Below are 144,179 nucleotides of genomic sequence, written 5' to 3'. Positions count from 1 at the left end.
TTCACAGCTCAAATACTAATAACTAATGAACGCAATCATTTCATCTTTAACTCGCAGGAAGAAAACAACCAGCGGAGACCGTTTAAACAGTAGCCCAAATCTGAACTTGACAAAAAGCAGAGGACTTGGCAACGCCACCCAGCGCACAGAATCTCTCGTCAATTGTTTCTGGATAAATATGCAAAGTTGAGTTGGAGAAAGTTGTTCTTAAGTTTTCAGATATAGGTGATGAAAACACAATTTTCCAAAAGGCACAACGCTATTTTATTGCTTTAGGTAGCCTAATGCTATAAAAGTATACATAAACGCTGCAGAACGTACATTGCGTGTACAGCGTGTGACCCCATTAACGTTACTTTAATATTGTGTGATGCTATTTTATGTTTCTGTGATGAGAATCGTGTGATATAAGAGGTTAATATAAGACGTGAACTTGGGGCACAAATGTTCTGCACATGTGCACAATGTATTTTTGCATCCGATTCACGCGTTTACATGCGTACTTTTCTCCTGTGGATCGGATCACAGATTAGACTACACGAGTGTGGTTCTCGAACTTTTTCCGCGTGCGGCCCCCCTTGTGAACGGTGCATTCCTTCGTGGCCCCCCAAAGAAAATTTATGACAAAAAAACTGTTCTAAACTGTTCTAAAATTTAATATTTTATTTTAATTAAACAAAACATATTAAGTTATACAAAGTAGTTCTGTTGGTTATTAGCCTTATTTTTTTTTAGGTTTAATTACACAGAATTCATGATAAATTAATGTATTTTATAAAATGTCATAAAATTGGGGCCCCCCTGGCACCATCTCGTGGCCCCCCTGGGGGCCCCGGACCACAGTTTGAGAACTACTGGACTACACTACCATCTTCAATATGATCCAAATTTGCATCCGATCCTCCTCAATCATATTGATTAAGGTGTTTACATGAAGACTTTTCAATACGATTGAGCCATCAATACCATTACAAACAGATTATTTTGTTGCATGTAAACGTACCTAATATGAGTTATATTAAATCATTGTCTTGCTCTTTTCAGCCTTGTAATGGCATTGGATAGTGCCCCATTTTTTTTAGCTAAAAAAAATGCATTCTGAGGTGAAGCTTTGGGTCTTGTACGGAAATATATTTAAATTTGATTAATTTCATGAAGGTGTGAACGAACATAGCCGGAAGCCAGTGATTATAGTTTCAAAGTTTGAAATATAAATAATTGTTAGTGGACATATAAATATAAAAAATAGATTCATTGTTGATGGATAGATGGATGCACTTTAAAAATGGGACACTATCTTATGTCATTATAAAGCTGAAAGAGTCAGGATATTATTTAAAGGTGCCAAAGAATTCTAGAAATAATTTGTTAAATTGTTCTCTGATATCTACATAAAAGGTATGTGGCTTTATTAAGCGCAAAAATGATCCAGAGACGGTTTTCTCATCACAGAAACATAAAATAGCATCACACAATATTAAAGTAACGTTAATGGGGTCACGCGCTGTACACGCAATGTACGTTCTGCAGCGTTTATGTATACTTTTATAGCATTAGGCTACATAAAGCAATAAAATAGCGTTGTGCCTTTTGGAAAATTGTGTTTTCATCACCTATATCTGAAAACTTAAGAACAACTTTCCCCAACTTAACTTTGTATATTTATCCAGAAACAATTGACAAGAGATTCTGTGCGCTGGGTCCTCTGCTTTTTGTCAAGTTCAGATTTGGGCTACTGTTTAAACGGTCTCTGCTGGTTGTTTTTTTCCTGCGGGTTAAAGATGAAATGATTGCATTCATTAGTTATTAGTATTTGAGCATGAATCGCGAAAACTTAACGGAAGACCTGGTGCGATTTTCACAGCCTACGACGTAAGTAGGCATTTTTGACGATACTGAATAATACGCAACTCAGTCTGCTGTAATGACTTTTCTGACCCCGACATGCGTAGTGGGAACCGCCTGTGACGTGAACCGTGAAGGGGTCTATTATTACCTTATAATAATGTACAGCTCTGCTCTGATTGGCTGTTTCTCATAGCAGCTCCTTCAGTAGCTCTGTGTGTGTGTGTGTAAGCAGATCTTATGTTTGAGTCTGTATCAGACGAAGATACAGAATTCAAGAAATAATCAATTGTTTGGAGATTGTTAATGGACGTTTCTGAGTGGCAAGTTTGTGTTTTTTCAGTATGGACCTGCAAAACGTAACTGTAACATCAATAGCACAACTAGTAGCATTAACTAGTATATAACAACATTGTACTTAATTTAACGTGTCATTTAATGTTGGGGTGTACATCTCGACTGTAACGTCACAGTTGGTGTTATGTTGAGATTGGTCTGTTTTCCAGCAGTCTTTTGCATGCATGAGGTTTCCATAAGAAGCAGGAAACAATCATGTTTGAGGCTCACGATGTGTCATTACCATGTACACAACTCTTATTATTCATCTATGCCTACTGTAGGTAGATAAAATTTTACATTCTACAGCACCTTTAATATAACTCTATGATTTTCTTTTTTCAGTCAAAGAAAGTCATACACCTATAGCATGGCTAGTTTTAGGTGAATTATTCCTATAAAGGCTCCTGGAAGGTTACAACACATTGTCAGTATGACCAAATAAAAATCTTTTGACATTTCCCATGAAGCCCCAATATTGTAGCTCACCTGTCAATCTTCTGCTGAGATCCTTTACTCTCCAGTACCAGTTTTTCATTAGTTATCTCCAGCTCACGTGCCGTCATGTCCAACTGCTCGTAGACTTTAGCGTGCTGCTCGTTCATCTCACGTAACATTTCCATCTGCTTGGTCAAGTACTAACATGAAAGAGAGATGTACAGACATAGATTAAGTGAGTTCACTTTTCATCAGTTCAGTGATTTATGCACATGTCAACAATTACTTTGGGGCATATAAAAATAATAGTATGTTTTCTTGTGTTCCATTTAGTAAGAACTGTGTAAACAACATGTCCGGATCTGTTATTGTATTATTTGCATTAAACATTTTAAATCTACTTACAGGCTGGGTGCGTGATCTCTGAAAACCAATGTTGACATTTGAAATCACCTAAACAAACACGCCCCTACACCTAGAATCTGGACCTTCTTTTAATAGACCCGCGCCACACATATGCAAGCCAGGCAAGGATGCCGGTTAGTAGACACGCCCCTTAAGGGCTCGTCAAAGTCGTGTGTAGGTCCTACGGCGTAGGTTCCACGTCAGTTTTCGTTCATACTTTTGCGTCATCCTCCGCATCGACGTGCATACACATGGCAGACCGCTGGCAGGCAGTATCCACGCGTGTAACCACAGTAGCAGCGTGCCCGTCAGAGAAGAAGAAGTTTAGCAAGTTAACCCAAAAACGAAGAAGAAACAGCAACTTGTTGTGTATGATTTGAGAAGACCAGCAATGATGGAAGTAAATAAACAGCGACTAATGTTGCAGTTTGAGTTAAATCACTCCTCAACTTGGCTCATCTTTGTTTTCACCGTCACAAACGGAAATATCTATGACGCAGTTTTTTTACCTGACGGGAGGGGTTCTGGTGGACCAATCACAGCGCTTGCGGGCCGCGTAGAACAATTTTGCTGTTAAAATTTTTGCGAGGTGCATGCTAGGCAACACAGAGCTACGCACAGGCTACGGTTAGCCTACGCACGACTATAAATCGGGCTTTACTGCTAATTGGCTACAAGTGTGTTTTGGTACTCTGCCCGACTCCCTTTTTCAAAGTGTTTTTCAAAACTCATGCACCCCGCCTTTAAGATCAAGTTTAAGATTAAAACAAGTCATGACCACTGAATAATTTCAGAGCAAATACATCAAAACATATTATACATATCAAATATCATCAAAGCCAAAAAGCAAAGATTATCATGGATATGGGATAGATATCATTTCAGTGATGCAAACAATGTCAATTGTCATTTATTATGTAAATGTTACATCTATGATATTATGAGGCGATTCACATTTCACGTCTTTTACACATTATTTTAACGCTTGACGCGATCGTCATAGTCAACACATGGTCTTCTGTTCGCCGGTCGTCTTGCATAAACATGCACTAGGATATTTGCATAAGGCGATCAAATTGGCTGAGCCCTGCGTTGGCGCTTTAAAAGTTGAGAAATGTTCGACTTCTGCTGCGAGCAACGCCAGTAACGCGACGCAGACGGATCCACAATGCATGACTTCAACTTTTCAGAATGCCGCATTGGAAAGGAGGAGGAAAGCAGCGTAATGTAAACCGTTTCTAACTTTTTTTAGAAAAAAGCTAAAAGTGTAGTGTGTAATACATTTCAATAAAATAAAAAATGGGGAGCAGTTATTACCTACAGGCTGATGACACATTCTTGTGGAAGGGTGCAAAACTTGTGAAATGTGCTTTGTGTGAATTATCAGACTGAATTTTCATCCAGTAATCCAAAAAGTATAAACCTCTTATGGTACATTTTTTCTGTGCTTAATATCAAATCTTTGCAGTCATAATGTTGTATGTAAATGTAGCACAGTACATATAGAGAACGAGGGAATGTGAACTATATCCAGATATATCCTGAACAGATCAGCTCATTGTTCAGACTTGTAATCCAGTCTTTGTTTCATCAGATCTGGCACAGAGACGGACAACTCCCACACTGAGCTTTAAACATGCTTGACATCAGCCTTTACAATCACACCACACTAATGGGAAATCAAAAAATTTGCCTAAACGTAAAGGTCAGAGACCTTTAGAGAAGGACTGTGTGTCATTCTTAAAATTAATATGAATAAATTGCATTTGAATTGTGCAGATGCGTTTACTGTGTTACCTCAATCTCCTGCACCTGCTCTTCATTGTTGATGTACATCTGCTGCAGCGAGTCCTCCAGCTCTTTATTGCGCTCCAGAAGAGTTTTGCCCAGTTCAGCTGCTAAGTGCAGATCTAAGAGAGTATACAGAGACACCAACAATAAAACAACAGGAAGAAAGTCTGGAGGAAGGAAATACATTTTAGGGTTCTGATCTAGAACAATGTAGCTAGTTAGGGGACATTAAGTAAGCAGTCTACCTAGACAATATTTTAAGGTGTCACTGATGACAAGGCCTGTATGAAACCAGAGCCAATAAAAAGATGATATAGCAATTCTGTAATAAATGTACAGTTCTCTCCGCCTGGATGATGATACTGTTAACACATGATATACACAGTATTGTATTTGTAATGATGTAACAAAGATCAAATATTAACCGTAGTGCATACCTCTTTAAAGAGCACCTATTTCATTACTAAACGTTTTTTGTGTATTTGATATAATACAATGTGTTCGCGTGGTTTATGGTTTAAAAAACACATTATTTTCAACATACTGTACATTTTTGTAGCTCCAGATTTCACTCTTTTCCCGAAACACACAGATTTGAAAAGCACTGTGTCCCTGATTGGCCAGCTAATCTGTACGTTGTGATTGGCCTGAATACCTCTGACTAGGGATGCATATCAATTAATCGCGATTAATCTATAGCAGAATAAAAGTTTTTGTTTACATCATATATGTGTGTGTACTGTGTATAATAACTTTGTAAAGTTAAATGCACACACATGCATGTATATATTTAAGCAATGTTTACATGTGTATATACATTTGTATATTTATGTATAATTTATATTATATATAAATATAAATACTTAATATATAAATATATTTTTTTCTTAAAATTATACATGCATGTGTGCATATTTATATATACATAATTATTATACACAGTACACACACATATATGATGTAAACAAAAACTTTTATTCTGCTATAGATTAATCGTGATTAATTGATATGCATCCCTACCTCTGACGTCAGCAGGAAATGTGACGCTCCTTACCATGTTTGAAAGATTCGCTCACAATGCAATGCTAGCAGGAGTTAACTTACAGGATGTGAGTCCGAAGCGGGAGGAATTATGATAATGTCGGTCTTGTCTACATCCCCAATCCCAGGAAGTAAACTGGGTAACACTTTATTATAATGTTCATTAGTTAACATTAGTCAATGTACTAACCAACATGAACAAACCATGAGCAATACATCTATTACAGCATTTATTCGTCTTTGTTAATGTTAGTTAATAGAAATAAAGCTGTTCATTGTTTGTTCATGTTAGTTCACGGTGCATTAACTAACGTTACCCAAATTTTAATAAAGTATTAGTAATTGTTGAAATTAACATTAATAAAGATTAATAAATGCTGCATAAGTGCAGTTCATCATTAGTTCATGTTAACCAATGTAGTTAACTAATGTTAACCAATGAATATTATAATAAAGTGCTACCGTAAACTGTTGCCTACAATCCGTGTGTTTGTTGTAGTCCAAGAAAATAGATTTATGTTGGAGACGATAACTCGCGTCATTGTTTACTTTGGGGTTTGTATCTTTAGCATATCATTAACATGTACTAACACACACTCACACACCAAAGGAAATTTAAAGGAACAGTATGTAAGAAATTTATATGAATTAATCATAAAATGGCCCTGATATGTCACTAGACATTAAGAAATCATTTTCATTTCAAATACTTATATCACTGACAACAGTGATCTGGCCAGGATATTGTCATTTAAAAAGTGGAGTTGCAGCCCTCAACTGATGTTTATGTTGTCATTTTGTGTATTGGCCACCAGTTGTGTGATTGCAGTACCAGTTTTAGCCACAAGTTTTGTGATTGCAATACCAGTTTTGGCCACAATCCTACATACTGTTCCTTTAAAAACGTGAATCGGACAATAGGTGCAAGAGACTGAAAATTACCTCAACTTTGTCCTTAACCTATGTATTATGTACCGGGTCAATTTGACCTGTTTTGGTTTTTAAGCTGTAGGAAAAACAAGTTAACCTGTGATGTAAATTTTGTGACACATTTATGGCCAAATTAAATATATGTCTTGGGTGTTGCTATATTTGTGTTTTATTATGGGGAAAAATGATTCTTACTATTTCAGTACTGAAAAAAAACTTAGACACAGATGGTAAAAGTGAGTATCATTTCTATTTACAATATATGAAATTCCATATAAAGCAATATTTTACTTTTATTAAAAAAATCCCCCATGTCATCAAAGATGTTTATGTCTTTCTTTATTTAGTCGAAAAGAAATGAAGTTTTTTGAGGAGAACATTTGGGATTTTTCCATCTAGTGGACTTTAGTGAACCCCAACAGTTTACAGTTTCAATGCCGCTTCAAAGGGCTCGAAACAATTCCAAACGAGACATAAGGGTCTTATCTGGCAAAACGATCATCTTTTCAGCAAAAATAAAAAATATGCACTTTTAAACCACCACTTCTCGTCTTGCACTTAGCCGTGTGATGCGCCAGCACGACTTTACGTATTTGCGTAATCACGTCAAAAGGTCACGTGTTACATAAGTGAAACACACACTTGGGACAATAAACTAACACAAAGACATTAATTAGTATCAATCAACATACAACAACATCAGAACGGTCCTTTTTCTCAACACTTGTAAACATTGGAGTGGTAGGTTTGCATACGTCATGCGTGACCTTTCGAATTGATGATTGTTTTGCAAGACCCTTATGCCTCGGTTAAGATCGGTTAGACAACTGTATCGACACACTCTGTGATAAATACTAAAATTGTTCTGTTCATAGCCAATTCCTTCTTGGTTTTTTTTTATAATGTGATATTTAGGAACTTGCATTGGATGCTATTTGTGTCAATTTGATCCGCTTCATTAAAATCGTCACAAAAATCAAACACAATACAATTATGTAGTAACTTGAGGCAGTGCTGCTATATTGTAAACACACCAACATCACCATTGACCCGTGACTATATTCCCTCATATGACTCAGTCATTTTTAGTGATTTTCTACATAAAATCATCCTACATAAAGGACAGGGTCACATATGTCATTGCTTATATAAATAGTTTAAATATCAATGGACTGATGGCTTGTACAGTTCACTTTATATTTCTAACAGATATCTGACAGTGAATTGAAATGTGTCTCTCTGTGCTGTAGCTGAAATGTTTTGCTCGGGTGTGAAAATCTGTGAGAGAAATGAGGTCAGAGAAAATCCTGCCGTTTAATCCTGCATGTTTCTGATAAACATGAACTGCATTACATCAGCTCAGAAAGAAAGACAGTATATACAGTATACAGTCAACTCATATGATTTGGGACATTGTCTTATAGCAAGGCGCAACGCAAGAATCAAAAATGTCACGGCTGGGAAATATATCAGCAATATATGATTTTACTGATGCATGCAAGTTTTCGTAACATGATTATTTAAAATCAACACTGCTAAAAATGCAGGACATTTTCCTTAATATGTCATGTGCTGTACAACGCAAAGAGGGAAGGATGGTCACCCTAACATAAAACTAGACAACACCGTGAATAAAGTGAAATGGTTTTCATCCTCTTTTTGTTTGGGGACTTGCGAATACACAGACAGAGCATTAAAACTGATGATTTAAACTTACTGTAAGTAATAGAAACATTATTATTTATTTTAATACTAAACCCTACAAACACAGAAGGGCACAAACACTGCTTCCTCATGTAACACGCTAACAGTGACATCACCACACACTGGAAAGAAGTGACATCATAGGTGGTGATGATGATGATGATGAGGATGATGATGGTGATGTATTGGGCTCAGAGTCATTGACCTCCACTAATCTAATATAGGTACAGATTTATCATGAGACAGATGGTGTAATGGCCTACTACACACAAACACATTTATAAATCACACAAGAGCATTGTGTACATGTGTGTGTGTGTATCCCCATGGGTACATTTCATAGAGAGAAACACACACAACACAGACACATATTTTAAATGAATATTAAATGTTTAGTGCTGATTTATTGCAAGTGTCCGTTTCACGCACTTATATAGACATTTCGGCTAATACAGACACTTTCTCATACAGTTAATATACTGCTAATATACACATTTTATGAAAAACTGGATACACTGGCTCACGTGATGAAGTGCAAGGAAAATTGCTAAAAATATGCATGTGCTATTTATGACAAATATAGGTTTTGTGGTGCAGGGTCACATATTAGAATTTTTTTTGAAAAAGAATAAAATCTACTGTGCATCCCTATATCATCATTGTTGTAGAGCTGTACATTTTTGAACCTTGTAACAAAGACAGAATTTGATATTTTGTACAGTAAGAGATGTATTTTAGTAACAGCCTAGAAACAAAGTCAGCGCTGTTCTCTGGAGGACACGAAGCTCAATCAAGAAATTTTCCTTAATTAAATTTTTCCAGTGAGGATATGAATCCTCTTTGGCAGCTGACGTGCATGTGACCAGGCAAAAAACCGCACACACGTAAACACAGACTAGTGATGCTCGCCCGAGGCTTTGACCTCATCATCGTGTGCACTGAACATTTCTGCACGTGTGCTTTTCATATCAACAAAGAACAAACATGAACCTATAGACACCTAACGTGTTATTGCGGTTGGTACTGGCCGAGAACCCAAAATGTAAAACCTGATTATCTGCTTCATCTTGATTATCGAGAGATGGAGAGAGAAAGAGAGAGAGAGAAAATGGACTCATAAAGTAGACTCATAAACTAACACTTAAGCTACAGCCACACCAAAAGATTTTTTAAATTGATTTTGAAAATGTGAGAGATCACAAACATTATGAAAAACATCGATGATATAACATTTTTTCATATAGTGTGTGTGGAGTGCCGCTATGTGGTCATTAAGGCTGTGCAAAAATATCGATACAGCTAACTATTGTGATACACCCCCCCCCCAAATAGTGTATAGATATTTCAATCTCTACTATCGATATTTTTAAAATTCATCAAATCCCTCTGTGTGCTCGCTGTCTAGTTGTCTGTCATATACGGACATTTGGCCAATGTCTCAGAAGTTAGTGGGAGTGAGAAAATGGCAGAAAATTTAAAAACACCTGCCGCTTTCAAAGCCGACTTTTTTAAATTCAGCTCTATTTTTACATTTTTGATAAAAAATAAATAGTATTGCAATGTATCGCAGCATGCAGCGTATTGTATCATACCGTGATACATTGTATCAGGATCCATTTATCGGGATACGTATCGTATCATGAGGCCCTTGCCAATACCCAGCCCTAGTGGTCATGACAGCACACCATCAGATTAACTTCACAAACAACGCGAGTCTCCACTGAGAACACAGGAAATCTTGCGGAGATGTCGCGATGTCTCTCACTACGGAGCCCCTAAGGGGACACGAAGGAACAAATAAATAAAGTTTAGTTTCACGCGCGCACGTGAAGCTATCGCGCGCGCACGTGAAGCTATCGCGCGCGCACGTGAAGCTATCGCGCGCGCACGTGAAGCTATCGCGCGCGCACGTGAAGCTATCGCGCTCGCACGTGAAGCTATCGCGCGCGCACGTGAAGCTATCGCGCGCGCACGTGAAACTATCGTGTGCGATGCTTTCATGTGAGCACGCATTGGTTTCACATGAGCATGCAAAGTAAACTTAAAAAAATATGTACATGAAGGTTTCACGTGAGCACATGAAACTAAACTTTAGATTTTTTTTACTCCAATGTCAGCTTAGGGGGCTCGGTATCTCACAGCAAAACGTGACTTTAAGTAAACAGACATGGCGAACAAAGGGCCATGTATTAATGTCATTAACACTTTTTTACATCTCTGATGTCCATCTCACTTTGGACTGCTGCGCCAAGTAGTTTTTATGGTTTCATCTTTCATCAGCTTGCTTTCTGATTGGGTATTGCTTCGTATCGCTTGGTTGTCTACATTTACTGTGCGTGTTTGGATTTTGAATCTGAGCGGCTCCGACGTGCTTCTGAGCAGATTCAGACACTCTTAACACACTGCGCACCACAGGAAAATCTGATAAGATAATCGGTTCAACCACGAAGACCCAAATTCAGCACAATTATCTTTTGGTGTGTGCCCCGCTTTACTCTGTGAGGGAGGGTTAAGCAAGGTTGAAGGCACGTTAACATATTGTACAAGCAATAGAAATGTATGAACTTATTTCATTGCCATTACCGGATTAATATGTGTGACCCAGCCAAAGTCATTTCTTTGTGATTTACAGTTTTCTACATCAAATGATCCTACATAATATAAAGATCACTGTGTGAAAATATAACCTTGATATCTTTAATATTATCGACTGAGTAAGGTCATGTCAAAGATTAAAATCAGTAGCTGCATTTAAAGATTTATGCAAAACTTTAGCGATTTTGACAAAAAACTTTTGAGAAACGACAGTGTTTCCATTAACCGATATGCAACTGAAAGGTAGTTTTTCCTCTCACAATAAGTGATTTCAAATATCACGTCAACTGATGTTAGTAGGTTACTAATATCCCATCCACCGCACTAGGCGTTATTTTTAACCGAAGGAGACGTAAGAGTATTATCCAAACATTAATGCCAAGGAAAGTTCCTTATACTTGACCTACTCAAGCCACTTTTCTTACACTTCATCTCAGTGGAATAATTTTTAGATTTTTAGATTTTGTGATTAGCAAGTAAACATGCTGCACAGTGTTTTGTACGCGTGTATGTAAGAGCTTTCTCTGAATTTTCAGCGCAATTGATGAAATAGGATCGCGCACATGCTTTCAAAACGAAACTACAAGATCAGCCGCTTTAGTTGTATCAATGAAAGGCTAAAAATAGCGCTGTTCACTGTGTGTTCACGCCAGAAGTAAAAAAAAGACGTAAAACTTGTGTTTAGTACCTCAGATTAGATAAATGGGCGGAGAGAAGGCGGTCGCGTGTGGCTGTTCGAACACATTCAACCACATGTGCGTTTACACTACAAAAGCAATCTGATCGAAAGTGGTTTGAATGTGGTTGAAAGTGGTCGAAAGTGGACGCGTTCAAAACGTTTTGAACACCGTTTACACCTGGCATTAACTTCGTCCACTTGTGATCCGATCGACGAAAACGCATGTTAATGCCAAGTGTAAACAGCCTTTATGAGCATCTGCTGGTCGAAATAATTTATTTCCTAAACTGTAATTCTTTTATGTTTTTTTTCTAAACACCAAATGGCCGAATTCAACACATAATGTCTAGATATCTAAAAACAATTTAAATCAAATTTAGATCATAACTTATTATATTTTACAAACAAGCTAATGGTGTAGTTGAGGAATTGAGTGGTAAACCGGTACAAAAGTACTTCATACCTCCCAAAACACAGCATTATTGTATAGATGTGAAGTAAACAAAAAATTATATATTATTTGTATAATTAAAATTGTATATATTTTTGTAATCACTTTTTTAATTTCTGGGGTCATTTTTACCCCGCAGAACTATAACGTATACAGGAAAATCGGGGCTTATGAGGGTTAAGAACGGCAACATATAGGTTTTTCTTGGAGTTAATAGTACATTATTTTAAATCAAAAGAAATGTAGGAGTGATATCCAGACATTACTGACAAGAAAAGTTTACTTGGGAGCAGACACGTATTAAGGTGTTTCTGGGAGGTTTTAGTACATACCGCATTTTCAAATAATATTTAAATGACTTACTTGCATCAGGTGTCCTGAAAACGTTTCCATTGCAGTTTTACGAAGTGTACACTTTTTCCACCTTGCCTAAAAACCACCTCATGCAAGCATAAAAACGGTTGCAATATATGGGAGTTTTTGCGAAATTGACGTGTTTCCATTGGACGGATTTTAAATTCGCAAAGTCAATTAGCGAAATTTAAAGATTAATGAAAACGCAGCTAATGACTCAAAATTTTTATGATCCTAATTATAACTAGATTAAGATACTTTAACCTGGACTTTACAGACAGGGTCAACAATTATCCTAAAATAGACATTAATATGTAACTTAATATACTATAAAATCAGTCAATACTGAGTGAAGCTCATTCAGGGTCACAAATCCATCAACTTCAAAACTAAGTAAATTGTCACCCATGCCATCAAAAAACCACTAACTAAGCAAAGTTGACATTTTACTGGTTTCAGACCTGAGCGAGCACACAGACGACATTTCCTCTCATGATGGATTCTTTCTAAAACCGCATCACAATGGATATGATCTGAAAGAGATCAATAGAGAGTTTCTGTGTCTAACTTCCATTAAGCCATTAGCACAAAGTGCATGAATATAACTTAGCTAATTTCATTGTGAATGAATCCGCCTCTTAAAGTTCTTCCTGTAGCTGACTGATGCATTTCTCAAACATGTCTTACATGCACACAATGCAAAACACAATGCGTGAAGCAAAACAGTTGATATACTGTGAAGTCGAGGAAGAAACCAAATTATGACAGCAATGCTTTTCTAAATGGAGGTTATTTTAATCAAAGCTAAAAGGGATATATTAAAGCAATAATTCACCATAAGCAGTGCATTATATTGTTTTTACCACAGGAAAGCATTATTCTTATAATGCGTACACACCAAACACTAATTCAACGATTTGTGGAATACATACAAAGTCAATGCAGAGATGCAAACCCAGGCAGGGCAATGCGAATGACGCAAAACGGGCCGTGCGCTTATGCAAAAGCACGCTATTCGCCTAAAACGCGCAATTCGCCACAAACGCGCTATTCGCCACAAACGCGCCATTCGCCGCAAACGCGCTATTCGCCGCAAACGCGCTATTCGCCGCAAAAGCGCTATTCGGCGCAAGCCCGCTATTCGGCGCAAGCCCGCTATTCGCCGCAAACCTGCTATTCGCCGCAAACGCGCTATTCGCCTCAAACGCGCTATTCACCTCAAACGCGCTATTCACCTCAAACGCGTCTTGGTGCAAGTTGAAAATATTCACAGTTAACAAAGTTAACTCGAAGTTAACAAATCTAGAGTATTATGTAGAGTGAAAAACGCGATGCCTCACGTTTGGTGTTTATACAGCATTAGACACAACACAAGGGTGATTTACTGCATTCGTGTAATGGCATCAATAGGAATTTGATCAAAATTAATGTTCAACAAATAATTACACTAACAAAATAAAAATTTTAATAATACGTAATATACTTTAAATTTAACCTCGACAGTAAAATCACTGTAATGCACAGCACTTATTGTTTTAATAAAGATTAATAAATAAACAAATTTAGTCCCAAGCAAATTATTTTCTTTGCTTAGCTAGAGCTATTTATTTCAATAAAAAATCAACACAACATAACAAAAGTTATTGTAACGCCCCTGCCACCCTCCTCCTCCAAACAATCACAGTTTCGAGATCCGCTCTGAATGGATTCTTTAAATGGTAAGAATTTTTCTTTCCCACTGCACTTCCCTAAATCGAATCTGACATTTGACTATTAGGTCATCAGTTTTGTCTCTGAGAGTACAGCCAAACAAATTGTCCCGAATCATAAATATCAGTAACTGGCTGTACTTCAGCTCAGCATTTTATTGTTATTCAATCCAGAGGGCAAAGCGAGGGCAATGACATCATCCCAAACCATCAGAGTACATGTATACTGATCCATTCAATCCTCTTCTCATTCACAGACACCATAATGATCATTATCCCTCTGAATGAATGAAACTTGAGAAAAGTAGGAGATCGTCGAATGGGACACCTAAAGTTAACACATCGCTAAAGCGTACATTTTAAAATGTAAAGATTAAATGCAGTACTACTGCACTACTGCTTTTTATGCAATTTCTAGGGATGGGAAAAGATTAATCGCGATTAATTGCATACAAAATAAAAGTGATTTTTGCCATAATATATGAGTGTGTGCTGTGTGTAATTATTATGTACATAAATACACACACATTCATGTATGTATTTAAGAAACATTTACATGTGTATATTTATTTATTTATATATATTTTTATATATTCTATATTATCTATAAATTTAAAAAATTGATATAAATTAAAAAATCTGACTATATATGTATGTATGAATATGTAAACAAAACTATTGCTCCGTTATTTTACATTTATACTGTATCTATTCATAATTGACTGAAATTCTGCTTTATCCAAGACTGCTGGTAGATAATATAATAGACAATACCCTTTAAGAATGACCAAAATACCGCAAAATTACACCCTAGCTGCGTATTGGTCCATCACTATTATACAAATAATAACATACTGCTTAAAATAATACTCCACTTTCATAAAAAAACAGATAATTTACTTACCTCTATGCCATCCAAGATGTTTATGTCTTTCTTTGTTCAGTTGAGAAAAAAATAAAAAATTTTGAGGAAAACATTCCAGGATTTTTCCCAATTTAATAGACTTTATTGGACCTCAGTTTACAGTTTCAATAGAGCTTCAAAGGGCTCTAAATGATCCCAACCGAGTCTTATCTAGCAAAACTATCATCATTTTCGACAAGAACAATAAGAAATACGTACTTTTAAACCACTTTTCATCTAACACTAGCAATGTGATGCGCCAGTGCGACCTTACGTATTGCGTAATCACGTCGAAAGGTCGCGCGTTTCACATGCGAAACGCACACTTGCGGACCATTTTAAACAATAAACGGACACAAAGACATTAATTAGCATCAAAAAAACTCTTTGGTGCTGCTTTAAAAGTGCTTATTTTTTATTTTAATGATGATCGTTTTGCTAAATAAGACTCCACTGACTGCGTTCCGAATCCGTCACAGCTCGGGCCATCCGCAGCCCTCCGGAACAAATACGCAAAGCTTCTATTTTTGACGGATGCCGGACAGCTCCGCAGGGCGGGGCCATGACTATATCGCGTGATCAAACCTGAATTTGTGAGATCTCATGTTGTGATCTGGGCTGGTCAAGCAAAACGTCATAACTTAACATCATAATGGGCGGGGACAGAACTAGATAACGCGCGATCATCACGTGAATTTGCGAGACCTCATGGGTCCTCGTCACTTCAGCACGCAGCCGCTCTGCAACAAATACGGAACTGGTGGGTATTGGCGGACGGCAGAGTGCGGAGCCGTAACGCAGCGGAACCGATCTGGAGCCGCTACGCAGTTGGTGGAAATCCGGGGTCAGGCTACGCAGAGCTACGCACAGGCTACGGAACTTACGCACGACTATAAATTGGGCTTTACACCCTGTGTGAATGCACCATTAGAGCGCTTTGAAACTGCACTGAAAACTGCAAACTGTTGAGGTCCATTATAGTCTATTATTAAATAGTCAAAAAATCCTGTTTTTTTCCTCAAAAAAACAATTTTTTTCTCGACTGAACAAAGAAAAACAAATAACATGGGGGTGAATAAATTATCGGGTTTTTTATATGAAAGTGGAGTATACCTTTAAGTCCTACACAGTTTATGATGAGCAGATTAAACCTGAGAGAGCAGATGTTGTGCATCTGTACTGTCACAGATTCAGTTTGTCCACGTCCAGAGGAAGACGTCATCCATTAAATTAAATCACAGATGGACACAAGTCCCAGTGTGGACAAATCGCGCATCTGTAACCTTTATTTCAAACTGATCTCAGTATAAAACCTCATACTGTCTGATGAAGAAAATCTGAATGAAAAACCTTTACACAATGTACAATCTTTGTCCATGAATTGTCATTGGGCCATGTATCAAGCTGATCTTTCTCACCTTGCTCGAGGTCTCTCTGGTCGTACCATGGCTCGTCCTCCTCAGTAATAAACTCGTCCATCCTGCCGGCTCGGAGCATCAGTCAGTCGTTAACCGGGCCGTTATCAAATCTACCAAAGCCATCAAAAGAAATGATGAAGGACGCCGATGCGGCAAACACGCGACTTTTTGAAGTGTACTTTTGATCGCACATATTTCATAAGCGTCAAAACAGCGTTGGAAACACTTTACTCACCTAATATGACGGTTTTTTGTTAAATAAATGTCCTTTTACACGGCATTCGTCAGCCGCTCAATGCACCGAAATGTAACGATGACAGCGCGCGACCAGCTGCAAACACTCGCTCCGCCCGACTCAAATATTTCCGGCGTGCAGAGAAAAAATTCCAGTTATATAAATGATTTCACGCTTTAGTGCCGTTTAGTCCTGTCACATTCAATCCCTCCCACTGCCGTACTAAGCGCTGATATCTCTGCTGTCCGCTTTGTTGAATTCCCAACAACATCCCGTTGGTTTTTCGCCCAAGCGATGAAGTTTACGAACTCTACTATAGTGAAGATCCGTTGCTTAATATTCACAAGCGAAGTCTATTGCCATTGGACACTTACGTAGCTACGTCACGACAATATTAATATTCAATAGCCCAAGCCCCGCAATTTTCTTATGGACATGCCTAGTGACGTAATTAATGTTGATGAGCCAACTTGCACTTAGCTGAATCTTTGTTCAGATGACTGTAGATGTACTGTTAATGCATTTTGTGTTTTATTTGCTACTTGTTCTTCTTATATGACATTTCTGAATAAATATCAATATAAAAAACCTTAGCTGGCATGCTGTTATAACCACCCACTCCACAAAATATTAAGTTTTATTAAAATCAGGAAAACTTAAATTGTTATGGTTTATTCTTGCTTAAATAAATGCTTTAATTACATGAGTCCGAGCGGTCTGAAAACTGTTATGATGAGACAGTTAAACGTTTCACATACATAAAATAAGCCATCGCCATTGGAAGGTTGTCAAGCCACATCAGCACCACCGGTTCATTAATATTTATGAGCCAATCGCCGACGCAATCCTTCGGCGTACTAGGATTTGTAATGTCTTGATGCTCCGCCTCCCGCGCGCACAATAATACAGTTTGTCCGATGATGGGCTCTTGAGCAGTCACTGTGGGTTCAGTGATGCGTTAAACTCGTTTATTTCGAGCAGGTTTCCCACAGGGATAAAGACAATAACACGTTTAAGATGTAATTTTAGAAGTACCTAAAAATAGCACGAAACGGGTTTAATGACAGACATAAAAGCTCCATATGCCTGATTCTCACGAAATCCAGACTTAGAAGGTGTCCAGCATATAAGATTAAGGTTTGAACTTACTATAACCATTACTTTTAGAAGATTTAAAAAAATATTTCCTATAGAATTATTTACATTTTTAAAATTATCATTATCAAAAATGATCATTACCACAACATGATATTACATTAAATATGCATTTAAAAAATTCATGTTTCGGTAATGAGAACTAAAAAGTTGTCTAGGTACTATGACAAACAACATTTTAACTTTTATCTGGAGAGAAAAAAATAAGAACTGCTTAACCGGTAGCCATCTTGAGTGTCACAGTCATCTTAAAAAATGATTGAAAACTGTTGCGGAGGATGATAATTTTTTTCTTGGACACATTTATATTCCTTATTATTGTCTCTACATTTATCAATGATCAAGAAACAACACATGTTTCTTTACTGTAAATGTTTTCAGTATAACATGCACTGAAGCTTTTTATTTTTTAGATTTTTTAATTATAAATATTTCCAAGTCAAAGAACCCAAATCAAGTCATGGACACATTGCGGTAATGAAAATTTTCCCTTTAAATGTAAAAAAAAAAAACAATTGGTTTGTATGATATATTTTGAAATCATGTGCAAAACAGTACATGAAGAGATGTTTGTAACTGTATGTTTCTTATTTTGATACTCTTACTTTTTTTATCAAAATGTTTCATGACACCTCATAACTCTAATTTCACGAGAATCACCCATATAGTCATGAAAGTAAAAAGGATGTAAATGAGACGCAGATAAATAAGAAATAAAAATAGAAGAAATATGTTACAAATCACAGACAAGATAACATAGCAAATAATTCCTGGACAGTACTTTTTCACCCAACAAAGAAAAATGTATTATTTTATTGTTTTCCCATGCCGTACAACACTGTTGCTTAAACCCATACAGCTGTTACATATGTGGTTGATCTTTAACCGTTGAAGTCTTTAAGCAGATTGTTTTCATACCTTTCATAATAGCGATTAGCCTATAAAGCTACCCATACTGAAAAATACCAGTATAAGCTGGTAGCTGGTTTAAGGTGGCAGACCAGCTTGCTACACCAGCAAAACCAGCTAATACCAAGATGGGAAACCAGCTTAGACAAACCAGCTCACCAGCTTATGCTGGTTTAAGCCGGGTTTTTTTCAGTAGGGGAGGCATAAAAGCATCCCAAACAATTATGCTGTAGGTCTTCTAGTGCCATAAAATAGCTTTGTACTGAAATTCACACAATATTTTAAAGATTTGAAGCACAGTGTATACGTCATATTGGCACTTAGACAGTTTACATGCTTTTTTAAAGATTGACTGTAGTGGTCATTATGAACTATAAGACCTATCTATATTCTATACTCTATATAAAAGCAACACAAAGAAAAACTAAATAATAAAATAAATAAACACGGGCGAGTACATTACTTACTATTTTCTTAATTTATTCATTGTAAACTACTACTTATTTTCTATTTGTGCACATTTGCCCTTTTTAATGTAGTTTGCGTTACTACTATAGAGCGCATTAGCAGCAAAAAACGCTACAAAACAGTTATTGCGGTCTGTTCGGACCTTAAAAATAAAACAGGTTAAGTTCAGATTTGTGTGCAATATATGCATAAGCCCTCACGATGCACCTGAGATACACAGCAGCCTGTCGCTAAACATACAGCATCTCTCTGATCACACGTTTGGACTACGTTCAGAGGTTTTGATGATAGGAGACAGAGACACAGTGATTTCTATCTATCTTTGATTTTCAAGTGCTTCCAGTCCATCTCGCTCTCACAGCGCTCGATCCGGCTGAAGAAACTCTTGATGAACTTTATTGCTTCTAACTTCACTGTGGAGTGAAACAAGAAATGCATGAAATACCAAATCCACATACGAGTAATAATTTATGATGTTAGATTATCACCAGGCTAAGAATAGTCTCACTTGGACTCGATTTACAGTTTTCTTCTCAGTAAGGAGATGGGAGAGGAATCGGGCAAAAGATTTGAACAAGTCCTGGGAACAAAGAGGTAAAAATTTAACTTTTAGTGTAATTGTGTGCTTTTGCATTGGGTCCAATATGTACATCCTACACTAATGTAGAATGAATGCCCCTTACTTAGTCGATATATGTATAAATCTTGTAAAATGTGAATATTATCATGATCCCAAAAAATGCCCATATAATTGCCAGTGTGCCTTCTGTGTGTTTTACCCATAGACCGTAAAAAATATGGACGTAGTGTCCGTGACGTCACCCATTGGTTTGTGAAGATTGCTTTTGAAGCTTAAAGTAGGCGTCGCCTGCCGTCGCCATCTTGGCCGCGCATCCCCGCGAATTACTCGCGGAAAACCGAAATGGGTAAAGAGGCGCGACATGGATGAAGGTGAGGGGAAACCATGCCCACCTAGCGCGAGTCTAGTGACAGCAGTGGCTGTTCAACCGACACTCAAGCGGCCACGCCCTTAATTATGCAGAAGTTTAAGGCTTAATATAATCTAAGCGGATGAGTTACAAAAAAATTCACCCCCCTCACAGTTGTCATGAAGGGCAAAATTAGCTATATAGGCCAAAAACACTTTTTGTACCAGGCTGTAAACATATTATTTTCTACTGTAAAGTTGGCCATTTTTAACATGGGAGTCTATGGGAATTGACTCCCTTTTGAAGCCAGCCTCAAGCGGCCAGTCGATGAACACTTCCGTGTTGGCTTCATTAGAGAGATCGGAAGGTTGCCCCTCGGTTTTACCTAATCTGTGTGTGAAAAAACCTAACAAGATATGGCAAGTTTTTTCCTCACAATACAATACTTCACACCGTTGTGGGGGGGAGAAAAATCCCACTCCTCTCTGAGCAACCCATTAAAAGCCTGGGGAGGTAGTACACAACAGAGCTTACGGACAATCATATGGGGAGAACCGTGATGAAACAGCTCTCAGAAGGCCTTGCAAAGATCGTTCAAAGCCAACTCCCAGGGAAGTAGAAGATCTAGTTCTACCAATTTATGCTCTACAGGAGGGTGATGTGGTCACTGAAAATGAATTAGATCCCATCATCCACCGCAAGTAATATGCATGGAAAGCCAATGCATTCATCCAAAAGTGGTTGGGGCTCCCACGGTGCCACTCTGAAACGGGTCTCTTCAGAAGAAACGTCCTCCATCTGCTGCTCCAACCCAAAGGACCAGGCTTGTTCTGGAGTTGACAGAGTCTACTGACCAGGCTGTAAGGAACGCGAACCCCAAGTGAAACGCCAAAACTGAAGTCAACCAAGTCATTAGTCGTCTGCAACATTAAGAGATTGTTGGCAGAGTCCAGGCAGGAAGGTCAGGGCTTGGGTGGGGAGAAGCGCCATGGTTCTGGGCCAAGGCTAAACACAAGGAGAGGAAGGAGATGGTGGTGGCAAGAATGGAGGAAAAGCGCTACAAGATCAAGGCAGTGTAGCAGGTCCGACAGGGAAGCTTGACTACTTGAGAGGGAGTTGTCAACAGAAACATCACTTGGGCAGACCTGCGAAGATCCCACAGGCAAGGCTTAGCATTCCTCATCCTCGAAACTTAAAATATGCTTTCCTGTCCTCAGAATCTTCACCAGTGGTTCGGGAGTGAGGAAGGCTGCACACTCTGCAATACCCCTAACGCAAGCCTCCAACACATCCTGGCTGTAAGATCATACTCTCCCAGTGACGCTATAAATGGTGCCACGACCAGGTCCTGAGACAGCTAGCTGAGGTACTAGAGGGGTGTCGACAGGGCAGCAAAGGGGTACCACCAGCAGAAAACCACAACTACATCAGTTTTGTCACAGAAGATGATTGGAGAGTAAACATCAGGCCAAGAGAAACAACTAGGCCATTTTCTCCTGACCATGAGAGTGGACCTTGACAGGCAGCTCCGCTTCCCGGTTGAAATCACTGCTACATCTCTCCGCCCCGACATAGTGGTATGGTCCACCGAGGCAAAATCCGTGCACCTCGTTGAGCTCACAATACTAGCGGCGGAGGATGGAGGCCGCCTACGAATGCAAGAAGGCCAAGTACTCAGAGCTGGCTGGTGAGTCTCGGGCGACCTGCTGGAAAAGCAACACCTATCCAGTGGAGGTTATGTGCCGAGGCTACATGGGGCTGTTAACCACACGCCTTCTGAGGGATGAAGAAGTATCCGGAAGAGGTAGAGGCAGAAAAGGGAAGCTTTTGGCTCTGGCTGAGGAGGAAAGACAAGAGCTGGGGAAAGAACAACAAACACCGCCAACAGCCTTTAAAGGGTAACACCCATCAGCTGCTTGGGGTGACAGGGAGACGTCACTGCTCCGCCACCAGGAGTCACACCAATGTCAGATTTTTTTCATATTTGCTAAGTATTCATTTTGCTAACCTAACTATGCCTGATTATACGATTAGTTGCATTCCATTATTTGCATTCAGCTTTTTCTTTATTCTTCTATCAGAACAGGGTTTCAACCTATTTTTTAAGGCAGTGCTTCCCAATCCTGGTCCTCGAAGCCCCCCTCCCAGAAAGTTTTAGATTTCTCCTTATTTAACACACCTGATTTAACTCATCAGCTTGTTAGGGAGACATGTTAACCATTTTTGAAGGAGGCTGATAAGTTGAATTAGGTGTTTTAAAGAAGGAGACATCTAAAAACTTTCTGGCAGGGGGCCTCGAGGACCAGGATTGGGAAGCACCGTTTTAAGGCACTACTCAAAAAAAAAAATCACCTTATTGGCAAATTTTCCCTTTTTGTAGAAAGGATCCAGACATTTAACCACGACATCAGCAGCTTCCTTAAGTGTCACAGCGTGTTCTTGAATCTCAGCAGCGTCTCCATTCATCGTTTTCTCCTGCACCACAGGGTCAAAGGTCACTTTCCTTATTTCCTTAAGCATACGGCTGCGTTTAACAGGAGGCGACTGGGACCTGTCTTCATATATCTGATGCAAAAGAAATACTATTTACCATACACAAAACTACAATTTTGTATTTATAACCACTCTAGGATTGTTGCTTTAGGATAACAGTAATATGGATGTTACTTGTTTTGGCTGCATTTCCTGGGCCTCTGATTTGTTGTTCTCTCTGTACAAACAAAACACAAAACGTAATAAAAAATCAAAAGGCACTTCTTCCATAAGTAATAACATCAAACTGCATTAAGAAAGTATCTTCTTCCATCCTACCCCTCAATCCCTGGATAAGTGGAGACCTCAGGGTCCATCTCGTCTTGTTTGGGCATCGGTTCTAGAGGAGGACTTACTTTCATAGCAGGGTTCTCCAAAAGACCACCGCTCCCTGAAACATCTGTTGAATTGCTCTTCACTTTTATAAAGTCAGAAGATGAATGATCCTGAGATCCTGAGCTTTCCTCCCTGAGCTCTGATGGTGACACATTTCCTCCTTTTATCTGGATGGTGTCTACTTGCTTTTTCCCAAAATACTGTGATATACAGCGGGTGTCTTTGGCTGCGTCTGCTAGTTTCTGCTGTTTCTTAGTGAGTTTTTTATTTGGGCTGCTCAGGGAGGAAGTTGTGCTGTTTTTGGCTTTGACAGGAGATGAAGTGCTGCTTTTAATCTTTGGTTTTCCTCCCGTTTCCTCCTCCTCCTCACAGTTAGGGTCTGTAGACGTGTTTGTAGCAAGAGTTTCTTTCAGAAGATCTGCAGCCGTCTGAAACAAGCTGGACGAACCACGAAAACCTGCACCTACTCGCTTTCTCTTTAGCTACGAAACAAAAACAGAAAAAAATGTCTTTCTTTTAAAATCTTGTCATTTCCTTGTTCACCAAGCTTCATTTTTTAGGCTAATGAAACACCAAGGCCACATGGGTGGGAAAATAATAAAAAATACTATTATGATTCTCATAAGTGATGAGAGAATCATGTCATGTTATGTTATGAGATGAAATGGGGGTTGTTGTTAAACATGAATAATTTAATTAGCTTTTATTAGATTTTGTATTTATTCTTGAAGACAGATTGTAATTGGCTCACTGAGTATATCTGAGAGGCTGAAGTGAAGCCATGCAGATCAGGTTGAGGTTGAGATGAGGAAGAGGAGGGTCCGGCCTCTTCGTCAGTCTCTGTCCGTCTGTCTTCAGAAACGTCTGACGCCACAACTTTCTTCATCTCTGACACCTGCAGTGTTACATTTGAATGACGGTAATGGTCACACCAAAGCAGGTCAACATGTGATGATGATGATGATGGTTTGATCAACACTCACTCTCTTGAGAACCGCAGCTTTGTACAAGTTGGCTGATTTACAGGTTTTGAAGATCTCGTACTCTATTTGGACGGCCTGATCGAGTGTGTCAAAGCTACAGGAGAGAGAAAACAACATGAACGCAAGAGGAGAAGCTAAATACGTCACAACAGATCATGCCCATTTATTTATTTACTCAGTATGTCGTGTTTAACTGTTTCGCCGCCATTCAATTATGAGAAAACGTTCCCTGCTTTCCGCAATACCGCTATTATCTTCCGCAACTTATGCAACCCGGCAGTAACGCCTCACGTGAAAAAGTAAGAAATCAGTGTATGTTTTGAGGATCGCGCTGAATTTAGATCTCTATCAAAAGTCCTTCACAAAAATTGAATGATCTCTGCTTTTTGCTCAAAAACTTATGAACAAAATCTACCCATATTTGAAAGGTGATTACAAGAGAACCAATGAAACTTTTTTTTAAAGTCTGTTGTTTCATTTGATATATTGTTTGTTTATATATTTAAAAAAGAACATTTTCTGAAAGTCATTAAACTTTTGTGAAAATCATAAAAAAATGTGGCGCTGGTTGGCAATTTTTTTTTTAAATGCTGGCGGCCAAAAGAGTTAATATAACATCAGCAGGTTATAAACCACAACTGATCTGACATACAGATCACTGTAGGGCTGTCAAAAGATTAATCGCGATTAATCACATCCAAAATAAAAGTCTGTGTTTACATAACATATGTGTGTGTACTATGTATAATTATTATTTATATATAAAAACACACCCAATCATGTATATATTTAAGAAAAAAAAATTATATTTATATATAAAATATTTATATGTATATATAATATAAATTATAGAAATGTATATACAGTATTTAAATGCAAATATTTCTTAAATATATACATGAGTGTGTGTGTATTTGTATATACATAATATTTATACACAGTACACACACATATGCTATGTAAACACAAACTTTTATATTGGTTGCGATTAATCGCGATTAATCGATTGACAGCCCTAGATCACTGATGTAGTTTCATTTTGTAATAATTCCCAGCTTACTCTTTATTTATTTTTCCCTAAATTTTTATATATTTTAACACTCCCAAACACTTGATAAGTCAGAATATCCCAAGATCCTCCACTTAAACATTTTACAAAAACATTAGGTTTAAAGGGGACATTTCACAAGACTTTTTTAAGATAAATAAAATAAATCTTTGGTGTCCCCAGGGTACATATGTGAAGTTTCATCTCAAAATATCATATAGATAATTTATTATAGCATGGTAAAATTGCCACTTTGTAGTTGCAAGCAAATATGTGCCGTTTTGGGGTGTGTCCTTTTAAATGCAAATGAGCTGATGCAAACACTGATCGCCATAACGGTGGTTTGCTAAAATTGAAATTTAATTGTGCTGTCAATTATTTTATTTTATTTCTCTGCTGTAAATGGCAGTGCCATGGTTGTATAGTGCAGATTAAGGGTCAGTATTATTATAATAAGATCCCCTTCTTACATCACAAGGGTAGCCAAATTTTACATGCATGCAGAGAATGGTTTACCAAAACTAAGTTACTGGGTTGATCTTTTCACATTTTCTAGGTTGATAGAAGCACTGGGGACCCAATTTTAACACTTAAACATTAAAAATTCAGATTTTCATGATATTTAGACATTTATGGTTAGGACCGGGAGATATGTTAAACATTTATTATATATTTGCAGTATTACTAATGATATGTAATTATGCCACACTGATTTATGTATTTGATACATTTATGCATACCGTAATGCTTTCATCCATGTAGAAGCATGCACTTGAACAACAAGTACCTAATGCATAAAATGATGGTTCATTTGTTCCCAACCAAACATCTCAGGGCTAATCGCAAGCTTTACCTGTTTGTGTTCTCTAGTGCCCTCTTGTGGTTGATCAGACACTCCTGCAGAAGAGACAGGCAGTGCTCTCTGCTCTAAAACACACACATAACAATTAAACTATAGCTTTTTTTAACCAATCGCATACAGATTACACTGAATTTCTAAATATGTCTACCAAGGTTTGAAAAACTGTTCTGCAAATGTGCCTGCAGTGCACATCTGTGTCCATAGGGGGCAGCACTGTCCATCTTTTACAGAAATCTAAATATGGGCTGAATTAACTTTTGCTTCTGTTTTATTCGTTTACAACTGGTATGAAGCTGAAAGCTGTACAACAAAAGTTGTACAAAACAAAGTTTCCAGCGACGAGTCGGTCTGTTTTTACTGACAGCAATAACAGCCAATCAGAACGTTGCTTGATGTTAAATATACATTAAGATTTTAAATCAATATTTTACAATTGAAATGTAACTGCTGGACTAATCTAAATATGCTTTATATACAGTATGTTAAATGCACAATATGTCCTTTTTGCTGCTTAAGGGTTGCAAAACAACATGGTGGGCGTAGCTTTGACGACACTGTGAAGGAGGAAATGATGTTACCTTCACTGTGAGTCTGGGGATCTTCTGACTACTGGCGTCCTTCAACGGACAGTCCACATCTGACAAGACATGATTAATGACACGTTTAACACCAACATGCTGTTTGTCACAAAAAACAACACAATGCATGCATGCAACTCACCTGGTGGAACAAATGTCTCTTTTCCCACATCTGAACCCTGAACATAATAAAAGAAAAGAAATGTCAACCCATCAGACACATACATGATGGACATCGGAGAGACATGACATGTAATGACATCACCATTGCTTCAAAACATAAGATTTTTTTCTCATAATAAGGTATAATAAGGTATGATAGGGTGATGTGGTTGGTTGTACATTGGCCCCAAGGCATAAGAATCAACCCTAAAATCTCTATGATATGGAAATGGATTAGATAAAAAGCGTCTGTTCCCTCTCAAGAGAATACTTACACATCTCAAATGGTTTTTTTTTACTTTATTTGCCAACGTTTTTGTAAATTAACCTCAACATTTAAGTATTACAATCCTACTTTACTTTAAAAAGGATGCACTACTAACAGCAGCCGATACAAAAAAATTAAATTTGGCCTTTCCGATTCCTACAGACTGTGTTCCTTATCTTCTGACTTGTGAGTATGACATATATATATATACTAACAGTGTATCTCATTTACACGTATGTGTTCATTTCCTGAGAACCTTTACTGCACACTTTCTAAAAACAATGTTTGTTATTTTCAACTTATGGTTGTGTCAACAAGGGACAAATCCACCTATTGGGTTAAATAAACCCATATTTGACCCAACCATGGGGTTAACACATCCCAGCATAATGTTCATTTGTAGCCCAATGTTTGTGTCTGTCCATTTTTTTAAGCCCAGCATTTTTAAGAACAGGGTTTCATAAACTTTTTCAATCCAGAACCCACATTAGCATTGTAATCCATCTCAAGACCAACCAACTTTTTAAATGGAAACATAGAGTAAAAACCACTGATCTATATAAACAAGAAACGCCTACCGTAACAACGAGAAGTGAAGCCACAGCAGAGTTCGAGCGGCCATCTTGGTATTGACTTACCATCGAAATCATGATCTTAATTCACCCGCTTTACAGCGCATCAGTCACACAAGATACATTTTTAGGATATGTGTACGTAAATGTATTGTTAATTCTGATGTTATTTGCGATGTTTATGTTTTAATCGGCCAGGACTTTTATAAGGATTTATAGAAATGTTAAGGTGAGTGTGTCTGCTGCATTCTGTTAATGACACAGGTGTAAATAAAGTTTAATGACATTAACTCTTTCCCCGCCATTGACGAGATATCTCGTCAATCAAGAGAAAACGCTTCCCGCCAATGACGAGTATTTCCGTCTTTCCGCAATACCGCTATTTTCCATTAGGTGGCGCCCTTCCGCAACTTTTTAAAACCGGAAGTATTGCCTATGGCAAGCTGCTGCATGTCCGTGTCTGTTTTAAAGATCGCTCTGAATGTCCGTCACAAAAATGGAATTATCTCAGCTTTTTGTTCAAAATGTTGTGTTTTTGCAGAAACCTACCCATTTTCAAAAGCTGATTACAAAAGAACTACTGAAGATAGGATGAAATGGGGGTTTTTTTGAAAGCAGAGGGTCTGATCTTTCATTTGGTATATTGTATGTTTATATATTTGAAGAAGACCATTTTCTGGAAGGCATTAAACTTTTGTGAAAAACATAAAAAACACTGGCGCTGGCTGGCAACTTTTCTAAAAAAACGCTGGCGGTGAAAGAGTTAAGAACATAGACGTTCAGCATGATTTCTCTGAATAAGTTGTAAAGTAAAGAAAATATATTCTATGGCTTTTTATAAGCATAGCAGCATCGAAATGTGGGATGTTTTTATATTGCTAAATCAATTGTTTCAAAATACCATTAAAGGGACTGTAGGTAGGATTTTAAGTGTTTTATTAATCAAAATCAATGTCTTTATTCATAAATATGTCCTCATTGGTGTCACATGACCTTTGCCAGTAATCTAAATTGTGAAGCTTAGAATTTCTCCTCTTTACTTACATTGAACGGGTAAGTCCAAGGAGGCTTCTATGTTGTCCACCATACTGATAAACTATAATAGCAGAGGGGGACAAAAAGCACTAGCCTACCAACGCGTTTCCACAATGCATTTTTATTCAGAACACATGAACCAGCTGAAATGGACAAGGAGATCAGTGATTACATAACGGCTACTGTAGTTGCAATGCGCATTTGTAAGAGCGAGGTGCTAGAGAGCACTGTTCGTTTGAATGCAAAATACAATTTAACCACTAGATGGGGTAAATCCTACTTATTGTCCCTTTAAAATTGTTAACACATTTTACTGTACGAACAAAAACAATACTGCATAACATAACATAATTGCAAAACCAGCAAATTATTGCATACACAGAGTAGCATGATTATTTATTTAGACTTCAGAATGAGCACGTTTGTGATTATTAACCCTACAGGTAAAATCCAGCTAAAACCAGCATAAACTGAGAGCTGGTTTTAGTTGGTTTAAGGTGGCAGTTGCTGGTTTAAGCTGGTTCTCCCAGCCTGGCAAGCTGGTGGGTCAGCTGGTCTTCCAGCCTAAGCAGCTACTGTAAGTCCAGCTTAAAAAGTGACCAAAACACAGCTTGACCGGCTTGCTACACCAGCAAAACCAGCTAAAGCCAAGCTGGGAGACCAGCAAATACCAGCTCACCAGCTTATGCTGATTTAAGCTGGATTTTTCAGTAGGGAATACATATGCTGTGTTCTGTCCGCTGATCTGATACTGTAATGTAGATGAATGTATAGTAACTCACTGTTTAAAATGTACAACTTTCAATAAATAACTATGTAGATGTGTATGACGTTTGCGTTGTAATAATGTACTTTAGATGTAAAAACAGAGACTGGTAAAGTACCGTTATATCATTAAAATCTGATAACGTCCTATTCATTAATGTAATGTTTGGGCATACCAATATGGCGGTGCGGTGACTTCACAATTGTAATTCAGTCAGTTATATGGGTGATTCTCACGAAACCTTTGAAACACCACGGCACTAATGATTTTAGCTTTAAAATGTGTAATATAGTAACATTAAAAAGCATCAGAATTAACACAATACTGTGTTCTACCTTGCACAATGTGTGATTTCAACATAAGAATTTATCATTGTAAATTTTATCTCATTTTCTGCTGAAATTCTCATTACCGCAATGTGTCCGACTGTGTTTGAACATGCGTTATGTTGTAATTTAATCAAATTAACACAAAAATAGTAAGAAAAAAAATAAATGGATGTTTTGCTAGACTACTTTAGATGACAGAAAAAAATATTTAATGAATATTCATGTATAATAATAATAATTAGGAAAATGATGTGTCCATGCCTGATGTTCTCATCCTCCGCAACACTTTTTGAGAACAGTTTAAGCACACATACAGAATTTTAATAAAGTTTGATTTTGAGTGACCAAGCACATGGACCAGTTACTTCAAGATGGCTACCAGGTAAGATCATTTTTTTTACAGTTAATTTGAAATATTGTCTTGTCAGAATGCTTACACGACATTTTGATTATCATTACCGCAACAGATGCTTATTAAATGTTAATTTAATTAATAGAAGAATAATACTTTGATTTTAAATGCATGTGCAGAATCTCCAAATTATGTTCTTTCAGGTTTGTCATGTCATTTTGAAAATATGTCAGTGTTGATGTTTTCTGACTGTTGCGGTAATGAGATTTTTTAGGACTAATTTTTAAAATTATGTTACAAAAAGTGTTAAATGATAAGTAAAAGTTTTTAAATTAATGTTCCCATTTACTCCAGACTTTGTTTTTCAATGTCTGGTGGGGAAAAAAGTAAATTTAAGCAATTTTTACATTTTCATGCTTGACATGTTTAAAACCAAGTTTTCGTGAGAATCACCCATATACATCAGTGGTAAAAATACACATTTGATCCCTCTTGGTAGATAGTAGAATTAATTTTTTTCGTTGTATGAATGAAATTTAAGTATTACATATTCTTCCAAAACAATACTCCCGAAATACTTTATTACTGCGGTATAGTCCAAAAGGGTAAACAATTAACAAAATAAAAATTACTTATCCTGCGCCATAACACTTGATTTTATAAACATAACTGTTTAAAAGTGGAGGACAAAACCTTTGTTTTAAGGTGCACATAAGGAAACTGTATTAGGCAAGTAAACAGAGTCAAGTACTGCTTTCAGTCCAGCTCCAGTTTATCACCACACATACAGCTGAAAAACATCTGGAGAAAGAACCGAGCGAGCGAGCGAGCGAGCGAGAGAGAGAGAAAGAGAGAGAGAGAGAGAGAGAGAGAGAGAGAGAAATGTGCTGCCATAGACTCCCACTGTAAGGGCGAGTCAGGGGAGGATTGTAGTAATTTCTTGTAACTGTGACTGTTTAAAGATTGCATGATGATTTGTGCGTTTTGGTTACATTAAGCTTTGAAATGTTTAGTATTGAATGTATTGAAAACATTGCCTGTATGAAAATGAGGGCATCTATATAATAATTTATGGGAATAACACAACAACACTGTGGTGTGATGAAAAGATGAGTAGTTCTTCACCAGTACCACAAGTTGCAAAAGTCTGGTTTCATTTTGAGTAATGGGTGAAGTAAAAAATAAGCTGTTAAAGGAACAGTACTCAGATATAGTTTTCAATGATATTGGGTTAAAATGTGACGTGCACATGTGCGTTTACCTTTCTCATGCTCATCTGCTTCTTGAAAAGATCTCCAAACTGTTTTCTTCTCCTCTCAGAATCCTCTTCAGCATCTTCACCCTCTTCCTCATCATATCTAATACACACAAACACTCTCAGTACTCAAAGACTAACTTCGCAGACTCATATAGTTTTTTTAGTATGAGTTCAGCTGACCTCTCAAACCCATAACCCTTCCTGCCTCCCGCATAGAGTCCAGGATCAAATCCGAACGGACCACTGGGCTGGGTGCTCTGAGCCGGGCAGGATCTGGTGGTGAGGGTTGCTGCTCTTGCAAGCTGAGCGCGGACGAGTTTGGGGTCCCGACAGAAGTCGCACGCGCCAGCGCAGTTGGGTTTCTGATCACCGAAAAACTGGGAGATGGTGGCGTGTCTGCATCTGAAAATGATGAATAATGAAATATTTAAATGAATAGTTTAGCAAAATAAATTACAATCTGTCATTTGCTGAACATTGAATTGAATTTCAGTTTGTTACACAAAGCTATTCTACAATTTTAAAAGACTTATGGTGCGTTCACACCAGATGCGAATTTAGCAAATAAATCGCGCTATTCACGCATAGTTGGAGCCTTTTTTTAACCTAAACACATTTTGACTTAACTTGTGTAATTTGTGCGTGAACTCTTGTGTGAAGTTTGCAACATTCGTGCTTGAAGTTAGCGTAATTCGTGTGTGAAGTTCACACGTAGTTGGACCCTTTTTTTTTACTTGGACACATTTTAACTTAACTTGCTTAATTCATGTGTGAAATTTGTGAAATTCGCATCATTCATGGGTGAAGTTTGCGTCATTCGTGTGTAAAGTTTGCGTCATTTGTGCGTAAGTTTGCATGTAGTTGGACCCATTTTTTTAACCTGGACACATTTTGACTTAACTTGCGTAAAGTCATTTGTGCCTGAAGATTGCGTCATTCGTTGTGAAGTTCACGTAATTCGTGCGTGAAGTTCGCGTCATTCGTGCGTGAAGTTTGCGTCATTTGTCCTAAAGTTTGTGTCATTCGTGCGTGAAGTTTGCATCATTTGTGCAGGAAGTTAGCATCATTCATGTAGAAGTTTGCGTCATTCATGCGTAAGTTCGCAAGTAGTTGATCAATTTTTTTTTAACTTGGACACATTTTGACTTAACTTGTGTAATTTGTGCGTGAACTTTGCATCATTCTTGTGTGAAGTTTGCAACATTCGTGCTTGAAGTTAGCGTAATTCGTGTGTGAAGTTCAAACGTAGTTGGACCCTTTTTTTTTACTTGGACACATTTTAACTTAACTTGCTTAATTCATGTGTGAAATTTGTGAAATTCGCATCATTCATGGGTGAAGTTTGCGTCATTCGTGTGTAAAGTTTGCGTCATTTGTGCGTAAGTTTGCATGTAGTTGGACCCATTTTTTTAACCTGGACACATTTTGACTTAACTTGCGTAAAGTCATTTGTGCCTGAAGATTGCGTCATTCGTTGTGAAGTTCACGTAATTCGTGCGTGAAGTTTGCGTCATTCGTGCGTGAAGTTTGCGTCATTTGTCCTAAAGTTTGTGTCATTCGTGCGTGAAGTTTGCATCATTTGTGCAGGAAGTTAGCATCATTCATGTAGAAGTTTGCGTCATTCATGCGTAAGTTCGCAAGTAGTTGATCAATTTTTTTTTAACTTGGACACATTTTGACTTAACTTGCGTAGTGAAGTTTGCGTCATTCGTGCAGGAAGTTCATGCCATTTGTGCGTGAAGTTTGCGTCATTCGTGCGTGAAGTTCGCGTCATTCGTGCAGGAAGTTAACATCATTCATGCAGAAGTTCGCAAGTAGTTGATCCATTTTTTTTATTTTAAAATTAAAAAAATTTATTTTGACTTAACTTGCGTAGTGAAGTTCGCTTAATTCATGCGTGAAGTTCGCGGCATTCGTGTGTGAAGTTTGCGTCGTTCGTGCGCGAAGTTTGCGTTGTTCGTGCGTGAAGTTTGCGTCATTCATGCATGAAGTTTGCGTCATTCATGCGTGAAGTTTGCGTCATTCGTGCGGGAAGTTTGTGTCATTCGTGCGGGAAGTTTGCATCATTTGTGCGGGAAGTTAGCATCATTCATGTAGATGTTTGCGTCATTCATGCGTAAGTTCGCAAGTAGTTGATCAATTTTTTTTTAACTTGGACACATTTTGACTTAACTTGCGTAGTGAAGTTTGCGTCATTCGTGCGGGAAGTTCATGCCATTCGTGCGTGAAGTTTGCGTCATTCGTGCGTGAAGTTTGCGTAATTTGTGCAGGAAGTTAGCATCATTCATGCAGAAGTTTGCGTCATTCGTGCGTAAGTTCGCAAGTAGTTGATCAATTTTTTTTATTTTAAAATTTAAAATTTTATTTTGACTTAACTTGGGTAGTGAAGTTTGCTTCATTCGTGCGGGAAGTTTGCTTCGTTCGTGTGTGAAGTTTGCGTCATTCGTGCATTAAGTTTGTTCTGTTCGTGCGTGAAGTTTGTGTCATTCGTGCATGAAGTTTGCATCATAATGCAGAAGTTCGCGTCATTCGTGCATAAGTTCGCAAAGTAGATGATCCATTTTTTAACCTGGACACATTTTGACTTAACGTGCATAATTTCGCATGCGAAGTTCGCATCATTCGTGCATGAAGTTTGCGTCATTCGTGTGTGAAGTTTGCATCATTCGTGCGTAAAGTTTGCGTCATTCGTGCGTGAAGAACAAGATCCATTTTATTCCGTTTCTATAGAAGTATGAAGATGTGTCGTACAGCTCCGGGTGTCCAAATACAGCAACAATGATTTTGTCCTCCATTGTTGTTTTGTATTTCTGTCTACGAAATAATAATAATCACGCTACTACTAGAGCAAGCTCCTGATTGGTTAACGCGGTGCGAATATCCAGAAAAGTTTCCCATTATTTAACTCAACATCAAACACTTGCATTGTATTGACACTTAACATGTAAATCACTTTTGCTTAACGCTTCTTTCCCGTCTGATGTGAAAACACCATAAAAATTTGATTTTTGCATAAAAAGACTCACAATCGTCTTGTATGTGCGTTTCATGATAAAAACGGCAGGTTTGGGAAAAACAGCCGCAGAATATTTATTGGAAAGGTTCACTATAATGAAAAACAGAAGGGACTACAGGCATGTGCTTACGAAACAAGAGAAAAATCAAACCCAGATACTGTACGTATCTCACTTGACACATTTTTGGGTTTCAGGTTTCATCTGTGAGTCTGAAATAGCTGGTAAAGGCCAGAGACCGAGAAAGATTTACCCCCAAACAGAATATGTTTACATGATCTCATACACAAAGACTCTCTGTATGCCAACAGTGCTGTCCATAACCAGACCTTTACTACAACATCAACTGAAACCATATGGGACTTCCTGACAAACGACAGCAGAGAAACGCTGAGAAGACAAAACAGCTGGTTAAACTTTATGGTTACACTGGTGTGAAAGTTTCCTTAACTGTCTGACAGCTTTGAGCAAACGAATGAATAAATACAGTTAAAGGGAGTATGAATATATACATAAATGAATAAACACAAACCCCAGCAAGGTCATATTTTACCACACAGAGATATATAGATACACAACTAGCAGTATGAAATGTCAATACTCTGTAGACTCTTTATAGACGGTTTCATTGGACAGACGCACATGTTGTAGCGGTTACGCCTCTGGACAGAACTTAACTTCTGGTCTCGGTTTGTTTAACGGTCAGACTAGTGGCTAAACTTTTACAGTTACTATTACAAACCAGAAGACTACAAGACTGTATGACGAAGGAAAAAAACAGTTTCCACGGTGATTAGAGGGGAGGAGAAAAGACCGTGCCAAACCCAGACAAAGGGAGGGGTGCAGGGAGGTAAACACAGAACGAGAGGTCCCGACTGACAAGACTGTGAGGTTCTGGAGAAGCTCCAAAGCTCATTCCAAAAGACTCGTTACACAGGAAAACTGAAAACTTATCCAAATTACAACATGACTGTACAGCTGTACACTTTAACAACAACTGCATGAGAGGAGAAAACTCTGCACACACAACAGAAATTGGACGCAAGTTCATGTGAGGAGCGTTATTTTAGGAGACCCCATAAACTACTGAAACAGGTGAACTTAAATATCTCTGCATGTGTGTGTGTTTTAATGATTGTGTGTGACTTTCAGGATATTAAGTAAATAGTTAAACTGTACTTGTAGTTTGTGTTTGTAACATTGTCAGTGGGCTTAAAATGTATCCCCTACTGAAAATAAGCTGGCTAGTTGGTTTTTGCTGGACTTCCAGCTTGGGTTTAGCTGTGTTTTGGTCACTTTTTATCTGTACTTAACTTGACCAGCTTTGCCAGGCTGAGAGGACCAAATTAAACCACCTACTGTCACTTTAAACCAGCTAAAACCAGCTACCAGCTTATGCTGATCTTAGCTGAATTTTTCAATAGGGTCGAGCCACATTTAAAAAGTATGAATTTCAATGCATTAAATAAAATATGAGTTACTTTCAACCCAGCAGCATTGGGTCAAAACAGGATAAACCCAATTCGTTTGGTTGTAATTTAAGCTATGCTGGGTTGTTTTAACCCATTGTTGGGTCAAATATAAATTTATTTAAGGCTAATTTAACCCGACGTCTGGGTTTGTCCCTCTCTGAGCCTTTTAAAAAGCAATCCAGCATTTTTTTATACAAGTGACAGTGTGATAAGTAAAGCTTGTGGTTGATGAACATTTTATATCAGTAATGTATTTATAACTATTTTGCTGAAGATATATGTTTCGATGAAAGTTGTGGAAACGGCAAACTTTCGTGCATGAAGTTCGCGTCATTCATGCATAAAGTTTGCGTCATTCGTGCGTGAAGTTTGCGTCATTCGTGCGTGAAGTTTGCGTCATTCGTGCGTGAAATTTACATCATTCATGTGGGAAGTTTGCGTCATTTGTGCAGGAAATTCGCATCATTCATGCAGAAGTTTGTTCGTGCGTAAGTTCGCAAGTAGTTGATCCATTTTTTTAACTTGGGCACATTTTGACTTAACTTGCGTAGTGAAGTTCGCTTCATTCGTGCGGGAAGTTCACGCCATTCGTGGGTGAAGTTTGCACCATTCGTGCGTGAAGTTCGCGTCATTCGTGCGTGAAGTTCGCGTCATTCGTGCGTGAAGTTCGCGTCATTCGTGCGTGAAGTTGGAGTCATTCGTGCGTGAAGTTCGAGTCATTGGTGCGTGAAGTTAGTGTCATTCGTGCGTGAAGTTCACGTCATTCGTGCGTGAAGTTTGCGTCATTCGTACGTGAAGTTTGCGTCATTCGTGCGTGAAGTTTGCGTCATTCGTGCGTGAAGTTTGCGTGATTCGTGCATGAAGTTTGCGTCATTCGTGCGTGAAATTTACATCATTCATGCGGGAAGTTTGCGTCATTTGTGTAGGAAATTCGCATCATTCATGCGTAAGTTCGCAAGTAGTTGATCCATTTTTTTAACTTGGACACATTTTAACTTAACTTGCGTAGTGAAGTTCGCTTCATTCGTGCGGGAAGTTCACGCCATTCGTGGGTGAAGTTTGCACCATTCGTGCGTGAATGACATCATTCTTTTTATTATACGATTTTTTAACATCTGTCATTAGACTTGTTTTACAATCACAAAAAGTGTTCAGATGATTTGTAGTGTCTTTAGTGACTGATTCATCAGTTTAAAAAGTCAGTTTCAAATTATTACTCGGTTGTATCACGACTTATAAACTTAATGTTATAGTAGTAAATTAAATGTGATGAAGTGCACATGTGCATTCATCTACACTTGCACATGCACTAAACACTTCAGGATAGTAAAGCTATCATCCTTTATTTGCTTTACTGTTTAATCAGTTAAAACTGTCGTAAAAAGTTTAGTTTGAAAGGCTTGCTTGTGTGACTTTCAATAAAAAAATCCCCTAAACATTTGGGGGCAGGTTGCTATGTAAAAATAAATAGAATCATAGCATTCAATACGATTACATCACAACGCCAATGAATCTTTCATCACCAAAGTTAATTTTTTAGCTTTAAGTTACACCCAAAGTTGTCCCTTCTGTAGAAACACCACAGTAGATGTTTAAAGATAAGTAACTAACAAGTTTTTTTCAACTGGAACCACATATCTTGCACAGGAAACTCTCTACATGGCGTGGCATTCTGCTATTCAATTGAGTAATCATTGAAAGCCCTTAAACTGATGATACAAACGGGACATATTGTCTAGATTATTTTTGTTCTTATATTTGGACTTATGCATTTATTTAAGATATTAGGATCTTTGTATGATGCAAATCTGAAGGAAAACTGGCCTATGCCAGCATGCCTGATTCAAAGTGTCGGCCAAATGAAATGTTCGAATGGCTAATTTTACCCGAAGCTTGAAGCTTTAATGTGAATGCTACTGAATAGTCTGAAAAGTATACTTTATATCACAGCTGTGCTTATGTTTTATGTCTGGTTACAATCCGCAAATATTTTCTGCACTGCAAAAAATGATTTAAGAACAAAATTCTTAGCATTTTTGTCTTGTTTTCAGTAAAAATATCTACAATAATTCTTAAATTAAGAAGCTTTTTCTTGATGGGCAAAACGACCCAGGAGAATAAGTCTAGTTTTTAGATCAAAAATATCAAATGCAAGTGATTTTGTGCATAAAACAAGCAAAAACATCTGTCAATGGAGTAAACAAATTTTTCTTGATTTTTTCTTGAATTTAGTGTTTAAGAAAAATTTTCACTTTTTTTTTTGCTTACCCCATTGGCAGATTTTTTTGCTTGTTTCATGCACAAAATCACTTGGATTTGATATTTTTGAGCTAAAAACTAGACTTATTTTCTTGGGTTGTTTTTCTCATCAAGAAAAAGCATCTTAATTTAAGAATTTTTAGATATTTTTACTTGAAAACAAGACAAAAATACTAAGAATTTTTTTTTCTTGAATTTTTTTTTTTGCAGTGTACACTGCAAAACATGGCTCTAGTATTTTTCTCTAGTTTTCGGTACAAATATCTAACAATTCTTAAATTGAGATGCATTTTCTTGATGAGCAAAATTACCTAGTAGTGTTTGGACAAAAAATATACAATTTAAAGGAACAGTATGTAAGAAATGTATATCAATGAATCATAAAATGGCCCAGATATGTCACTAGACATTAAGAAATCATTTTCATTTCTAATACTTATATCACTGACAACAGTGGTCTGGTCAGGATATTGTCATTTAAAAAGTGGAGTTGCAGCCCTCAACTGATGTTTATATGTTGTCATTTTGTGTATTGGCCACCAGTTGTGTGATTGCAGTACCAGTTTTAGCCACAAGTTTTGTTATTGCAATACAAGTTTTGGCCACAATCCTACATACGGTTCCTTTAAGTGAATTTGTGCTTAAAACAATCAAAAAAATCTGCCAATGGGATAAGGAAAAAAATGTTGAAATGTTTACTTTTTTCGTTAAAATTTAATTCAAGAAAAAAAATTTACTCCACTGTTTTAAGCACAAATTCAACTTCAAACTGTATATTTCTTGTCCAAACCCTCGTCTTATTTTCTTAGGTCATTTTGCTCATCAATCTTGATTTAAGAATTGTTAGATATTTGTACTTAAAACAAGACAAAAATACTACGTAAGAAAGTCATTCTTTGCGATGTAATAATTTGAAATCTAAAAATCACAACTGTTAATGTGCTTACAGCATATCTTTCATTTCTAGACTGTGTTTGTGTTATTGGCCGTGATCTACAGTCAGAATGAGCGCTTCAGATGATATGATGAAAGTCCTTCAGCAAATCTGGAGCAAACTGCAGGGTTTTTCTCAAGACCACCCGCTCATGCAGGCGGCCTTTCTGATCATGCTGCTCTTCTTCTGTAAGCACAACCCTTCATCGTAACACCAAGCTATCATTACATGCATGCACTGTGGCCACGTCTTGTGTAATTTTGTAGGAGGATGTATTTGAACGGGAGGCGGAGGTGCACAGATTAAAGGGTGCACGGATCCACATTTAGCTTGCTATTTTTGGCGACAGTACGGCACTAGAACTGAAAAGGCTGACTTTAAAAGCATGGCAGTTTTTCTCACAAAACTTGATAGATTTATTCCTATGAGTTTATCGCAATGCATTACGGGATTTGTTTCCCCATAAACGTCAATAAACTCTAGCTAAACACACCTTAGAAGGCAACAAAATGGTGGTTTTGAAACACAACCTATGCATTTCCATTTGATGTAATGGTAACACTTTACAAAGAGGTTGTATATGTTAAGTAAGGAATAATTGATGACGGGCCATTTAATTATTTGAAAATAATGCACATCCAAGGTGTTAATGTGGCACGACGCGAAGTGGGTGTGCATTATTTTTTAATAATTTAAAGGACCGGGGTCAAATATTCCTCTTATGCCACATTTACCACAAACATTGCTCTGGTGCCTATTTTTAAGACATTTGACAAGTTAGATGTGCGGTTTACAGAAAAATAAACACCACCCATGGAACATTTCTCAGCCAATCAGAATAAAGCATTCAACAGCACTATGGTATTAATAACAATAAACAATACTTCTACTACACTTTTCGTGTCACTTAGCATGAATTTCTATTTTTTTTTTCCTTTTTTTCTATTTTTAGCATTGTTGCTGAGGTTGGGGTTAGGATGTAATTTTATGTATTGGTTTCTACATGTGTTTCTTCCAATTTTTAAACTTTTTTCCCAACCCCAAGCGACAATGGTAAAAAAAAATAGAATAGAAAGACATGCTACACGAAAAACGGTTTATTGAGTGACACGAAAAAGACGTTTGTGCTCAATGACATGATAAAAAGTAAAAAATTCATGTCCATGAACAAGAATAAATAAATCTAATATTTTGTGACTATACCACAACTTGCCTTGATATTTTGGGTTGGAACTACAGGTCTTCTCGGGTCCAAAGAAATATTCCCGACCTGAAATGACTTACCCGAACAAGACATGCATGAATTGTTTTTTTTTAAGGTAAGATCCGACATAAACCAAAGAAACTTAGACCCGAGTCCGACACGACTGGGATTTTTTTAACCCGATTGTAAACGTCACCGACATGTCTGCAGCCCAACACCTGCCAGTCAAACAAAAAAAAACCTGGTGGCCTCGCAACCAATTTGGCCCGCTGCTCAATATATTTTTATTTGTTATCTGACGAAGAGACAAAGGTAACTGCTAAAATGTGCATTCAAAAATGATTGACAGATCTGGAAATATCACCAGCCAAACGATGTCGCAAACAGATGAGGGGTTGGACAAGGACTCGATGCACACATGCAAGATAGTTCGGGTCTTTTTGGGTCAGTTCGCCAAATACACATACATTTTTTAATTATCCGAGACCGCTAATATTATACCCCACCCGTGTCCGAGGCATACGTGAAACTTTTAAACCCAAACCCACTCGAGTCTTGTGTGGGACCTCAGGTTTTCGTATCCAAGTGGACCAGTGAAGACCTCTACCATGAGATAGCATGAATAACTGTATTGACCTTAACTAACATTAACAAGAATTAATACATGCTGAAAATCTATATTGTTCATTGTTTGTTCATGTTAGTTAATGCACTCACTAATGTTTACTAATACAACCTTATTGCAAAGTGTTACCAATGTAATAAATTGCGTTCCTGTAACTCAATTGGATTAGCAGCGCAAAAGGTTCTGCATTGCCAAAAATAATTTTCAAGAAAAAAAATTCTTAGTATTTGTCTTGTTTTCAGTAAAAATATCTAAAAAATTTTAAATTAAGATGCTTTTTCGATAAGCAAAATGAAAATATATCTAGTTTTTTTACCTAAAATATCAAATTTATTTTGTGCATAAAACAAGCAAAAAAATCTGCCAATGGGGTAAGCAAAAAATCTTGAACATTTTTCTTAACCACTAGATTCAAGAAAAAAATCTAGAAAAATTTGCTTACCCCCATTGCTTGTTTTATGGACAAAATCACTTAAATTTGCTATTTTTGGTATAAAAACTAGACTTATTTTCTTGGGTCGTTTTGCTCATCAAGAAAAAGCATCTTAATTTGCAAAAAATGACTTTCTTATTTAGCATTTTTGTCTTGTTTTCAGTAAAAAAAAAACATCTAAACATTCTTAAATTAAGATGTATTTGATGAGCAACATGACCTAAGAAAATAAGTCTAGTTTTTAGACAAAAAACATACAATTTAAGCGAATTTGTGGTTAAACAAGCAAAAAACCTGCCAATGGAATATGGAATTTTTTTATTGAATTAAGTGTTTATAAAAAAGTAAACTTATTTCAAGAAAAAGTTTCTTCTTCTTTTTTTGCTTGTTTTAAGGACTAATTTACTTAAAGTTTATTTTATTTTTCTAAAAAAAAACTAGACTTATTTTCCTAGGTCATTTTGCTCATCAAGAAAATCTTAGGTTTTAGAATTTTTAGATATTTTTATTGAAAACAGGACAAAAATACTTCGTAAGAAAGTCATTTTTTGCAGTGCATGGTATAGACATGTGACTAACTCCATGATTTCTTATTCCCGCAGTAACGTTCATAACTCTGATGGTGATTGGATGTCTTTATGGTCGCTGTGGCTGTTGTCAAGGAACCAGAAACCGAGTGTCCGTCATCTGATCGGCCCGTTTTCAGTCAACGAAACATGAAGATCAAGACAAAGATGAGCAACAGAACACAGTGGGCCAAAATAAAGAACAAATTGATGAAATTCAATGTTTTTTTATTGTGTGATAGCACACATTACAGTGATAATAACCAGCCAATAAAGGAGGTTGTGTACAGGATGAATACACGAAACAACGGTGATGATGGAATTCAGAAGAGACTTTCAAATGTGGACACAAGCAACTACTGAGAAATCACTTTCGTATGGATATAGTACAAATGCTGGCTACACTTAAAACCTTTCCCACGGTGTTGAATAACACAGCATGCTGTAAGTAAATCACTATAAGAAGAGTGCTCATGTCTGCCCCCTGGTGTTTGCTTACAATACTGCAGTCATTTTAGAAGATTTACAGCAATGGGAATCAAGGAAAGAGTTCAGCCTTTTTTCATCTTATAGGGGCGGTTTCACGGATAGGGCTTATCCTAGTCCCAGACTAAAATGCGTGTTTGAGCTGCCTTCATTTAAAAACACCTTGACCTCTTAACAGTGCCATTGTTTTATCTCAAGATGCACAGCAGTTTGTTTGTAAAAAACTACTTTAATGTCCTATAACTAAAGCCTAGTCCTGGATTAATCTAAACCCTGTCCGGGAAACCGCCCCTACATCTCATTTTCTAAAAAATAGTTGAAATATAGCCTTGATACCAGTATCAAACAGTGAATATGTATGTAAGAGATGGAAGAGATGTGATATATCATGCAATTTTGTTTGTTTGATTGTTCTTAATGCAATGCCTCCTTTATTTGCATGGTGAAGTTTAGGTTAAAAATAAACTCTACGAAATGTATAAGAAACTTATACTGGACAGACTATGTATAATTATATTACAGTATTTAAAAGTAAATGTATTTGTTGCATATAAAGTGATGTAAGCAAGATTCAAGTGTAGCTCGTGTGTGAACTCACCCTTCTTGTTCACAAAATGCAACCATAGCATCAAAGTCCAGGATGGGAGCTTTATCCTGCTCTTTCTCGGATCCTCGTTTCTCCTGTAAATACATTTTTAAATATTAACTTCATTAAAGAATAAAATACATGGATTTTTACTGGAACTAAATATGCGTTTACAACAAGAGTAGAGCACCATTGTAATTCAAAATAAAATGTTTACTTTATACGCTTTGCCATTCATCTTAAATAAAATGTGCAAATCATGATCGTGATGTTCTGGTGTTTCATTTCTAACAGTACGTAAACTTATTTGTACCTATATTACTTACACATGCTAAGATTTGCATACCGTATATAAGGAAAGCATGTCGTTTCATATGCAGGGATTGCTAAATGTTTATTAGGGCTCAACATAACAATGTGCTACCTAATTGCAGAAATCACACAATTATAGTTATTAGTATTACAAAAAAGGTTATTATTTGGTTATGTTTCGAAACCCAAGCCCAAAACTGTAACAAACGACTTATTTTAGTTTAGTGGATTTGAGTAACACTTTACAAGGTGGTTGTATCAGTAAACATTAATAAATGCATTAACTAAGATGAACATACAATGAACAATACAGTATTTCAGCATTTATTCATTCTTGTTTATGGGGCGGTTTCCCGGAAAGGGATTAGACTAGTCCTAGACTAAAATAAATGTAAGAGCTGTCCAAACTGAAAACTATTTATTGACATATCTTAAAATACACCAGTGCCCTTTGTTTTGCTTCAAAATGCACACAAGTAATGTTTTCAGTAAGGCATGTTTGATAAAACTAGTTATATTTCCCAATTAAACTAAGGCCTAGTCCTGGCTTAAGCTAATCCCTGTCTGCGAAACCACCCCAATGTTAGTTAATTAACTAATGTTAACAGTTTAAACTATTTTAATAATATATTAGTAACTGCTAAAATTAACATGAACTAAGATTAATAAATGCTGTAGAAGTATTGTTTGTTGATAGTTTATGTTAGCTAATGAATTGCTAACGGTAGCCACCTAGCAATGAAATCCCGATCCCACCCTCCAGTCAAATCGCCATCCAAAGTCACGCTTCTTTCAAAACAGATGAACACGCACCGATCAGACGGTCACATATCATGTCTCATTCAGCAGTGAGAAAACTTTGCAGTACAAAGTCGAATAACACTTCCAAAATAACCAAACAACTGGTTTACATCAGAATTAGTTAAAGCACACTTTCGGTTGTGTAGACGTAGTAACTATATCGTTATGGTAATCCGTAAACGAACACAATTTCATAAGCAACACAATGTTTCATCAAAGTAGAATATCTGAATCCATCTCAATACAAACATATCGCGCCGATGACGTATGGTGTCTGTGTGAAGAGGCTGCGCGGTGGGCATTCAAATTACGCTTACGTATGAGGGACAAAAAAGGCAACGTCCGTTCGGACAGAGATCTATGATTGGTTGAAAATTTTTTTGGTCCTACGCCTTTCACAAATGACATACATTTCTACAAATACATTTAAACAACTTAACATAGTAATTGCTATCAGGATGTGAAGAGACTTTTAACCAGCATAACTAAAAATGTTTCTGGATCAAATGTGATACTCTGCCTTTAACTAACTGTTATTAAATACAACCTTATTTTAAAGTGTTACCCAGATTTGTTTTGTTGTATATATCACAACAATATCAATCTATTTAATCTATTTAGCACAACAAAAAAAAGTTAATCTAATGTTACAATTTGAAGAACCCTTATTTGGCACCAGTGTTGGGTAAGTTACTCAAAAAAAGTAATTAATTACTAGTTACTCATGTAATCATGTAATTAGATTACTATTTTTGGCTCGATATAGTCCTAATTACTGCTTATTAATACTTAGTAAAGTAATGTTTTTAGTAAGGCATGTTTGTTAAAACTAGTTTTAATTCCTAATTAAACTAAGGCCTAGTCCTGACTTAAGGACTCATTATAGTTGTGCGTAGGTCCTACAGCGTAGCCGGGACGGCGTAGGTTCTGCGGCGTTTTCGTTGTCGTCCACGGCGACGTGCAAACACTCGCGGGTAGGCAGTATCCACGCGTGTAACCACAGTAGCAGCGCGACCGTCAATGAAGAAGAAGGTTGGCAAGTTAACCCACAAACGAAGAAGAAACAGCAACTTGTTGCGTATGTTTTGAGACGACCAGCAATGATGAAAGTAAATAAACAGTGACTTTTGTTGCAGTTTGAGTTAAATCACTCCTCAACTTGGCTCATCTTTGTTTTCATCGTCGCAATCGGAATTACCTATGACGCAGTTTTTTTACCTGACGGGAGGGGTTCTGGTAGACCAATCACAGCGCTTGCGGTCCGCGTAGATCTGACATGCTGTTAAATATTTTGCGAGGTGCACGTCAGATTACGCAGATCTACGCACAAGCTATGGATTACGCACGACTATAAATCGGGCTTTAAGCTAATCCCTGTCCAGGAGACTATCCCTTTAAGTACTAATAAACAGACGATATCTCAGTAATATTAATGCTAATAAACAACTAGTTAATAGTGAGAATTGGAAACTACACTTGAGTGTTACCATTATTCTTATTAACTCACCAAAGTTTTAACAGTGAGAAAAAAATAAATAAAAACATGATGCATTTACCTTATACTTCATATTTGGATGTTAAATCCACTATTGTATTATATATAATTGATCTACAGTCCATACACACTATTTAGTTCAATTACATCAGAAGTAACTTTAATTAAATAACTGGAAAAATAAGAGTTATCTCATACTTTACTTTTTCAAGGTAAAGTAATGAAACTATGGTAATTAATTACTTAGTAACAAGTTATACCCAACACTGTGTGGCACTATACAGAAGCATGTCAATGATAACCTGTTTGCGTGCGATCTCTTTCCGGATGAGGAAGTTGAGCTGGTCTCTGTCTTTGGTTGAGTAGTATATTCTGCAGGAGGATGGCAGTCCATCACGACCCGCTCGTCCTGACTCCTGATAGTAACTCGCCAAAGACTTCGCCACATTCCAGTGAACTACAAACCTGAAATAAAACACAGACATTTACCATAAATCCACATGTAACCTTGTGTGTAAACATTAGAGCTATTCTGTGTGTAGTGTATTGCACACGTTAAAGGACAAGTTCGGTATTTTACACTTAAAGCCCTGTTTTCAGATTGTTTATGATAAAATAGAACGGTTTTGACTGAAATTTGGACATATGATGCTGGCCTGAGAATTTTTGGGTTTTTGTTGTATCACCTCCCACCTCTACAATGGCTGTATAGGTGCACTGGAACAATCCTTCCTAAAATGCATTAAACTTTCGTTTACAAAGACGTGAAACTCAGCGAGTGGTCAGGGGTGTTTACTGATATGCTCACACAAACATTGCTGCAAAAGATGCTTTCCAACAGCTGTTTTAGCATTCGTTGTAAACTTGTGGACCTATTTTTCCAAACACCTCACACCCATATATTCTTCCGTTGAGAGCTTGAATAATAGAGACTCCAGCCCAGTTGGTGGCGATAATCCACCTTTGCCAATTGCAAGAATACAAACAAAGTTCCCGGCGCGGAGTAATACCGTACCTCACAGCACATCTAATACAAGTCAATGGAGTTGGACAAAAACTACGATAAAACCTGTTAAAATGCGTCTTTTGCAGCGATTTTTGTGTGAGCATATCAGTGAACACCCCTGACCACTCGCTGAGTTTCACGTCTTTGTAAACGAAAGTTTAATGCATTTTAGGAAGGATTGTTCCAGTGCACCTATAAACCCATTGTAGAGGTGGGAGGTGATACAACAAAGACACGAAAATTCTCGGGCCAGCATCATATGTCCAAATTTCAGTCAAAACCGTTCTATTTCACCATAAACAATCTGAAAACAGGGTTTTAAGTGTAAAATACCGAACCTGTCCTTTAAATAAAGTGACCCTGGACCAGAAAACCAGTCATAAGTCACACAGGTATAAAAAATTACTTTCTTACTTAGTATTTTTGTCTTGTTAAGCAAAAAAATCTACCGATGGGGTAAGCAAAAAAATCTTGAACATTTTTCTTAAACACTAAATTCAAGAAAAATTAAGGAAAAATGTGCTCACTGGCAGATTTCTTGGCTGGTTTTATGCACAAAATCACCTAAATTTTATATTTTTGGTCTAAAAATAGACTTATTTTCTTGGGTCGTTTTGCTCATCAAGAAAAAGCATCTTAATTTAAGTATTTTTAGATATTTTTACTGAAAACAAAAATACTAAGACATTTTTTTCTTGAAAATCATTTGTAGTGTAGTGTTTGGACAAAAAAATAAGAAAACAAGCAAAAAATCTGCCGAGACAATTTTTCTTGAGTTAAGTGTTTAAGAAAAAAGGTCAAGATTTCTTTTCTTCTCCCATTGGCAGATTTTTATTTATTTTTTGCTTGTTTTAAGCATAAATTTACTTAAATTTACTCAAAAATCATTAGGATATTAAGTAAAGATTCATGAAGATATTAATTAAGTTTTCTACCGCAAACATATCAAAAATTTTATTTATCATCATTAATATTTGTTGCTATTAAAGGACTTCATTTGGACAACTTCAAAAGGCAATTTTCTCAATATTTTGATTTTTGTTCACCCTCAGATTTTCAAATAGTTGTATCTCGGCCAAATATTATCCTATCCTAACAAACCATAAATCAAATTGAAATCATTATTTATTTTATAATATAAAAATCTAAATAAAAAAAGACCCTTCTGTCTGGTTTTGTGGTCCAGGGTCACATTTTAGGTACGGCATCTTTTATGATTCTTTTGGAAAAAATGAATCTTGCAGGTTACCATTACACCAGTAGATGGCAACAAATGAGTATTTGTAAATTATGAATGAGTCGCTAACTACTCTGATTTAAAACCAACAAATTAGTAATTTCAGAAACGTTTTTGCAGCACCAAAATAAAGCTAAAACGCTGAAGTAATTTTGCCAGAAATGACTTTTAAACAGCTGTGCTGGCAACGTATCAGACCTCTATTAGCTAAACAAATTTTTACTTTACAGTTAACTGGTTTGCCCTGATTGTTACATTTCTGTGTGTTTAGTTTATTTAGTCTCATTCATTAATTCAGTAAAAAAGTTTATTCAAAAGACGGATGCCTCATTCATTCACTTCTTAATTCAACCTTCATCTCAGTTTCTTCATGAGCAACATGTCTGGAATTTAGTCATTTCATGACCAACACCCTATTTATTAAGTTTGATCACAAACTGACTTTTCATCATAGCTACTACAGGTAATAAACACGAGTCACGTGTGACTCACCTGACATTGGCCTTGTCTACTCCCATACCAAAGCTGATGGTGGCCACAATAACAGCCACTTTATCCGCCATCCAGTCAGACTGGCTCTCTGTGCGATCGGCCACCTTCAGCCCCGCATGCAGACCAAACACAACCCACAATGACCTTTCCCATGTAAACGTGAAAAATAAACACTTTACAGAGCTGCACAGACAGGATTACCCGCATGGTATGGCTTGGCAGCTATTCCTAATTTAGTCAATTTAAATGCCACTTCCTCGCAGCTCTCTCTGGTTCGACAGTAAACAATCCCACATCCCTGCAAATCAAACATGTATTCATTGTATGACAAAAACGCTTATTCTGCTGTGAGTCTGACAGGGAGTGCCCTACCTTTCCTGCTGGATTTCCACCCAGTGCTTCCTTAGCAAACCCAAGCAAGTGGACATAAGGATCAGGCAACAAATCCCGGAATATGACATCATATTTTAAGTTTTTACGGAAAACAGGCGTGGAAAAAACAAGCGGCGAACGAAGTCTGAGCGAGCGCTCGATGTCCTCCTGCACTCTCTTGGGTGCCGTGGCGGTTAACGCTACGCAAGGAACGCCCTGCAGACGAGAGCGGAGGTCACCCAGCTTCAGATAGTCCGGCCTGAAGTCATGTCCCCACTGAGAGACGCAGTGAGCTTCATCCACGGCGAGATACGCCAGAAGACCTCGTGAACACAGCGAGTTCAAGCAGGGCTGAAAGGACGGCGAGGCCACCATCTCTGGTGTGATGTAGAGCAGTTTGAGACGAGGACTGTCGCTCTCCAGGTCTGCTAGGATCTGACGACGCTCGGCTGATGGAAGTTTGGAGTTGATGGAACGTGCTGGAACATTCAGGGCTTTGAGGTGATCCACTTGATCCTGGAGAAGTAATGAAAAGTATGAGATAGTAATGGAGAGTGCAAAAAGTAACATTTTTATCTGTCATCAGAAGTGAATTAGTTAGCAAACCTGAATAGTGACTACATGACCATTTAAAAATCAATCTTAAAGGGGACATATCATGAAAATCTGACTTTTCCTATATTTAAGTGCCATAATTGGGTCCCCAGTGCTTCCATCAACCTAGATAATGTGAAAAAGATCAACCCAGTAACTATTTTTGGTAAACCATTCTCTGAAAGAATGTGAAAAAAATCGGTAATTAAAATTTGGCTCCCCTTGTGATGTCAGAAGGGGATAATACCTCCCCTTAATCTGTACTATCCAACCACAGCACTGAAATTTCGTGCAGAGATCAGCTCATTTGCATTTAAAAGGACACACCCCAAAAACGGCAAATTTTTGCTCAAACCTACAAAGTGGCAATTTTAACATCTTATAATAAATTAGCTGATATTTTTATCTAGAACGAACTCTGAGGACACCAAAGATTTATTTAAAAAATCTTGTGAAATGTCCCCTTTAAGTGTAAAATTATAATGAAACTCTGCCAGTGGTCTGAGATAATGCACATTTTAATGTGAATAAATATATATAAAAAATGAATTTGGTCAAATAAATTTTAACAAAATGAATGCATACCCCAAAAAGGCTATCTGTCTAGTTATGCAAAGCTCTAGTATATTTTATTTGATAAAAATTATAAGTGGGGGACCTTCAAATATTGTTGTGGACAATAGGAGGGCCTTAAAGTGGAAACGATAAAAAACCTGCTCTATGGGTGTGTATACAAATGTGTGGCATCAACAACTAACTCCATTGCATCATTGTGTCACTGCATTTCATTTTTTTTAAATGTATTTTAATGAGCAAATGTGAGAAACCAAGCAAACTCCACATTAACCAGCCTACAGTGTGGTCCAGATGTCCAAATACCTGAACCAAGGCAAGTAACTGCATGTGAATATATTTTATAAGCATAAAATCTAAATGACAACAGCAAAATGAAAAAACAATCAACCCAAAGATATAAATCATGCAATAATTTAATCATATATGTATTCACCTTATAGTATTTTTTAACATGAAATGTGAAATAACCTACTAAATATTATAAATTTAGTCCCTATGATTCATTATCTATAAGTCTATCTGTTAGCTTTGTGTGATAAATGTGTTGAGCCAGATTTGAAACCATTGATGTCATTTGATATTGGTTTTGAATAGAGTGTCATGTGATCAAGGTGCGGTACGTGCAACTGCAAATAAGATGCAAAAGCAATGGCAGAGAGATGAATTATCATTAAACAATTTATGTTAAATTTACGCATGTTGATTTTATCCAAAGAGACTTACAGTACATTTAAGGTATGCATAATATCTTTATGGAAATTCCCTGAAAATGAAACCAATAATTTTTGCTCCACTAATGCAATGATCTGCCAGTTGAGCAACAAAGGACCTATATATAATAATAACACAACAACTTTATTCTGTTTATCACATAAAGCTATTGTTTAATCCAAAACACTAGAGACTACTTGCATGATATTTTATGATACTTTTTAAATCTTTAATAAGCTTGAGCATACTATATACTCTATATACAGCGGGGAAAAATAAGTATTTGACACATCAGCATTATCAGTAAGGGGATTTCTAAGTGGGCTATTGACACAAAATTTTCACCAGATGTAGCCATCAAGCCAAATATTGAATTCATACAAAGAAATCAGAACATTTAAGTATACAAGTTGAGTCATAATAAATAAACTAAAGTCACGTGACTCTAGTGACAGAGGTGACGTGTTATCCTCAGACCTGCTTGCAAAGTTTTTATTCTCCAAACTTACAGCGTGCGTCTCCTTCAGACTGTAAACGAAGCCCGGGCGCACAAAAAAAAAACAACAGCTGGGGCGCAGCAGATAACACGTCAGCCGCGTCGTGCGTCATCCGCGTCACTGCAGTTACGTGACTTTCGCGTCTTCACAACAGACGCGGAAGAGAAGACAATGCTGAATAAAGTCGGAATTTTTTTTTTTTTTTGACCAAAATGTATTTTCAATGCTTCAACACATTCTAACTGACCCACTGATGTCACATGGACTACTTTGATGGTGTTTTTATTACCTTTTTGGACATACCGTACGTAGATTTTCAATGAAGGGTCAACAAGCTCCCGGACAATGTGTAAAACATCTTAAACTGTGTCTAAAAGGTCTTACGAGTTTGGAACGACATGAGGGTGAGTCATAAGTGACATTTTCATTTTTGGGTGAACTATCCCTTTAAATAAATGCATGTTTTCAAAGTCACAGAGTAATAATGAATAAATAATGAATGTGATTTTTTTAAATAAAAAAAATAACTGTGATTCGAGTAGGTCTAATATATTGTAAGAAGAAAAAAGCTGCATTTGGGTTACAAAATGGTATAATATTTTAACACCACGAGAGTTAGGTTATATTATTTTACTACAAAAATAACCATAATAATTATACCTTTTCTTTAAAAATATGAAAAAGTCATATCACTTTTAAGCATTGCGGGTGTCACTGACCTGAATGAGTGCAATCAGAGGAGAAATGACCAGGGTGATGCCTGTGGCCAGAAGTGCAGGGAGCTGATAGCACAGAGACTTTCCTGCTCCAGTTGGCATACACACAAACACATCTCTGTCACCTGTGACCGCAGACACACATATGACATAAGAACAATCCTCTCTACATGAGAAAACGACAACGTTAATGACTGCATAAATTAGCATTTAGTTCAACTAGCACTTAGCTAACTCCTGATCTCCTATCCCAAAATAATCCACTGCAGTTGTGTCCTCCTCACCCTTAAGCACCGCTTTCACGACATCCTCCTGCTGCTGAGATCGAAACTTGTCAAATCCGAAGTGGTTTTTTAAAGCTCGAAGAATGTCACTCATATTTAATAACTACATAAACAATCACAACATTCACTCAACTTTCCTTCAGCTCTCAGACTGAGTCGCACACACATGACGTCAGGCGCTGAACGATGTGACGCAAATATACAGCGCCCGTAAATCTCGCTACAATTTATATTTGATTTAATTATTTTAATTGCCCGTTATTACATTTACAAAGTCAAACTGAATTGTAAAAACCTTACAAACCTTGAACATTTTAAAATGGATTTAAAACTATACTTGGAAACAATATCAAAATGTAAACACTTAAAAGCAAGGGAAACTAATGTAAAATGCCTTTCGGTATCTTAAATCTATTTAAGTAATTTATTATGTTTTATAATGTCTCATGTACAATTTTTATACAATCTTAATTTCTTGAATGATAATTATTTTGACATGGAATTCCTGAAATTTTCTTACACACTGTATATTGCATTTATTCATAATGCCTAATATTATACTTTTTATTTTGCTTGTTTTTTATACATTTGTTCGTTTTAAATTAATTATTTTTTAATGTAATGTTAATGAAATTATTTTACACTTATAAATGCATTTGTTAAATAATTAAATAATGTATAATAAATCCTTTCATCAAGGTCAAACATTTAAGATAAAATAATAATTTTATAACGTGTCACTCACCCAACATGTTAAATTTATTTCCACTGATTTAAATATTTAAATCAGTATACTATGTGTAATCTCACAAAAATAACCAAGAGAAAAGCTTTTCTTTGAGTTTCGTATTTGAGTTACACCATGTTGAAATACCGTATGGGAAATAAGAATGAAGACAAGGGAGTTTTTAATTTATTATTTATTTATAAGGAAAGTGCATTTTCCTGACATTATGTAAGATTGTCATATGAAAGTGTCAAAACACAGTGCATTGTTATAAAATGCAGCAGTAATAGGCTACAATAGTTGAGACAGATCCCACACTACTTTAATTAAATTATTATTATTAAAAGGTTTTTTTTTTTAAAGTTTATGACAAATCTCTTTAGCAGTGGCTTTGTTTTAGGACCCATACAGTATTTTACGTTGAACATTAGGTGGCGACACAACACAGAAATTGTTTATCATACAAAAGTAAACAAAATGCTGTTAAATGCCCTCTTTGTAGTGGAAAAAAGGTAACCTTAATTTATTTTTATAAGAATATCAGTTGAGACCCACTGGTTTGGAAATTAAGCACTGGCCCCCGATTTTGAACTTGGTGGTCTTCACCCATGGGTCTGGGTCTAAATACTGGTGTTTCAAATCTGTTGATAATACAATTTTAAAGTTTGAAGACAAACTACACCTTCAACCCCTCATGCATGCTGTGACACAGGCAGTGTATGAAACACAAAATAAATCAAAATTGGCCATTCATCACCAAAATGTCTTGCATCCCAAAAATGCTTGTGATTACAGCATTTCAGATCTTATTTTTGTGTAATTCATTCATTCATTAAAAGAAGGCACACTGCCATCTTGCGCCAACTAGCTAGTTTATTTCTGCATCAAATTATTTTTACTGAACATGGATTGGATCTAATTAACATTCAACTGACCAACATAATAAGAGAGGCACAAATTAAGCTAAAACAAATATAATAAGACAGCATGACAACCTTCAAAGGTGGGTTTTGCTATTCAGCATTTATTTTATTAACAACATTAACTTATTTTTTTACATATAATGGATTTCTTGATACAGTTAATTAATAAACAATTGGTATCTGCCTTTCTCGTGCTATTGCCGATATGCCGATGGTTTCAAATTAATCAAAAATCGGCTGATAAATATCGGCGGCCAATACATCGGTGCATCACTAACAATAGTATTAAATAAAATAAAATAATGAAATCTGTAAACTGTCAGTGAAGTAAAATGATATTACTGTTAAAGGGGACATTTCACAAGACTTTTTTAAAATGTCAAATAAGTCTTTGGGATCCCCAAAGGATGTAGCCACTTTGTATGTGTGAGCAAGGGGTATATCCCCTTTTGACATCATAAGGGGAGCCAAATTTCAAGAACCTATTTTTTCACATGCTTGCAGAGAATGGTTTACCAAACTACGTTACTGGGTTGATCTTTTTCCGCATTTTCTAGGTTGATAAAAGCACTGCGGACCCAATTATAGCACTTAAACATGGAAAAAGTCAGATTTTCGTGATATGTCTCCTTTAATGTTTTTTCACAACAGAGGAGAAAGCGCAATAGAGCAGGTTATCGCATCATTTTTTATCAAAAACTTCATAAACACCAGTGTTTTGGATGCAAGGTGTTAGTTTGAATTGTGATCTTGTTGGCGCTCCACACAGACGTGACGTCACGCTGGGTTCAGTGTTGGTGGAGTGGTGTTCACTCTCTGAATCCACACGCACATGCAAATCTCTCCCAAAGGAAAGCGCAGTCTGGAGTTTATCGAAACGAGAAAAGTAACTCGTTGAACACTTGAAGGCGAGTAACAACAGTCAAGTGCTTACATTTATAACAATCTGTTATATAAGCGGACTAAAGGTGAACTTTAAGTTAGTTGTCGTTGAAGTGTCGGGACGAGCGACTGATCCCGGACCCGCTGTTATGCCAACAAACCTACAGCGAAAATATGAGTGTTTGAAACTCAAAGGTAAGAACGTTGATTGTAACTTTATAAGAAATACAATTTAAAGTCCGAATAGTTATGTAAAAGCATGTTGAAGTTTGCCAGTGTTAAAATAGTATGGTATCGCGATAGTGTTTATGTAGTCGCGATACTTAACCAAATGATCTATGGTTTTCTAAAACGAAATATTGTCACGGTTAACGTTACCATACCTACCGCCAAAATTGTTGATACTGTTAATGTTACCAGTGTAAATAAGTTATACATTATTACTGGTTCTCCTTTAAACCGCTCAGTAAACCATCACATTATTTCACTTTTGATGACACCAGGTGCTAACACAAGTTACCACAGTTTTACTGGAATAACTAGTTACTTTTTTTATCTATAACGTTATATAATTTTACTAATGCAATTTTACCGATTTTTAAAAAATCTACTACGCTTGAATTATTTGCAAGCTGCTGGTTGAATGTTTTTAAACTTTATTAGCAGCTTTCCATTAAACAGATCATAATAGTGTCACTAGAGAAGATCTGTGTATAAGCTGAGTGATTATAGCTTATTATACCACGGGCCTGTTGAATGCTTTATTCTGATTGGTTGAGAATTTTCCACAGGTATGCATTATTTTTCAATAAACTCACACCTAACCTGTCAAATGTCTTAAAGCAGTGGTTTTCAAACTTTTTCAGCGTGCGTTCCCCTTGTGTACGGTGCATTCCTTTGCGGCCCCCAAAGAAAATTTATGACAAAAAACAGTTCTAAAACTCATAAAATATTAAATTCTACAAAAAAAGTAGTGCTTTTGGTTAGTAGCCTCATTTTTTAGGTTTAATTACACAGAATTCATGATAAATTAATGTATTTTCTAAAATGTCGTAAAACTGGGGCCCCCAGTTTGAAAACCACTGTCTTAAAGAACCACTAGAGCAATGCCATTGGTGTGCATTATTTTCGAATAATTAAATGGCCCTTCGTCAATCATTCCTTACGTATGCATATTTTATCACTTATTTTGTTATTGTAAAGAAATGTTGTGTTTCATGTGAGGTGTACCTGTCCTGTAAGATCTAAGGGGTTCCCAAAGGGGCCATACACCCCAAAACAAACATGAAAGCACTGTGATAAAATTGTTAATAGTGTACATCTACATTTATGTAATGATATTTAATTGATTGTGTCTTCATTACACATTTCATATATCATATATCGTTCTTTGAAGTTTTTTGCTCCTTAACATTTTGAATCTGTAGCTCAGTTGCTAGATCACAGAGCTTCATGGGTCATAGGTTCAATCCCAGCAAAAAACTACATACTAATATATAGTGTATAGCTTGAATGCAGTTTAAGTTACTATAAATATAATGTTAAATGTCAAGTGCCACTTGTACTAACCAAAACCAAACAACAAACACTTGAAAAAATGCATTCATTTACTAATACTACTGTTAATGCTTTCTAGGGCTGGGTATCGATTCAGATGTTCCAGATCGTTCGAGCTATCAAATCGATTTCGATTCTTGATCCGATTTTCGATTTTCAACTCAATGAATATAAATGATATAGAATATTATATTTTATTATAATATATAGTGATGCACCGATGTATCGGCCATCGATAGTAATCGGCCGTTTTTTGATGAATTTGAAACCATCGGCATATCGGCAATAGCACAAGAAAGGCTGATACCGATTGTTTATTAATTAACTGCATAAAGAAATCTATTATATGTACAAAACGAGTTAATGTTGTTAATTCTGAATAGCAAAAACCACCTTTGAAGGTTGTCATGCTGTCTTATTATATTTGTTTTAGCTTAATTTGTACCTCTCTTATTATGTTGGTCAGTTGAATGTTAATTAGATCCAATCCATGTTCAGTAAAAATAATTTGATGCAGAAATAAACTAGCAAATAGACCAACTGTATAGTATTGTATACAAGTGTTTAATATCGGTATCGGTATCGACCAGAAGTTGTCTGTTTAAATCGGTATCGCCCCCCAAAAAAACCTATCGGTGCATCCCTAATAATATATTAGAATATAGACTGACTGATTGAATTAATGAATGACAGGCTCGCCTTTCGCTCCTTGGTAACATGCGCAAGCCAAAAAAAAGGTTGACATCTAGTAGAGAAGACGTAATTAGATTAACGTTAATCTTACGTTCAATGTTTGCGGAAATAAAATTGGAAAAAAATCGATTCGTGGCCTGTGAGAATCGATTTTGAATCAACCACAGGGGAAAAAAACGATTAATCGAATAATCTATTTTTTTGCCCAGCCCTAATGCTTTCTTAGTTTTTAATCTTTATTATATCAAGTTTGCATCATGTGTGATACTTCTGAATTGATTTATTGGGAAGTATTTATTTTTATTTTTTTGCCGAATGTCGGGTGATACTGAATTAAAAAATAACCTCCCAATGACGAAAACCGTGATTGGTGTGGTGGTGCGGTTTTTAGAGCCATTTCCTCCATATTTGCATATTTGTGAGACACAATCATTCTGAAGCCCTTTCCGTGATTTGGTTTTTGGAGAGGGCCTGACATCAAACTTCAAGGGCGCTGTACTGGTTACACTGTACTGGGAAACATTGTACATTTAGGTCCTGCAAGAGTTGATCTATGGATACCATTGTATCTTTTATCAATAGACTTAACCTTGGGTTACTCCAGGATGGCTGAACATTCATTGTAAGATAATTTGGATAAAAGCAAATGAGTAGCTTAATGGTGGACAGCGTCAGCGTGGTAGTGACATCAGAGTTTTACATCCTCTAAAGCCTCCTTAGGGCACGGATGACTGGAAATGTTTTGCCTAATAGAGATAACTTGTGAAATGGTCAGAGATGGACGTCTAAACATCTCCAAGATTTGTAATTTATTCATTGCTTGCTATAACTAACACACAGATAATTTCGAAAATGCAGCGATGAACTGTACAATGCATGGCAAAACCGTCCTTAGTATTAGCCAATAAAAGGTTTTACCTTTATATCACCTAAATATTGACATCATATATAATGTGTGTTATAATATGTTAGTTATGACCTTCAATGCCATAAAGAGGATCTGTAAACATGATAATAGAAACGTTATCCATCATAACAGCGCTCCACCCAAAAACTCGCACATTGTCAGTGGTTTGGCAACAAAGCGAAAGCAGCTATTGGTCCTGGAAAGAAGAGATGATTATAGCTATCAAGAGTGACAGCTTTGCTCGGTCCTTCTGTCATTTTGGGTGTGTAGAGAAAGTACGATTTTTCAGGCTTATATAATGGAGCAATGATTATATGACAGCTGCACGGTGCTCATTTAATGCTTAAGTTATGACTGAACCTCTGGGCAGTTTGACCGCTGAATGTGGATTTTCCGTGTGCTACAGTGAATATGATTATTGTTGCAATTTTCGTTTTCCTTTTCTTTCCCAAAACGGTGTCCTCTGAGGAATTTTACTGTTCAGCCTGTGATTTTTGCCTGCACAGCAAGTAGACGCCCAAGCGCGCCACCGTTTTTGGTCACTAAAATGTTTTTCATGACCTTGATTTGAAGGCATTTGTATAAATGTTTTTTAAATGGTTACGCTGAGACGAATATTGTGCAAAATAGAAATGGCCTGGCTACTACCCACAGCTGCTTGTAGAGCACAAACGAACACCGATCATCTCTTTGAAATCTAGTTAAAGGTGCCAAAGGATGCATTAAAATAATCTGTTAAATTGTTCTCTGATATCTACATAGAAGGTTTGTGGCTTTATTAAATTAAAAAATGATCCTGAGTCCATTTGAAACCCTAGGATTTGCCTTCAGAATGAAATGGTCTATTATTAGCTTATTTGGAAGGGTCATGAATAATAATGTTCATCTCTGCTCTGATTGGCCGTTTCACAGAGCAGCTCCTTGAGTAGCTCTGTGTGTGCGTAAACAGACCTTTTGTTTGAGCCTGTATCAGACGAAGATACAGAATTTGAGGAATAATCAATAGTTTGGAGATTTCTGAGTGGTAAGTTTGTGTTACGTAATGTGAAACGTAGTCAATAGTAGAACTTCAGCCTAAGGGGGCGTGCACACCAAAGCTTTTACGCCCGCATGTTTTCAAATGGAAGCTCGGCGTTTTTCAAATAAGCCAGCAGCCAGCGGTTTTCTTCCGCGCTGAAAGCTAGCGCCCGGCAGTTTTTCCACGCTCACCACTGAGAATGTTCAACTTTGGATGAAAAGCTCAGCTTGTCAATGTCAGTTCTCATGCGGCCGTCCAATCACAGTGGAGGAGGGGCGGGACAAGTATCAAAGCAACCAACCGTCTCACAGCTGACGTATCAGAGCTACCAAAGCGCTTAGCTGAAGAAAGCTGGCACTCTGCGTTGTCCAGGCGTTTTCAGCCACGTTTAAAAGTTTGTGCACAACCCTTAAATGCTAGCATATAGCATTAACTAGCAAGTAAGGCTAACTCAGCAGACACTTTTTTAGCATTGTAACAACATTGTACTTAATTTAAGGTGTAATTTAATGTTGGGCGTACATCGCGACTCTTAACGTCACAGTCGGTGTTATGTTGAGATTGGCCTGTTTTCCAGCGGTCTTTTGCATGCACAAGGTTTACATTATTTATGGGTGACCCTACGTGCCATTCTTTCCTGACGTGTCCTTGCCAGGATTTTGGGTGCGTTTTCCGGAAGTCGTATTTGTTGGCCGCTTACGTCATAGAGGATTATTATTATAATTACAGACAATCAACCGTTACATTTTAATGTCAGAATGAAACTACGATTGTATGTCTTATGTTTTTAACTGAATGGCGTATGCGGTCAACAAATACGACTTCCGGAAGACGCACCGAGATCCTGACCAGGCACGTCCGGGAAGAATAGCACGTATGGTCACCCTACATTATTCATCTATGCCTAGGTATGCAGTTTTGCATTCTACAGCACCTTTAAACAATTATTAAATGTTTAGTCTGCAATGGAATAAAATGTAGGAAATGCTTTGGCAATGAAATATAGCTCTGTCATGCAAAATCCACCTATTACCTTTCCTTACTGAGAAGTAATTGTTCAGGTCTTTCACCATAAAATGACGTCTTTATTTGACTTCAAATGCTTGCTGTGAAAGCATCATAAAGTGAGCTTCTACTCCCATTTCTTTCTCCCTCTTGCTGTTTACTCAAGCTCTGCATTTGGCTTTTGTAGTAACTACTGTTTTTCTTGCCGACTCCTTTTTCAGGTTCTGGTCTGCCGGTCCAAACGCTCCAGTCTTCCCAACCGTCTAAACCACAGCATCAACAAGGCCTCTGCATTCCCAGAAACTGAGCTCCACGCGACCCAAACCAATCCCTTTACCCAGAAAAAGCTCTGGAAACTGGAGAAGGAAAAGACGGAAGGGCAAAATAGATTTTCCAGTTCTTCTGAGCTTTCGCATCCACGGGCCTGAATGAGTTTGATGACGTGATTGTTTGGAAGGATTTGGATATCTGCTTGCTTGTGGTTTCCTCAGACGTCTGGCTGACACTTGCCCCCTACTGAAGTAATCTTTCCCAAAAGTGAATTCTGGGATAGGTTCATGCGGTGGCCGTGCCTCTGTATGGAGGTATAAGGGAGGGGAAGGACTCTTGTGGGACGCTGGTGGAGTTCTGGCTTGTGGGGGATCATGGGAAAAGAGCAGGATCTTCTGCAAGCAGTCAAGAATGGAGATCTAGCCACTACACAGAAGCTGCTGGCCAAAGTCAAAGCTAGCAAAAGCAGTAAGTAACAATGGATTACATCATATCCTACTGTATTACTATGGTTGTGTATGGCAGTGATGACAACATGTTTTCCTTGAAGCTTTTTGACAAGCAATCACTGAGGTGTTGACGGGTACGCTTTGAATAGTTTGAATAGTCCTTACAACGCTTTTGGTGTAATGTACTTGTGACTGGGGTGATTGATATAAAGGGTGTATACACGTTTTGAAAGCAGATATATAACAAACATTAGTGATGGTGATCAATGTACCTTTCGTATCTCACACGATAACTTTTCTGGGGTAAAAGGGTCAAAGTTCAGAACCTGCTTGTCAGTAAAGGATGATAGATAGTGACTTTGTTTTGGTTAGTGGTTGGAGACCCCATCCGTGCCTCTTGTTCCCAGTCTCACCCATTACTCTTCCCTGGAAGTTTATCTTTTTTCCTAATACGAGTTGCACAAGATCAGTGAGACTGAGCTTTAAAACACCTTGCGAACATGGTACTGATAACATCAACAGACTCAGTGTAGTGCTTTTATCTTTTTATGTCAGTGCATTAAAAGCAAGCTGTACCCTATTACCCTCACACTCATCTCCAGCATGTAAAGCTTGTGTTGTCTGTGATGTGGTCCAGTGCAATTCTCCAAAGGGAAGGAGAGACGCTCCCCCCATTGGATCTCCCAAACTGACAGACTTTAGGAGATGGATGGGCTATTTTCTCTGTTGCCGTCTGCACTGGTCATATATAAAGACAATAAAGCAATATGCAGTAAAAAAGTTACTTTACTACAGCATAAGGTTAGTTATTAATTTATATGAAATGTAGTTTTATTAGCCTAAAGCCCTGAAACATGCTTGACTGTATGTGAACACACGTGCTTGTAGGTACAAAAAGCAGGAATTTGTGTTGCCTTCTGTTCTGTGGGAAGTTTTTTTTTTCTTTCTTTCATCTGTGAACTGTAGAGTTTTGTTTTGATGTATCACATCACCTTTTCATTTTCACGTAGTAAGACGATCGCTGCAAACTCTCACGTTTAGATAAAAGACGCAACTATACACCTGGAACGACCTTAAAGACCCCAAATATACCCGTTTACCTTTCATTGTGAGTATTGTTTGTGAAGCTGCTAGTTATTATCCACTTGAACACAGGGAGTTTGTTCTTTGAAGTTTGTATGCTGTCATTGGGAAGGTTTCTGTAGTTGCTTCGGGATGGCTTCGAGCCTCCAACTCGAAGATCGAAAAGCTTGTTGACTGTCACTTCAAAAGCAAGTTGGATCTCATGCTGTGTTTTATTCGTGCAGAGCCGAATCCAAATGCTATGTACACACCAAAAGCGAATCGTGTTCCTCGCTCTAGATTACCAATTGCAGCCGCATTTATGGAGCCCTATGATGACAAAAGTAAACAGAAAAGGTTCATGAGCAGTGTTGGGGGTAACACATTACAAGTAACGTGCATTACGTTATACTATTACTGTATTTTCCGGACTATAACTCGCGTTTTTTTTTTTCATTTTTGGGCTGGTGCTGCATTCTCAGGAGCGCCTTGTAAGTCCGTATGAATTAATTTTGACATTCATGAGGCAAGTGACAACATTACCGTCTACAGCGAGAGTTCGCTATATGCTGCTCCAGTATTTATGCAATTCAGTGGTTTCAGTGATGTGGAATGACGAGTCCGCGAACTTGATGCTCGTTGGCTTGTTCGGTTAATTTATCCTCTTCAGCCTTCCAGGTATGTTCTGTATGCTATTGTTTATCGTGTTCGTGTAAATAACTGGTAATATTACGATTACGTACGAACATCTATTCAGCCTGCTGTTCTGTGTTCTATTGTTTAGTTGAATAACTTCCCTCTCCAGATGAAAGGTGTGTTCTTCGGTGCGGATTTTTTGAAATAATTTTATAAATAAATGCCACGTATAGTCCACTGCGACTTATATATGTTATTTTGTCTGACACATTTTTGATTGGTGCGACTTATACTTCGGTGCGACTAGGGAAGCACGATATATAGGCCGACATATCGTTATCGGCCGATAACTGCTTATTTTTAATATTATCGGTTATCGGTCTGATAGCAAAATTAGGCCGATAAATGAAAGCCGATAAATGATGGATTATTTTGGTTTGTTGAACCACTTCACTTGCTCATTGCTGGCCATGTGGAGTTTTGATTGGTGCTTTCTGTGCCATAGCACAAAGATGACACGTGTTGCGGCCTTAAGAAGAGTATGCTAGTCTAGCGGCCTGGGAGTTTTTCATTGTGAAAATGATATGAATATTTATCGGCCTATATATATATCGGTTATCGGCCCCCAAACATAAAGAGTTATCGGTATCGGCCAAAATTTCCATATCGGTGCATCCCTAGGTGCGACTTATTGTCCGGAAAATACGGTACTTTTCTGAAGTAACGCATTACTTTATAAATGCACACATTAATATTTGAGTTACTTTTTTAGTTTAATTATTTTGATTTAAAAAAATGTACTGAATTGAACTAAACGTAGCAGGAACAGTTTGAGTCAGAAACCAAGATGGCAGGCCAGAGCTTGACATTTTTGCAAAGGAAAATGCAATTTCTGAATTCAGAACTTCTCAGTCATAAAAAACACCTGCAAGGCCTGAAAGAGATCAAGCCTCAGACAAGTAAGAAAAAGTAACGCAAATGTAACTTAAAAGTAACATAAGTATTAATTTCCATGAAAAGTAACTAAGTAACGCAAGTACGTAGTTACTTGTTTGGGGAGTAACTTAATATTGTAATGCATTACTTTTAAAAGTAACTTTTCCCAACACTGTTCATGAGATCGGCAAATTTGGGGCCGATACCGATATGTAGCCAATCGATCGGAACATCCCTACTTTGTATGTAATTTACTCCTGCAAATAATTAAATTCGCTTCTAGTGTGTACTAGGGCTGTAAGGATTAATCGTGCAAATGCACGTTGTCTCAATGAATGAATTTTAATGAATTACGGTGAAATGCCGCCACATCCGAAAGCCAGAGGGCGCTCTCGTGCAGAAACTCCACAGAAGTAGCAGCATTACAAACACTATTCCAGGAAATGTCTAGAAGAATATTTATATTGCCGTTCTTCAGATTGTTTCAGGTATTTTCATGATAATAAAGAATATTTTGAATGATTTTGTTTAACGAGTGTTGCTTTTTTAAATGCACGTTATAAACGACTCCGACTCGTAATGATTTTAGATTGATAAGGACTTCTTACTGTCCAAAACGCCATAGTACACGCACAAGCTGCGCATTAAACACAGAATCGCAGCCTTGCAATTCAGGATCGATTTCGATTTTCTTTTTAATGGGACACGCAATTTATCGTTACAGCCCTAGTGTCTACACAGCATAAGAGTTAAACATCTTTCTTTAAAAATACTCATTTTTGTTGAAGGAAATGTAAGTCCAGTTGTTTGAACAGCTGGTTACCTAAATTTCTCCTTAACTTTTTTTTTGAGGAAATAACAGGCTTGTGACTCAAGCTCCAGGATTCGATTTCCACGGCCATGAAGAGGTCAGTCTGATAACCCGGCAACCCACCTCGGCTATTCTTTACCCAAGTGTGTGTAAACATACACTGATAACGCACACACTTCTAGGGGGACAGGCTTGCAAGTTGTTTTCGGGTGTAAGCACCTCTATTGTCTTTCCAAGCCATAATCAAGGCCCGAGTCATTGTGCGAGTGGCAAGCTGGCTGAGTTATTGCTCCATAATGTCATTTTTAGTGCGCTTAAAGTCGTAAAGGCATTCATACAGTCATTAACACACGGCGGGCTTTTGTGGCCCTCATCCTTCAGGCTGAAGAAGTCCTGGCCAGCTGACTAGCCTACCCAGCATGTCTCCACCCCTCTGTCCACGCTGCTTTGTCTGGGTCCCTGAGGGGCTGCGCCACAGCTTGTCAGATTACCCACGATCCTTTGTTCAAACTCACAGCCTCGCTAATTCATCACCTTGCTCTTCATGCACGTGCTCATCGAGGCTGTGCATCGCCACGGCACATAACCCAACAAACAACACCCTCTGTCGTATCCGTCGATGATGAACGCATCCCGTTCCTCTTGACATCTGCCATCGCAGGTTTGCTTTCTCCTCATTGGAGACGCTCGTAAATCATAAAGATGACCCAGATGGTGCCCAAACGGATTATAGGGTATTATTGGTAAAAGAGAGACCCTAGCGCATGCTTTAATTTATCATGTCCTGTTTTTATCATGTTGCTGTCTAGTTTAAGGCTGCTGAAAGTTTTCAGTGGGAGACCCTTGGATAAACTCTTACTAAGGATGTTCATAGAACTGATTTATGGTCTCTGACCTTTTTCTTTCCATCTTGACAATAACAGATGGAAATTTGAGGATTTTAAGAATTGTAGTTGAATTTGTTTGTGTCTGTATGTTAATTCCGGCTAAATCATTGTGTAATCCTCTGGGATTCCCATTTTCCTTGATGCTTAATCCCCAAAATCATGTTGTTGTTTTTATCGGGATATTTACAGATGCAGCTATATATGTTTTTTGATTTCATACAGTAATAGCCTAACAGGAGGCCCAAACACAAATGCACCACTACTTTATTTACATTCAAAAAATGAATTTTGTGTTATGTCTATTTACAGGGTTCATACGGGTCCTTGAAATCCTTGAAAGTTTGTGAATCTGGGGGAAAAAATTCAAGGCCCTGGGAAGTTTTTGAAAATATACATACATAGATACAGGTCATTGAAAGTGCTTGAATCTATTTTATTCAAGAAGTTTTCTGGAACAAAAACTACATAATTCTCTGTGTAGTGTAGGATAATATCATTAAATTTCTAGACTGTTCGCTGTAAATGCTTATATCTTCTTTATGCGAATGTTGATTCATACCAAAATGCTTTTTTGCATAGTGAATGAAAACTGTAACTGTTGTTCCCTTAGAAGGGAACGAGACGCTGCGTCTCCCTTGCCATACTTCCTGTGTCCCTGTAACGCCATCTTCTGCAATATTTTAGATAGCGATATGCTTCCTGGCTCCTGTCGTTAAGCCTCACCATTGGTTGAATTTGATATACACATTCAGACGCACTTACACTTGGAGGCGTCCTCAAAGTGTCACCGCAGTGACGCAGCGCGAGTTCCCTCTAAAGGGAACTGTAATAATGTATCTTAAAAGGTAACACGATGTAACCTTGCTCTCACTTGAAATGTTTCCCCACATTTAGTCCTTCAATTTGAGGGTATTGGACCTGGAAAGTCCTTGAAAGGTCCTTGAATTTGAAATTAACTAAGGTGTGGGAACCCTGTATTTAACTTAATAAGGGCTGCCTGTGAGATATCAACACATCAGAAATTACTCAAATGTGCATATTACAAAATGCATAAAGGAATGGATTTGCAATAACTGAATGATTTTAATGCTTTAAAAAGTTACGCATAGTCAAAGAGAGCGATGCTTTCATTTTCCCAGAAAGAAGATGAAACGTACAGTATGTTGGTTATATATAAAAAAAAAAAATATTATAACTTAATTTGATTACAAACGTAAAGGGATAGTTCATCAAGGGAGAGTCATCATTTAATTACCCTCAATAAACACATAGAAACTTCTTTATTCTGCTGAAAACAAATTAAGTTTTTTTAATCAAGCGGGAAGCAGAAGCACCATTGACTTTCATAGTAGGGAAGAAAATACTATGGAAGTCAATGGTGACACAAAACCTTGGTATTTAACAGAACAAAGAAATTCGTACAAGTGTGTAACAGCTTGAAGGCGAGTAAATGATGACAGACTTTTCATTTTTGGGTGAACCTGGTATGTTGCTAAAAAGAACATTATTTTGTGTATTTGGTGTAATACAGTTTGTTTAAGTGGTTTATAGTTAAAAAACACATTATTTTCCACATACTATACATTATTGTTGCTCCCTTATGCCCTGCCTCCCTGAAACGCGTTTATTTTGTACAAAACTTATTGTTCTGAAAGGCGCAGTGTCCTCCGATTGGCCAGCTATCCAGTGCATTGTGATTGGCTTAAAATGTGCCGTAAATGTAAAACTGTATTTAACTTCACGCTAGTATTTAAAGGTGCAGTGTGTAATTTTTAGTGGCATCTAGTGGTGAGGTTGCACATTGCAACCAATGTCTCAGTCCACTGCTCACCTCTTGTTTTTGAAACGCATAGAAAAGCTACAGTAGACGCCACCGGACAAATATGTCATTGTCGGAGACAACTTAGTAAAAAAAGTTTGTCCGTTAAGGGCTTCTGTAGAAACATGGCGGCACAAAATGGCGACTTCCACATAAGGCGACCCTCTGTGTATGTAGATAAAAACGTCTCATTCTAAGGTGATAAAAACATAATGGTTCATTATGAAAGGTCTTTATACACCCCTGATAATATGTTTTGTATATTATTTTGCATTGATGTCAAGACATCCTTCTAAAAATTACACACTGCACCTTTAACTTCACGCTACTGCGAACTTCACACTAGTTGGCTTGTTCAGTTAATTTAGCCTATTCAACCTTCTCGGTAAGTTCTGTATGCTATTGTTTATCATTTAAATAACTGATAATATTACTTTAACGTACAGACATCTATTCAGCCTGCTGTTCTGTGTGCTATTGTTTAGTTGAATAACTTGCCTTTCCAGATGAAATGTCTGTTCTTCGTCTTGGATTTTGTGAAATTATTTTCTAAATAAATGCGACGTATAGTCCACTGCGACTTATGTTATTTCGTCTTAATGGCACATTTTTTAATTGATGAGGCTTATAGTCCGGAAAGTACGGTAGTGTTGTCAAAAGTCTCGGGTCTTCGATACCAAGACGGTACGACATTAGTACCAGTTTTTTTTTAAGTACCGGAACCACCCCAGAACGCTGTTTGACAGGTTATCTGTCTGAAACTTTTCATAGACGCGACAAAAAGTTGAGCTCATTTAATATTCGTGTTACTCTTCACTCCTTTTAATCACATCAATATGTTGTGGATCATTTTCAGCAGATGGGATGCACGTTTTGAAATATCTCTAAGAGCCAGTGGTGGTTTTACAGTTTGTAACAGCAACGATCAACATCGAAATCACATCTGATCCTCTGACATAGCGACTGTAGTGGTTTTTACGTTCATTGGATTGTGGTTAGTGTGAGGTTTCTTAATATCCTACAGCACTACTAAAGGCAGCGGGGAAGCTAATGAGATTGTCTCATTTTGCGAGGGGGGCATATTGACGGGAATGTGTTAAAACCCTTAAGACAGACTGTGAAATTCGGTCTCTGTACGGCAGCTGCCTGTCGGGTCTGGCACTTGCTTGCTAAATATTTAATTGTATCTCTAAAAGGGAAAACATCCATCTGCCTGTCTGTCAACTAGATTTGTACTAGGCCTGCACTATTTTTGTGGGGGACATAGTGATGTTTCATTTTCTGCAATGTGTATTACAATGTGAAAATTGTAAATGAACATTAATGACTGGGTCTCACCTTTATTGACCCCTTCATTTGGTTTATTATGTTCCGAAAGCCAAATCATTTATTGCATTTCGATAAGAACGACTGAAAATGTTTATTTTGTGTATTTCACCCTTGACCTGTTTGTTTTCTTCTGCGGCTTATCTTCTCTCTGTTGTGTCCGTCATACGCACAGATCCAGCGTTTAGCATGTAACTGATAAGATTTGAGATTAAAGCAGTTATTTTCTTCCTCTGAATGAGTATTCAAATGTTATCTTCCTGACACAGATGACTTACGCTGTGAGGAGATCAACAATTCGGCCTGAGGCAAAAATTTAGCTGAATTAACCAAAGCACATTGTGCGCCTCAAACGTTGCTCTAGTGTAGCTCGAGTACAGAAATGACTTTTAGTATGGCTGCTCAACTATGAGTTTATTGGCTCTGTTGAGCAATGGAAACTTATTCTGTAAGAGTACACGGTTCTCACCGAGATCCCAGCTGAGCTCCATAATATTGCAGTCAATAAATGTTTAAGCCCAAAAGCATACGAGGCTACAGCAGGGGCACATTTTTCCTTTCGGCACTGGAATGCTATAGCAGAACTTTGTAGTACGTGGTGGGGTAAATGGGTATTGGTTTAGATCGCAGTACAGAGTGACTTATGATTCCCAGTTGCCTTGAGCTGGAGCTCAATAGTGTTTCACAGATATTTTTTTGGCATTCTTCCTGCTCCGAGCATGCCAACTATTGTCCAGGCTGCGACATAACACTCCGAGCTTGAATGAGGGGGGAAAAGCACAAGAATAGGAGAGATGATGTCAGCTAAAGGGAATGCATGCCTCACAGCGCTCAATGATTCCTCTAATGGGGTTTGAATGCATTCAAAATGTACTGGAAGAGTTAGGTGTCACCACTGAGATGTAAGAAAATATTTTGTTATCCAGTGAATCTCACTACAGCATGTCCAGGGTGTACTTTAAAGATGAACTACATTCACCTAGGCCAACAGTAGATGAATAATAAGAGTTCTGTACCTGATAATTACATATTATTAGCTTCAAACACTGTTGTTTCCTCATTCGTATGTAAACCATGTGCATGCAAAAGACCGCTGGAAAACAGGCCAACCCCAACATAACACCGACTGTGACAGTCGAGATTAGGGCTGTCACAATGATTGAATAATGATTTCCGATCACCGCAATGATTGCACATCTCTCTAAAAAACACAAGGGGGAGCTGCAGCGCCTGTATAAACGAGACAGTGAGTGCGTTTACATGCACAGTCTTACGCCGATTATGTTTAATAAACTGATAACATGTGGGGTCATGGAAATGCGTAAAACTGTTTCCTTTAATTGGGTGATTCTCACGAAAACTTGGTTTTAAAAATGTCAAGCATGAAAATGTAAAAATTGCTTAAATTTACTTTTTTTCCCACCAGACATTGAAAAACAAAGTCCGGAGTAAATGGGGACATTAATTTAAAAACTTTTACTTATCATTTAACACTTTTTGTAACCATAATTTAAAAAATTAGTCCTAAAAAATCTCATTACCGCAACAGTCAGAAATCATCAACACTGACATATTTTCAAAATGACATGACAAACCTGAAAAAACATAATTTGGAGATTCTGCACATGCATTTAAAATCAAAGTATTATGCTTCTATTAATTAAATTAACATTTAATAAGCATCTGTTGCAGTAATGATAATCAAAATGTCGTGTAAGCATTCTGACAAGACAATATTTCAAATTAACTGTAAAAAAATGATCTTACCTGGTAGCCATCTTGAAGTAACTGGTCCATGTGCTTGGTCACTAAAAATCAAACTTTATTAAAATTCTGTATGTGTGCTTAAACTGTTCTCAAAAAGTGTTGCGGAGGATGAGAACATCAGGCATGGACACATCATTTTCCTAATTTTTCTTCATTATTATTATACATGAATATTCAGTAAATATTTTTTCTGTCATCTAAAGTAGTCTAGCAAAACATCCATTTTTTTCCTTAATATTTTTGTGTTAATTTGATTAAATTACAACATAACGCATGTTCAAACACAGCCGGACACATTGCGGTAATGAGAATTTCAGCAGAAAATGATATAAAATTTACATTTATAAATTCTTATGTTGAAATCACACATTGTGCAAGGTAGAACACAGTATTGTGTTAATTCTGATGCTTTTTAATGTTACTATATTACACATTTTAAATCTAAAATCATTAGTGCCGTGGTGTTTCAATGGTTTCGTGAGAATCACCCAATTGGGGAAAGACCATAAACGGAGTGAGCAAAAACCGAACGGCACAGGTAGTTTTTTGCTCGTTACCCCGATTTCGCTTGGCATGTAAACACCTTAACCGGCTTTCTCACAGTTTTGTTCATGTGCTCATGTCTCCGTGTGTGAAAGATAAACGTCAGACGAGTAAGTAAGCGCAAAGTAACGCATAAAAGTCTCTGCTCTACTAAAGCAGTTGTCAGAGAAACAGTTATATGTACAGGTTCTGGAGACACGAAAAGAGATAAAACAGTACAGCTTAAGATAGAAATGCCGTCGGCTTTTTGATCGACTATTATGTACTATAGGCGATGACGTCACTACCTGCGAGAAACCTGACAAATCTCCAAGTCCCATGTAAACGCAGTTGTCTGCATATCCGGTTTATTGATTTGCATGTAAACGCATGAAATTTTTTTTTATAATAAGCAGATTTTTGATAGTTATCCGCTTATTCTGTGCATGTAAACCTACTCAGTATCAGATTACTTTTAAATATGTGTTGTGTATTAATATTTACTTCCAGATAAACCTTGCAAAAGATTTAATTTAAATAATCACAACAATGTGTGAAAATTATTTCATGAACAAACAAAAATGTATGAGAATTAAAGGTCAAAGCAAAAACCAGACAATTAATCGTCATAATCACCAAAGCAGGCAATTAATCAAAATAATCGTCACAATTTATTAGGCAATTAACCGTCAGCCAAATTTCATAACCGTGACAGCTCTAGTCGAGATGTACGCCACAAAATTAAATTATACATTAAATTAATTGCAATGCTAAGAACAAAGTGCTCCTGTTCGTGAAAAAACAAAGTATTCTTGGGCCATAAGACATCTGGATTTGTTTATCACTTGTAAAAGTTAAACGCAGATAAAAGTGTTCGATAAATGTTCACTTGGTAAACCTTTTTAATAGGGCTGCATAACGATTAATCGCGATTAATCGTTTGCAGAATAAAAGTTTTTGTTTACATCATATATGTTTGTGTACTGTGTATAATAATTATGCATATATAAACACACGCGTGCGCACACACACACACACGCATGCATGCATGTATACATTTAAGAAATGTTTGAATGTGTATATACATTTGTACATTTATATTATATATAAATACTTAAAATATAAATAATTTTTTTATTCATACATAATTATTATACAGAGTATACAAACATATATGATGTAAACAGAAACTTTTATTCTGCAAACGATTAATTGCGATTAATCGTTATGCAGCCCTACTATTTAACAAACTGCCTTTACTTCATCCTTTATAATCACAGCCCACAGCGTTAGCTTGTATCCTGACTCGTCCATCATCATCAGTGTCTGTCACCTAAACTAAAGTGACACATTGGTTTAATGGCTCTTTGAGCATTGTCATGTGTGAATCAGCTGCGTCAACACAACACTGCATCTTGCCAAGCACTGATTATTTGCATGTTACACACTACCTTTTACTATGCACAGCCTCTGCTATCATCTTTCCCTTATTTTTCTACCTGTAATGCCCCTACAATAAAACTTGGTCTAAACCCTAGGGATGTGTCTTGCATATCCTTTAGAAATCCCACAATGCACTGCAACACGCCCAACAAAATCTTTATAGGTCTTTATAGGTGGAACAGTTGATAAGAGATGCTGTTTCAATACTGAAGTGTCAATAGACAATAGCTCAAGCTGATTGAAGATTTTATCATTCACAAAGCTTTGTGTTTAGCTACACATTTAGAAGCAGGTTTCCCTATCTTTACATCTTTTCAATCTTTTCAAAAACATTAGTGCCTAGCCTGCACTGATTCCTGTAAACAAATTTCACAAGCACCAACTGGAATGTTTCATGCTAAAGTGATTGTTTATTATAAAATGAAACATGAATGACATTTGAAAGACATTTCTTTGGAACATGAAAGGAAATATTTGGCAGGATATTAGAGACTCAGTCTTCATTTGCTGCCACTATATGAAAAAAAGCTGTTTCAACATTTGTGTGTTTATTGTTTGGCAAACTATTCTTTATATCCGAATGTTCCTTTGTGTCCCACTCGAATGCCAGTGTTATTTTCAGTTTATACTCTGATACTATCAGTGTGATTGTCTAAATTTGCTTGCTGTAGTGGGAATTTCAAGGTCTGGGACAGATGTTTCCCTCTTTTTAATAATCTCTGGGTGTTGTTCTGAGATACAATAGGATGCGTCAAGAGGAAATTAAGCCTTGTTTCAATCTTAGGTTAAATGTTTTCCCCTGTGACCCCGACACAACCTTGCACCTGTGCTCCTTATGCTAGCTTGTGTCCTTGCAACTATATTAAAGCTCCTATAACCTCCCGCTGTTTCTGTTTATCTTATGTTAATCTTGAGTAGCTATAGTAGAGTACTGCATCCTTTATATCTCAGAGTCTTTAGTTTTATCAGATTTATAAACGACAGATCAGCTCTAATGGTACATTCACACGGGGCGAAAGCGATAACGCTTGATGGAAAGCTTGTCTGAAGCGTGGCCAACAGCCAATCACAGTGGCCGCTACACATGCTCTGGTCTTCCATAAACGTAATTGTCTGGCTTTGCCTATGTTATTTGCATAAAGCGATATGATTGGCTGATGCATGCGTTGCCTCTTGAAAAGTTGAGAAATGTTTTACTTTCTGTTGCTAGCAATGGCAGTGACGCGGCGCTGATGGATCCACAATTCAGTTCAACAACCCTTGTCAAAAGTGAATGGGAAGCGTTAAAGCTTACGCCCCGTGTGAACGTACCGTAATGATCGTTTCCGGAAAAACCCGACCCCTTCGAGGCGTAACGTGGGAGGAGTGAGTCACGAGCAAGCAACATGCAAAACATTATCCCACTATCTCTGGATAACTTATGATTCACTACATGTTTGTGTCGTTTACCTTATATGCACTTAATCGCCAATTGCCAACAAAACAGCCATTTGATGCAGTTTCACTTACCGCCTGCGACTCACGACCCGGTTGGGACCGCCCCATTTCAACGAAATCTAGCATTAAACAAATGATAAACCCCGGATAAACAAACTTTATCTATTGTTTCCATAATGGTGGGTTCACTGGGAAGCTGAACAACTTTAAATTTCTCTCACAACAAAATAATACTTCGTTGACTTTGTGTCAGCTCTTGGTTGGTGTGTGCGTGCGCTATTTTGGTTAAAGGGCACTTATTATATTATGTAATATAAGTCTCAGGTGTGCCCAGAATGTGTCAACTTCAAATATCAATTATATTGATGGGGGACTTTAATATTAATTGGAATGACAAGGGAGGAAGATAAAAGCTTAACAATATTACAGCCTATTTTAATCTTACACAGTTAATTGAACAACTTACAAGAATAACTAATAGGTCCGAAACTAAGATTAGATTTATTGTTCACAAATAGACCGGAAATAATTTGTAATGACAGGACTGTCAGATCACAATATCAATCATTTTTCTTCTAGAAAGCTAAAAAAACATTGTTTTTATTCCTCAGCCACACCAATATGTAAATATGAATCTGTCCCAACTAGTCAACAAGAAAAAAACCTTGGAGTAGCACTAACAGAAATTAAATGGAATGGGGTCCTCTCTAAAGGTGATCTGGAGAGTGACTGTGACCAATTTACATAAATACTATTGAAGAGGCAATAGAAAATGGGAAGAGGATATGGCAAACCACCAATTAGCTGATTGGCAGAAAACAGAATTGTAATAATAAAGATTTAGAGCTGAAAATTAACATTGAATTAGTTCTTATGTTGGTGCTGTTTTTCTAGATTTAAAGCAAGCTTTTGGTACTGTTAATCACAAAGTTCTAAATTAACTTCTTTCAGTTTCTCTGAACAAGCACTCAGCTGGATAAAATCATATATGTCCAGTAGAAAGCAATGTGTTTGTATTAATGATTTAAAGTCCCCGTTATGTGAATGTCCTGTAGGGGTCCCCCAAGGTTCCATACCTGGTCCAATCCTGTTTACACTATATATAAATGATTTGCCACAGGCTTGTAAAAATGTTGATGTTCAGATGTATGAAGATGATGCTGTAATCTTTACACATGCTAAGAACTACCAAGAGATAACATCTACACTTACATCTGCAATGGCTCACTAAGTTATGTCTCTACCTACGCACCAAAAAAAAAATGTCTGTATGGCGTTTACAAAAATTATGAAGGTGTCACATTCTGTGTTCCTTAGATGACAGGAGCTTGATATTGTAAATGAAGTATCTGGGAGTCATATATGACTCCATCCAAACATTCAAACGTCAAGTAAAGAAGATGACAAATAAAGTTAAATTCAATATGCAAAATTTAAAACAAGTTAGGCCATTTCTTAACACTAAAGCTGCCAAGTTGTTCTTATATATTATGATCTTGTAACATAAACATAAGAGTATTGTTTTATAAACTGGTCATTAACTAGCATAACTGCTCTTAAAAGTATTGAATCTCTATTTTTGAAAGCCAAACAATTTTTTTTAAATGCCTTGTCATTTCACCATTGCAACCATTGCAATATCTTAGAGAGACATAAATTCTTAAGCTTTGATAATTTTAAACGTTTCAAATTTGCTTGTTTGGTATATAAAGTGGTACATAATCATACCCCTCCTCCGCTTCATGGCTTCTTCCAAAGACTTGACGCAGAGGTAGTACACAAGCCTCCGTAATTGGGAACTGTGTGATACCATTTAGGCTTACCACTTTTGGACAAAATGTTTTATCAATAATAGTTGGTAAACTCTGGAATAGCTTGCCCCTTCCAATAAGAGAAGAGAGCTTTTAGAAAAGCAGACATGTAATGACTTTTAACTGTCATACTTGTATCACTCATGCACTTTCACTAAATTAAATGCAGTATAGAGGCGGATTAACAATGTCTTGGCCATTATGTATTTTTCATTTTGTTATTCGTTGTGTTAATCTATATGTCACTATTATGTGTATCTTTTCATTTTCATTTATAGTGAATGAATGTTATATGATTGTTAGTCATCTTTATGTTAGGGACTACAGATGAAAAGTAGGTGTTTTATCTAATTCAGGTGGATTTTTTTCATCGTAGGGTGGTTGTGTTCACACACTGCCAACCCACATTATGTCCAAACACCTTGTAAAAGTGGATTTTGCATAGTAGGTGCCCTTTAAAGTCTCCACTTTTCTGGGGGGCTTTATTACGCAACAGATTCAGACGTCGAAACAAACTTTCCGAAACTTGTACTCTGTCACACGTCCAACTGCTTTTTTGAACCTTTGCTAATGTTTAGCATGAGGAATTCAACTTTTTTACTGTGTTAATAAGTCAGAATGCATGAAATACCGTTAAAACCGCCCTTTATTTTTAAGTCAAGTAAAAATGTACCTTTTAAATTCGTCAGTATAAATTGAAATGCTTGTGACAAGGTGTTGGTTTAGAAAAATGGCTGTCACTTTTTCCAAGTAATTTCGAATGACAGCCTATTATTTTCTCTGCCCTGACTGTCAGCACTTTACACTCATGATATGTTTAATTACTGGCTTCATTTCATAACCTGTTTGCCTTTCTCTCATCAAATTATAGTTTTGTATCTCACACATGCACATGTATAATTAAAGCATCTTTGGCTCACCAAAAAACTGCTGAGTGTTTTTTGCTTGTTTGCAGCAGCAGCAAGAACATTTTCTTGACTCAGTCATGTGCTACTTTTTCATCATTTGTGCAAAACAGACCATCAGCATGCTCACAGACAATGCAGACTGTGGAGATCAATAAAATGGATTTAACCATGGTTAAATGTGTAACAGAGCCAATATTAGTACAACACTCTTAAGAGGCATTCATTTGATTTTCTATGACAAAGTGACCTGAATTTGTTCATTTTCTTTTTTTTGTGTTTTTGAGCAATAGTGAGTGTTGCTGATGTGGCAAATTTAAAATAAGCTCAGCTTTATGCAAATAAGCAGAGATGCAATGCAGAAATATGAAATGGTATGTTCTGTAGAGATATGATCTAGTAACGGGGTCCAGTACAAATGCGTAATGTCGAACCACACGCACAGAGACTGCAAAGCTATTTAATTTCAGTGTGAATGGTAGTTGACAAAATGGATACAAAATGTTTAACCACTTCAGTCCTAAACTGAAAAAAATTATATACATTTTGGAGCACAAAGTTTTCTGTAAAATACAGGGTTCCCACGGGTCCTTGAAAGTTTGTGAATCTTGGGGGACAATTCAAGACCCTAGGAAGTTTTTGAAAATATACATACATAGATACAGGTCATTGAAAGTGCTTGAATCTATTTTATACAAGAAGTTTTCTGGGAAAAAATCCATATTATTCCCTGTGTAGTGTAGGATAATATCATAAAAATTCTAGACTTTAAGCACACGTGCTAAACTGTTTGCTTTAAAGGCGCTCTTACCGAATCTGTGTGACGTTACTGTTTGTTGATGTTTGAACTGTTTTTAAACAAATGGAGCGTAGCTAACTCCTCACCGTCCCCCTCCCTTCCGTGCTTTCATGAATGTGCCTAACCTCCACCCCCAAATCCTTCTTGTCGTTTATTGACTGGAACACTTTGTTATCGTTTCACATGGTAGGTTTGGCCAATTTGTTTTTATTGCAGTTTGTGGAGCCTGGGCTGTCTACAGAGATCGCGTTTTTTTACAGTTTGATCAGCGGACAGGCAGCAAGCAGATAGTGAGGAGATGTTTTCTGTATGTAACAAAAAATGTTTTATGTTCTAAAACGCGTGAATTCGCTTAGAGCACCTTTAAATGCTTATATCTTCTGTAAGCGAATGTTGATTCATACCAAAATGCTTTTTTGCATAGTTGTGTTTGACAAATGAAAACGTCTCGGGTTACGTATGTAACCATTTTCTCTAAGAAGGGAATGAGACGCTGCGTCTCCCTTGCCATACTTTGGCAATATTTCAGATAGTGATATACTTCCTGGCTCCCACGTCACCCTGTCTTTGTCGTTAAGCCTCACCATTGGTTGAATTTGATGTACACATTCAGACGCACTTACCCTTGGAGGCGTCCCCAAAGTGTCACCGCAGTGACGCAGCACGAGTTCCCTTGAAAGGGAACTGTAACAATGTATCTTTAGGTAACACAATGTAACCTTGCTTTCACTTGAAATGTGTCCATTTAGTCCTTGAATTTGAGGGTATTGGACCTGGAAAGTCCTTGAAAGGTCCTTGATTTGAAGTTAACTAAGGTGTGGGAACCCTGAAAATAAATGTAAAATTTTTGTAAATTTACTCCAAAATATGTGAGTAAATGACTCTTTTAAATTCAGGCATGCGCAATTCTGCAAAAATTTTGAGCAGAACATAAAAACACAGGGACTTTATGAATGACAGGCGTTCCAGTTCAATGTATACAGAATTTATGTGGGCCTGCCCATCAGTGAATTTACGGGTGTTTAACTGTGAAAAATGAAAAGCGTGTGTGAAAGCTCTCTTACGAGTCTCGGGGCCTTCTGTCTGCTCTCCTCAGCGGTCGGCCCCACAGCTGCCGGGCCCCATCAGTTGGCACAGAGATGAAAGTGTGTGTCTTGCGCTCCGTCCTCCGTGACACTGGCCGACCGCTGGGCAGTCACAGACACGTCCACTAGCGGTACCGCTGGCTCTCTGACAACAAGTCTCCTATAGACATTCAGTGGACCAGGAGCTTAGAAATCTATCGTATACACAGCTCACACACCCGCTGACTTTCATTACTGATTTATTAGGATGAGATTGGCTCCCAAAGTTCATTTTTTATTCTGACTTTAAAGGATAACCAGGATTGTTTTTGAGGACATAAAACATGGAATGTGTTTGGTTTGGATATGCATAGCTTTCCAGAGACCACAGATCCAGGCTTTGGCGGTGGCAGGCGGCCATGGTCTCTATATAGTATGGCAGGGACCTTTGTTGCCAATTCTAAAATGCATGGCTTATATTTAAGGTTTTAAAAGTAAGAATTCCTGTTTTTCCTCATGCATTCGGCTAGATCTTATAGACTGTTTTTGATCTAATTGGATACTGCAGATGTGCATTTTATGGGAGAAGCAGTTTAATATGTAGAACAGTTTGAGCCTGAGAGCAAATTAAACCATCTTGAATTATGTAGGGTTTTTTTCTAAAGTGGTTTGTATTAATGTGACTGTGGGATTCTGTAAAAAGCAAAAGCCTGTCGAATTGTGATGCTATTTTTAGGGCTGAGTGGTACATCGAGTTTTGGTAATATTCCGCGAATTTTCCCCAGCAGGATATGGGATGAGACAGTCCTTGGAAAACCATGTCTTTGAGGTTTTTTATCATACACTGACTGTGTAAATAAAGGTGATTGTGACATCTCAAGCCTTTGACCTGCATCTAAACATTTATTAAAATCGCGCATCACAATATCATCCCAAAATGAATTTTGGTCAATATCGTCCAGTCCTGGGTACTGCAAAGATTCAAAATAAGTTGAACTGTGTATGTAGGGGTTTCTTCCACTCAATGTTATTGAGATTGGTCCCTTTTTTATTTATAAATAAAAGTATGATTGCACCAACGATTCGGCAAAATGTCTTAGTCAAGGCACTTTTAATTTGCTTTAGCATTGGTTTTCTGGCATAGGCTAAACACAAATCATTGGAGCTGACTCTTTTTGTTGTTTCCAACACGCTGAAAACTTTGATTTTCTAATCCTCTGCAAAACCTTTGCTCTTTATTCTGACCGCTAAAAGCAACACACAACTTTACCTCGCTGAGCCTTTTAGGGGACATCACAGACCCATACAGATCTCCAGCACTTAAAGCGTGAATAAAACGAACCTAATCCTTCAAGACATGCGGCACACAAGATAAAAGCTCTCCCTCTTGTTGTCAAAGGTCTATTCGATGGATTAACTTTCTACAAAAGCTTTGTATTATTTCTAGAATGACCTCTTAAGCTAAGTAGATACAGTAACCTGTTGCCTTTTCTGAGTCTATTCGGTACAAGTGTGTGTTTAAAGGCAGTGCTTTGCGTGTTTGAGTTGGCTTCATGCATGACCACAGGTTCCTCTGGGCCCATCTGCAACGATTATTTATTTACGCGCTGTGCCGCTTAACCCCAAGCAGGCAAGGGCATCCCAAACCTCAGCAGTAGGGCAGTACAGACTCGGTGCATACCAAACCTGCTGCTCTCTAAACTTGATGCTAATCCTAGACTGAGCCCGCTTGATTCTACCCAGACCGACACTGTTGACATTCTCAGGGTTACAGACTGTAAAAAATTACTAGGGAGGCATTGCCTCCTAAACTATACCAAAACACTAAGTTGTGTTTTGTTGGTGTTGTTGTGAGGTCAACACAAAGGAAAAATGCTGAATAGTACAAGAAACACTGGCATGTGTTTACAGTTTTATTAAAAGAATAGTTTACAGATTTAAATTGAAAATTTACCTATAATTTACTCGCCTTAAAGCCACAATATGTAAGATTTTGGTAATAAAATATCCAAAAAAACATTTGCACAGTATGATATATTTAATGCAGTTGTGTACTTACATTATCCCAAAAGTTCCCAAGGATTTGTAAATCCAAAGGAAATCCTGTGTCATGGCTCGCCCCTTGTCTCCCTTGTTATAGTCACTCTTTCAGTGGCTTTACACTGCAAAAAATGATTTTCAAGAAAAATAATTCTTAGTATTTTTGTCTGTTTTCAGTAAAAATATCTACAAATTTATTTTTTACTTTTTCTTGATGAGCAAAATGACCCAAGAAAATAAGTCTAGTTTTTAGACCAGAAATATCAAATTTAAGTGATTTTGTGCATAAAACAAGCAAAAAATCTTGAACATTTTTCTTAAACACTAAACAAAAAAAAATTCAAGAAAAATTAGCTTACCCCATTGGCAGATTTTTTCGCTTGTTTTATCCACAAACCCACCCAAACTGATAAATTTTGTCCAAAAACTAGACTTATTTTCTTGTGTCGTTTTGCTCATCAGGAAAAAGCATCTTAATTTAATTTTTACTGAAAACAAGTCAAAAATACTTAGAATTTTTTTCTTGAAAATCATTTTTTCTTAGTATTTTTGTCTTGTTTTCAGTAAAAATATCTAAAAATTCTTAAATTAAGATGCTTTTTCTTGATGAGGAAAACAACCCAAGAAAATAAGTCTAGCTTTTAGACCAAAAATATCAAATTTAGGTGATTTTGTGCATAAAACAAGCAAAAAATCTGCCAATGGGGTAAGCAAAAAATCTTGATTTTTTTTAAAACACTAAATTCAAGAAAAATTTCCTCACCCCAAAAAAACTCAACTTATTTTCTTGGGTGATTTTGCTCATCAAGATAAAGCATTTTAATTTAAGAATTTTTAGATATATTTACTGAAAACAAGACAAAAATACTAAGAATTTATTTTGAAAATCATTTTTTTGCAGTGCACAATGAATAAGAACATTTTTCTTAAAATAAGTTTACTTTTTTCATATTAAACACTTTATTCAAGGAAATGTTTCTTAATCCATTTGGAGATTTTTTTTTGCTTGTTTTAAGCAAAAATTTGCTTAAATTTTTTATTTTTTTGTCTTAAAACTAGACTTATTTTCCTAGGACCTAGGTCATCTTAATTTAAGAATTTTTAGATGTTTTTACTGAAAACAAGACAAAAATACTAAGAAAGAAAGTCATTTTTTGTTGTGCATTACAATTCTATCCTGCCATCATCCCATTTAAATAATTTCTCGTATTTCTCCAGTATTTTTAGTCTTTCTTTAAAAAAATCCTTCTGGCCATATTTAATGTTTGCTAAATTTACCTCTGGTAAAGCAGGTGGCAGTATATCTTTAACACATCACTCAAACAACGCCCGTCAATAAAACAAGAAGAAAAATGCTTCCCAAGGATGGGTGGAGGATGATGAGCCGCACTCACATACGCCCACGTTAACAAACATTTTGATGTGCCGGCTGATGCGTGTGGTGCTGCCAGGTGTGATTGGTGAATTCCATACGTCTCTGGATGATCTCCAATTGTCCTTCATAACGTCAGTAAGCTTCGCCTTTGTTATTGTGAAATATCTTGTAGTAAAAATCTACATATTATAGCTTTAATGCCATCCTAGGTGTATGACTTTTACTTTTCAATTAATTCACAGTGGAAAACACAAACCATGCCTACTATTTTCTTCATTTGATATTCTGTTTTACTCTGAAATACTGTACGTCACAACACACTTTAAATACTATCCCAGCTCTTCCTTACATTTGTAATCAAAGCTTCATCAGGAGAGAACAGGCTGCCATGAGGCTTTGCATTCCATTGTGGAGAGGTTTACATGTGTGAATGAAGATTACTTTGAACTTGGCGAGTAGTTCACCTTTATCTTTGTCCACAGGCCTTGCTTTTACCCGTAATGCTTCACGGATCTTTTTGGTGGCACTGCAGGGGTTGTGTGTAACTAATTAAAGTCCTCTGTTTAACAGATCTCTTTCCACTTCATATTTATTTCCATTCATTTTTTTTGTGGGGTATTTAAGAATTAAGACTATGATATGTTGTATGTGATGCATAGGGATTGCATTTTGAATTGCGATATGATAAGCATTTACCTTCTTACATTGCTCATCAGGGCTGGACAGAATAATACATTATCTGTATTTTTCATCTTTAGTTCTCTATATTTAGTATTTGAGTTTGTTTTTCGTATTTGCTGTTCAGTTTTCTCTGTATTTAGTTCTATGTATTTGATCATCTGAAGAGGCTTGAAATAATTTAAAAAATCAATCATTTCAGTCATAACTTTTACCCAAACAGTCACTGCTTCCGTAAATGCAAAAGGTAAAAATCTAGTGAAAAATAAACAATTCATGTCATCTAGTTTTTCACTAAATGAAATGAAAGATATTTGCACCAATACATTGAATGTTGCATAGTAGGGAAGTCAAGTCGAGTTGGACTTGAACTTGCAATGTCTACATGAGCCTCGACATGCATCAACCGCTAGGCCACCGCTCTGACAAACTTGATAAATAAACAGGGAAATATTTTATTTCTCCATTGTTGGGCATATTGTTCATGCAATAGAGAAGCACAAGGAAAGTGTTTCTCGAGTGAGCTTACTCGGAGATCTCATCTCCTGCATTGAGACTTTGGAAGGGTTTTACTGGGCAGGACACAAGCGCTCTTTGGAACAATGGTCTGAGGAAGGAAGTGTAATAAGGGGCCTATCCCAGGTCCTTGAAAGCCCGGCTGCTCTCGATGGGGGCTGTGTCAACAGACCCCCCACCTAATCACGCCAAGGGTCACAGTTGCTTTTGCACCCTCCGTCCTTGCTCTAACAATCCCACTGTCTGTGTGAACCATCCAAACCCCCTCACCTCCGGTTTGGGATGGCACAAACCGGAAAAGTGGCTTACAAAAGGAGGTGCATTCCTCCGTCTGGAAAACAACAAGTAAACAAAAAGACCACCAAACGACGTGGTAGGTGTACTGCAGCGGGTTTGTCTTTGGCTGCTGGAGCATAAGTGGGCTGCACCACCATGTCTCTCACTGTGACCCTTTACGTGTGTCAAACAATCCATGCGCTGTTTGAAGAGCCAAGAACAAAAAGTTGAAAACTGGTTAGAATTTGGTGTCATCTTGTAATTGGAGACTTTGAAAAGGATGGTGAATTTGATGCTCCGCTTGCTGTCTAAGATTTCTGTCGGTAGTTAAAAGCTGAGCTGTATCGGTGCCAGACTATTCGTGTTTAAAGAATAAAGATGTTACCTTTCTAGGACTCTTGAGAAAAGACCTGCTTCCCGCTTCCTGTGATGTCATGCTTCCTATGATTTAATCAAGAAAGTATTGTTTTGGGGGGGTATGTTTCAGGGCTGTTTTGTCTTTCAAGTTAACCACGTCAAAAGCCAAAGTAAGGATAAAAGTATGGCCAGAAGTATTTGGATATGCAAACGCCACCTCTATCTTTTATAATTGAATTTCACTTTATGCAATTGAATAACAAAACCATTAAATTTAATTTCAACCTTTCATATAAAAGGCTTCCCCTAGATTTTGAGAATGGCTGCAAGGATTTCAGTGAAGTTTAGGTCTGGTCTTTGAGTTGTTGCACACTTTATTCAGTAACCATTTATTAATGACTTCTTTTTATGCTTTATTCTCTGTAACGCCATTGTTGTAGTATTTTATTTGTCACTGGAGTAAAAGGGGTCATTACATTTGCCTTGATCTTTTGACAAATAACAGGTCTTCGTATCATTAATACATCCTGCAAGTTTCATAGCTTAAAATGCCCTCATTTTCAATAACAAAATAATTTATGTAATTGTTCTCCGAAAAAAAAAGGCTGGATTAGTGATGTGAATAGCACACTGACACAACACAGTGCTACTAGCTGCATTTCCATTAAAGATTTGCACTAAACTTTAGCGTTGTTTTCTAAATGCCGACAAAAAACTATTGCGAAATTACGACATTTCCATTTTACCGATGTTATGCGACTAAAATGTAATTTTTAGGGATGTCCCAATTCGATATTCTGGATCGGTAACGGGGCCGATCCGGGCATTTTGGACATTTAAAATTATACTAGATGTAGCAGAAAACACTATACACATTTAATTACAGTAGTATCGGGCAGGTATCGGCTGATATTCGGAATTCTAGTATCAGAATTGGATCGGAAATGAAAAAGTGGTATCGGGACATCCCTAGTAATTTTGCTCCATTCCAAAAACCATGGAGGCTGAGTTCGGCCTCATACGACCGACACACGTATGACATAGAAATAAAGCGAGAGCGCTTTAAAAGCATAGGGGGCAGTCGACTACCGAATGTGATGCCGCATGAAATTGACAACACCTCCTCTGTCTTGTCCTCCAATCATACTCTGGCCATTTTTAAAGAATGTTCATGTGACTTTTGCGCATGTCAGGTGACTTGTAAATGCGGAAAAACTATTGCAGTTTTGCCGTATATTCCTTGTCTAAATTGCTGGAAAGACCACCTTGCCCTAGTGCAAAAACTTTTTTGCAATATATTGGAGTTGCGAAATCGCTGTGTTTCCGTTGGTCGCATTTTCAATTTGCTATTTCAATTTGTGCAATTTGAAGGGTTATGAAAACGCATGAAGCTGGGCAAAAAATCGCCTGCGATTCTAATGTGTATGTCATCAGTAAAGCCGGTTAGGAGTAAATCGCCACCACCTTGTTCAGATCGAGTGCCATTTACTACACAGAGCCTTATTTCACAGAGAAGCCAGGCAAAATCGCATACACCATCGAAGGCGATTTTCCACAATTATGAACACGATTTTGCAGAGCCTCCCGGTGAAACACGGCTCTGCGCAGCAAACGCCGCTCCATTTCAAAGGAGGTGATGGCGATTCACTACCAATCACTGAACCGACTTTACCGATGACATACGCATGTGAATCGCAGCACTCCCTTGCCCAGCTCTAGAAACGCAGCTAGTGATTCATTTATATGCTTCCTTTAGTGGTGAAAACTTTTATCCTTGTGCCTGTTAGATTGTTTGGCTGTCTTTGACATGAATAAACACACACGCTTAAAAACACAGTTTGAGAAGCTGTTTCTGTAATAAAACTGCAGTTTTATGCTGCGTTCACACCAGCCGCGGCATAGGCATCAAGCGTGAGTTATTTCAATGTTAAGTCAATGTGAAGGTCTGGAGGTCTCGTGGCGCGAATGAGGCATTTAGTGCAGTAGACGCAATTCCGTCTAGTTTGTGCGAATTGAGCGTTGCCGTGGGAAACGCACAAATTAAAAAATGTTTAACTTTCAGGAGCTTGCTCTAGTAGTGACGTGATTACAGGAAGTGAGCGGAGTGCCAGAAACCCCTCCCATGACGGGAATTTCCGCGTGAATGTCTCGATAACTAGAATTTCTCGTGCGGCTTTCACGCCCGAATGAAGCAAGTAAACTCAAAATGTACAAGCGGCAAACTAGACGCGGTAGACGTGAATTTGACACCTCAAATGTGGCTGGTGTGAACCCACAGTTAGCCTCACCATGTAGTCTGCCAATCATAGAAGTTGGCAGTACACCAAGCTCTTAAAGGGGAAGCACACAAATTAGATTTTTTTTAATCAGAGAATGAAAAACAGGGTGAAAATTTGTCATATTTATCATATTTATACGTACAGGGTGCACAAACCCATTAATGTGTAGGTATTGTTCATATACATTTGGTCACGTAGGGTATAAAACTTCAACATCATTTTCTTGGTAAAGCATCTCCTCTCACATTGTGTGAACACAGCGGGACTCGGAAAGGCCTACGTTTCGGACTGGAACTGTTGTTTTCCCAACCCTCCGATAAGAGCGGTAGCTGTCGTCAGCCTCATTTACAGTAGATAAGAGGGGAAGGGAAACGTCTTTCTCCTTCTCTAAACCGCCAATGTTTCCAACTGTTCCAGTGTCAGGGTAAGAGGTCTGGAATGGAACTGTGGACTGCCTGGAATCTGTCACCTCTGATCCGGACCAAGAATTTCTGCCGAGGCCCTTCAGCTCTCACACATTTGAGACATAACGGCCGGAGATGTTAACAGTCCACCTCTTCCTCTCCACTGTTTTCCTTCTGTGTAATCAAAAGAGTTTTTGAGTAGCCATTACTGAAGAGGAAGGTCATCTGTCAGTAAGTCATTGTTTCAGTGGGTCGTGACTGTTAAGGTTTGCTGTAAAGCAGGAAGACGCCGATGTATAGAAATCAAACATTTACAAACTTTCAGCTCAAGGGTCATAGCTGCACTTGTACATAGTGTACATAATGTACTTGTGCAGGAAACCAAAAGATGAATGATTAAAAAGATATGTGAAATCACAGAGAAATACTAGGTCCGACTAATGTGCATTAAAAATAGAGGTACTGTAAATAAAGGCATGTTTTGCCAACTCTCCACTAGAACACTGACAATAAATAATTACTAATAAACATTTACATGTTTCTATGTATTCAGGAAATGCATTTTTTTATTGTTAATATTCGTGTCTTTTTTTAATTATGTTAAAACCTAAAACTTGTATTTTTTTTTTGTATGTCTGAACCACAATTGCACCATCAGAACTCATCAGTCATTATGTTCCCATTCAAGGTCTGTTTGCTATTTTTCAAAGAGATCAAATTTGAGACGTAATGCAATCTATTTTGGGTTTGTAGATTTGATTGCTTGTTTAGGAATTGTTTTAGGAAGTGATGTTATCAACGTGATAGAGCTTCTGGTTGATTTGAGATGGATCATGACTCGTCACCATGTTTTTCTCTTGGGTGTGTATGTTTATAACGCTCCGACGCTTTGTCAGTTATAGTATTAAAAGGTGTGGCTGTTCTTTCATGGATGAACATATAATTGTGTACTTTAGATATAAGCAGAGGTTGCCTAAATTAAGTTGGTCCATAAAAACATAAAAAAGTTACGTTTTTAGTTCAAGGGCTGTTTGAAGCAAAATCGGCCAAATGAATTCTTGTGGCAAAGAACCCATTCTGCATTATTCCTACCATTTTTAGCATGAAACACGAAAATATTCCCAGCCCTTACCAGTGGGGTAACCAAAGGGGAGGCGCTTACTCATAAACAGCATTAAAATAGCTTTAGGAAAGTACATCAGTGGCTTAGAGAAACCAAGACTCGCCCCCCCCATAAGATTTGTCTGAAGATTAGAGTTGGGGATGAAGAAAACATACTTTAACAGAATGATACAATGATTCACGAACATCTGCATTCTTCTGCTGATGCAGTCAGACCTGAAATTGTCAACAAATCTCAGACAAAACATCTTTGTATTTGTTTTTCCTTTTGTCTTGCAGCTCAAATGTGTAGCGTGATCAATGTTTTCTGATAGACAATCTTATGAAATCGGTTAAACATATTACAAGAACCGGACTCAGTAGTACCCATATTTCTTTACAATTCCCATCCTCGATGAAGGGTCTTTGCTTTGCTTAAAAGGTTTCTATTAAGAAGGTAACTATGCTGTATTGAGATGCTGTCAATAAACTACTATTGTGAGTTAAACTTCAAAGAGTTTTTTGGTTTGGTCGGTCAGCGCTGTGACAGCTTCATAATAAGAATAGGGGGCGGGTCGTTGCCGTGACCCCTCGTCGTAGGTGTATCCAGTGTCTGCGTTCTAGTCCCTATTTTGTCCCAATGCCCCCAATGTCTTGAACTTTGACCTTTCCAAACCTGGAATACAAACATCGGTTCACCTTTAGAGGTTCCTCTGATGCTTTTGTGGTCTGGTTTAATTGTTCTTTCATCAGACGTAAGGGTTGCCAGTTATATGATAGGCTGTGGTGGTCTCAGTGTTTGAGCTTGTTGGTTAAGTAATCCCCAGATGAAAGTTTAATATATTTAAATGTAATATTTATTATATATATTGTGTTATTATTAATCTTTTCATTTATTTGCATTGATATAACACTCCGTGGTCATGTACAAATGTGGCACAAAGTATTTCTATTAAACACTACACTTTTTTGAAAATATGCTCATTTTCCAGCTCCCCTAGAGTTAAACATTTGATTTTTACCATTTTGAAATCCATCCAGGTGATCTCTGGGTCTGGCGCTAATATTTTTAGAATAGCTTAGCACAATCTATTGAATCTGATTAGACCATTAGCATCGCGCTAAAAAATAACCAAAGAGTTTCGGTATTTTTCCTATTTAAAACTTGACTCTTCTGTAGTTACATTGTGTACTAAGACCGAGCTGCAGCAGGCGTAGTAATATTACGCACTGCCCGAAAATAGTCCCCTTGGTTACTTTCAATGGCAGGGGACTATTTTCGGGCAGTGCACAATATCACTATTCCTGCTGCAGCCATTATTACGCAAGAATGAGAGTATAGTTCCTAGCCATCTCTGCCTAGAAAATCACAACTTTTAATTTCTGTCGGTCTTAGTAGATGATGTAACTACAGAAGGGTCCAGTTTTAAATAGGAAAAATACTGAAACTCTTTTATATTTAAAAAATATTGAAACTTACTTTTAGTGCGATGCCTATTAGGGGCGATTCACATTTCGCATCTTTTGCACGCACAAGTTTGTTATTTCAACTGTAGGCGCGCAGTAGGCACGCTCATACTGAAAGTGACACGGTTGTGTTGTGAACATTATTTCCAGGCGCATCCGTGCCGCATCGAGTTAAAACATCTTAACTTTTCAGAATGCTGCAAGCGCACCGGAGGTCATGTGACAAGAACCAACCTACCAACGCGTTTTCCTGCGCAGTTTTACACGCGAAATGTGAACTGCCCCTTATGATGCTAAAAACAACGTTATTTTGTGTATTTGGTGTAACACTACGTGTTCGCAGGGTTTACGGTTCAAAAACGCATTATTTTCCATATATCATACAACATTGTTTCTCCTCTATACTCTGCCTCTCTAAAACGCATTGGAGTCCAAGAAAAGAGATTTCAGTTGCAGACGATAAATCGCATCATCGTATACTTTGGGATTTATATTTTTGCACATCATTTGCATATGTAGTAATTAGGGATGCACCGAATCCAGGATTCGGATTCGGATTCGGCCGAATACTGGGCTTTTTGACGGGGTTCGGCCGAATCCTAGATTTTTTTTCCACCGAACCAAACCCTAGGTTGCGCTACGCTGGTCGACGTCACGCGGCCGTTGATTACACACATCGGGTGCTGACGTGGAGATGAGCTTTTTCTTTCGGTGAGCCTTAGGGGCTGGACACACCAAAACTTTTAAACACGGCTGAAAACGCCTTGAGGACGCCAAATGCCAGCTGTTTTTCAGCCGAGCGCTTGGTAGCTGTGATGCTTCAGCTGTGAGCCGGTTGGTTGCTGTGGTAATGTCCCGCCCCTCCTCCACTGTAATTGGACGGCTGTGTGAAAACTGACATTGACGAGCGGAGCTTCTCACTCAAAGTTAAATATAGTTTTCAGCGCGGAGCTGCTTGCTTATTGGAAAAACGAGCGTGTCGCAACGCATTGCTTTCATTATGCATAGGCTTATGGTAATTGTCAAAATAGTTTTCCAACTTGTCATCCTGGCATAATGTAAAGTTAAAATAAATAAAATGAAAAATACACTGCTGTGGACGTTGTTTACTTCATTAATGTGCTTTACTGTGTTAATGGAATAAAGATGCGAGTAGGATTCGGTATTCGGTTTCGGATTCGGCCGAATCTTAAACGGTGGATTCGGGATTCGGCCGAACCTAAAAAATCTGGATTCGGTGCATCCCTAGTAGTAATACACACTTACAAGATACACCAAAGAAAATGTAAAATCATGAATCAAATAATAGTGGCTTTTTAAAAAGTGGCTAAAATTACCTTGATACCTCACAGATTCTGGGACACTGTCCATGTGTTGCAATGACAAAATTGTATTTCTCACGGGCTAAAGATCAAAGATTGTAAAAACTGTAGAGTGCTCTTTCATTGTCCAACCTCCTGCCAGTTTGACACCCCTTGAGCTGGTCGGTTAGGTCAAACAGAGGTTAGAGGTTAATGAAGTGTTTTTCTGTGGTTGTTCCCAGGAAGAGACTCTGTTATTTAGTCCTATATCTCCTTGTAAGCTTTTAGGAATCTCTTAGGTTCTATAGACCGATTCATCTGTCTGGATCCCTTCCTCCCTCATGGGAAAATCTGAACTTAGGCAGGTTTAACCTGTAGGATATAGACCATTGATTTCAGCTACTTAAATGTTGGTAGCGTGACCACCCAAACTGCAGGATATTGTTGTAGATTCAGTCCAGGTCAGTGTGAGCGTGGGAGCAAACTGCTAATGTAGAGGTTAATTGGGTCTGTTCCTGTGTTCTCATCTGAGCCCACTATAATCCTACAGGTTTATATAGACACATGCCAGAATGATGAACACAACCTCGTACAGTATGTATTGCATGTTACACTTTTAACATGTAATCATACGAAGATGAACTATGGAGGACCAAAACTGCAGAAATTAAAAAGAAAGAAAGAAAGAATAACCACTGAAATGACATGTGGCTTAAATCACTCAGTTTAAAACTAAAATTGAATAAACTCCAAGTTCTGGCTGTCAGTATGAACAAAGTCTGTATAGTTTTTTAAAGTTTAAAAAATAAATTGCAAATCTTTGTGTTTGATTTAAATGACATTCAAATGTCATACTGTGCACTTCATAAGCACCTTCTGATACTGAATTACAATTTTTTAATTGTTTATGAATCATTGTAAGCTGATGTTCTTTGCTCTCTCTCTCTCTCTCTTTTTCTCTCTGTTGTAGAGTTACTGGGCTCCACCAAGAGGCTGAACATCAACTATCAAGATGCAGATGGGTAAGTCATTGTTCTGTGGTCAGTGTGTTTATACAGTCAATGTATGTTTGCTTTAGTAAAATTATTTGTGCCATTAAGAAGATGAAGAACTTCCCAGTTTGGGATTTCTTTCTGATCTACTCAAAGAGCTTACATTGTTGCCTTTGGCTCGACATATGTGCCGTTTGCCAGGTTTTTTTTTCTGCAAAGCTACTTTGGAAAAATATGCATTGTAAAAATTGCTAAACAAATGCACTGAACTGTTGCGGATGAATCTCAGAAAAGCACCTCTGTATTTATAGTCCCTGTGTTCTGAGTTTGTCACACCACAACCACCCAACTATATTCGAATGATGGAAAAACGTCAAGGAGTGTGTCCGCTGTATGTCATGAAACCACGCCCACTCGCGGAAAAGCTGGTGTCTCTTTCAACTTATGCGGCTTTCACATAGGACGCGGTGTGCACTGCGCTATGAAACCCATTCATTTCAATGGCTTGCGTCGCACGAGGGCGGTTTGTAGTTGCGTCGAGCAAATCGTGAGCGCAGCGGTCAGGGGGCGTGCACACCAACGCTTTTACACCCGCGGCCGGCGCATGTTTTCAATTGTTTCCAAAGGAAGCTCAGCGTTTTTCAAATAAGCCAGCAGCTAGCGTTTTCTTCTGCGCTGAAAACCGGCGCTCGGCGGTTTTTCCGCACTCTGCGCTGAGCGTCGAGAGTTAAAAGAGATTCAACTTTGGGAGGAAAGCGCCGCTCGTCAATGTCAGTTCTCACACGGCCGTCCAATCACAGTGGAGGAGGGGCGGGACATTACCACAGCAACCAACCGGCTCGCAGCTGAAGTATCACTGCTACCAAAGCGCTCAGCTGAAGAAAGCTGGCACTCAGCTGAAAAACAGCTGGTATTCAGCGTCCTCAAGGCGTTTTCAGCCGTGTTTAAAAGTTTTGGTGTGTCCAGCCCCTCAGAGTTCAAAATAGTTTAACTTTTGCACTGTGCTCTGACGATTACCAGCGCGGCCAATAAAAACGGGGCATCCAAACAAGCAAATCAAAATCAAAATGGACAAAAAGCTTATATACTGTGTGTTTCCGAATTCCCGGAGCTTTATAATACAAGTTTACGATTGTACAGAGACATCGGAAGGAAAGCCGTGTCATGGAAACACGCAGCAATTCAAGTTGCCATGTCAGGTGTGTTTTAAGTCAGGTAGCTTGTTGTAGGTTAGGCAGCTTAAAGTTACGTGAAATGGAGACGGGCAACATCAGTCTCTGTATTCCTCATCCACTATTTAACGCAAATATAAACACTGTAGTAATTTATAGAAACCCCCGCCTACTGTGGTCTGGCCATCAAAGCACGAATCGCTTGGCTGCGCTGAACCCAGCAGCGAGTACAGCGGACAACGCGTCCTGTGTGAAAGCCGCATTACAAATACAGATACAACCTGAATGGATGCTTGCGATTGTGTTAGGGGCGGGGCCATGCGCGATTCTTAAGTGTGTCGTCAAGCCACTGTTTTAGGTGGGCATGCAAAATCCTGAACTGAGAAATGGTGGGGAAAAAAAACGTTTTTCTCCACAATTTAGTACTATATAGTTAACAGTCTTTGTGGTGTGTTTCAACAATACATTTATAATGTTTTTAGAAACAGTTCTTAAGATTGACTTTACAGGAACTTTAAGGCCATTTAAGTGTTAAAATGTCACAATGCTGATTTCAGGGTTATATGTAACATGTACTTCATGGGTTTTATGAGATTCATTCTTTTGCTGGTCATGATCTTTCTCTGGTCGTGATCGTCTGCTGGTTGTGATCTTCAGAAACATCATCACAGCCTCATCCTGTCACATGAGAGTGGGTCTGATCGTGTACATACATGTTGATTTCCTGTGTGATTCAAATCATTGCCATTCTGTTTCTTTTGTAATAATGCTGACAGTAAAGGCCAACTTCTTGGGTGGTTGAATCACAGTAGAATCATTGCAACATGTTGACATTGCCCTTTACACAGATCTCTAACCTTCCAGTCAACCCGATTCATTCGGACAATCCACTGACTCTGTTATTTCAGCCCAGCTTTCTGTACGCCCGAGACTTTTATTTTCATGTTCACATTTATTATAAGTTTTCTCATTGTAATATTTTGATTCTGGTGGTTTTAAGATGTTGACCTTTTCTTTTATCGTTTACTCACCCTCCAGGGTTCCCACGGGTCCTTGAAATTCTTGAAAGTTTTTGAAAATATACATACATACATACATAGATACAGGTCATTGAAAGTGCTTGAATCTATTTTATGCAAGAGGTTTTCTGGAAAAAATCCATATTTTTCCCTGTGTAGTGTAGGATAATATCATAAAATTTTTAGCCTTTTAAGCACACGTGCTAAACTGTTCGCTTTAAATGCTTATATTTTCCGTATGCGAATGTTGATTCATACCAAAATGCTTTTTTGCACAGTTGTGTTTGACAAATGAAAATGTCTCGGGTTACGTATGTAACGGTTGTTCCCTGAGAGTCTTTCCTGCATCCCTGTAACGCCGTCTTTGGCAATATTTCAGATAGCAATATACTCCCGCGTCACCCTGTCTTTGTCGTTAAGCCTCATCATTGGTTGAATTTGATATACACATTCAGACGCACTTACCCCTGAAGGTGACCACAAAGTGTCACTGCAGTAATGCAGCGCGAGTTCCCTCGAAAGGGAACTGTAACAATATATCTTTAAAGGTAACACGATGTAACCTTGCTCTCACTTTAAATGTGTCCCCACATTTAGTCCTTGAATTTGAGGGTATTGGACCTGGAAAGTCCTTGAAAGATCCTTAAATTTTAAGTTAACTAAGGTGTGGAAACCCTGACCCTCGGAAACACAAGATGTTTTCTGTTCCTCGCTGTTACAGTGAAGGACTGAGGCTTTCAAGCTTTAAAAAAGATGCAACATCACAAGACTCGTGAACTATATTTTGAGATGTATGAAGTCATAGAGTAGCTTTTTGTCAGGAACAACAGATCCATACACAAGTATGCAGGGGTGTAAATTTCACATAAGAGTGGGGAGGGGACATAAAACATAAAAATTTCTCAAGATAAATTTTTGAAGGGGACACGAATAATACAGCTAAAATTTTACTTGTAAGGAGATGTCTACATAAAGATGAAACCTTACTACTATTATTATGGAGCACCGTGATATTATTTTCTTAAGCACCCAATCCTTATAAAGATGTTTTGTCCCAAATAAACCTTTAATTGTTTACAAACTTTTGCCATTTTGGTGCAATAAAAATTATCTATTGTCTATTTTTCTTGTCACTGTCATTTTCTCTGTCCAACAACAAAAGCAAAAGTTGTTATAATATGTATAAAATATAAAAGTTGATCATGTTTGGGTCCTGGTTCCTAACACGTAGATGGATTAAAATATCTGATTTATTTGGAAAAACACAAGGACAAGGAAACATCAGATGCTTTTTAGGTGCAGCTCAGTACTAGCAAGCACAATGCGCTTCACAATGGCAACCCACAGCGATTCGGTAGCATGTGCACCAAAGCGTTTATGTCGACGGCCGGGATATGTTTGTTTTTTATTGTTTCCAACACTCTCAGAAATAAAGGTACAACAGTTGTCACTGGGACAGTACCCTTTCAAAAAGGTACACATTTGTACCCAAAGAGTGCATATTAGTACTTTGAACTGCCAAAATGTACCTTTAAAGGTACATATTTGTACCTAAATGGTACATATTGGGACCTTTTTTAAAGGGTACTGCCCCAGTGACGGCTTCGTACCTTTATTTTTGACAGTGAATGAAAGCCCTGCGCTTTTAAAAAAAAGCCAGCAGCTGGAGGGTTTTTCCGTGCTCAGTGCTGAAAAATGTTCAACTTTGAGTGAAACGTATAGCTCGTCAATGTCACTTTTCACTTGGCTGTCCAATTACAGTGAAGGAGGGGTGGGAAATATCATAGCAACCAAAGCACTCAGCTGAAAAAGCAGGCAAGTGTCTACAGTCAGCGTCTGCCTGGCACTTTCAGCCGCATTTAGACGTTTTAGTGTGCACACCAAAATTTTAGTGGTTTATAGTGGTAATGTTTTAGTCTACAATAAACGTTTCTCACATCCTAAATAAATAAATAAATAGGCAAATGAATTAATATAATTATCAAAACAAACATTCCAATTGTGATTACACGTTGGTGTACCACGCTGTCATATTATAATTTTTTTATTATCTTTCGTCGATCACATATTGTTGGTTTTGTCAGTGACAGAGAGGACGTCTTTTATTTGATATTCAACTGCAGCCAGCCCATTGATCTGCCATCTAACATCGTATTGTGCAAAACCAACACAACACAAATGTAAACATTAGCCTAATATTAGTTTACACACAGGCTTATTGCCTTGTTACTTATATTGGCTGACTTACTATCTGTCCAAAACAAGCTACCAAACAAGCTAGTAATCGCTAACATGGCAAACTCGTCTTGACTAATTTATTAATGACTCATATTTAAGAGAAAAGAATCACATTATCCGATGTTTAATTGAATAAAATAACAGTTTACTAACTTTGTTTTTTTTTCTAGTCTGACTTCTGTGTGTAGGTGATATGAAAGAGGAAAGCAGGGAGGTAGTGGACTCATATGATTAAACTTAAATGCCATTTTTTGCCCCTGCGTTTGTATTGCTTACAATACACAGCATAGTTTTTCAATTTTGGGGGGGCAACCAGTAGGTCCCCCCATCCCGCCCAGGATTTATACCCCTGCAAGTATCATTTTAGAGGGGTTTCACAGTAGCTCATTTAGTGTTCAGTTTGTTTGGTTGTTGTGAACATTGTTTTTTAATCTCGGCTGGGTTATTTTTGACCCATAATGGGTAAATATTGGACAGAACACGTGCTGGGTTAAAAATTACTCCATGCTTGGTCAAAAATGACCCAATGTTGGGTTGTTGTTATGCAACCACCCGGTATAATAACCCAACAATTGGGTTAAAATAACCTAGCATTTGGTCAATTTTTAACCCAGCACGTGTTCTGTCCAATATTTACCCATTATGGGTAAAAAATAACCCAGACATTTTTAGAGTGCATGTGCGCACCCGGGAACTTCATCCATGTCCGCCAAAAAAGGGTTGTCTGGGGTGCGATTCTTGTGGACTGCTGTGCGGTTGGCTGCTGATATGAACGCAAGGCTGATATTAAATTGTGGAAGTAAACGGATTTTTTTTTGTGCTTTTGTGTTTTTTTTTATTGGTTGTTTCTTACTTCGTTTTCTTTCAATTGCACTTTCGCATGAATCATTTTCCTCGGATGACCTGAAATAATCTTAGTTGAAAAATGGTGTTTGCCCAACTTTGTAAACCATGCACAGTATTAAAATGTGTGTTTATATTTGCGTCTAAATCCTTTTAGCTACATGTTACCTGTGTGTCTCATGTTAAAGTGAAGTATGGCTGCTCCCACAGTCCATTAAAACATGCTGTGTCAACACTATGCTTGAGATAAGAAGGGCCTCTTATGGGGCCGTAAAACGCTACATTGACCTCATATATTACAGTTGAGGCATTAGTGACATTTTGATGCTTGTTTTCGACTCTACCCCCACTTCTCTGTCATATACAAGAAAAGAGGGCCGGCCACTCGAGGGGTCAGAGATGGGCATGTGTGGATAAGGACCGTAACAAATTAGATAGGAGTGTTTACAAAGCACCAAACACCCATTATTTGGTTTGGATGGAAAAGCCAGAAGGAAAACAAGCAATGATGGATAGAGATTTATGGGAGTTGTTGTGTGGCTGAAATGAAGAAACCTCTGGAAATATTCTGGACAGATCTGAATAAAGATAACAAGAGCAGTCCACTCCTCTAAACAAGATGCATCGGTCATGTTGTTTTAATCTGTTTTGTGAAGTTGTCTTGGTATCTACTGGGTTTGGTTACATAATATTTCTAGCCAATAAAACCTTCTGACAAAAGTTGAAAGCAGGATAAGAGGAGATGTAGACAAGCTTATTCACAATGTGTGTAATACGATCATGCAGAGACCTGTATCATGTGTTAAAGTACATAGACTCACCCATGTGTGGGCAGAGGCTTCAGGGTATATGGGTGAATCTTGCACAATCTGTTAAAGAAACAATATGTAAGATTTTTGCATTCAGGTATTCAAAAACTACTAGCACAGTGTTAATTTTGTTCACATGTGTGGCTACGTTATCCCAAATATTTTCAACTCTTCAATTCAGAAAATTCTAGTTTTAAACAGCGAGCCCCTATTCACGGTGTCCTGTCTGTTTTATTCTCATATTCAGCTTTTGTGGCACTGTGTAGACCGATCGGCATTACATCAAAGTATCACAATAGCGATTTAAAAGCAGTAATCTCGTGTTCGTTTCACGCCATACACTGATCAACCTGCGTGGTGCCGCATGCGGTAGTAGTAGTTTGCATGCGTAAGTACGCAGAATGCTGTGGTAATGTTTAGCATGCTGCTCTGTTCCTTACACTTTAATGTAACGGTTATAAAATTGTATTTCAGTACGTAATTCATGAACATGAAGTCTGCCAGATGGATTCCTATCCTATCCACTTTGCAGTTTGGGCGGCCCGCCTAAGCTGGGAAACCCTACCGCCTTAACTAGATCGTCCAAAAAATAAAAAAATTTCGCTGGTGTAAGTTAGCTGGTGATTTTTTTGTTGTTTGAGCAACCTGCTAGCTAGGTTTCAAGTGCCTGTTGATTCGATATAATTGTTGAGCGCTCTCGCTTACTTTATTTATGTGCATGATTTACATGCTACAGTAGTTACACTCCTTTAAGATAATGTAATTAATAGTGGGAAATAATCCGTTTTTACAATCTTTGCGCTATCTATTATCGTTTGCCAGACGTTCTACAACATCTGCTTCAGTTTGTGTTTATTAACCCTTTAGTTTCACTTCATCACGCAGCTTTTTCTGTTAGAGGTATCTGTTTAAAACATTTAATTAATTAATAATCTAGTATGTGTTCATGTTCTGTCATAATTTCTTCAAAATTAAGAATTTTATGTTTTTAATAAAAAAAAATCATCATGATGCGTACACCCCGCCCCTTTGATTGCCACACCCCCGGCCCCAACCACCCGCCCAACCCTACCACCTTAACTAACAAATTTTTGGCGGGAAACCCTGCTATCAATATTGAAAGTGAGGTACAACGCCATCAAGCTATGCCACAACAACCTGTAGCGGCGAAAATTACAAATTGTATCTTTAGTGTCTACGTTTCACACAAAAATCAAAAGAAGGTTATTAAAAATGTTTTTTTTTAGTTAAAATATTTATTTTTGTATTCTTAAATATAACGAGGTCTATGTTGATGAACAATTTTTGCTGTTCACAGCAGTCTTGATTCGAAAGCTAAAACATTTTTATGATTTTTAACAATAACGTATACACCTTTAATGACTGACAAACCTTTGCTATGTCCTTCTGTTAAAGCCACCATTTTCTATTATTTCAGTGTCTTTATCTATGAAAAATCTTGAATGAATGTTTTTACATTAAGTTTTAGTTTCTACAAATCCATTGTTACTTTTAGGGTCTTGTTCTTGCATGCATCTTATGATGACACCAGCTTGAATCATTTTTTACTCTTAATTGTGATGTGTTTAAAACTTTTGCATGCCCAGGTCTGTTAGGCGAAGAGCAAAAAGTGAGAAAGGGTTGGGGTTTCAGCAAATAATAGTGGTGTAACAGCCAAGGTTTTGCCTGCCTGTAAGACAAATTAGTATTTGAGCCGCATTTGACTTTCTGGGGAACTGTTGGGGGACGTTTCCATGGCAAACCTCCAGGAATGTATGTGAATGAATGCCTGGCCGGTGTGAGAGGGACTCTTTGGAGCTCTGTCCTTTGTCCACTCGGGCCATGCTGCCAGGACATATCAAATCTATCTTGACGTCCCGAGAAATGAAGGCGAGAGTGGACAGAGCTTGTAGCACAAGCCCACTTGCTGTGCTCTGGGAACTTTTCCGAATTGTGCATTTATGCGCTCAATATGGCTGCGGGTGGTCAGCGGACTGTCTGACCCGTTGTTGATATTTCCCGTAGTGCTTAACTTGTGCTTTTCTTGTGTATCTGGTGAATATGACATTATTTCAATACATTCAACAAATTGCAGTGCATATTTTAAACAAAAGTGTACACAAGTGTATGTAAGCAAGTCTTCTGAAGCTTGTAGTAACTGATATTTGGGACAATATTTACTGATAATCTTTCCTTCTGATCTTAAATATTATTAGCATTTTTCAAACTTGCTACATTGCAATCTGTCAGTTGAGATTATAGCTCTCTGCATGGTGGTGAAAAGATCAACGTGACTAGTCTAATGTAATGTTTTTTGAGTAAAACTACATATATTACATGTAAGAAAGAGATATGGACTTGGTTTTATCCATAGACAATTCAGTAGATCTTAATAAGTGGGTGTTAGAATGTAGCAGGTGGTTGGAAAGAAGGGGTGGAAAAGTACAATGAATTTATGATAACTGAAAAAGAGGCTGATGAGCAATTCCAGCATTATGGATGTGACTTTTTAGTCCAAAATTAAAACATAATTTCTCAGAAAATATATTTATTATCAATATTTCTAACCATCTATTTCTAAATATGTTCATAAACCCTTGATGATATAGTCTAGACCTTTTTGGGGGACAACATACTTTGTTGGAATTCTGGGAAATAAAAGGTACAAACCAGAAGCAATAATACCCAACAAATTGAGAAGGGACGGCTCTTCAAAGAACATTTAATATTTATTTATTTTTGTGTGCGCATTTAACCCTTTAGGGTGTTGGCTGATTTTGTATCCTTGAGCAGTTTTGACCAGCACTGACATTTGTGCTTTTTTCAGTTGCTTAAAAATATAATAATGGCAAAGTCTTACAACACTGTGTTCAGCACAAACTGGGCTACAATATTGTTTGAGCAACTTGTAAGTACGTTTGTATTTTTGAGATTAAAATGTTAAAGAATGTTTTTTGAAAAAGCTACATTTTTAACTCATTGATATAAGTCAACAAAACCCATGCTACCCATGTTTTCACAAGATTTTTCAAAACAGGATCTAGTAGTCTAGCGTTTTTGCTTAAAAATGATGTGAAAATCATTCTGCCTACTCATTCACATAAAACAATATATTGATTTATAATTACTAAGCCACTTTTGGCTGAGAAAAGCCATATGCGAGAAGGTGTGAAAGCTCCTGAATAATCTGTGATTGACACCTGAGGAAACAAAGATTGCATAATGAGCCAAAAAATTGACAAAAAACAAGATAATTTAATGTTTTAAATGATGTATAAATCATATCTGTATGTCCAAAATCAGCAGAGTAATCTAAGTTTCTTTGCACAGTGATTGAAAAAAAAAGTTTGTGGCGCACGTGCCAGGGTTGACCCTAGTGAGTTAGAAGGGAGAAACAACATTATGGAAGTGAAAAATGTTTATTCATAATATTTTATCAAAATTCACAGAAAAGAAAAAAACACACCAATGCGAGTTAAGTACATTTTCATTAGGGCTGTGCAAAAATATCGATACAGCCAACTATCGTGATAGTTAGCCGTGTCGATAGTGTATCGCTATTTTGATATCTACTATCGATATATTTAAAAACCATCAAATCCCTCTGTGCGTCAAACGACCTCCTCTGCTGCTGCTGTAGTTGTCACTGTCCAGTTGTCTGCCATATACAGCCATTCGGTCAATGTCTCAGAAGTTAGAGGGTGTGAGAAAATGGCAGAAAATTTAAAAACACAGCTCTATTTTTTACATTTTTGGTAAAAAAAGAAAAAATATTGCAATGTATCGCAACATGTAACGCAATGTATTGTAGCGTGATACGTATCGTACCAAGACTCATGTATCGTGATGTGTATCGTATCGGGAGGCCCTTGCCAATACCCAGCCCTAATTTTCATCAAGTTGTTCGAGCGAATGACGGTGGTATTGTTAACCTAGTAACCCAAAGTATAACAATAAAACAAGGCACGCGCAGAAAATGGAGACAGGACTGCATTTAGTTACAATTTGGCAAATTATACATTTATTATAGTTTAATTGTTGCGTTTAATTGCAAAACTGAATTCTGTACACAGAAGAAGAAATGCTGAAATTTTGATACAGGCACTAGCAGCAAGGGCATTGTGACGATGTCGAGCCCCATATATATATTACAGCTAACGACAGCGGAAACAGCTAGACGATCAGTCCCATGGGTTTTATGTTCGCTACGTCAGAATATATTCGGCAAATGCATTTCCATCACCCATTATTTGCATTTACTCTTTTTTTAAATAATTGAAAAACCACCTCAAGCGAGCGTAAAAACTTGTTTGCGAAATAAGTGATTTTTGTTCGAAATTTGGCGTTTCCATCACTCGTTTCTGATGCGATACTTCAAAGTGTGCATAAAATCAGGGTGATGAAATCCCAGCTACTGTTTCATGTACAATAAAACCCTGAACGTACCATTATAATTATATTCACAACAGTGTTGCCAACATAGCAACTTTTTTGCTAGATTTAGTGACTTTTAAAACAGTGACTTTTTACAGAAAACGCCTAGCTCTGAATCTATATACTTTTTGGACAAACTTTAACTTTAACAGTAGATGGTACTGTAGTGTACATATTTCAAATAACTCATGCTTTCATACTTGATATATCATCTGTCAACAGAAATGAAAAATAGTGAATCAGGAAAGCTTTAATGGACATTGGCTGTTTTGAAAGAAGCAGTAGGAAAGAAGCAAAACAGATACTGACACCACGACAGAATGCAAATACGACACAATGACATCATGCATATGCTAATTAGCTTATGACATAATTCTACCACATTTAGGCAGCCTTTCTACTTAAAACATTTGGCAGCACTGGTTTACAGTGTTGTCTTTAACCTTAACTTTTAACAGTGTATTGCAAATGGCAGGAGACAGCCAGCCAAGTGTCCTATCAGTCAGGATGAGTAGAAAAACTAAAAAGTACTAGGATGCATGGCATAGTTTTACGTACATAGACCAAAAAGAAATCCAAGTTTCTTGCCAGAGTGGGCGTCCACCTCGGCTTCAGTTTGCAGGGGTGAAGACAGATCACAGGTTTCTGTGAGTATGGAAGAGGTCACTGCAAACAGCCATCTCTCCTCACAGATCCCTTGTTTTTTCTTTGAGAGCTGTTAACACAAATGAAGGGGAGTGTGTGAAGGCTGAGAGGACTGAAGTGATTCTGCTGTTATGAGGAGAGAGAGCTTTTTCACAACACAGGTTTCATTCAGCAATTTTAAGCCCATACAGGACTGTCATGTCCTGTCTACAGCAGGTCAGTAAGATGTATGAAGACAGACGGCACAGAGGAACGATTGTGTCTCCTATCCTGGAGCCCCACATCTAACAAGCACCAGACGAAACCTGGAACCTTTTAAGCATTTTCTGCGCAGAATTTGCAAAGCTTAGTTTATTTGACTTGTACGTGTACACAGACGTTCGAAGCATGCACATTGCAACAAAATGCTATGTCTCTTCTAGTTTGAAAACGTAGCCAATCACAAATGCTTTGCTCTTAGTGTTTTTTTCAAGGCCGACAAAAAATTGTCCACTTTACCCATCAATAATGCTGGGCTCGCCAATGTCACTTTTCACTCAGCCGTCCAATCACAGTGGAGGAGGGGTGGGACCAATACTACACCAACCAACCAACGCATCGTACAAGGATATTTTCAGAATAGTGTTTAAACACTTTGGTGGGCACAGGACCTTAGGTTTTCTAACATTTGGTTTGCTGATAGAGTATAGAGGGCAGGGTGTTAATGAGATATTTCCATTAAATATATTTGTAGGGCTGGGTATCGATTCAGATGTTCCAGATTGATTCGATTTCGATTCACAAGCTATCAAATCGATTCGATTTCGATTCTCAATTCAGTTTTCGGTTCCGGTTCTCTAGTCGGTTTTTATACTCGATTCTCGATTAAACTCAATGAATATAGATTTAATATATTTAAAAAAGAGGGTTAGTCGTGGACAAGTACGGTTCAATACAGTTAAGTACTGTATAATGTGAGTATGGCATAAAGCCTAGATTATATGTAGTTTTGTTTATGTTTATGCGAACGTATGTGCACAGTTGCATGCACAGCCTTGCAAAGCTTCGTTTATTTGACTTGTACGTGTACACAGACGTTCGAAGCATGCACATTGCAACAAAATGCTATGTCTCTTCTAGTTTAAAAACGTAGCCAATCACAAATGCTTTGCTCTTAGTGGTTTTTTCAAGGCCGCCAAAAATTCGTCCACTTTACCCCAATAATGCTGGGCTTGCCAATGTCACTTTTCACTCAGCCGTCCAATCACAGTGGAGGAGGGGTGGGACCAATACCACACCAACCAACCAACGCATCGTACAAGGATATTTTCAGAATAGTGTTTAAACACTTTGGTGGGCACAGGACCTTAGGTTTTCTAACATTTGGTTTGCTGATAGAGTATAGAGGGCAGGGTGTTAATGAGACATTTCCCATTAAATATATTTGTAGGGCTGGGTATCGATTCAGATGTTCCAGATCGATTCGATTTCGATTCACAAGCTATCAAATCGATTCGATTTTGATTCTCGATTCAGTTTTCTTGATTTAGTTTTAAAATAGGGTGACATGTAGTGAAGAAGACTAGTAATTAGATTAACGTTAATCTTACGTTCAATGTTTGCGGAAATAAATTTGAAAGAAAAAATTGGTTCTGCTCTTTGAGGATAGATTTTGAATCAACCACATAAAAAACCAGATTAATCGAAAAATCGTTTTTTTTGCCCAACCCTATATATTTGTCTGAATCGCAAGGCTCTGATTCAGTGTTTCATGCACAGCTTGTGCGTGTACTACGGCTCTTTGACAAGAAGAAAGTCCTTATCAATCTAGAATCACTATGAGTTAGAGTCGTTATAACATGCATTTAAAAAATTAACACTCGTTATACACAATCATTGAAACTATTCTTTATCATCATGAAAATACCTGAAACAATTTGATGTTATAGACATTTCCTGTAATAGCGTTTGTTATGTTACTTCTGCGGCACAAATGGAGATTCTGCACGAGAGCGCCCTCTGGCTTTTAGATGTGGAGGCATTTTACCGTAATTCATGAAAATTAATTTATTGAAAAAAATGCGCATTTGCACGATTAATCGTCCCAGCTTTATAATGAGATGGTGTGTTTATTTGTCACATACACAATTATACATGGGATATAACGGAAGTTAACATAACTATAACATAATTCACTTTAAATTCAATAATAAACTCACTTTAAACCAGAGTTGTATAGTACTTAAGTATTTTTACTTTCAACATAAAAGTACATTTTCAATTATTCGTATTTAATTAGTGTTTTTCTTTGGAAAACAAACTTTTTAAAAACATATTATCATAATTTTTACTCCACTACATTTCATAATTTCAAGTTTTTGGTTTATATTTAATATGTAAGTACATTAAACATCTAGTAATTTTTTGTAGTTTTACTTAAGTAAATTTTTTTTCGTATTTTTACTCAAGAAAGTAAAAGTACACAATTTTTATGTAATTATATATTGCATATTAAAATTGATTTAATGCCTAATGAATACACAGTATGCTTTTATGATTTAGAATGTAGTGAACATTTTTTAGTAAAGAAAAGTAAATTTTTTCCCAAGACAAACACTCTGATAAACATAGATGCTTGGAAAATGTAACTAAAATACTTAAGTATTATACACCTCTGCTTTAAACTCACAATAATAAATTCAATAGTCAAATACAGAGGCGTCATGCCCATTCAAACTAAGGGGGCACCTGCCCCCTTGGTTTTTTTGAGCCAATGGATTTTGCATCCAACCTTAAAATCAAATAAGCGTCCATTAATCTGTTATTTGACTTTTAATCTGTTTAATATGCACAATATTATACATTATGTGCTGCATCCTTCTCACTTTTCGGAGATTTTCGCCGTTTTGATAGTGTTTTGATCATGTTACATTACTTTTATTCTGGCGGCAGCTGGTGCTGCAGTCAGCGCAGTCGCAGACGTCATCATCGTCTGTGCGCGCTCACGAGCTCTCTGCTGTTGCTGGCTTGCTGCTGCATTTGGCTATCTGAGGAATTAAAACGTGTTAGAAACGCTCACAACATTTCCAAACCCAAGTACGGTAATGTGCAGTTAACCTCCTCTGTGTAGAAAATGTATGGTTTTAAATGTGACCGTCTCAACGTTATATTAGTAGAGATTCATCTTCTTGGCACAACGCCAAAGTTCGCCAGAGTTCACGCGGGCGCGGAATCTCACATGCTCACATGAGGTCAAATTTAATGCAAAAATCCGTTCCTCTAATAATTTTATCTAAACATATTTTTTTAAATCATTATTGAACATTAAAATCAATCACGTGGCTATAGCTTATGTCATTTTCGTTGTTTATATACTTTATGGATTTAAAATTACATTAATTTTATATGATAATGTAGTTGTTGTGCAAAATGCATTAATGACACAATTAAACAAGCCATTAAGACTTAAATAAAACATGCCGTTTCAGATGTAAATGCAAATGTGTCATTATTCCGATTGAATAGTATTTGATATTAAAGTTAGTCATCACTCTTATTTTGGAGGCTTTTGCATAAAAGCAGGGGTTTTCAGATTGTTAGAAATGTAAGTGCCATGGAAAAGACTGAAAGCTCTATAATATTTCGTTTGATGTCTGTGTATGCACAAATTTCTGTGAGCTGTTGACACTGTGCCCCCTTAAAAAAAATTGGTGCATGACGCCCCTGGTCAAATATTATAATGTTTAGAGTATTGAATCCATCTAAAGCCTCATTTAGCCTAATCTTTTATGAATAAAAAGAGTTTCAAATCTGTGGGCGCATGTGGTTCATTTTAAAACACTGCCAGGGCCTGAACTCTGACCTCTCTGGATCTGTTCCCCTCCACAAACACACATGTCTCAGTTCTTTGGCTCACGTCGTCCCTCTGAGATTGGGGAAAAGGTTATGCCTATTGTGCCACGCTGCCTCCAGCGCTCCCCATATCCTGTCTTAACCTGCCCTCTTGTTGTAGTGCCATGGAATGTTCTTTGTGCGGATGTTGTGTACAGCTGCAATGCCTATAATTAATTCAACTTACAGAAATGTACATTTATGGCCAAATGGTCAAGGCCAGTGGAATTCATTTACGTAACTTCCACACAGTCTCATTGAAGAAATGAGCGCTAGGACAGGCAATATGTTGCACGGAAAATGGTTAAAAGTTTAGGAAATTTTAGGAGCAGGAAATTTTGTCTCATATGTATTTGCATTCCATTAGCTTCGTATAGGTACCTGTATTGGCCCAATATATTCAAAATGACATGAAAGTAAACCCGACTGTACTTCATCAGTCAGGCGGCTTAACTTTTAAGTGTTTCCCTTTATCATGACAAATTGTGTATCCTGTGTGAGAGTTTGACACCAGTTTGTAATGTGTGGGTTAGGAAGACCTTGCAAATTTACAACTCTACGGCTAAGTGTTTGCTTCTGTCTCTGAGCTTATGGAAATATTCAACCTTTATCTTCACATTTATCTATTTGGGGAAGGTTTTTAGATATGATAGATGCAGTAGTCGGCTTTAAGGCAGGAAATGAACGGCTTCTGTCTGTACCCCATGGTTAAAACATCTGTTTTAAGCATTATATAATGTCTGGATAATATAATAGCTTTGCAAACTTGACAGCATAAGATGTTTCGCTTTAAGATGGGTCTGTATGTTGTGGATTCAAATTCAAGATTAGGCAGTGTTTCCAGACTTATGTTGCAGACATCTAGACATTTACTGTAAGACTTGCCAGCAGCTTTTATTTAAAACCTAGCAAGCTGCCTAAGTAGGCAACATTTTTACAGTCCTTCCAGAAAAACACAGAGTTGTTTTGTAATTGTTGCGGGCAAAAATCCTTGATCTTGCGGCACGTTTTCTTAAAAATGCGATGTAATATGCGGGATATTTATGCAATTATTGTATATGCGATAAAATTGTGTGAACTTGCAAAAATTGCGGGAACTTGCAAAAAATGTTTTCAGCTTTTCAATGTATTCACGTCACATAATTACGTCACTTCATTGCTGCACTTGTGTAAAGTAAATGCAACATTTTTCAACTTTCTGCTAAGATGTATGTGATTTTTGCTACAAAAATGCGGGTATTATGAAATCATGCAAGCCCCGCATATTTTGCGCACGGAAATCTGCAATTTATGCTGCGAAAGTGTGGCGGATTTGAAAAAATGCAGCCCCCGCATAAATATGTGGACTTGCGTTATGTTTTTCTTAAATTGTGTTGTTTATGCGTTTAATCATGCGATCGCAATCGCATAAATAATGCTAATGCATACATATCATTAATATCACATGTATGTTTTTTGAAGAAGGCAACCCCATATGCATCGTGATTCGTGACATTAGTCATGGTCGAGCGATGTATTGCAGAGGCCACACGGCAAAAAATGACTTGCTTACTTTGTGTTTTTGTCTTGTTTTCATTAAAAATATCTAAAAATGTTTAAATTAAGATGTATTTTCTTGATGAGTGAAATGACAGAGGAAAATAAGTCTAGTTTTTAAACAAAAAATATAAACTTTAAGCAAATTAGTGCTTAAAACAAGCAAAAAAATCTGCCAATGGAATAAGAAAAAGTCTTGAAATCTTGAAAATTTTTCTTATTGGATTGTAAAATTTATTTATTTTTTTGCTTTTTTTTAAGCACAAATTCGCTTAAGTTTTATATTTTTTGTCTAAAAGCTAGACTTATTTTCCTTGGTCATTTTGCCCATCAAGAAAATACATCTTAATTTCAAAATTTTTAGATTTTTTACTGAAAACAAAACAAAAATACAGGTCCTTAAAATCCTTGACAGTTTGTGGAATCTGGGGAAAAAAATTCAAGGCCCTGGGAAGTTTTTGAAAATATACATACATAGATACAGGTCATTAAAAGTGCTTGAATCTATTTTATGCAAGAACTTACTTTAGAAAATGTAAGATCAAAGATGAAGGCAACACGAAATATTATTTGAAAATATGTTTTTTTTTTTCAATTCATTCAGTGCAAATAAATGTGTTTGTCGATATTATTTCGTTAGCTTAGCAACATGCTAATGACACCATTTAATTAGAATCAATTGTGGGTTGAGTTTTATAAATACTTTCTTGTAGTTTTGCATGCTTATCGGACTTTCTTTAGAAGTGTCTGCCAATGGATGACTTGAGATTAAAAGATATTAATGGGTTAAATGGAAGTAATTCATCCTCTGGTGCACCACAGTCACATTTTACACATCCTCTCTTGTCTTTGCTTGTTCTGTATGAGCCCACTTGTGCTTCAAGTGACATGTTGGTGGTAACAGTTTTGAGCTGTCTGCTCAATGAGAAGACTTTGGAAGCTGATTTACATCCAGGACATCTATGAAGTGCCTGAGGAAACAATGTCTGTTAGAGATCTTGCTTTGATTTTGGCATGTTATAACAAAAGACAGCCACCTCAGTCAAGAAGCATTTCCATTTCTCTTACATCCGTACACTTCTGAGCATTCGAGGTCGTCTGTGCCCAGAGGACAGAGGTTTTGTTGCCTGAGCTTGTTCTTCATTGAATAATCCCCCCCCCCAGCACGCGGATTTGTTTTTGGCTCCACAAAACCTTGTAAATTTCAGCTTTCAATATGTTTGTCTCTAATTGCGCGCCACCTTTAGTAATACGAGGCACTTTACAAGCCTTTGGTCTGTTGGCAGCCTCGCATGCGCTGGAGTTTTTTAATTTTCCACTCTCTTTATGACCACACGTTTCCAAACGAGAGTTGATAAAAGTGTAATATGTCGCGGTTTCTAAATAAACGAATAAAAAGTCTGTTAAGTGGCTTATTTTTTATTATTTGGACTTGGGTTGTTATTTTCCATCATTTTAATTGAGTTTTTGTTGTTTTGTCTTCAGGTTTTCGGCGCTGCATCATGCCGCTCTCACAGGCACCACAGAGTTACTGTCTCTCTTATTGGAGGCTCAGGTGGTCGTGGATATTAAAGACAGTAATGGTATGAGCACTTTTATCTCTTCATCATTCATGCATCAATATTTTAGTACGCCCCTATTTATAAATAATGTATATGTAAAGAATGAGTTTAATATTGTCATTTACACTCAATTGGTTGTTTTGCAGGTATGCGGCCGCTGCATTACGCGGCATGGCAGGGTAAAGCCGATTCGGTGCTGATGCTGTTGCGAGCGGGGGCTGCGGTCAATGGGACGTCTCATGATGGACAGATTCCATTGCACCTGGCTGCTCAGTATGGACATTATGAGGTGGTGCGTATCCATCAGACAAATATTGAACTCATTTTGGGATGATATGCAATAAGTATCTAAATATTTTCTACCAAGTTCAATAAATCTTTAAATGCAAGTCAATGCCTTATGTGAGGTGTCAATTTCTTAATGATATAATTCAAATAATGTAATGCTTTGTGCTTTCTTCAAAACATTGTATGGGTGATTCTCACGAAAACTTGGTTTTAAAAATGTCAAGCATGAAAATGTAAAAATTGCTTAAATTTACTTTTTTTCCCACCAGACATTGAAAAACAAAGTCTGGAGTAAATGGGAACATTAATTAAAAAACTTTTACTTATCATTTAACACTTTTTGTAATATAATTAAAAAAAATTTTTCCTAAAAAATATCATTACCGCAAAAGTCAGAAAACATCAACACTGACATATTTTCAAAATGACATGACAAACCTGAAAGAACATAATTTGGAGATTCTGCACATGAATTTAAAATCAAATTATTATGCTTCTATTAATTAAATTAACATTTAATAAGCATCTGTTGCGGTAATGATAATCAAAATGTCGTGTAAGCATTTTGACAAGACAATATTTCAAATTAACTGTAAAAAAATGATCTTACCTGGTAGCCATCTTGAAGTAACTGGTCCATGTGCTTGTTCACTCAAAATCAAACTTTATTCAAATTCTGTATGTGTGCTTAAACTGTTCTCAAAAAGTGTTGCGGAGGATGAGAACATCAGGCATGGACACATCATTTTCCAAATTTTTCTTCATTATTATTATACATGAATATTCAGTAAATATTTTTTCTGTCATCTAAAGTAGTCTAGCAAAACATCCATTTATTTTTTTTCTTAATATTTTTGTGTTAATTTGATTAAATGACAACATAACGCATGTTCAAACACAACCAGACACATTGCGGTAATGAGAATTTCAGCAGAAAATGAGATAAAATGTACAATTATAAATTCTTATGTTGAAATCACACATTGTGCAAGGTAGAACACAGTATTGTGTTAATTCTGATGCTTTTTAATGTTACTATATAACACATTTTAAAGCTAAAATCATTAGTGCCGTGGTGTTTCAATGGTTTCGTGAGAATCACCCGTATACTTTTTATTAAATTACAGAGATGAGGGTGATAATATCTTATATTTTTAAATTGGTTAACTTTTAAATGCACCTCTGTTCTTCTGTAACGAGACTGTATTCCTGCTTGCTGGTGTTTGCGTGTGTTCGAGTGCACTCTGGATTAGTTTTGCATATATGCGCATGTCTTTTGTTTCAAGAAAGGATGACACAGAGCTTACACAGACTCAGAGTAAGAGTCAGGGTTTTATACATAGAACAAGATTCAGTATGTGCACATATCTTTGTTTGTTCACTTTTTTATGAATTTGGTTAAAAAAGCATGTTAGGACAAAGTTCCCATTGGGTAAGAAAACTGTGCATCCCTGTTATAGGAACAGTATCACAGGATACAGCATAGAGGTAGACCGATTATTCGGTTTTGTCGATTAATCGGCACCAATAGTTCATTAGTGGAACAATCGGCTATGTCCATGCCAATAGTTGTTCTGAGTTGCATTCATTTCATCTTATCATTATGAAGTAAATAATTTGCTGAATAGATGCTGCATTAGCAGAGAAACAACAGCAAGAACCTAAGTTTGTCGTTAAGGCTGACAGGATGTTAATAGCGCTGCATAACGATTAATCGTGACTAATCGTTTGCAGAATAAAAGTTTTTGTTTACTTTATATACGTGTGTACTGTGTGTAATAATTATGTATATATAAATACACACACATTTATGTATAACTTTAAGAAAAATATATATTTATATGTTAGGTATTTATATTTATATATAATATTAATTATATATAAATATAAAAATGTATATACACATGTAAATATTTCTTAAATGTATACATGCATGTGTGTGTATTTATATATACATAATTATTATACAGAGTACACACATTTATATAATGTAAATAAAAACTTTTATTCTGCAAACGATTAGTCGCGATTAATCGTTATGCAGCCCTAGATGTTAATATTAGTAGTATCTCAAACAGTTACACAAACATACACACAAATAAATCCAACCCAAATGTTTAAAGTCATGATTAATACCATCTATTTTCATTAGTTATATCCAGCTGGTTACTTTTATCCATGATTTAGCAAGCTAAGCTGCATATTTTGAATTAAGAAAGTGAACTATTTGCGTCTGTCGGCTACATTAACAAATTCAACACATGAAAATCTAATTTTTTATCATCACTGCAGTACACAGCAATACATTATTATAATTAATATAATTTAATTTCAGTATGTGTTCAGTACTGTTGTTTTATTACTTTTGCATTGCAAAAATTACTTTTTTACTTAGTATTTTTTGTCTTGTTTTCAGTACAAATATCTAAAGATTCTTAGTTCAAGATGCATTTTTGATGAGCAAAATGACCTAAGAAAATAAGTCGAGTTTTTAGAGAAAAAATATAACATTTAAGTAAATTTGTGCTTAAAACAAAACAGTCTGCCAATGTGATAAGCAATTGTTTTTGAATTGAGTGTTTAAGAAAAAAGTTAACTTTTAGATTTTTTTCTTACCCCATTGCCAGATTGTTTTGCTTGTTTTAAGCTCAAATATACTCAAGTCTAATTTTTAGACCAAAAATATAAAAGACATTTTCTTAAGTCATTTTGCTTATCAAAAATTGCATCTTGATTTAGGAAGTTTTAGATATTTGTACTAAAAACAAGACAAAAATACTAAGTAAGAAGCAGTGTGCAATATATTGTGGCACTGTTTCACTTCAAATGTTTTTTAATCCAGTATCCAATTTAAAAACGGTCAGTTGATTTATCGGTTATCGGCAGGTACGGACCAACCTAGTTATCAGTATCGGTAAAATCCACTATCGGCACCAGTGAAACATCTGACATCATCTGGCTGAAATGCCATGAAATGTGATATCTGGATAAGGCCTGCAATAACTTATCAATAAAATGTATAAAAATTAGTTGCATGTATATATTTATATATTGATGTATATATTTAAGAAAGATTTACATGTTTATAGACATTTATGCATAATTTATATTATATATAAATATAAAAACATAATATATAAATATATATTTTTCTTAAAATTATACAAGCATGTGTGCATATTTATATATACATAATTGTTATTCACAGTTCCAACCAATATGTGATGTAAACAAAAACCTTTATTCTCCAATAGATTAATCGCGATTAATCGTAATGCAACCCTAATAAAAATCGATAATGACATTTGTTGTCATCATTTTCATCATTGATTAGTTGGTCTGTAACATTACATGCTCCCGCACAACCTTCGGAAAGCGCAGACATGTGTCCGCTTTATACATGCATACAGTGCGAGCTGCCTGAAAGTCAGCTACTTTTTTTTCTCCGATTAATCGATTATGAAAATAATTGTTAGTTGCAGCCCTAATCTGCATTACAACGTAAAACATCAGTGATCTACTGTAATTCACTGATATGAGTGTATTAGTGAGGGATCAGGGATAAATGTCTCTATGAGTCTTTGCCCTGCATGTACAGTATATACACATGGGTCAGTACAAACACCGTCATTCATTAATTCTCTCTGTGTGTGTTTATCAGTCTGAGATGTTGTTACAGCACCAGTCGAACCCATGTGTGCTGAATAAAGCAAAGAAGACACCTCTGGATCTGTCCTGTGAGTTTGGACGAGTGAAGGTTAGTGATTTAGTCTCTATAGAGATTGATAAGTACATAATCACTATTCTTATATATTACATTACTGTCACCATGGTTACATACAAAATTACATCTTTTGTACTGAATGTAATATTTCACCCGTACACACACAAGAGACGGCTATGATGATAATTATACAATGTTTTTTTTCTTTATGGGTCTTTTATCTGTGTCTTTCTATATGCGTCATTCATTTAGTTTTCCCAGTAAATGATCTCAGATGGCACTAGCTGTGCATGTGTATTTTTAGAGGCTTTTGGAGGTGTTATTTTAATGACAGTGTATGTTTGTATGTATGTATGTATGTGTGTGTGTGTGTGGTATTAAATCAGCTGCTGTATTGAGGCATCAGGGTGCGGCTGCAGCAACAACTGAATAATGTCTCACACCCTAAAAGTCCACTGCTGCAAGATGCCACTTTAGGGGTGTGTTTCTGTAAAATGCTACTGTGTTTGTCTATGAATGCAATAAAGTTTGAAAAGCATTCATATATGAATATATTTAATTTGATTAGTGTGTTAAATATCAGTATAGAGGTAAAAGCGAAACGATCATCATTTAGCATTGATGCATTAGCCGTGTGATGCGTCAGCGCGACCTTATGTATTACGTAATCGCTTCGAAAGGTCACACGTTGCATATGTGAAACGCAGACTTGTGGACCATTTTAAACAATAAACTGACACAAAGACATTAATTAGTATCAGTTCACATACAACAACGTCTGGACGGTCCTCTTTTTCCACACTTGTAAATACTGGAGCGGGAGTTTTACATACGTCATGCGTGACCTTTCTGCGTGATTACATAATACGCAAGGTCACGCTGGCGCGTCACACAGCTAGTGCAAGACAAGAAGTTGTGGTTTAACAGTGCATATTTTTAATTTTTCTTGCCGAAAATGACAAGCGCTTCGCTAGATGAGACGCTTATGCTTAAGTGGAGTAATCCTTTAAACTATTTTTGTATGCGCAAGGACTCTTACATACAGTATGACCCACACATAGATCTGATCTCATCATCATCAGATCTGACTGGCATTACATGAAGTGACAGAAAATATTGAGACAGACTAAATAAAGAAGAACTGTGAAAGATGATGACTTGATAAGTCAATGATGGTGAGATGAGGTCTCTGTGTTGCCCATCTCTTCTTCATATGAAAATCTCACTTGAATTTTACATTTATGCATTTGGCAGACGCTTTTATCCAAAGCATATTACGGTGCGTTGAAGCTGTGGGTTTTATCAGTATGTGTCTTCAGTGGGAATCAAACCCAGTGACCTTTGCATTGCTAACACAATGCTGTACCAATTGTAAATGTAGAAAATTTAAGGCTAAGGAGTTTATATTTAATGCCAAAAATGTTTAGATATCTAAAGCAAAATGCTATTAATAAACATTTTTGTTTATGCCACTGTACAGTATAAATATTGTCAAGGCTTTACACTTTTTTTAATTCAGCCACAGTCTAGCTTTAATGAAATCTTAAATATATTATGTACTACTATATATGTGAATCTATATAATAATAAAATTTTACATGTGATTTTAGTAGAGCTGCATAATAATTAATTACAACAAATAGTTTGTTTTTTACATCAAAGTTTTTATTTACATCATATATGCGTGTGTATTGTGTATAATAAATATGTATATATAAATACACGCACATGCATGTATATGTTTAAGACATATTTACATGTGTATATTGGAGTGTAAATTGGACAGTTAGTTGCAGTACGATATTAGTGCTGATTATTTCCGCCAGCAATGCGATGTTTGCCGATTCATCAAACATTTATTCGATGCAATTACAGTTTGATTCGATTAATTTATCGAAACTTTAATATTACTTGCCTATTTAAGCAATTAAATTTTTAATAACTTGCGAATGCAACCAAAATATATAACATGAAGGTTTAATTAACTCATTCCCCACCATTGACAAGTTATCTCGTCAATTAAGAGAAAACATTTGCCTGAAAAAAATGTTTTTATGGTAATCTGTAATTATCCACTAGATGGCGCTCTCACCCAATTTATAAAAAACTGAAGCAAAACATTATTTATTAATTTTATACTCCATGTATGTTTTGATAATTGTTCTGAATCGGATTTCTAACAAAAAAATTTTTTTTTACAAAAATGCAATTATTTCAGTTTTTGTTTAAAATTTTGTATTTTTAAAGAAAAATACCCATATTTAAGAGTGTGTAAGCAGAGAAAAAATATAGATAGGATGAAATGTTTTTTCCCGTTTTGTTTGTTTGTTTGTTTGTTTATTGTTTGTTTAAAGGCAGAGGATCTGTTCTTTCATTTAATATATTTGTATGTTTATATATTTTTAGAATAATTTTTTTCCTGAAAGGCATTTTGTGAAAATCACAAAAAATGTTGGCGGGAAACTTAAAAAAAAAAGCTGGTGGGGAATGAGTTAAAAAGGCACAATCTCTGTTCCAATTTGAACATTTAGGACAACAAACTAACAAAAATAAACTTTTTTAAATAAAGAAAAATAAATTATGAGGGGAAAAATGTCAAATAAAATCAAGCTTAGGATGGCAACAGTCATAGTGTTTCAGCTGGTGCTGACAAAGGTTTTCTGCAAATCTGTCCAATTCATTTTTCAAATATAAAATATTTCCACACCCATGATTTGCGTCCGATAGCAGTTACAACGTCGTCTTCCTCTTTCGCTATGTTTACAACCGCTTTGTTGCTGCATTGCATTCATTTGCTGACACTAGCACACCAAAATAATTGAAAGTGCCGCTTTGGAGGAAATGCCTAGATGGACGTTATGTTAAGGAATGAGGATGCAGACAGTGTGAAAATAAAGGTATCTAGTGATGCACCGATGTATCGGCCACCGATATTTATCGGGCGATTTTTGATGAATTTGAAAACATCAGCATATCGGCAAAAGCACGAGAAAGGCCGATACCGATTGTTTATTAATTAACCGCATAAAGGGCAAAGAGTTGCATGTCTGTTGTTTAATTAAAATTATTTAATGTTCTGGTGTGCACTATACTTAAGCACCGACAGAAAACCTTTGTTGAGCTGGCTCAAATGTCTTGGACAATTAAAGAAACAGACTGCACTTTAGTGGGGGAAAAGAAGTCCAACTTTTTTTGAAGTAGCAATATTTATACAGTACTGTTTAAAGCAATAGCACTGGCATTATTTATGTTTATTAAAGAAATCCATTATATGTATAAAAAAAATGAGTTAATGTTGTTTATAAAAGAAATGCTGAATAGCAAAACCCACCTTTGAAGGTTGTCATGCTGTCTTATTATATTTGTTTTAGCTTAATTTGTGCCTCTCTTATTATGTTGGTCAGTTGAATGTTAATTATATCCAATCCATGTTCAGTAAAAATAATTTGATGCAGAAATAAACTAGCTAATAGACCAACTTTATAGTATTGTATACAAGTGTTTAATATCGTTATTGGCCAGAAGTTGTCTGTTTAAATCGGTATCGGCCCCCCCAAAAAATCCTATATCAATATTTTATGTGTGGCATCTATCCATTGTATCTTTAGAAATTCATGCATCGATCCATATCGATGTATTGTTACACCCCTAGTGTATTTACATTTTTATATAAATTATGTTTTTTTAATAAATATGAATACTTAATATGTACCTTTTTCCCTTAAAATGATACATGTATGTTTGCGTATTTATATATACATATTATTATACACAGTACACACACACAAATATGATGTCAACAAAAACTTTTTTTCTGCAAACAATTGGTTTTGAGCTATGAATCCACCAGAAACTCCAGCACTATCAATTATTTTTAAAGTTCATTGCCATAGAGAATGAATGGAAAATATCTGTACACTTCAGCAGGGAACACACATGGCTCATCTGTTTTATTTCCTATGTCATCCACACCTGTAAGGCCCCTTAGAGCCAAAAGTCAACATCCCAGTAGACATGTATGTGCATGTATATGTTCCTATATGTGCTTCCTGCAGCCTTCATCTGTCTTTTGTCACATGCTCTTTCTCTTTCACCTCACTTCATGTAAAACAAAAGGGTAACAGATACGAGTTGTACTCTTACGTGAATATACTTGTCAACACTAAACAGACATGTTCAATAAAAAAACAAGGGCATTTTTAAGAAGAAAAGAAGTAAAGATGTCAAATAATAATAATAATAATTTCTCTCCTCTCTGTCTGGTGTAGGTTGCTCAGCTGTTGTTGAACAGTAACATGGTTGCGTCTCTCTTGGAGGGGGATCGGAAAGATGCATCAGACTCAAACTATAACACTCCTCTACACCTCGCTGCACGCAACGGACACAAGGATGTCATCCGGTGAGCTTGTGTGTGTGTGTGTAGCCATAAATCTGAGCCGTGTTGAGTGTTACGTCTCTCTGGAGAGCTGTATGTGTCTCTCTATCAAACACACCCACTGTGCAATCCCATAATGCACAGCAGACAGACGCCCATCCCATCAAACTGTGGCAGACTTCAAGTCTCACTGACTCACAGTCAACAGCAAATCTGTCCTAAAGGAGAGGAGTGTCACAAATGAACATTTGTGATCACTTTGATGTGCAGTTGAAATTACAGCAGTGTATATTTGCGTGTGGATTAAATACTGCTGTGACTCAACACTTCCTGTTAGGAGAACACAACTTCCTGTATCAGGTCAAACACTGATTGGCTTTGTGTTTTGATAAGGGAAACATGCAGTGGGCTGAATCTTATCCAGGCTGTCAAGAACATGGCTACGGGTTTCCTTTTGGAAATTGAAAGAAAGAAATAGGAAGTTTTTAGTGAGAGCCTGTTTGGTATAGGAAATTCAGCCTTTTTTCACCTAAATACCATACAAGTAGGGGTGTGACGAGACACTTAATCCACGAGACGAGACGAGACACGAGATTGGGTTCATGAGAACGAGACGAGACGATATTTTTACACTTTTAAGAAACCCTCGATGATAAAATAAATTAATAAGAAACTGAAATTATGTTATTTTTAAATGTTTTAACTAATCAAGGCATGCCCCTAACAATTATTTTACTAACTGATAATGAAGTAATTTGTTATTTTTGGTTCATAAAAATAGACCCAAGTGAGCAGTAGCCTTTAAAATTACATAATAACGAAGATGCAATAATAATTGGTTCAAATAAAGTATTAAAACCAAGTTACATTAAACAACATTACATTAACAAACACATTACATTTGTGGTCTATAAATAGAAAGCATTATGTATATATTATAACAAATGCCTGCAGGGGGAGATAGTTGACTCGTCTCGCGGACGCTATCTTCAATTTCACTTTAGACGGAGAGAAACGCTTATTTTTTAGCCAAACAATGTTTAAATCCATTTGAATATTTAATATACACCCCTACATACGAGTTTTATTGTTATCTCTATAATGCAACAAAACTACTCGAAAATGGTGGAAAATTCATCTATCAGGAAAATCCATGTCGATAATTATTACCATACATTTTGCATAACGATTAATCGCGATTAATCTATAGCAGAATAAAAGTCATATATGATGTGTGTGAAGTGTGTATAATAACTTTGTATAGATAAATGCACACACATGCATTTATATATTTAAGAAATATTAACATGTGTATATAAATTTTTTATATTTATGTATAATTTACATTATGTATAAATACTTAATATGAAGAGTATGGTTCCAGAACGCGATAAACGCCATTTTTGAAAAAAAAATGAGTTGCTGCCAAAATCAGTATTATATCAGGTCAGTAGTTAAAAGTAAATTCTTAATTTTAAGCAAAATCCAATATCCGCCGTGTTATTCTGTCATCTTTTTTTCCCTTTTTTCCCAAAATGCGATAAACGCCACTCATCCTTTTTTACAGAACGCAATAAATCCATTCCTGATATTACAGCCCACCAGTCACGCAATGTAAACAAACAATGGCGGCGCGCTGAGTACACAGAGTCCTAGTTTTCCTCATCTACTTTGTACTTCGTGATCAACAAACAAAACAAAATAATACTTTAATTGCATTGCTAAACCTGTGATGGTTTTCTGTGACGGGAAAGAAACGTAAGCCATCAACATCTAATAATTTACGCGAGAGGCACTCGGGTGCTTGTTCTCCCCACAGCATCAAGTTTCTCATGCTAACACATTGACCCCAGAGGATCTTATGAAAACTTTACATTATTTTACTCAAAATCAACGAAAATCGAGCAGGACCAAAACATTTTACAGCTGATCGCTGTGAAAAATGTAAAGAGACGACGTCAAGTATAACCGCAGCAATGTGTTCTTAATATAACAAAGTAAGTGTTTTGGTTAATGCCATTAATGTTTATTTTTTAATCATTGTATACCACTAGTCAACTAAATAAATATAAATGGTAAAGATGAATGCACATTTATACATTGATTTAATAGATTTATAGCATTTTGAAATAAAAAACTGTCATGGATTTATTGCATTTTGTGGAAAAAATTATTCGTTTTTATAATAAATCTTTGAAAATCAAGTTATGGATTTGAATTTTTTATGTTTTTATAACCTAAAGATGCTATGTGAAAGTTTGTAACAGAAAATAGTGGTTTTCATCTTGTCACTTTCTTAGTACAGAAAACACGTTTTTACCGAAATTTGTCAAAATGGATTTATTGCGTTTTGGAACCAAACTCTTCATATATAAATATATTTTTTCTTAAATTATACATGCATTTGTACATATTTATATATACATAATTATTATACACAGTTCACATACATATATGATGTAAACAAAAACTTGTATTTTGCTATAGATTAATCGCGATTAATGGTTACACATCCCTAATAACAAGAGAAAGCTAACTATTTCGCCATTGACGAGTTATCTCGTCAATTAAGAGAAAACGCTTCCCTGCCAGTGACGAGTTTTTATGGCAATCCATATTTCCGCTATTATCCACCTGGTGGTGCTCCTACCCAACTTATAAAACATGAAAACATCCAGTGATCCGAAAACATTAAAAACTCTGTGTATGTTTTTATTATCGTTCTGAATCTGATCTCTACAAAATTCGTTGTTGTTTTTTTTAAACCTACTCATATTTGACAGGAGATAAAATGTAGATAGGATGAATTTTTTGTTTTTTCGCTGATAAATTGTATGTTTATATATATTTAAAGAAGAACATTTTCTGGGAGACATTAAACTTTTGTGAAAATCATAAAAAATGTTGGAGCTGGCTGTCAACTTTTACAAAAGAAAAGGCTGGTGGGGAAAAAGTTAACATACCTAACATACAAAAATCTGATTTTAGTTATTCTTTGTCATCAATACTTGTTTAGTTATTTTGATTATACAATCATTAAGTGTTAAAACAGAAGCAAATAAAGTACAAGACTACACATAATATACAGTACATTTATGTCATTTTAATGTTACCAGTGGGAGTATTTCACAAGTATTTCAGTGTTTCCCATACATTGATTTATTTGTGGTGGCCCACCACAGAATTAACACTGGGCTCCACAAATAGAATTTTCATGATTCCCATTTACATTTTTATTTCACCATTTAAAACAGCTTAATTTGGCTTAAAATATAATTTGATATATAATACATATCAAATACAGATACAGATCAAAGAGTAGAAGTGAAACATATTTCAGGTGCCAACACTAGATCAAACGCAAACACGACATGATGACGTCACATATATGCTAATTAGCGGGTGACGTCATCACCACCACAGTCTCTCAAAATCCTGTGGGAAACACTGTATTTACTTTAATTCTTATTGATAGAATTAATATATTTTTATTTATACATTTATTTTATTTTATTTTTATTTAGCATTTATTTTATTTTATTTTTCAGTACTGTTTTTTTGGCACTGTTTCACTTTGAATGTTAGGGTGTTTTTATCCAGTATCCATTTTAAAAACTATCGGTTTAATAACCGATTTATTGGTTTAATAACCGATTAATCGGTTATCAGCAAGTGCGGACCAACTTAGTTATCAGTAAAATCCACTACCATCGACCTCTAAAAAAACTATATGATACTACATTATACAGAAAATTTAATGCATAATGTAGCATAATTAGTCGCTATTTTTCAGAATAGAAAGTTGCACCAAAAATTCAAAGTGAAGCACACATTTCTTAGTTTTGTTTTGAGGGGACATAACCCAAAGATGTTTTTTTATTTGTGCATGTGTTTTCTAAAGCTGTCAGACTAACACATTCCCTTTTAATGGCTGGCATGCCCTGTACAGCACTGAAATTTCATCCTGCTTTCCAACAGATGGACGTCTCTTATTCCGGCTTAATGTGTGTGTTTGTGTGTGTAAAGTCCACTTGTTAGTGTGTAAGACCCTTCAGTATGTAAATATAATGTTGAATGCTGTTGAAAACAATCCCTTTACTCTGTTTTCATCTCTGTCTGTTTGTCAGGCTTCTTCTGAAAGCAGGTATAGACATCAACAGAAGCACTAAAGCTGGCACAGCGCTCCATGAGGCCGCCCTCTATGGGAAGACAGAGGTGGTGCGGCTTCTTCTCGATGTAAGTTCATCTGCTTCAGTGATTTTTCATTTTGTCCAAATCAAAACATTGCTTGTAGTTAATCCTCACATTTATTATTGAGCTCATAAAGTCACAAAAGCATGCACCGAAAAGCGAGATATAACTCATATAAACCAGTGTAGCACTGTGCTATTCAGTTGTCAAATACATCACCTTTTTTTTTGGTTTGCTGATTAAGATAAATCATAAATTTATCTGTTAAAAGTATTTCTGCTTCTCTGTATATCTGTCAATGCATTCATGCAGTTTTATTCAACCCATTTGTGTTTTATTTGACAATCCACACAGTAAACTGGCACTGAATTCACATCATCTTGATATAAAAACAGGACTTGATCAGATAGTTTTGCTATATAATGATTGTCTGACTTTGTTATTTTGCTTATAGCTTACGTATCACAGAAAGTAAATGGACACTTAATTTTTATAGTTTGTAATGTAAATACAACATCCTATAATATTATTGTACATTTCCATGTTTTTTTTAATCATTTTTCCATTTATATATAATAATTCGGTATAGTAGAAAAATTGAAAATTTTGTTTATGAGTCAAATGTGTTATTTCTGGCAGGCTGGAATAGATGTGACTGTTCGTAACACTTACAATCAAACGGCCCTGGATATTGTCAACCAGTTCACCGCATGTCACGCCAGCAAAGAAATCAAGCAGCTCTTACGAGGTAAGATATGACTTGAGGTGTATTTAACACCCCTTTTATACGAAAATGCCCTATACAAACTTAAATAGCTGTCATTCATGAATGCTTTGGAATATAAACATACGCTTGGTCTCATTTGAAAACAGACACTTATTATTATAAGACACAACTTATTTTTGAATTAGAATAATTAAAAAATATGGTTTTGTCTAATGCGGCTTTCACATAGGATGCGGTGTGCGCTGCGCTCGCCGCTGGGTTCGGCGCAGCCAAGCGATTTGTTCTCTGATGGCCAGACCATAGTAGGCGGGGTTTTCAATAAATTACTACAGTGTTTATATTTGCGTTAAATAGTCAACGAGGAATAGAGACTGATGTTGCTCGTCTCCATTTCACGTAACTTTAAGCATACCTACAACATGCTGCTTGACTTAAAACACACCTGACATGCCACTTGAATTGAATTGCTACGTGTTTCCATGAGACGGCTTTCCTTCCGATGTCTCTGTAGGAGCATAAACTTGTATTATAAAGCTCTGAGAATCCCGAGTATAAGCTTTCGTCCATTTTGCTTGTTTGGATGCCCCGTTTCTATTGGCCGCGCGGGTAATCGTCACAGAGCGCAGCGCAAAAGTTAAACTATTTTGAACTTTGACCGCGGCGTGAGCTTTGCTCGGCGCAACAAAAAACCGCCCTCGCGCGGCACAAGCCATTGAAATTAATGGGTTTCATAGCGCAGCGCACACCGCATCCTATGTGAAAGCCGCATAAAAGTTATTGAGGTTTAAATGTCACCATCTGTCACCTTCCCATATATTGGACACCTGTGTTTACTTAAATCATTTTATTGTAAATTTGACTTCACTTTTATGTTTTTTAAATATAAAACGCTGACTTTATTGCATTATTTTTATTTTTTTAAATAAATGTAAACTGATGTTTAATAATTTCACCTCCGGACACTTCAGTGAAAAACGTGTTGTCTTTAAAACAAGACTACGATTAGGTAATAGTTAAGGGGTAAAACAGGTTTACTATATTTTCTCCAATACCATATACTGTGTTTTTGTGTCTAACAATGTACATAATGTGTATTAACTGTGTGTGTGTGTTTCTGTGTGTCTCTGTGTGTTCAGTCTTTGATATGTGAGGAGTTACAGAAGATCTGTCATTTATAAAGCACAGGATTATATATCCACTGCTTTACTCTTGTGCGTACATGAAAAGGACAAAACCCATCTTTGTTGTGGGTGTTTATGTGTGTGCAGCTGCTCACTTCAATTCTTTGTGTTAAGATCTTTTCAGATAAACTTTGGAGACAGATTTGATGTTTACATGTGCTCAAAAAAGCCTGTACAATATTACAACATTTATTTTACACACGCACATCAACATAACGTATCATCGCACAGAAAAATCATCCCAAAATAATTTTCCATCATTAAGAATATGTTAAATCTGGTTAAAGCCGGAAAGTCGGAATGTTCATGCCTGGGTGATGTATTGCAAACACTGCCCAGAGAACAGTAATAACCTTTAGGACTCTCTTTAGGAATGTATTTATCTCTCACTGACTAAATTATTCATTCATTGTGCCTGCTGTGTGTCTGCACCTTTCTTACACTGAAATAAAATCACAAATTATACACTCAGAAGCTTAAAATAGCCACAAAATAATTCTTGTGTGTTTAATATTGAGGTAATGCTGCGGACTAGACTCTTTATTTCATTGACTTCCATTCATCACATGACACTGCAGCACACCGGAAGCGCAAACCTCATTTTGGCACTTTCTAAAATGTAAGCTTAGTGAACTCTAGGGTTGCATAATTCTGGGAATATACAAGGCTGGAAACATTCCGTGGAAATTAACGGAAATTAGTTAGTTTAAAGCTTTATTAATCCCCGAGGGGTAATTGGTCTAAGCTTACATAATACATAGTCACATATATTAAACATCTAATAAGATAAAAAAAATTGAAAAAAATTAATAAAAATAAATATAAATCACTTACATCTGTTATATAACCTTATTGCTTCAGGTACAAAAGTAAATTTATACCAATTTGTGGAGCATTTAATTGCATTTAAACGCCGCTGTGAGGGCATCCACTCAAAGTCTTGGTGCAACGGGTGAGTACAATCTCCTAATATTTTATGTGCCATCCTCAGCACTTGCTGTTCATAATAGGAGACAAGGCTTCTTAGGGGAACACCCATAATTTTAGAACATACCTTTACAATACCCTGCAACTGGTTTCCTTTTTTTAAGGACAGTGATGAAAACCAACAAATAAACGAGAATGACAAAATACTTTTTAACCAATGAATTATAAAAAGACTTAAAGGATTAGTCCATTTTCTTGAAATAGAGGTCCAGATGGTTTGCTCACCACCATGTCATCCAGGGTGTTGATGTCTTTCTTTGTTCAGTCGAGAGGAAATTGTGTTTTTTGAGGAGAACATTGCAGGATTTTTCTCATTTTGATGGTCGTTAATAGACACCAACAATTAATACTTAACTCAACACTTTTTCAACGGAGTTTGAAAGGACTATAAACAATCCCAAACGAGGCATAAGGGTCTTATCTAGCGAAACGATTGTCATTTTTTAAAAGAAAAATGAAAAATATGTACTTTTACACCACAACTTTTCGTCTAGGTCCGGTCCAGCGCGACCTAAGGTAAATGCGTAGTGACGTAGGGAGGTCACGTGTTACATATATAAAACGCACATTTGCGAATCATTTTAAATAATAAACTGACACAAAGACATTAATTAGTATCAGTTGACATACAACAACATCGGAACGGTCCTCTTTCAAGACGCTTGTAAACACTGGGGCGGAGTTTCGCGTTCGTCCTCTGTGACCTCTTGACGTAATGACGTATTGCGTGGGGTCAGCTGACGCATCACGACCGGATCTACATGACGAGAAGTTGTGGTTTAAAAGTGGATATTTGTTATTTTTCATGTCAAAAATGACAATCGTTTCGCTAGATAAGACCCTTATGCCTCGTTTGGGATCGTTTATAGTCCTTTGAAACTCCGTTGAAAAAAGCTGTTAAGTGTTGAGTTAAGTATTAAATGTTGGGCTCTATTAAAGTCCATTTAAATGAGAAAAATCCTGCAATGTTTTCCTCAAAAAACATAATTTCTTCGCGACTGAACAAAGAAAGACATCAACATTTTGGATGACATGGTGGTGAGTAAATTATCTGGATTTTTCTTTTAAGAAAATGGAATATTCCTTTAAGAACTGCTCTTTGTACATTAAAGTAATTTAGCTTTCTCAGCACAAACAATCTTTGATGCGATTTTTTGAGAATTAATTCAGAATTCTGATCAAACTTTAACTTGTTGTCAAAGATCGTGCCCAGGTACTTATATTGTTCTACCACCTCCACGTTACTGGGAATAAACTGGGAATTTAAAAAAATTTCCTATAACAGGAAACTTAAATCTAGTTAAGTTACTTAAATGTAGCATAATTTTGTTTAAAACAATAAGATTTAATGCAATTTCAGTTGAATTTCTATTCTTCAGTCACATGCACTGGCTTACTGAAAGGCCATTGAGGCCACACCCCCTACATGTACTTGCATTCCTCCATAACATGCACAGATCATTTTTTTGAATCCTGCACACAAAATAATGTAAAAATGTTCATCTTTGGTCACGTAATTACATAACATTTGTTTAAATGTTAAGTCATTGTACTGTGTGTGTAAGCTAGTGTGGAACAACATTATACCATTGTAAAGACAAATACACTGACTAAGAAAACATTTAGGTGACATAATTAAACAAGTAGTAACTACCACAACTACAACAGAAACCATATTTGCTGCATTTGAATAGCTTTACTAGCAAATACCAAAATGTCTTGTAGCTAGCCAGTAAACCCAAAAGCATCTGCTAAATGACTAAATGTAAATGTAAATCAGATATCTTAAAGGTATTGCGGATAATTTTCTTTTTCCGGGTGGATCATCAAGACTATTGGTCCTCCTAGGAGGCGGATATTTTCTAAAATTCGAGAAAATCCTCCGCTACACCTTTAATGTAAACTAGCTCTATTATAATGTTTATTATGCTTTTGAAAAGAATCAATTAAAGTTCTACTTACAATTAAATCAGTCAAGACGTCATTTTTGTATTACCTCGCATGAATGTCGTCTTATGACCAAACAAAATGATTATTTATGTTTGTATATGATATAGTTTATATAAAATTCCAAGTAATTTTCCCAATTTGGAATATTTCCAAAATTCCTCAGATTAAATTCTCATGGAAAGTTTCTGGAAATTTTTCAACCCTTATGAACTCTGACCTGCAAATTTGTATTATGTATCAATGCAGTGTTTCTCAGTGTGGGGCGGGCCCCACTGGTGGGAATAGGAACCTTACAAGTGGGCATGACAAATGGGAGGAAATTTGGTCATCTTTGTGCCCATCTCTATTAATTCCTTTATTTATTGACCATACACTCAAAACGATACATTTAAATATTAGGCGAACTTAAAGGTATAGTTCACCCAAAAATGAAAATAATGTCATTAATGACTCACCCTCACGTCGTTCCAAACTCGTAAGACCTCCGTTCATCTTCGGAACACAGTTTAAGATGTTTTATAATAACTCCGAGAGCTTCATTGAAAATCTACGTACGGTATACTATCCATGTCCAGAAAGGTAATAAAAACATCATCAAAGTAGGAACATCAGTGGGTCAGATAGAATGTGTTGAAGCATCCAAAATACATTTTGGTCCATAAATAACAAAAATTATTAATTTATTCAGCATTGTCTTCTCTTCCGGTTCTGTTGTGACACGACTGACGTACGACACGGCCGGACGTGTTATCTGGTGCGCCCCAGCTGGTTTTTTGTGCCCCCAGGCTTTGTTTACAGTCTGAGGGAGACGCACACTGTAAGTTTGGAGAAAAAAAATGAGCAATCATGTCTGAGTATAACACGTCATCCGCGTCACTGCAGTCATGTGACTTTAGTCTCGCGCCTTCGCTTTACAACAGAGGCGGAAGAGAGGACAATGCTGAATAAAGTCGTAATTTTTGGACCAAAATTTTTCGATGCTTCTACACATTCTAACTGATGTCACATGGACTGCTTTGGTGATGTTTTTGTTGCCTTTCTGGACATGGACAGTGTACCGTACATACATTTTTAATGAAGGGTCATCAAACTCTCAGACTAAATATGGAACATCTTGGATTGTGTTCTGAAGAGGAACGGAGGTCTTATGAGTTTGGCGACATGGGGGTGAGTCATTAATGACATTGTTGTTTTTTTTGGGTGAACTATCCCTTTAAAACAACATGAGAATGTGAAGAAAATGTCACGCTGAACCATGCCTACAAAAATGAATTAACGTCTGAATGTTAATTGAAGCGGAACAAAAACTTTAATGTGGAGAGGCGGTATAGGCGGTAGCTGTATAAAAGTTAACAATGGATACGTTTGTGACACGGAATGGAAAGAAAACTGGAGATTCGGCACCAGCAGAGAAAACAGGACAAGACAGACAATGAACCTAATCAAGCAAAAACCAGTCGAAAAGAAAGTATGATGACTTTTATCAAAAACAAAATGCAAACACATTTGCATTATTATTATTTACTTTTAAACAAAGTCTTATTTCATGCAAAGTGATAATACATTTGCGAGTGTTTATGCTGTTATGTTTTACAAAATATGATGTGATTAAATACATTTCAACAGTTAAACTTAAAGCCTACTTGATTACCATTTTGGGGGGCGATTGGGGACAGGTCACAAAAAGGTCACAATGTGACCTTTTAAGGTACTGGAGAAACTGAAAATAACAGTGTCATATTTTGTACAATGATAATAAAAGCAACCGTAATGGTCCAAGCACATGTGAATAAAATAAACTAGATTTTACTGTGTGACGTCATATCCGGTGCTGGTGATAAACGCAGGAGTCACCCATAAATATTTTGCATGCTGAAAGTCTGTTGATGTTTAATATTTACAGTCAATACACTCGAGATCTCATTACTCTACATTTATTTTATTACAGTATTGAATCATTGTTGACTGCAGATATATCTGTGTTTGTTTGATGTTTAGAGGCCACAGGAGTTCTTCAGGTCCGAGCTTTGAAAGATTTCTGGAATCTTCATGATCCTACAGCCCTGACCATACGCGCTGGTGATGTCATCACGGTAAATTTACACCAAACCCATGTTTCCTGTTAGCCAGGTTTTGAAGTTTACTTGTCATTTCCAGTATGTTCAAATGCATTCGCTTCATTGCACTGTGCTGAAGATAAACTCAAGTGTTTATTTGTAAACTCAAACACAGTTTGGGCAGAAGATACGTACAGTGTCTTCAGAAAAACTAAGGATTTGAGCTGATAATTTTCCTGCTTCAATACTTGTCTTCGGGCCTGCAGCTATTGTATGTTTGCACACGTTTTTACATAGGGTGGGCCATTGGGGTCGTGTATTTCAACTTTTAAAAGCTTTCAAATCACACATTGTTATTAAACTCACGACCTGCACTCCTACTGTGACGGGTTGTCGAGGACATGAAAAAGTGTGGGATTGTAAATCCAGTAGGTGTGCTCGCAGACATTACAGATGATGTCAGTAGAGAACAGCCGTGATCGCCCACTTTTGCAGCTGTTTTGGTTTCAGGAGCGTTTTCCAAATAGGCATTTAAATGATTATCTTATGAAGAGCTTTAAGGGATGAACCCAACAAACCAGCTTCAGGATGAATCATCAGCCAATTTGGATAAATAAAGTATTTGAAGACAAAAAGTTTAAAAGAGCTCTGAACTACACATGCAGTGAGGCACTACGAATCACGTCACTGAATAACAAATTTAAAACTTCGTATTTAGCGTAGAGTAAAAGGTCTATTTTAATTTCAATGGCAAAAATATCCAAAACTTATGGATGCCCCTAAGGGGACATGGAGCAAAAATTTAATAAAGTTTAGTTTCGCGTTCACACGTGAAACTATCGCGTTAGTTTCACATGCGAACGTTATAGTTTCACACGAAACTAAACTTAAAAAAAAAATTCTGCACATGAAGGTTTCGCTTGAGCACATGAAACTAAACTTTAGTTTTTTTACTCCAATGTCAAAAAATAAATAAATAAAACAAGTTGTTATAAAACATGGGGAGTCTCATGATTACATAATCGGCAGAAATGAAAGATCATTGGTCAGCTGTTGTGGCACTCTCCTTGTTTCCTTGTGGTAACACCAACATCTGATTGGTGGATTTGTGGGTGGTGTAGTTTCTCACTAGGTGCGTTTACATGCAACCAAATAATTGTATTGGTGGCTCAATCGGATTGTTAAAATCCTTCATGTAAGCACTTTAATCAATACGATTGATGTCGATTGGATGCAAAATTCTATTATATTGAAAGGGGTTTTGTAGTCCGATTTGTGATCCAATCATCAGGAGAAAAGTATGCATGTAAACGCCTGAATCGTTGAATTTTCGCAATCAGATGCAAAAATTATCCTTGTGCACATGCGCAGAAGAATTGTGCTTATGTCTTATATTTATGTATCACATGATTCTCGTCACAGAAACATGCAATAGCAAGGCAATGACAACACGCATTATTAAGGGTCACGCGCTGTACATTCTACAGGGTTCATTTCTTTCATAACGTTACGTAAAGCAGTAAAATAGTGTCATGACTTTGGAAAAGTGTGTTTTCATTTGCTTTATCTGAAAACTGCTTAACAACTTTCTCCAACTTAACTTTGAGTTTGTACATTTACAGTATCTAGAGATAAAGCGTGAACTCGATGACAGATGCTTTGTGCAGCGTTGCCAAGTCCTCTACTTTTTGCAGACTTCACATTTAAACCATTTCAGCGAGTTGATTTTGTTTTGCGGTTTAAAGATGAAAGGATTTAATTTATTAGTTATTGGTATCTGGACTTTGAATAGTCATTAGGATGCTTTTGGGCTAGTTTTGTATGTCCGTTGGGATGGTTTTGATATGCGAATCTGGCAACCCTGGCTGTGCGCTTGTGCAGATGTTTGGTTTGGATTATATAGAATGTACCTGTTAACCAACATTTGAATCAGATTGCAATGTTTAGGGTACACGTAAAATGTATTGTTGTCACCTGCAATTGGATAAAAGGATTAGTCCATTTTCTTTTAAAAAATCCAGATAATTTACTCACCGCCATGTCATCCAAAATGTTGATTCTTTCTTTGTTCAGTCGAGAAGAAATTATGTTTTTTGACGAAAACATTCCAGGATTTTTCTCACTGTAATGGACTTTAATGGACCCCAACAACAAAATCAAAAATATGCACCTTTAAACCACAACTTCTCATCTTCCTCCAGCTGTGTGACGCGCCAGCACGACCTCACGTAATTGTGTAATGCCGTAGAAAGGTCACGTGTTACATATATGAAACGCACATTTGCGGACCATTTTAAACAATAAACTGACACAAAGACATTAATTAGTATCAGTTGAGATACAACAACGTCGGAACGGTCCTCTTTCTCCACACTAGTAAACACTGGGGCGTAGTTTTGCATACGTCATCCGTGACCTCTTGCCGTGTTGACGTTTTGCAGGTCCCGCTGGCGTGTCACATGACCGGAGATATTAGAGAAGTTGTGGTATAAAAGTGCATATTTTTATTTTTCTTGTCAAAAATAACAATCGTTTCGCTAGATAAGATCCTTATGCCTCGTTTGAGATTGTTTAGAGTCCTTTGAAACTGCAATTTTAAACTGCATTAAAACTGTTATGTGTTGAGGTCCATTAAAGTCCATTAAAATTAGATAAATCCTGGAATGTTTTCCTCAAAAAACATAATTTCTTCTCGACTGAACAAAGAAAGACATTAACATTTTGGATGACATGGTGGTGAGTAAATTATCTGGATTTTTTTAAGAAAATGGACTAATCCTTTAAATTCAGTCAGTTTGTTGTGCATGTAAACATAGCCAATGAGAAGTCAGCAATTTAACATAATTGCTATTAGTAATAAAATTGGTGTTTACAAACCGCTTTATGCTGCTGCTGTGTTTGATTGACAGGTGATAGAGCAGCACATGGCTGGACGCTGGAAGGGTCACATCCACGACACCCAGAGAGGAACAGACCGAGTGGGATACTTTCCTCCGTCTATAGTGGAGGTCATCAGTCGACGCTCAGGTACAAACATACAGAGCTCATTCTTGCTGGTCGATGTGGGAATAAAGTGATGGATGTGTTATTGACCTCCAATGTCAATGACATCGAGGGTTTATGGACTTATGTTGTTTTTCAGCTTTCCTTGGTGTTGCTCACTGAAGTTAAAAATGTAGTTCACCCCAAAAAAAAAAAAAATTCTACTCACATCTCAATCCAAATCTGGATGTTGTCTTCTGTGAAAAAAGCTGAAGACTGCAGACCTATAAATCATTATTTGTAGATACAGCAATCTTTTCTTTGCCAAATCTTTCCAAGCTTATCTGCACCTTCCATGTTTATACATTTTGCGTGTGGACATTTTTACATTTCACTTTTATATATATATATATACTGTAGCACTTTTTTTTTACAATATTTCATTGCTTCAAAGAAGCTATACTTGAAAGATAAAGATAAAACAGAAAAACTGGTAAATAATTAAATATATAGCATATATAATAAAATATTAGTATTCCAACAAAAACTGTGTTTGAGGTGAAAATTATTAATCCCAATTGTTTAACTGTATCAGTAAAACTTGAATCCTTTAAAACGATCGATTACTGAAAAGTAATAAATTATTTATTTAATATATACACATTATTATTTTTAATCTTGTCACAGTATGTTCCCTCCAAAAATATTGGCGGTCTTCGTCATATATGCTTAGCTGTTTATTGTTTCATTTATTTGCATGCATTTATTCATTTCAGGATGACTGCCACTAGGGGGCGAACTCCGACAGTCCTGTCCGAATGTAGTGTACAGTGGAAAGGCGGCCTATTGCTGCGTTCACACCACCGGTGGTAGAGGCGTCAAGTGCGAGTGATTTTAATGTTACATCTAGTTCGCACAAATGACACACGTTGAGCGTTGCTGCGGGAAACGCAAGAGTTACAAAATCTGAACTTTGGCGGAAAAACGCGCCGCGTTAATCAATCAGAAGCTTGCTCTAGTAGTGACATGATTACAGGAAGCAAGTGGAGTCACAGAAGCCCCTTCCAGGACGCGATTTTCTGTGTGAATGTCTTGAATGACTAGAATTTCACGTGCGGCTTTCACGTGTGAATGAAGCAAGGAAACTCAAAATGTTCAAGCATCCAACTACGCGCGGTAGACGCGAATTTGACGCCTCAAGCGCGTCTGGTGTGAACCCACAGTAAGACTTTTGCACAGTACTGTTTAATATAAAGCAGGAGTTTGACTTTACATCAACAATTTGCACTAATACCATATATAGCAGTAATTGTATATTACATTAAGTGAACCACACACCTACAAAATTGAAACAGTGATGTCTTTAACTCTTTCCACACCAGCGTTTTAAAAAAAGCTGCAGCATTTTGTATTATTTTCACAAAAGTTTAATGCCTTCCAGAAAATGTTCTTCTTTAAATATATAAACATACAATATATCAAATGAAAGAACAGATCCTCTGCTTTCAAACAAAAATGTTTAATTCTATCTTCATTTGTTCTCTTTTTATCACATCTGAGATATGGGTAGGTTTCTTTAAAAATACAACATTTTTGAGATGGTTGCATTTTTGTAAACTTTCGTTAGAGATCAGATTCAGAACGATGATCAAAAGATACACAAAGTTTTTACTGTTTTTGGATCAGTGGATACTTCAGGGTTTTAGAAGTTAGGTAAGAATGCCACCTAGTGGATAATAGACAGGAAGCGTTTTTTCTTAAAGGGGTCATAGCATGAAAATCTGATTTTTTCATGTTTAAGTGCTATAATTGGGTCCACAGTGCTTTTATTAACCTAGAAAATGAACAACCAAGTTATTTAGTTTTGGTAAAATTCTCTACAAGCATGTGAAAAATAGGTCATTAAAATTGTACTCCTCTTGTGATGTCAGAGGGGGTTAATTCCGCCCCTTAACCTGCACTATCCAACCCAGCACTGCCATTTAGTGCAGAGATCAGCTTTTTTTTCACACTTTTTGCTCACACCTACAAAGTGGTAATTTTATCATGGTATAATAAATTATCTATATGATATTTTGAACTAGAACTTTATATACGTACTCTGGGGACACCAAAGATTAATTTGACATCTTAAAAAAGTCTTGTGAAGTGTCCCCTTTAATTGACAAGATAACTTGTCAATGGCGATGAAAGAGTTAAGCTTATAGCCGGACCATTACAAGAAACGCTAAACAGAATTTACAAAATGTTAAAGGGATAGTTCGGCCAAAAATATATTGAACCCATGATTTCCTCCCCCCGAAGCCGTATGAGATGCATATGTCCATCATTTTTAGACGATGACATTTTCAGTTATTTTAGAAAATGTTCTAGATCTTTCAGCCAATCAAATGTGAAGCCACGGGGTCCACGACCCCCAAGTCCAAAAATGTGCATCCATCCTTCACAAAACAAATCCAAACGGCTCCAGGATGATAAACAATGGTCTTCTGAGGGTAATCCGCGCAGTTTCATTGCAGAAATATCCACATTTAAAACTTTATAAACTAAAATAACTTGCATCCGGTTGTGCTGCCATCTTAGTCGCGTCTGCATTCAAGATCAGAGCTTTACGCAGCGTACGGAGGTTACTCTGCGGCTCTGTGCCCCCGCCCTCTGAATTTGTCATACGTCACTGAGACAAGTGCGTACACTACGCTAATACTCTCTCCTGAATACAGAGGAGTCCAATATGGCGGCACTACCGGAAGGTAGTAATTTGGGTTTATAAAGTTTTAAATGTGGATATTTCTACAACAGCACCGCGCGGATTGCCCTCAGAGGACCTTTGTTTGTCATCCTGGAGCCGTTTGGATTTGTTTTGTGAAGGGTGGATGCACCATTTTTGGACTTAAAGGTCGAGGACTCTGTAACTTCACATTTAATTAACTGACAGATCTAAAACATTTTCTAAAATAACTGAAAATGTGTTTGTCTGAAAAACGATGGACATGTGCATCTCGGACGGCTTGGGGGTGAGTAAATCATGGGTTTAATATCATTTTTGGCCGAACTATCCCTTTAAGCTAATGCTAATGTCAGCAAACCAACAGTGCGACAGCACCAAGCAACCAAAACTCCACAAAAGAAAACAGGCTTAGAAACATCAGTTATGTGAACCAGTGCATTTCAACATTGATACCATCTAACCTGCATTGACACATCTTTACACAAGTTTGAATATAGGCATACAGTATGTTATTAAGGAGCAAGCAGCAGAAGTGAAGATCATCAGTGAATAACTTTAAATGGACCTTTTTTAGAAAACCTTCAGGATTGCTGGGAGGGTCACCACGATCTGTTTAGTTTTGAAAAGAGTCTTAAAAAGATACATCTTGACACAACTTGTCACTGTGGTTTTAAGTTTTTGCAAATTTAAAGCCCACAAATGATAGTTTTCTTCACAAGGGAGCATTTGCTTTCCTAAATCAGTAACTTACTGACAGATTTAACACCAGACACGTGTCTCTCGCTTCCATTCTCTCGGCACTTACCACATCAATAATATTCATCTCTAACCTCCATCCGCTAACATTAACCCACTGCTCCTGTCATGTCTATGTTGTCCTGTAGGGGGCACCCTGTCACGACACGCCTCTCTGCCCACCCATAGGCAGCAACTCTCCAGATGCACCCTCGGCCCCAGCTTGAGTCTGAGCGGTCAAACCGATGACTCCTACACTCTTTACACCCCTAACCCTCACCTGGTCATCACCCACACCAACGGTCTGAACACTAACACAGGTACACATCCTCACTCCCGCCTTTAAGGGCTTTTGGTAGGAACTCAGCCGTGCAACAGCGAACTGGTTTCGATTTTACTTTATGTTCCTGTAGCTCAGTTGGTAGAGAATTGCATCTTTGGTACTCATGCAAATGGAGCCACATGCTATAATGCCAAAGCAAATAAAATTGGCCCGTTGGCTTATACACTTTTTGGATTTGCATTATACCATGATCACCATCTGCATGTGGTTGTGGCCAACAGTTAATTTTGGACCCTTGATATATGTGCACACGATGAGGTTTTATGGTTTTGCATGTAAACACTCAACATTGGCACTCCCCTCCACCCCCTTCAATACTGAGGCTAGTGGCCCAAAAAGTGTTTGTGTCTGCTAGGTGGGTCTCCACGGAGTCTCTCCCATCAGCACATAACCCCCAGCATGGATGACGTCTGGGTTTTACGGAACACCCCAGCTGGTAAGATTGACTGTACGTCCTGCCCTCCTCTGACCCGCTCTTCCCTGCGCCCCCTACTGGCTGTCCGCGCTGCTGTGTTAACACGACCCCTTCCTCTCTGCAGACAGACCCTGTGATTGGCTGGCCTGCCAACTATGCCAATGGATTCTGGAGGAAATGATCCTCCAACTGAGCTGTTCCCTAGTTAGCATCTGAGTATAGTGAACTGTATTGTAGGTTGCGTGTCATCCTTGAACCCCATCATCATGTGCCTGTGGCTTTGTCCTGCTACCCCGTCCCATCCTGCCTGCTGCTTTAGTAGAAACCCAGCCCTTCTGGTGTAGTGGACCCATTGTCTGGCATGGCAGTTACTTGCTGGACTGGTAAATCTTTTGTTTCTTTTTCTCTCCCCGTCTTCTAGCTGGGGACAGGAACAGTGTGGGCAGTACAGGCAGTGTGGGCAGCACCCGCAGTGCAGGCAGCGGTCAGAGCACTGAGAGCAACAGCGCCACCAATGGACCACATCAACACAGCACCCACCCTGATACCAGCAAGTTAACCACGGTGGGTTTAGTCAAAGTTGTAGACTGGTTCTTTATATACTTGAAATAACTGTAGAGGGTTCCCACAATCTTATTACGTATTATTGGATCGAAACCTTGACTGTTCAAATGTGCACTTTTCAACGGTGATGTACGTGAACTGTAGTGTCATGTTTACATTACTGTAAAAAGCTAAAGCTTCTCTGCACGTTTTTACTTCAAATGTAATGTAGGTGGCCTCTTCTGCTGGAGATGTAGTACAACCAGAGCAAAACAAACCCGCTGATACACCCACAGGTAATGAACAATATTATACACTATTATGCTGCGTTTACACCAGCCGCGGTAGGGGGGTCAATGTTAAGTCAATGTGAAGACGCGCGAATGAGGTGTTTAGCGCGGCGTGGTAGACGCGCTTCCACCTCATTCGCACATCTAGTTCGTGCGATTGAGCGCTTCCGTGGCAAACGCCCAAGTTGAAAAATTGGACCTTTGTCAGAAAAGCCCCTCCCATGATGCGAATTTCCGCGTGAATGTCTCGATGACTAGAATTTCATGTGCGGCTTTCACGCGCGAATGAAGCGAGTACACTCAAACTGTTTTGACGCCTCAAACGCGGCTGGTGTAAACGCAGCATGACGCACACCCACTCGTGTATTAAGATGAGAAAGTGTAATGTGAGAATGTGTGAATTATATTTTAAAGGTGTTCCGCGCAGGCCTGTGCTGGCCACACAGAGGCCAGGTGAGCAGGGTTTCTCTCAACAGTTTGTGCGTCCTCAACAGTTACTGGAGGGCAAGGTTAGGACACATTACACCACACCAAACTGACCATATTTAACTATTGCAGATTTTTGCAACTCAGTATCTTCTTTGCTACCTTATTTAAATTTTAATGGCTGCTACGTAGTCTTTATATTGTGATTATTGTAAATACATGTGTTTATTCAATGTCAGGATGCTGAAGCTATCTATCAGTGGCTGAGTGAGTTTCAGCTGGAGCAATACACTGCAAACTTCATTAATGCTGGCTATGATGTGCCCACCATCAGCAGAATGACACCAGAGGTACGAGCAGAGCTCCAGCGCCGTGTGATGTTCATTCTTATCACTGCAGATCGTTCAACATTAAGTCTGTGTTATTCAAATCTCTTTATATTCAGGATCTCACGGCTATCGGAGTGACAAAACCAGGTCACCGTAAGAAGATTTCCCTGGAAATCGGAAATCTTAGCATTCCGGAATGGCTTCCAGATTACATACCAGTAAGTCACAGCGTTTTATAGTTTGTTCTCACACCAGTGTGTCTTAACAGGGTTCCCATGGATCATGGAATTTCTGGAATATCATGGAATTTTAAAAGGTCTATTCCAGACATTGAAAGTCAGGGACATTTTTATCCAAGTCATGGAATATCAAGGATTTTTTTTACAAGCCGTTAAGTTGTGACGTAAAGGTATAACGTTTCCGGGTCCAAGCCACTGCGGATTTCATCTGAGACTACAATTTAAACAGCTGTTTATTGGCACTGTTTATTCATTTCACACATTTCAACTACATTTTTATAAACTCACGGTGTACATTACATTATCCAGGCTCATGGCATCCCAGACCTACATTAGGTCATGGAAATTCAGCTTTTTAGTCAGTAAAAGTCAGTGAACTTGACATTTGAATTAAAATGGGAACCATGTCCTAAGTTCACTCACAGTTAATCCAATCTTGAATCTTAGCAGGATCTCGGGGAGTGGCTAAGTGCCATAGGCCTGTCTCAGTATCATAAGAAACTCGCAGAGAACGGCTACGACTCGATAAACATCGTCCGAGATCTCACGTGGGAAGATCTGCAGGAGATCGGCATTACCAAACTAGGTGAGCTAAGCATGTTTTCTTCAGTGATCCTGTAAATATTTTGTGACTTGTATCTTCCGTATTAAATCTGTGTGTGTGTGTGTGTGTGTGTGTGTCTCGGTCAGGCCATCAGAAGAAAATGATGCTTGCGGTGAAGAAGTTGTGTGATATCCATAAAGCTCTTCTGCAGGCAGAGTCAGGCCAGGGCACACTGCGACGCAAAACCCCTGCAGCCCTGGACCTGCTCGCTATCGAGCCGGCCCTCGAGGGCGGAGACCTCCCTTCGCCCCACACACCCAAGATGCTCACTTTCCAAGACAGCGAGCTGAGCACCGAGCTACAGAGTGCTATGTCAGCCCACTACAGTGGCTGTCAAGAAGGATTGGCCTTCAAGAATGCAGTAGGAATGTCCGTCAGTGAAGAAAGCATTGACGCTCGCTCCCGAGGCTCAGGGCGTTCCCAGGAGACCCCCAACACTCCCTCCTCTTCTTCGTCCGCCACCCCTTACAGCCACTCCCGGGAGAGCTTAACAAGCGCTGACAGCAGCCCGGCTAAAGAGCGTAACATTCCAGAGGGTCGCGATCAAGTCCTGCGCCCTCAGCTACCGCAACAGCTGGCGGGCTTTAAATACCCAGCAGTGCCTGCCAAACCAAAACTGGGCTCTGTTTCCTCTCCGCAGAGTTCCCCAGCTCAAAAAGCCCTCAATTATCCTCGTCTGCATTGTAATAGTGCCACGCTTGACCGTCACTCTTCTAGCATGGCCAAGAACCGCACACAGGGATTGACTCGCTATGCCTTGTCTGATGGAGAACCGGAGGATGACGATGATGAAGAGCTAGCTAAAACGGTCATGCCTTCGTACGCCACACTGAGCCGAAAACCCGCCCGTGGCCAGCTCGCACGTCTTCAGTCTGCACCCGAGCAGTCCGTCGGCCGAAGTCAGTCTTTCGCTATCAGGGCTCGGCGTAAAGGTCCTCCGCCGCCGCCACCTAAACGCCTCAGCTCTGTCAGTAGCAGCAACGCTAGTGCCGAAACTGTCCCGGACATGCCAGCGCCTCCTATTTGTGGACTTGAGAATGCCAGCAGCCCTAGTAGTGTTAAAACCATTGCGGCTGCATTAGAAATGTTCTTACCTGCTCCCGTCGTGGAGAACGCCACGGCTACCTCCAACTCCAGCGAGGGGAGCAGAAGAAGAGCTCTTAGTCAGAGCGAGTCCATGCAAATACCACAGGCTAACGGAGAAGTTGATAGAGCGACGAGATCCGACTCAGAAGAGGATGACGGGACTAAGGATTTAAACCTGGAGGGCTCATCCTCGCCTCAGAACAGCTCCAGCGAGTGTATACCCTTTGCCGAAGAAGGAAACCTTACCATTAAGCAAAGGCCCAAAATCGGCGGACCCCTCAAGGTGGAGAACAGCACAGAGTCTTCAGAAAAAGCCAAACCAGCCAAAACTCCTGAAGTTCCAGAGTTCAACCTTAAAGAGTCGGACACGGTGAAGAGACGGCAAAAGCCGAAAGAGCAGTCGGTCGCGACGTCCGTCAACGACGCAGACAGCTCCCCGGTCTCTGAGCAAATTCAGACTCGGGACACGGTGAAACTGCGAATCAGTGAAACTGAAATGAATCTGCCGTGTCTGGAGCCTTCGGCCAAACAAGGGAAAGCGCCTCCACCTCTCGCCCCCAAACCTCCCAGTCCTCTGAATTCAACACGACACACCTCAAATCATCAGACTGCTTCCACAGGTAAAGCCTGGTGCCGCTCCTTATGCAGATTTAAATAGATGTTGCATCTTTTTGTTAGTCAATTCAAGCCTAATGAATTTATTTTGATGTATTTGTTGATTTTGTCAGCAGTCGGCTCCAGCGTGTTACTGAATGGTGTGCAGAGCGTCACATTTGCTGCATCTCAGTCTCCCGTCTCCTACTCCCCATCAGCAGAAAGCACAGGTCATTGTGTACGGTCTGCGGATGTGGGTCAGGACTCAACGCTGGTCCATCAGAGACTGGAGAAGACCAGCTCAACCCTGGAGGAAACTTTAAGGGCTGTGGAGAGAAAACTCAACCTGGAGCACAACACTGGCGGGTGAGTATCAGAAATCTTTCACCACCAAAGTTTACCCTTAAAGGGGTAAACAGACTAGAACACATGCATGGTTTAGTGCAAATAGTACAAATGTAAAAAAAAAATGATGGCCTACAACTATGTGACGTCAAAAGGTTGCATTCAAAACCTGCTACAGCGAGGTGAAAAGTGTTTGGTCAGTAGATTATAATTGATGTGTTGAGAGTTATAAATTCACAATGACAGTAGGTGGCACAATGTGGTCTTGACACCTGCATGCCATTAACCCCTTCTAACCTGATTTTTCAGGTGTTTAATCACTGTGCCTTATTTGATTGATTGATCAGCATTTTTATTGGTTTGATCAAAAAAAAAAAAAACATGTGATCCATTTCAGTGAACATCAACATCTTCTGTTCATACCTGAGAGTAACATACATGATGAACAATACAGAAAACACACAAAATAAAGACATTCTGAGAAGGTGGGAGTAAAACAGTCCATCCCATATGGAAAACTATAGTAGATACCAAAGGATATTTACTTTAGTAAAGTTATGAGACATCTATTACACAGAATGCATCTTGTGTGTGAAACATAATGGCGACCTCTATAGGCCAAAATGAATATTACATGTTGGGATTTTTTTTAAAGTAATGAAAATAATTAATGTGCTTCCATCGATGGACTTTAGTAGCAGAAGGCAAATATAAGTCTTTACAGACATTTCCATACCCATGTTTAATTAATATAATTTTATTTTAGAAACGAATTGGTCTTATATGTTGTACCAAAAGTGCACAGTAAAGTATTTAAACTGAGCGTTATAGAGATTAATACAAGAGGGTGTTGTTTTTAGTACCAGATCTTTTTTCAGCTAATACCAAACTGTGGTTCATGGGGGGAATTGCATTTATAAAAAATTTATTAATTACAAACAAATCATAAAATGTTAAAGTAAATAATCTTAAAATATAAATAAAACACTTTCTTACTAAAATATATATATTATATTTGTTTAATCTGCATGTCAAGTGGCCATTACACAACACTACAATATACCAGAAAACATAACTTATGCAAAAAATTGACACATGGGTCTATGACGTGCCATTAATTATTTTGTGTCCATATGGTTCAATTAAATGTAAAAGGGATAACATTTCAAAATAAATTTGCTATCATACATTCTCAAGTCTAAAATTTCTGGTTTTATTTTATTTTGAAAGAATATTTGGGAGATAATTGCAAAACATGTCAATGTGGTGTAACCGTTCCATGCATTTAAAAAAAAAAGAAAATATAAATATATTTATAAACTAGTTTAGTGTAATATTATTTTTTTTTCATACATTTTTACATAATTTGTCAAAGATTATTTAGAGCTGTTTTCAGCATATGCACGGGCAAATATTACAAAAACGCCTTAAAATATATATTTAGAAATAATTAAGAAAAATAATATTTAAAAATGTTTTAATGATTACATTTACATGCCATCAAGGTGGATAAAATATTTAATATTTCTCATGCCTTGGCGCAATTGGCGGTTACACCATTTGAGATTTTCAGGTCCATTCAGTCTTAACTTTCATAAAAATGGTGCAAATGTAATTTTTTATTGCATAAAATTAACATAATGTGCATGGAAATAAACCTGATTCGTGCTGTGCTTTTAAAACAAGTTTTTTTAAAAGATTTTTTAATTTCTTATCTTGCCAAACCTTTTTTGTCACTGACCCAGATATGTTTCATAAAAGAAAACTACCAGATGAAGGTCTAGTATAACAAAAACTATGTAAAATACTACTGACAAAAACTTTAAAACGGATGAAAAATAAATGTTTTTAAAAATTAAACATGCAAATGTTAAATATTCAATTAATAGTTTGCACAAAAACAAAAATTCTGTCATCATTTTCTCATCCTCGTGTTTTTTTAAATCTCTATTGTAAGTTTATTTTTTCTGATGAACATAAAAGAAGATATTTTGTTAAATGATGGTAAGCACACAGCTGATAGTAACCATTGACTTCCATAGTAGGAAAACAAATATGATGGAATTCAATGGGTACCATCAGCTTTGTGCTTTCCATCATACATCAAAATATCTTCTTCATCATTTATTACAATCCTTTCATAATATTTGTTTTCCTACTATGATAGTCAATGGTTACAATCAGCTGTGTGCTTACCATAATTTAATAAAATAAAAAATGAGGATGAGAAAATAATGACAGATTTTGAATTTCCCTATCTATCCCTTTAAGTTTAAATTATTTAAATTTAAATTATTAATTATTTAAATGATTAATTCTGACTTTCTGTTGTTTCTCTTCAGCAGTTCTCACGTTGTAAAGTCTGCCGGGAACATTCTGGATGACATCGGGAACATGTTTGATGATCTGGCCGATCAGTTGGACGCTATGCTGGATTAAAGATCTGTGGATTATATTTAAAGCCTTTAAAGAGACGACACGATTCACACCGATCGCTCCTCTGCCTTTTATTACACATGGAGAGCAAAGATAAACTTTCTGAGACAGGGAACCTCCATTTACAAGGACCACACAGACATTTATGGATGTTCAAAGTCTCCTGACTAATTTCATGTGCTAGTATGTTCTTATCCTAATGTTTAATCAAGTAAATATATATTTGTATGTCTTTGCATTATTTGTATTTTTGGGTCTGAACTTTGGACTTGACTGAGCACAAATGTTGCCAGTGAACTCGGATAAATGCACTTCATTCCTAAAGCAATATACAAGCCATTTCAAAACACTACTGTTTAAAACAGAAAAGCATTTCTGCTCTATAAATATGTCTTTAAAGAGCTCAAATACACATCATTCATTTCAGCAGCTTTTGCTGCTAAAACGTTTATATATATATGAGATGATGATGATTTTCCCTTCATGTGCAGGTTAAAAAACATTGACTGACGTTTATTTTTGTATTAAAGGGAGGTTTTTAAAGGGAACGCATTTCTAAAAACTGCCTTAACTGGAGCAGCATCAATGTACAGCGAGCGATTCAGGTTAAAGTTGATGATAAACATTATTTTTAAACCTCTAGATAGTATTTAAACTTGATCAAAATATGTATATTGTACACTAAAGGTATATTTGATTGGGAAGCAAACCTGTTTGTTGTACCAAATGCTATGTATATTTTTTATTAATGATCTTGAAGCTAAAGTAATCCAGACACATTTCCCCTTTGCACACCATTTCATATGGATCTTATTCATGTGCCCATTACTCCTGTTTGTACGTTTACTCTGTCATTGAATATATTTTTTTAACATTTATTCAGTTTTAGGAGATGCAGTTATTTATGTCACCACTATATAGTAGTCGTGACACTTGATCATTTAACATCATAATGTTAACCCATCTTTGTCAGGTTAAGATCCAGTTTCTCTTTCCATTAGTAAAGTCACATTGCACATTGTTATGTGAGCAGATGATGTTTGTCTTGTTATTGAGAACCAAGTATATTTGGCTTTTGTCTTGTATTTCACATCTGTAGCTTGTCTTTCTTCAAGTTCAATTTCTATTAAATTAATTTAGCTATTTTGTTGTTGGTTTTTGGTTTTGTCATTCCTTCAAGCATTTACTAAACACTAACAATTTTGACTTATTTGCATTTAGATTAGCTTTTTCGGATGTCTTATCTAACAGGTATGTAGACTACCATATGAAACAATACTGAAGATCACATCTATTATGAGCCCCCATTTGCTCACGTGCACCCGATGAAACCGTCTATACTTGGGAGCAGACATGTATTGAGGCATTTCTGGGAGGTTTTAGTACATGGGCCAGTGACAAATAAGGTTTTCAACTGATAAAAATTCACATCAACTGCACATCAAAGTAGTTATTATCTTTATGGGGATGTTTTTTACTTATTACTAAAATCTCAATTTTAAACAATAAGCGTTTAACTGAAAATCATGTGATGACACCAGTCAAAAATAACTGTTATCCTATATGCCAAAATTGTTATCCGGTATGAAAAAACTCTTAATCAGGCAGTATTTTTGGCTACCTATAAAAATCTGCAACCTTTGTCTTCAACTTCCAAATATGGAAATTCATGCTAAATAAACATATTTACATAAAATCCACATTATTTATGTTAATTTAGCGTTATCCAATATGAGAAAGGAGTTTACTACATGGTGTGCTAGTGAGGAAAAGGTTAAGTTAAACACATTTTATGAAAGACATACTTGCATTTCATCATGGTTTGGGGGTCCTTCCCTGATTGTGTAACATGCTGTCTCACATCGTGTCAAAATAAAATTCACAATAAAATTGCTCCAGTTACCTTGTTATTCCGGATTAGATTTTTTAGAGTTTGTATGGCTTTTTTGTAAGGTCCGGACAGTTATCTGGTATGACATTATGCG

The 144,179-nt window shown here is 37.2% G+C and overlaps 4 protein-coding genes across 12 annotated transcripts in view; 2 read left to right on the top strand and 2 right to left on the bottom strand.

Annotated features, from left to right (window-relative positions):
- cdr2l (cerebellar degeneration-related protein 2-like) overlaps positions 1-17,155 on the bottom strand; it is a 22,133-nt gene extending 4,978 nt beyond the window's left edge. For both annotated transcript variants that reach the window (XR_012359094.1, XM_073856864.1), the window contains exons 1-4: positions 16,836-17,155; positions 16,601-16,710; positions 4,822-4,934; positions 2,671-2,819 (exon numbers count right to left, since the gene is read on the bottom strand). Coding sequence is in view for 1 of the 2 variants with exons in the window: in XM_073856864.1 (XP_073712965.1) it covers positions 2,671-2,819; positions 4,822-4,934; positions 16,601-16,679 (341 nt within the window). In the remaining variant the exon portion in view is untranslated. The remainder of the gene's footprint in view (positions 1-2,670; positions 2,820-4,821; positions 4,935-16,600; positions 16,711-16,835) is intronic.
- Positions 17,156-35,058: 17,903 nt separating this feature from the next.
- Positions 35,059-43,219, top strand: smim5 (small integral membrane protein 5). Of its 2 annotated transcripts, none has more exons than XM_055185018.2 (3): positions 35,059-35,486; positions 39,122-39,244; positions 41,921-43,219. In XM_055185018.2, the coding sequence occupies exons 2-3, from the start codon at positions 39,127-39,129 to the stop codon at positions 42,007-42,009; spliced, it is 207 nt and encodes a 68-aa protein (XP_055040993.1). In that variant the 5' UTR covers positions 35,059-35,486; positions 39,122-39,126; the 3' UTR covers positions 42,010-43,219. The 2 variants fall into 2 exon arrangements, with proteins under 2 accessions (XP_055040993.1, XP_055040987.1); XM_055185012.2 differs by having other exon boundaries at positions 35,073-35,486; positions 39,090-39,244.
- On the bottom strand, positions 42,921-52,238 carry recql5 (RecQ helicase-like 5). Its single transcript, XM_073856865.1, has 7 exons — positions 52,050-52,238; positions 51,769-51,890; positions 48,672-49,187; positions 48,493-48,597; positions 48,300-48,403; positions 45,867-46,029; positions 42,921-43,051 (listed from the first exon to the last, which is right to left on the bottom strand). Exons 1-7 carry the CDS (start codon positions 52,141-52,143, stop codon positions 42,965-42,967), a joined length of 1,191 nt encoding a protein of 396 aa, XP_073712966.1. The 5' UTR covers positions 52,144-52,238; the 3' UTR covers positions 42,921-42,964.
- A 2,227-nt stretch (positions 52,239-54,465) lies between these two features.
- On the top strand, positions 54,466-143,337 carry LOC129428603 (caskin-2). Of its 7 annotated transcripts, none has more exons than XM_073856858.1 (22): positions 54,466-54,776; positions 59,983-60,499; positions 90,470-90,521; positions 108,543-108,640; positions 108,766-108,911; positions 112,569-112,664; positions 116,900-117,030; positions 121,134-121,242; positions 121,837-121,945; positions 128,041-128,135; positions 131,009-131,126; positions 134,694-134,864; positions 135,243-135,323; positions 135,724-135,866; positions 136,078-136,141; positions 136,550-136,644; positions 136,801-136,911; positions 137,007-137,108; positions 137,580-137,715; positions 137,820-139,439; positions 139,548-139,779; positions 142,101-143,337. In XM_073856858.1, the coding sequence occupies exons 2-22, from the start codon at positions 60,406-60,408 to the stop codon at positions 142,195-142,197; spliced, it is 3,900 nt and encodes a 1,299-aa protein (XP_073712959.1). In that variant the 5' UTR covers positions 54,466-54,776; positions 59,983-60,405; the 3' UTR covers positions 142,198-143,337. The 7 variants fall into 7 exon arrangements, with proteins under 7 accessions (XP_073712959.1, XP_073712960.1, XP_073712958.1 ...); XM_073856859.1 differs by having other exon boundaries at positions 137,577-137,715; positions 139,551-139,779; XM_073856857.1 differs by having other exon boundaries at positions 54,467-54,776; positions 137,577-137,715; positions 142,104-143,337.
- The last annotated feature ends 842 nt before the right edge of the window (positions 143,338-144,179 follow it).

The sequence above is a fragment of the Misgurnus anguillicaudatus genome, chromosome 19 (assembly GCF_027580225.2).
Source record: "Misgurnus anguillicaudatus chromosome 19, ASM2758022v2, whole genome shotgun sequence".
Lineage (NCBI taxonomy): Eukaryota > Metazoa > Chordata > Actinopteri > Cypriniformes > Cobitidae > Misgurnus > Misgurnus anguillicaudatus.
This window is presented reverse-complemented; position numbering and strand designations above follow the sequence as displayed.

Bases quoted from the DNA above. Each gene is read 5' to 3' on its own strand.
- smim5 (XM_055185018.2), top strand. From the start codon at position 39,127: ATGAGCGCTTCAGATGATATGATGAAAGTCCTTCAGCAAATCTGGAGC. The intron at 39,245-41,920 runs GTAAGCACAACC...TTATTCCCGCAG, and splicing joins GATCATGCTGCTCTTCTTCT to TAACGTTCATAACTCTGATG.
- recql5 (XM_073856865.1), bottom strand. From the start codon at position 52,143: ATGAGTGACATTCTTCGAGCTTTAAAAAACCACTTCGGATTTGACAAG. The intron at 46,030-48,299 runs GTGAGTCACACG...GTTTTATTTCAG, and splicing joins GTAGACAAGGCCAATGTCAG to GTTTGTAGTTCACTGGAATG. The intron at 43,052-45,866 runs GTTATCATTGAC...ATGTATTTACAG, and splicing joins AAGAGATCGCACGCAAACAG to GAGAAACGAGGATCCGAGAA.
- LOC129428603 (XM_073856856.1), top strand. From the start codon at position 60,406: ATGGGAAAAGAGCAGGATCTTCTGCAAGCAGTCAAGAATGGAGATCTA. The intron at 128,136-131,008 runs GTAAATTTACAC...TTTGATTGACAG, and splicing joins GCGCTGGTGATGTCATCACG to GTGATAGAGCAGCACATGGC. The intron at 135,867-136,077 runs GTGGGTTTAGTC...AATGTAATGTAG, and splicing joins ATACCAGCAAGTTAACCACG to GTGGCCTCTTCTGCTGGAGA.